Here is a 144,179-nt window from a genome sequence, read left to right on the forward strand (position 1 = left end):
TATTCTTTACCAAGTTTCACTATGTGGGCCTATTTATATCTCTTTCCTCCTACACACGTGTCTATAATGGTTCTTAAGAACTCCCCGTTTCCTGGGAGCACGGTACTTTTTGAATTTTTGATTATTTACACCATAAAATCTGCCAGGGGAAAAGTTGGCAACCTTACATTAACAACCTTGTTGCCAACGTTTTAGAAAACTGGACTTACTCCTGTGCCTTTAACAGAAGCCTGGTGTCTTAGACTTATCTTTTGACAGTTTTTCCTAAGTCCCCCCTCCCCCTTTCCCCCCCTCCAGTGTTGTATCAGAGCAAACAGCAATCCATGGGAAACCCAAATTGCTGTTTGTTCCTGTTATGTACTGAGTTGAAAAGGATCCAAAATGCAGCAGCCTGATTGGTCCTAGAACAATAGGATTCAGAATGCAGCAGTCTGATTGGTCCTAGAACAATAGGATTCAGAATGCAGCAGCCTGATTGGTCCTAGAACAATAGGCTCCAGAATGCAGCAGCCTGATTGGTCCACAGGAGCCACCCAATCCAGCTCCAGGTGGAAGTGAATCTGTGACATGATTGGCCTACAGGAGAATCCCAGAATTAGCCAATCACATGGGGCCCATTGTGTAATGTATATAAAGCAGACATTCTGGGGGAACTTCTATTCCTCCTCACCACTATGAGCTGAATAAAGAGCATGAAATCCACACTCAACTCCGAGTATATTTCAGTTCCAATTCAGTTTTAAAGAGCCAGTGCAATCACAGACCACACATTCTTTTTGTTCTTGGTAGTTTTGTCTTATTGTACTTTCTCCCTTCATTCCTCTCATTTAATATTTACTCATAATGTTAAGACTATTTAAACTCCGCCCCCCCCCCCCAATTCATTGGAGAATGCTGATTTGGTCGAGGAATAGGAGAGATTAAGGGAAATGTTTATACCTGATTGCTTTTTCCCTGTTTTTCACTCAAAAGATACTTAGAGGAGCTTACAGGATTTTAAAGTCATGAACGCAATACAGCATCTATATTTTGGTAAGTTGTCTGCTTGTCTTTTCTCTATGCATTCAGACACCTCTTAAAGTATTGCAACACAATTTGGCACAATGGTTCCTGAGACTGAGAAGCAGGTTTTCATCCAAGTTTGGATACTATTGGACATGATTCTGAATCAAGATGGCAGAATGAACGGTTGAAAACTGCACACATCTCAACAACATCCTTTTCTCATAATGGCCAACCAGATGTTGACAGACCACACCTGGAATACTGTGTCCAGTTCTGGAAATCACAGTTTATGAAGGATATTGACAAGTTGGGAAACCAAGGTGATACAGGATCAGGAAACCAAGCCTTATGAGGAACGATTGAGGGACTGGCTATGTTTAGCCTAGTAAGGTAAAGGGTAAAGGGACCCCTGACCATTAGGTCCAGTTGTGGCCGACTCTGGGGTTGCGGCGCTCATCTCGCTTTATTGGCCAAGGGAGCCGGCGTACAGCTTCCGGGTCATGTGGCCAGCATGACTAAGCCGCTTCTGGCGAACCAGAGCAGCACACGGAAACGCCGTTTACATTCCCGCCGGAGTGGTACCTATTTATCTACTTGCACTTTGATGTGCTTTCGAACTGCTAGGTTGGCAGGAACAGGGACTGAGCAACGGAAACTCACGCCGTCGCAGGGATTCAAACCGCCGACCTTCTGATCAGCAAGCCCTAGGCTCTGTGGTTTAACCCACAGCGCCACCCGCGTCCCTTTTAGCCTAGTAAAGAGGAGGTGATATGAAAGCCATCTTCAGATATCTAACAGACTGTCCCATGGAAGATGCAGCAAGCTTGTTTTCTCCTTCTCCAGAGGGTAAGACTCGAACCATGGATTCAAGTTACAAGAAAGGAGATTCCGACTAAACATCAGGAAGAACTTTCCGATGGTAAGAGCTGTTCAACAGTGGAACGGCCTCCCTCGGGAGGTTGTGGACTCTCCTTCCTTGGAGGTTTTTAAGCAGAGCTTGGGTGGCCATCTGCCATGGATGCTTTAGTTGAGATTTCTGCATTGCAGGGGGTTGGACTAGATGACCCTCAGGTCCCTTCCAGCTCTGAGCCCACGTGCAGGACCTGAGCACAAGAGCACTCCCCACTTGAGATATTGTGTCTGGCAGTGGAGATACAACCTAGACATCTGTTGCTGTGTCTTCTGGCCAACAATACCTCTCCAGGGAGTTTTCCCAGTCTCGCTGCTCACAGCCATTCAATGGGAGGTTTCTGGGGTTGATTAATTCTGGAACTCCCCTGCTCAGCGCCTGAGGGCCCCAATCCTGTCACTCACCACCTGGCTCAGAGCGGGGCCTGATGGGCTCTATAAAGGACTGCAGCCGCCGTTGGGCAGAGAGGGCTCCATTTTGTATCGTTTTCGTTTTTTTGTTTAAATTGCTGCTATTTTTTACCTAGGTCATTTTAAACTGTGGTATTAATGCTGTATTCTTAGTTTCAGATTTTGATTTATGTGGAAATTGTTTCCCATTTGGTTGTGTATTTTTTTTGATGTGGTTTATTTATTGTTTAGGGACACGGGAGGCGCTGTGGGTTAAACCACAGAGCCTAGGACTTGCCGATCAGAAGGTCGGCTGTTTGAATCCCCGCGACGGGGTGAGCTCCCATTACTCGGTCTCTGCTCCTGCCAACCCAGCAGTTCGAAAGCATGTCAAAGTGCAAGTAGATAAATCAGTACAGCTCCGGTGGCAAGGTAAACGGCATTTCCATGCGCTGCTCTGGTTCGCCAGAAGCAGCTTAGTCATGCTGGCCACATGACTCGGAAGCTGTACGCCGGCTCCCTCGGCCAATAAAGCAAGATGAGTGCCGCAACCCCAGAGTCAGTCACGACTGGACCTAATGGTCAGGGGTCCCTTTACTTTTATTTATTGTTTATGACTTTTGTAATTATGTCAATCTTGTTATGCTGTAAGCCGCCTTGAGCATTGTTTTTTTAACTGTGGAAAGGTGGCATACAAATAAAAAATGATGATGATGATAAATGCAAAATGTCGTGACACCTTTCTGACCCCTTGTTTATCAATCTGCTGTTAAAACTCTGAACAGCTGGCAAACAAAACCCTGTCCCGTTCTTACGAAATACACTAAACACAGCCCAAACAATCTGCCAGCCGAACCAAGTCTTATGACATGACATGATGGGTGTGTGACTACAATCATAGACCACACGTCCTTTTTAAACTCGGTATGTTTTGCTGTTGACTCAGTAGACCGCATAGCTGTATCCTGTGGGCGATTGTGTGACAACTTATTATTTCTACTCCTTTCCCTGTAACCTGTCTGCTATTAAAACTTTAAATAAAATTATTAGGAGGGGGGAATGATGGATGTTGCTATTGTTCATTACATTTCTTACCCAACTTTCTTTTTTTAAAATAATAATAATTTGATTTTTCAGATCAGAATTTTACAATCACATATCCAACATACAACATAAAAATAAGATTCCAAGGAATCTCTTGGGCTCCCCTCCTCCCCTTTGTGGGTCCTATTGTTAATAATTTCCTCCTGCATCTTTTATAATGATCCAAATCTTTTACATCTCCATTGTGTCCAAAATTCACCATTACGCTACTAACGATTTTAGCTGTTTACGATGGTTTTGAAGATAAATTATAATTTCCCCCCATTCCTTATGAAGATTTTGGTCTTCCTGATTTCCGATTCTTCCGGTCATTTTTGCCATTTCGGCATAATCCATCAACTTAATCTGCCATTATTTTCTGGTAGGGACTTTACCTTCTTTCCAAATCACCCAACCTTCACCATGAAGTCCCAGGAATCATAGAATCATATCACTGTAGAGTTAGAAGGGATCCCAAGCACCATCCAGTTCAACCCTCTGCAATGCAAGAAGGGTTCCAACAAGCATTACAATTTAAACCAGGCTAAGTTCCTGTTGAAGCGATAGCCTGGGTGATGGGCCATTAAGGAGAACAAAGGAAAGGGGCTCTGTGTGAGACTTCCAACTCTATAAAGTGGCAGTGATGTGAGCTAGAATCATAATAGCAAGCAGAGTTGGGGGCAGGCATGGTAGATCTCTGCTTGAACTTAAGGCTGCAACTCTGGGAGAAACAAGACCCTTATGGGGTGTTAATGCTGTGAACCTCTCCATCGCCGGCTCCGGTTGCATATCTATATGAATAAACCATATATCACAAAGACACCACAGCCTCCGCTATGCCTCATTCCCAAAAGAATACTCAAACCTTGGGTAAGTGCCTCAAAGCGCTGGAATTTTGCGCCACTTGGAGATTAGGCTAGTGTGCAGCAATCTAATATGAAGATGCATTTATTTATTAAATTTTATTTATTAAATTTAAATACTGCCCTTCATCCAATGATCACCTGAATTTGCAATATAAACACACACACAAATCATACCACAGTAACAAGCAGTAGCAATAACCTGAAGGAGCATCTCCACCCCCATCGTTCAGCCCAGACCCTGAGGTCCAGCGCCGAGGGTCTTCTGGTGGTTCCCTCCCTGCGAGAAGGGAGGTTACAGGGAACCAGGCAGAGGGCCTTCTTGGTAGTGGCACCCGCCCTGTGGAACGCCCTCCCACCAGATGTCAAGGAAATAAACAACTATCTGACATTTAGAAGACATCTGAAGGCAGCCCTGTTTAGGGAAGTTTTTAATGTTTGATGTTTTATTGTGTTTTTAATATTTTGTTGGGAGCCACCCAGAGTGGCTGGGGAAACCCAGCCAGATGGACAGGGTATAAAAAATAAATTGTTGTTGTTGTTGTTGTTGTTTGTTGTTGTAACCCTGCCCCCAGTTAACACAGTTAAAAGAAACGAATGTTGCAAACGGAATCTAAAAAGGAAGGGGATGCAAAGCAAAGAGAAACTAGATATTTATTTACCATTTGGTGACCCTTTATTTCATCTGTTAATGACAATCATAGGACAGACCAGTTATCATCCATTCAACAACAGATATGGCTGTCATAATATCAACATACAAACATCAAATTAGCATCGCTGTGACAGGTTGATGGTGTGTTCCACTACGATGGACAAACCAAACTCCACCCTCCTGATAACTCCAAGCTGCATAATGAAACAAAATTTAATTTTTAACTGACTTGAGTAGGAATGAATATGGGATGTTTCTTATTTCTTATGATGCCTTACTTTTTGTTTTCATGTTCAGCTTTGTAAATTTATAAAGCCCAATAAAAATATGCTTTTAAAAAGGGGGGAGGGGAATAAAGAAAGCAATTTAATTTAATTTTATTTTTAAAAAACTGCAAAGCAAGATGCGCCTCCACATGGGTTGAGATGCAAAGAAGTTGAGAGGAGGGGAAATTTCACCCTTCTTTTCCGGCTGCTCCTCTGAGACAAGGTGTTAATTTTTCTGGGGGGTGTGAAGAAGAAGAAGTGGATATTCCAGCTGTGGCTCCTCCTCCGAGGAAGAGGGAGGGAGTGAAGTTGCCAACAGAGATTCAAATAAGTGGCTTTGGAGACACGCCTTCCTGGAGGAATCTGAAGGTGCAGGAATAGGCCGAAGACCTTTCCCAGGAGGGGGCGAGAAAGAGAGCTCTTTGCACGATGGGGCTTTGGAGAGTGTGTGCTTGTGATAAAATGACAGCTGTAGTTCTGAAGAACAGGTTAGAGCTACACACAGCAGCCGCCGCTGGGACAAGTCCTTGCAAGGCTAGCTGGAAGCCCCACCCCTTGGCCTTCCCTTCTCATGGGCTAGTCACATCTCTCAGGTGTTTCCCTTGCTCAACAACCACTTGTGTTGGGTTGTTCTCTCTGTGTGTCTCTCAGGAGGAGGAGGAGACGCTCGTCTCAAACCACCCGGGCAGGAGAAGGAAGGAAGCAAATCCTGAGCAGTGAGAGAGGAAGATTCTGCTGAACTGAAAGCCTGCTCTCTCTTATCTGTGGATTTGTGGCTTGTGGTTTGGGTGAGCGGCTCAGGAAAAGGGGGGGAAAGAGAGGTCCCCCCCCCCTTCTCACTCTGCTGCAGTTTCTTCCTGAACTAAAGGGAGGGGGGAGAAACTGAAGCGGTTTGTCTGTGAGAACCAAGAACAGCTAAGGGTGTTCGGTTGCTGATGTGCACAGAGCCGGGAGCGCTGGGGTGTTTGGCACCAGACGGCAGGGCTCTGGAAAGCTGCTTCATCTCTCTCTCTCTCTCTCTTCTCTCTCTCTCTCTCTCTCTCTCTCTGTGTGTGTGTGTGTGTGTGTGTGTGTGTGTGTTTCCATGCTCTGTTATCTCCCAAAGGAGGTGAAGGAATTAGCTCCTCTCCGCTTTGAAGAAGAGAAGTGATTCAGCAACTTGGTTCGTCTCCTTCCTTCCTGGAAAGGGAAGGCAGGGGGGCAAAGGGCTGGGTTTGGGTCGGTTCCCTCGACAGCATGGCCCAGAGACCAGGAGCTGCCACCACCGGCTGCCCTGTCCCCTGAGGACTGCCAAGCTACTCTCCTGGCTACCACAGACTCAGTAGGACAGCACCTTACTTCTCCGAAGAGGACGCATCCCTCTGTTCCCCCCCCCCCCGGTCTGGAGCCATGAAGTTCAACGGCTACATGAAGGTGCGCATCGGGGAGGCTGTGGGGCTGCAGCCCACCCGCTGGTCCCTCAGGCACACGCTCTTCAAGAAGGGGCAGCAGCTCCTGGACCCCTACATCACGCTGAGCGTGGACCAGGTGAGGGTGGGGCAGACCAGCACCAAGCAGAAGACCAACACGCCGACCTACAATGAAGAGTTCTGCGCCCCGGTCAACGACGGGCGGCAGCTGGAGCTGGCCGTCTTCCACGGCACCCCCATTGGCTACGATGACTTTGTGGCCAATTGCACCGTGCACTTCCATGACCTCCTGCACGGCACCGGGTCCTCGGACAGCTTTGAAGGCTGGGTGAGTCACTGAGCTTCTCCTGGGGCTGTTTGGCGTCTAAGGGAGCTTGGCACCTGTGCCCATTTGTGATGGGATGTGTGATGTTGTCTACCAGGGCTGCGGGAACCTGTGGCCCTCCAGATGTGTCAGGACTACTAAAACTCCCCTTCTCCCTGGCGATTGGCCGTGTTGGCTAGGGATAATGGAAACTGGAGCTAGAAACATCTGGAGAGTCATAGGTTCCCCTATGTTCATGTGTATACTCAAGGACTCTCTTCCCTTCTTTGGGGTATTTGATGGTTTGGGGGGTGGAATCAAGGCTTTTTCAGGTGTGTGTGCGCATGCAAAAAACCTGGTTACCAGGGTAGCTAGAAACCTGAAACCGGGGAACTTAAAAGAACAAATGAATTATCTTGCTGGGCCTGACCAAACATCTCCCTCGACCATCATACAATGATGGACATTGCTATTAATTATTACATTTCTTACCCAACCTTCACCATGAAGTTCATTCGGAATCTCCTTCCGTGTAACTTGAAGCCATTGGCTGAAGTCCTACCTCCAGAGCTTGAGAAAACAAGCTTGGTATTCAGACGATGGGCATCTACCAGGGAATGTCCGTATCTCAGTGGTAGAGCCTTTGCTGTACATGCAAAAATTCCCAAGTTCAATTCCAGCATCTCCACGTCAGGCTGCGAAAGGTTCCTGTTTGAAGCCCTGGAGACTGAGATGGACCATTGGCCTGAGATGGCCTGAGGCAGCTTCCTGTGTTATTCTGTCCTCCGATCATGTGGCATTTGGAGGTTCATCCTCTTTGAACATGCAAGTGCCATCCATACTGACTTACAAAGCCCCATACAGTGTAGGTTTTGAACCAGTGGAGGTCCCTATGAGTCCCAATGGGTGCTGCCTCCACTGGTTAGTGTACTGGGCTATGCCGGTGAGTTTTTCCTTTGGATTACACCATCTTTGGCTGGTGTCTGCTAAATGGCAACATGAGAGGTGGCCTTCTCAGTGGTGGCACCCCAGCTTTAGAACTCCCTACCCTCTGTGACCTAGCAAAGCAGACCCTGTGGCACCTGCTCTTTTAAGTCTTGGGCACCTGTCTTTCAGTAACATCTGATGCCAGTGTTGTCATTGTTAGATGAACTGCGGCTGATTTTAGCACCTGCGTTGTGAATTTGAGAGTGTTTGAGTTGTAACCTGCTCTGAAATTGCTGTGCAATGAAGAGCACGTAGGAAATATTTCAAATACATGAATCAATAGCACCTTTCGCCATCCTCGTCAAAAAGAAGGCAGAACCCTTGATAGGCCTGTTGCCCCAGGACTTTTGTCTGTTTTTTCCAAAGCCATCTCACCTAATGGCTATCGCTGCACCTTGTGACAAGGCGTTCCATCAGTTAATTATGTGTTTTCAGAAATCCTTCCTTTGCTCCTTAACCAATCCCAGCGTCTGGTGTTTTTCGGGTGCACCTGGTATCTGACATTTCACCCAGCCCTACTCTGCGGCTGGTGCTCAAAATACTCAAAGGTGTGCCTACCATTCTTGTAATATATATTTTTTTCTGGGTAAGCCAATGTTTATTTCTCCAGGAAAGAGATGCGTTTGATTGCTTCTCAGCAGGATCCGAAGCCTTCTTTTTGAATAAAGTCGCATCCAAGTCTATGAGCTACATATTAATGAAAAGAAATTGGAAGAGAAATGAATCAGATGAATGGGTTTTTCAATCAGAATTCCATTTTCATTGAAATCCCTGCATTTTAATGGCTAAAACAAATGGGGCTCATTTGAAGGGGGGGAAGGGAGGGAGAAGAGAAAACAGTGTTTGAGAGTTACTGAAAGCACAATTCAACATGGGTTTATTCAGCAGTAAATCTCCTTGTTTCTATGGGCTCTTGCTGATAGGTAGGTAAGTGTGTGTGGAATCGCAGCCTTAAAACTTTTCAGAATGATTAGCTGGGTCCTGTGAGTGGCCAAGCAAGATCTATTTTATCTTTTATCCTGTGCAGTTCAAAAATCTCGCACGTTTGCAAAAGGTGGAAGATTTGCTGCGCGAAGGCGACATTTTTTTTTGCCAACTATCTTGCACATCTAATGAGAAGGCTAGAGAGAGTGTTTACACCTCGCAGTCATTCAGGCATCGACAAGAAATGTGTGCCTATTGATTTCCCGCATCGGAAGACATGGGGGTATTTGGAAATTTCTCAGGAAAGATGCCAGCTATTGAAAACCTTACACTTCAAATGTATTGGCCGGGGGGGGGGGGGGACACCTCTAAGCTGGCAGTCCCCGTTGCCACATGGGGTGAAGGCACGTTGAACACGTAGGCAGCCCTTCTCCTACAGAATTATTAAAGGTACAAGTTCCTTGGACCCCCTTTCATCCGGTTGTGTAGTGCTGAATGTGTCAGGCAAACACACACTCAAAGAAGCAGGCCTCAGCTAACTTGTCAGAGCTTCCTTGTTGGAGACTTGCTGTTGCCTTTAAATCAGACTCGCTTAGTGGTGGATAAGCCTATTAATTCAATTTTATCGTTTCCCCCAAATCTTATGTTCAGTTTGCAGCAGCTTGTGATCTGAAAACCCTCACAGAAATTCACTAGTGTGAATTTGTGTGCATTCCTCCTAAGGAAGATATTTTGTGTGTGCATTTTTGCCTAATGTAAATTTTTTTTTTTGCCAGCAATTTCCCTTAACAATGCACTTTTGCATGTTGCTTTCCACAAACATATGCATTTTTTTTTATAAGAAATCTACCCTTTCCCCATATATATATATATGGTTTTCAAAGGCTCGGGGTTTTTTTTTTTGTTTGTTTTTTGGAAAACCACATTGCAAAATTCAGAGGAAGTTTGAAACGTACCTGCGTTTCGGTTTGTTTTGGGAAGCGTAAATTCAGAACTAGGTTTGCATTGAAATGAGAGCTGGGCGGAATTGTCCCCCATCTCTAGGGGGAATCTGTGGGACACCCCCCCCCCCAGATCTCGTTGGACCCTCTACACCCATCAGCTCCTGCCAATGTAGCCGGCAGTCAGAGATGATAGGAGTTGTGCTCCAACAACAGCTGGAGGTCCACAGGTTCCCTATTCCATAGATAGAGTTGAAAGGGATCCCAAGGGTCATCTAGTCCAACCCTCTGCAGTGCAGGAATCGCAGCGAGAGAATTCCTTGCCCTGGTTTTCTTATAATCTCCCAAGTCTTCTGCCAGGGCTGACTCCTTCATCCTCTTCCTCCATCATTTCCACTGACACTTAAACATACCTTGCTTGCAAGCAGCTCCACTGCTGATGGAAGACAAATGAACACCTCATCCTTTGTGATGTTAGTTATTTTCTGCATTTCATAGCTTATTTTGCAGGCCTTTGGACTGTGCCCGTGCAACAGAAACTAACAAGGCTATGTGCTCCCTGCTGAATTCTTCACATGACCACTGAACCTACAGGGAAGGTGGCTGAGATATTCCTGAGGGGGCTGGGCCACACAGCAGTCCTCCCCGCATCCAATAATATACAATACACCATAATACCATTGACCTGATTCAGAGATAACGGATAAACTATGGCTTCACCACTGTTCCTGAGGCTTTCAGGTGGCTGCTGAGCCTCTTCGCTGTGTCCAAACATTCCTCTCCTAGCAAATGAGCAGCAACGGGAGTGAGAAGGAGTTAGCTTTAAACATTCCTTTGTTGCAAGGGGTTGGACTTAGAAGGCGATTGGGCCGGATCTGCCCCCCGGGCCTTAGTTTGCCTACCCATGGGTTAGACATTCTCCTGGAAGACAGATTTAAAGGTAAAGGTACCCCTGCCCGTACGGGCCAGTCGTGTCCGACTCTAGGGTTGTGCGCCCATCTCACTTAAGAGGCCGGGGGACAGCGCTGTCCGTGGCCAACGTGACGAAGCTGCTCTGGCGAGCCAGCACCAGCGCAGCACATGGAAACACCATTTACCTTCCTGCTATAAAGCGGTACCTATTTATCTACTTGCACTTAGGGGTGCTTTCGAACTGTTAGGTGGGCAGGAGCTGGGACCAAAAGACGGGAGCTCACCCCACCGCGGGGATTCGAACCGCCGACCATGCGATCGGCAAGCCCTAGGCACTGAGGTTTTACCCACAGCGCCACCCACATCACTAAGACAGATTTACTGAAGGCTAAATTGGCTTCTAAATTGCCTTCTAAATCCGGCCTGCGGACGGTTCGGGAATTAGAGTATTTTTACATGAGTAGAGTGTGTCCTTTTATTTAAAATGCATCTCTCGGTTATTTCTGGGGCCTGCCTGGTGTTTTTACATGAGTAGAATGTGACTTTTATTTAAAATGCATCTCTGGGTTATTTGTGGGGCATAGGAATTCGTTCATATTTCCCCCCCAAAATACAGTCCGCCCCACCAAGGTCTGAGGGACAGTAGACCAGCCCCCTGCTGAAAAGGTTTGCAGATCCCTGCTCTTCACCATGAAACTAAATTGGATCTTCACATTCAAAGGTGAAGTATCAGGCACTTGCAGATGACAACAGGGTGGCTGTAACCATCCTTCCTGCCCTGTGAGCTGCCAAAAGCATTCTGGCTGTCCATCACTGGAAACAGTACACTGGGCTTGGTGGAATTGGTGTGATCTAGCCAGGCAGTGCATTGTGCTCGTACTTATAGATTCTTTCTGAGCCTTTGTCCTTAAAGGAAATGTCGCTATGGGTCCCACACAGAAAGGAAAGAGTGAACCATTAAACGATAGCTTTCAAACACAGACAGGTTGCTTTGAGAGCTGCCTTATGAAATTTAGAACAGTGTGAAATTCTGAAGGATGACATCAGTTCACATCTTGTTTTGGGGAAGTGTGAATCATAGAATCATAGAATCATAGAGTTGGAAGAGACCACAAGGGCCATCGAGTCCAACCCCCTGCCAAGCAGGAAACACCATCAGAGCACTCCTGACATATGGTTGTCAAGCCTCTGCTTAAAGACCTCCAAAGAAGGAGACTCCACCACACTCCTTGGCAGCAAATTCCACTGTCGAACAGCTCTTACTGTCAGGAAGTTCTTCCTAATGTTTAGGTGGAATCTTCTTTCTTGTAGTTTGGAGCCATTGCTCCGTGTCCGCTTCTCTGGAGCAGCAGAAAACAACCTTTCTCCCTCCTCTATGTGACATCCTTTTATATATTTGAACATGGCTATCATATCACCCCTTAACCTCCTCTTCTCCAGGCTAAACATGCCCAGCTCCCTTAGCCGTTCCTCATAAGGCATCGTTTCCAGGCCTTTGACCGTTTTGGTTGCCCTTCTTTGGACACGGTCCAGTTTGTCAGTGTCCTTCTTGAACTGTGGTGCCCAGAACTGGACACAGTACTCCAGGTGAGGTCTGACCAGAGCAGAATACAGTGTGAGTTTGTTAGGTTCACCTTTAAATGCGAACTTAATCAAGTTTCTCCTGAACTCAGATGAATATTGCGAGGATAGAACGCTATGCCTTGATCAAGCCTTTGAAAAGGAGGCTAATGTTCAGCAGCTTACACTTTTCATGGCAGTCCTGCAGCCAGGGAGATAGGAACACATTTACTGAGTTGTTTCAGGGTGGGTAGTCCTGGGGTTTTGCCTCCTGCCGATCTGCCTTAGCTGCTTCGGTGGAGGAGAGCCTGTGGCTTTTGTTAAGCCACCTGAAGTTCCACTTGTGATCTTGCTTCTTGTGGCCGGTATTAGACAAAGGTAAACAAAACTCTTGGCCTCCCTCTGAGCCTCTGTGTCCATTAGGCAATGTGGGTGGAGTTTGTTTGAACGTATTCGTTTCAGCTTAACAAACGAGGTTTTGCCCACACATGACCCATAGAGAGAGCCACGCTCCGTGGGGAGATGTCGATCGGCTGGTTCTGTAGCAAGAGTGGGATCTTAAGAGAAACGGCTTTCGTTCTTAATGTTGCATCACGGACCAAGTTTGGTGGTTTCATTTCTGATCTTTTTTTGTGTGGGTGGGATACAATCACATGCAGGCAAATTCGGGTCGCCCAATTAAAGCAAATTTGGTACTGAGGCAGGACAAACCCATTCTCTTCCCCACCCACCCACTGAACTTTTTTGCAGCAAGGTTCGTGACGGGGAAACACACTGGAAAGTGTGGGGTGGAAATTTATCGAGGCAACATTGCATATAACCTCTCTACAACCAAATCAAGGTCAACGCACGATAATCAGGTTGCCTGGAAGCGATCCAAGTCTCACTGGTATTCTTATTCTGACAGTGTTGCAGCACTGCAGATTCGAGATTGGCCCTTGCATGGAGGAGCTCAGTGTGCATATGTTGGCACATGCGTGACATCGCTTCACATGGCAGTTGGATATGTGCCTGGCATGGGGAATAGTAAGTGCATGTGCGTCACTAGGGTCAGGGACAGGTTTGTTGTCGTTTAGTCGTGTCCGACTCTTCGTGACCCCATGGACCAGAGCACGCCAGGCACTCCTGTCTTCCACTACCTCCCGCAGTTTGGTCAAACTCATGCTGGTAGCTTCAAGAACACTGTCCAGCCATCTCGTCCTCTGTCATCCCCTTCTCCTTGTGCCCTCCATCTTTCCCAACATCAGGGTCTTTTCCAGGGAGTCTTCTCTTCTCATGAGATGGCCAAAGTATTGGAGCCTCAGCTTCAGGATCTGTCCTTCCAGTGAGCACTCAGGGCTGATTTCCTGCAGAATGGAGAGGTTTGATCTTCTTGCAGTCCATGGGACTCTCAAGAGTCTCCTCCAGCACCATAATTCAAAAGCATCAATTCTTCAGCGATCAGCCTTCTTTATGGTCCAGCTCTCACTTCCATATATCACTACTGGGAAAACCATAGCTTTTACTATACAGACCTAAAATCTCTCCCTGCCTCCATTTCTTCCCCTTCTATTTGCCAGGAGGTGAGCTCCTCATATTCCCATTCTTGACTTCAGCTCTTCTCATTTCCCCATTTGCAAATATGCGCATGCGTGTGTCCTCACGAAAATTCGCCAGCATTTTAGTGTGAATTTGCCTTAACCAGGGACGCATTCCCCTGCTTGTTTCGCTCGCCAATCTCTGCCAAATCTCCACCAAACCCCACTCCCCAAAGCCCCCTGGCAGGGCCATAGCTCAGCAGAAGGACATGTGTTGGGGATGCAGAAGGTGCCATGTTCAGACCCTGGCATCTTCAGGTGGGGCCTGAAATGTCTCCTGTTTGAAATCTTGCAGAGCCTCTACCCATCATTGCAAACCATGATTGCCATAATTATTATTTGTCAAAATTGTGGGCAGGGGGATGGGAAAATCATCCACAAGAGAATGGATGTCTTAAATCTGGGGCATAGTATGCATGGTTGAGCTTACATATATAATAAGAACCAGAGAGGGTAGACAAGAAGATGATGTTTTTATCGAGAGATTAACTAAAATTAATCCAGAATGCGGCAGCTAGACGGGTGACTGGGAGTAGCTGCTGAGACCATATAACATTGGTCCTGAAAGACCTATATTGGCTCCCAGTACATTTCCAAGCAGAATTCAAAGTGTTCGTGCTGACCTTTAAAGCCCTAAATGGACTTGGCCCAGTATATCTGAAGGAACATCTCCACTCCCATTGTTCAGCCTGAACACTGAGGTCCACCTCCGAGGGCCTTCTGGCTGTTCCCTCCCTGTGAGAAGTGAGGGTACAGGGAACCAGGCAGAGGGCCCTCTCGGTAGTGGCACCCACCCTGTGGAACGCCCTCCCACTAGATGTCAAGGAAATAAACAACTACAGTATCTGACTTTTAGAAGATATCTGAAGACAGCCCTGTTTCAGGAAGTTTTTAATGTCTGATGTTTTTAATATCCTGTTGGAAGCCGCCCAGAGTGGCTGCGGAAGCCTGGCCAGAGGAGCATGATATAAGTAATAAATTGTTGTTGTTGTTGACCAGATTAATAAGATACAGAGTAATGTAAACCCATTTGCCTTCCTTGGAACCTTGTGATATGATTTTATTGTGTTTGCTTTTGGCGTGGAAATCTGCCCCTACATGTTTAGCGCCAGATGTTCCTTTCTACTTTTATTCCATTTGCCCTATGCTGTTATACTCCGTTATGTTATAAATAAATATATGCAAAAAAAAGTTAAGAAACTGTTGCATATATAAAAACAGTTGCATATATAAAAAAACAAATTTGAGAACACTTATAAATATAAACCAAGGGACGTGGGTGGCGCTGTGGGTAAAACCTCAGCGCCTAGGGCTTGCCGATCGCATGGTCGGCGGTTCGAATCCCCGCGGCGGGGTGAGCTCCCGTCATTCGGTCCCAGCTCCTGCCCACCTAGCAGTTCGAAAGCACCCTTAAGTGCAAGTAGATAAATAGGTACCGCTTTATAGCGGGAAGGTAAATGGTGTTTCCGTGTGCGGTGCTGGTGCTGGCTCGCCAGAGCAGCTTCGTCACACTGGCCACGTGACCCGGAAGTGTCTCCGGACAGCGCTGGCCCCCAGCCTCTTAAGTGAGATGGGCGCACAACCCTAGAGTCGGACATGACTGGCCCGTACAGGCAGGGGTACCTTTACCTTTACCTTATAGATATAAAAAGTAGTTTTAAGCATGTGCCTAAAACCAATTCAAATCCAGTACAGGCTCCAGCTGAGATAATGATTTTCAAAGGCTCCTTAGAAGATGAACGCCTTTAAGCAGCACCAAAAAGAGCAGGTGCTTGGCTGATTTGCAGTGGCAGGAAGTTCCAAAGGGTGCCACATTAAAGCTCCAGTTCTGACAGCATTAGGAACATAGATCTGGACAAGCTGGTATCTGCAGCATACACGGATTGATGCAGCGATCGATTAGGAATGTAGGGGGTGAGATGCTCTCTTAGATATCTTTGTCTCTAGCTGTCTTCATACACTAATACCAATACTTTAAACCTAGGCTGGTAGCTAATTGACAGCCAATGGCCAGGCTGTATAAAGGAAGCTCCTTCCACTTTGGGCTTGCTTGAGGCCTTGCCAGGTCTGTGAGTCATGCAAAAATGCAGGGAGTGGGCTCTTCTGAGGAACAGGTAGTTCTGATGTTGCACATGCCTTTCATTTGATAGTCCCCCCCCTAAAGAAGCAGGAGATGTTGCATCAAGCCTGGCTCTCCCTGGGAAGGGCCCCATCGTCTCCAGTCACCTGTCCTCTCCCAGACACAACCCACTGGAAATTCCACGAGGCACAACCACAAGGACTTAATAAGTCTCTCAAGCCTTCGACCCAGATCCTTTGCTTTCAACAAAACCAGAGCAGCAGTAGGGAAGCAGACATCTGTAATAAGGACTCCACGGCTGCTGTAATTACATTGCAACCTCTTGCCTTGGTGCCAGAGGGGCATGTCAGATGAGCACAGCTGTTTTGACATATTTTGGCAGAGGTTTTCGTGCGCGGCAGGTGCAGAGCAAAGTGCGCTTGGGCTGCGTTGCATGCTTAAAAAAAAAAAAAATTGGTTTCTCAGATTAAAATTTGACAGTCACATATCCAATATGCAACATTAAAACGAGATTCCAAGGAATCTTTGGGGCTTCCTTCCTCCCCTTTGTGGGTCCCATTGTTAATCATTTCCTCCTGCAACTTTTATGATGATCCAATTTTTTTACCTCTCCATTGTGTCCAAAAATCACCATTAATCTACAAGTGATATTCCAACCCTACTAACGATTTTAACTGTTTACAACGGTTTTTAAGATAAGTTATACATTTCCCCCATTCCTTATTGAAATTTTGGTCTTCCTGATTTCTGATTCTTCTGGTCATTTTTGCCGTTTCTGCACAATCTGTCAGTTTGATCTGCCTTTCTTCTCTGGTAGGGACTTTATCTTCTTGCGCACTTTAAATTTTGACGCGAATTTCAGAGATCGGGATTTGAGTAGCGGCGGTCAGAAAACCCTCTCCTTGCAGCCGATCTCCTGTGCTTCACCCGATCTTTCATGCTGGTCCGCCACCCAGGCTCAAGACGCTGCGAAAGAGAAAATGGTGTCATGCCTCCTCTTTGTCGGACGTCCTCCTGTCACACCCCACAGACACTGCCTGAAGTTGCTGGAGGTGGCCTGGGTGCAATGAAGGTTGAAGGAGGAGGAAGAGGAGGAGGAGTTTGGACTTGATATCCCACCTTTCACTCCCCTTAAAAAGGTAAAGGGACCCCTGACCATTAGGTTCAGTCGCAGACGACTCTGGGATTGCGGCGCTCATCTCGCTTTAGTGGCCGAGGGAGCTGGCGTACAGCTTCCGGGTCATGTGGCCAGCATGACTAAGCCGCTTCTGGTGAACCAGAGCAGCGCACGGAAACGCCGTTTACCTTCCCGCCAGAGCAGCATCTATTTATCTACTTGCACTTTGACGTGCTTTCATACTGCTAGGTTGGCAGGAGCAAGGATCGAGCAACGGGAGCTCACCCCGTTGCAGGGATTCGAACTGCCAACCTTCTGATCGGCAAGTCCTAGGCTCTGTGGTTTAACCCACAGCGCCACTCGGGTCCCTTTTCACTCCCCTTAAGGAGTCTCAAAAGGGCTAACAATCTCCTTTCCCTTCTTCCCTCACAACAAACACTCTGTGAGGTGAGTGAGGCTGAGAAGTGTGACTAGGCCAAGTTCACTCAGCAGCTGCATGTGGAGGAGCGGGGAATTGAACCCGGTTCACCAGATTACGAATCCACTTCTCTTAACCACTACACAACTGCTGGCTCTGGACATGCCGGCCCTCCTGCCTGTCTCCAGACTGCCACCTGAGGCGGCCTCCTAACCAAGCCTCACGGGCCTGGCAGTCACCTGAGCTGTCCCTAGGAGCCATCGCTCTCTCTCATGCACCTAATCTTTCCCAGCAGTTGGGAGAGGGCAGAACTCGAACGATTAGCCATGTGGAGCAGTCTGCACACAGGCCAGAGCAGGGTCCAATGTTTGTCCAGGCCAAAGCACGGGACCTTCTGGGAATGCAACGTTCTGTGCCTTCGGGCTGGGCAATATATTGATAATATCGTCCGAAACCGGTTTGAAGTCCATAATTTTTGACCTGGCCACATGATGCATGTGTGACTGTGTGCTATGCAGAAATCACAATGTGGGGGAAACTGCGAAGCCAGCCGATGCCTCCACAGAGCTCCATCCTTATTTCAGACATTGTGATATATCGCGACGCTTAACTGTTGATCTATCACGAAGTTGAAAACCAGATATTGCAGAGCCCTGCTATTCTAAGCAATGAAGCCAAACAGATAGGCAGTTAATGGCTAAATCCTCACTTGGTCACCAAAGGCTTCCCTCTCCTCTGGCCTCTGGGCTATCCCTCACCACTGGATCGCATCCCTTATACATCTCCTGGGATAGCTTAGCCAGGAGAGCATGGAAATCTCAGTCTCAAGTGTTAAGTTGTGGGTGAACATATCAGACGACACAGCGATTCTTCAAACAGCTCTTGTTTATTCACAGGCCAGAACAGAACTGAACTGAAGGGTTCAGTCAGCCTGCTTATATAGAGCTCCAGTACAACGTAACTGTAACAATTTTCTAAAACTATCCAATCACTGAGCGTCACTTTCGATCCCTTATTTGCATAACTATCTACAGTATCCCCCTGCTGGCCCAGGGTGAGAACTTCAGTACATAACATCAGGGTTCTGGGTTTGAGTCCCACATTGGACAAAAAGATTCCTGCATTGTAGTGGGTTGGACAAGGTCACCCTCGTGGTCAAGTCTACAATTCTGTCATTCTTTTGCTTCCGCTCTGCGAGTCACGATGCAGCTGCCAAGGGGTCTTCGGCCTGATTTTTCCGAGTGGGAACAGCAACAGAGTCCTTGGAAGAGCCTCTTCTTTATGAATTTCGCTTGCTCTCACCTTCTCCTGCCAGTGTGGTGTAGTGGTTAAGAGTGGTGGACTCGCAATCTGGTGAACCAGGTTCGATTCCCCGCTCCTCCACATGCAGCTGCTGGGTGACCTTGGGCCAGTCACACTTCTCTGAAATCTCTCAGCCCCACTCACCTCACAGAGTGTTTGTTGTGGGGGAGGAAGGGAAAGGAGAATGTTAGCCGCTCTGAGACGCCCTTAGGGTAGTGATAAAGCGGGATATCAAATCTAAACTCTTCTTCTCTTCTTTTTCTCCTTGATATGCTAGTCTTCTTCGTGCAGGGAATTCTCCCAGCCCACTGGTGCAGAGCAGCATTCAGTCATGTGAACAGCCCCCAGTCTGAGGTGTTGTAGTCCAGACACCATTTCATGTTGTTGTTGTTGTTGTTGTTCCCCACCCATCTGACTGTAAAACAGGTGTCAAAAAATTAAAAAGGATAGTCAGGTGTCTTCCTTTACAGAGGCCGCTCCTCTGTTTGAAGCAGATGCCTGCAGAATGCAGGATTGAAATCTCCCCTCGTGAGTTCAATCCTGCTGGGTGCTTCTTTGCCAGTGTGCTCTTTGCCCTCACCACTGAAGGTACAGGCAGCTGGGGCAACCCAACCTATCAGGCACGTGACACCATTATTTGTTTGTTTATTTCTATTTATATACCACCTTTATCTTCCAAGGAACTCAAGGTGGTGTACATGGTTTTTTTCCTCCTCCCCATTTCACCCTCACAACAACCCTGTGAGGTAGGTTAGGCTAACAGATAGGGACTGACTCCAAGCCCACCCAGTGAGCTTCATGGCTGAGTGGGGATTCGAACCCTGGTCTCCTGGGTCCTAGTCCAACACTCTAACCACTTGACCACACTGTTGCTAGATGGTGTTTACATGGTTTTTTGTTTTTTTAAGAAACCGGTGTTGAAAAGTGGGGCATTTAGAAGTCAGTAGATGATGAAGGAGCCATTTGGGGTTGTTTCAGTGACTTCGTGCTTCTGAATCTGGCACCTCAGCGACTGTTTTCCACAGGAACTGAGCTCCGCACAGCAAAGCGCCCCTGTGGCCCGTTGAGAAACCCACACTGCAGACGCGTGTGGGTGTTTCTCGCGCCTCAGAAGCTTCTGAGATCTTTCCATTTCTCGGCTCTTAATTTTTCCGGTCGGTCATTAGCTTCTTGCACTATTTACCACACAGCTATTTATAGCGGAGGCAGCTTTGTGCGGTGCTTCAGTCGGCTGCGCTCAAGAGCAATCTCCGGCAGAAAGAAAGTGCGTGGTGAGGGGGGAGGAAGTCACTTGGAACGGATGAGGCCTAAACCTGGACAGTGCCTTCTCCAAGGGCAGGATTCTTCCCACTCTGGCCCCTATGTGTGGAGGTGGGCATGTGTATTTATTTTTATTATGATTAAATTTATTAAATTTATATAACTGCCCTTCGTCAAGAGATCATAGGGCATTTCACAGAACAAAATACAAGATAAAATACAAGTAAATGATTGAACCGAAACAATAACCCGACCTCTGACATTGCTAGACATTTGTTTTTTATATATATATAATATTTATTAGCTATTTAAAGATTACAAAAAAAGAAAAGAAAAAGAATTAAACAATACAATGCAAGACATTGCTAGACATTTGTGTGGGGGCACAAAGCTGGAGCACAGCACACAGTGGAACTGTGGAACTCCCTGCCACAGGAGTCAGTGATGGGCCCCTAACTTTGTTGTTGTTGCTTAGTCGTTTAGTCGTGTCCGACTCTTCGTGACCCCATGGACCAGAGCACGCCAGGCACTTCTGTCTTCCACTGCCTCCCGCAGTTTGGTCAAACTCATGCTGGTAGCTTCAAGAACACTGTCCAACCATCTCGTCCTCTGTCGTCCCCTTCTCCTTTTGCCTTCCATCTTTCCCAACATCAGGGTCTTTTCCAGGGAGTCTTCTCTTCTCATGAGGTGGCCAAAGTATTTGAGTCTCAGCTTCAGGATCTGTCCTTCCAGTGAGCACTCAGGGCTGATTTCCTTCATAATGGATCGGTTTGATCTTCTTGCAGTCCATGGGACTCTCAAGAGTCTCCTCCCGCACCATAATTCACAAGCATCAGTTCTTCGGCGATCAGCCTTCTTTATGGTCCAGCTCTCACTTCCATACATCACTACTGGGAAAACCATAGCTTTAACTATATGGACCTTTGTTGGCAAGGTGATGTCTCTGCTTTTTAAGATGCTGTCTAGGTTTGTCATTGCCCCCAACTTAGATGGCTTCAAAGGAGAATTGGGCCAAATCATGGAGGAGAATGCTATCGACAGCTGCTATTATTTATTGCATTTCTATTCCACCTACCCCTCAAGGAGCTCAAAGTGGCGTATGTGGTTCTCCCCATCCTCATTTAATCCTGACAAAAGCCCTGTGAGGTAGGTTAAACTGAGTGGAAGTGACTGGCCAGGGTACCCAGCAAGCTCCATGGAAGAGTGGAGAATTTAACCCTGATCTACTCTGCTTTCATGGTCAAAGGCAAATAATGCATGTGCCTTGAGATGTCTTAATATTGTGGTCAAAACAAAAAAAATTCCTTCCAGTAGCACCTTAAAGACCAACTAAGTTAGTTCTTGGTATGAGCTTTCGTGTGCATGCACACTTCTTCAGATATCTGAAGAAGTGTGCATGCACACGAAAGCTCATACCAAGAACTAACTTAGTTGGTCTTTAAGGTGCTACTGGAAGGAATTTTTTTTGTTTTGACTATGGCAGACCAACACGGCTACCTATCTGTAACTATTAATATTGTGGTGTCGGCCCAGGCCTGGCTCAAGAAATATTACCACACAAGGCAAAGGAAATAACTCTTCTATGTATAAAAGCTCAGCTGGTCTGACAACTGGAACTTCAAGACTGGTGACAGGATGGGATATTTCTGGTCAACCTCAGGTGGAAGACATCACTCAGTGTCTTTAAGGCTGCCCCTTATATAGACACCCAAGAGATCGCTCTCTGAAACCTTTGTTCACACAAGCAAGCAGATACACCTGGGCAGAAATGGTTCAGTTTCCTTGGAGTGACAACAATAGCTTTGTAAGACAGAAAGTGGTCCTCTACGTGCAGTCATAACTCGGGTTACAGATGCTTCAAGTTGTGCGTTTTCGTGTTAAGGACACGCCAAAACCCGGAAGTACTGGAATGGGTTACTTCCGGGTTTTGGCGGTCACGCATGCGCAGAAGCACTAAATTGTGCTTTGCGCATGTGCAGAAGTGCCAAATCGCAACCCGCGCGTGTGCAAACGCGGCACTGCGGGTTGCGGACACTGCAGGTTGCCAACGTGCCTCCCACACGGATCATGTTCGCAACCCAAGTGTCCACTGTACTGGCCACCAAAATAATAATAATAATAATAAAAACAATAAATTGTTGTGGTGATTCAGAGGTTTAATGTGAAATAAAGCTGGATTCGTGTTTGTTGGTGTCTCTCTCTTACATTACGGGTGTTGGGCTTATATTATGAATCCATATTCTTTTTTTAAAATCAGGACTATGGCTTGTCATGGCCTTTGCTAGGACAATAAGTTTAAAAGGAAGAATTCAGCTGCAGAGTGGCTTCATCAAGGAGTTACCTTGTTGAAATGTCAGCCTTTAACTGCAGCGCCAGGAGAAACCACAAGTGTCCTGTGTTGGATGTTATTTCCTTGTTTCGTTATCAGGAATGTCCTAATAATAACACAACAAGTTTACTAAGTGCTTTATATTATAATGGCTCTGTATGGTAGACCAAACATTACCTTCCCATTAAAGGTGGAACGCTCTGTGTGCTGTCTGAAGTTGTGTGATTTGGTGAGGGTTACCTTACAAACTCCCAGCTGAATTGAAATTTAAACCAGGAATCTCTTGCACAACCATTTGCCTGTTCTAGCTGCTACACCTGCTCTGCATATTTCAAATACTTATTTTCTTTCCGTAATGCTTATACAAAGACATTTGAGCACCCCTTTCTACAATATCTTATGACAGAAGGGAAACACCCAGGATTACTTTGCCTTGTGATTGTCCATGCTTTCTGTAGGGGAACTTATATAACATACTTCCTGCATTCCACTTTTGTGTATTCACTTTAAAGGGAAGTTAGAAAGATGAACTAGCAACTGCCTGTGTCTTCCGTCGAAGGAGACCTGTGCCAAATAGAGCAGTGATTTCGGAAGAAGGGCCATCTCTGCGACAAATGGGAATATTTGGATAAGCTGGGGAATTTCCAGAGTCGACAAAATCTAGGCCAGATACAATATGAGCTGGGAGCTTTTTTCTTTGGTATTGTTCTCACAATGGGTGTTGACACAAAATGCTAAAAACAGATTTTATCGCTTTTATAAATTGAAACAGCCAATTTGATGTGAAGTCCCCCCCTCTTTTTTTGCATAATACACACAAAGAGATGTTTTCTAGATCCATCCTTTGGGGTTGGGGAAGAGAACGCCTTGCATCTCTGGATCAAGGCCTCTCTTCCTGGCATTCCCAACTGCAAAGAAAGGATGAAACACCATCTGTGCCACCATGGCAGAACAAGGTGGTTTGTAAATCTCCTTTTTTAAGAACCTTCCATGTGCTGAGCTTTTAGGTGGGGCTGGCCCACCCATGACGCAAGGTGAGGTGGCCGCCTCAGGCACCAGGATCCACAGGAACAGCAGGCCTGGGCTCCAAGGAGTGCATTGTCCGCTGTTTCTTCTTCTGCTGCTGCTGCAGCTGCAGTGACAGCTGTGACACACTCCTTGTCTCCTTGACAGCCCCTGCCATGCTGCATCTACAGTGGTCTTAAGGTGAATAGGAGGTGCTGCTGGTCTCCTACCACGAGCGATTGGGTGCCTGGGGCGGTGCGCGTGCCCTGCACCCGGGGTGGGGCAAGCCAGGCACAACGCTCCGCGAGGACCTCCAAGTCCGCCTGCCTTCTCCCACTCAGCTGCCCTACAGCTGAGGGGGAGGGCGGCGGGCAGACGGTTTGGGGCAGCGTGGAGCCTGTGGGCACCCAAGCCACGGCGTCACTCCCAGGAGAGATGTGTGGCTTGAGTGCAGTGAGTGCCGCCTGGCATTTTGTCACCACCCTTAGTTGTGACACTTGGGGTGGCCCGCCCCCACTGCACCCTCTTTCCTCCGCCCCTGCCTCCTACCCCTAGGGGCTGCTCCCTGGGGGTCTCCTGGGCTCTGCGCCCACCTGGCATGATTCTGAGCAGGCCATTCCCCCCCCCCCCATTACTGCCTCTGATTCCCACTTCAACTATCGTGTAAGGTTGATTTGATTCCTTCTCTTTGTTCCTGATCTTCACTCACTCCCTTGTTCTCAGTGTTAACCTTTATTAGGCTGCTAATGGCAACTAACTATGATGCTTATCTTCTACGTCCACTGTGGCTGGAGTGTCACAATTGACAATTTTTGCTTGTTACAGGATTCCTAGCCTGTAACAGGTGAGTGAGAGTCTACCCCATCCCCGCCCTGTATGATAATAATAATAATAATAAATTTTATTTATATCCCGCCCTCCCCAGCCGAAGCTGGGCTCAGGGCGGCTAACAACAATCAAAATAATCCAACGATTCTAAAAACATTTCATTATAAAAATTAATTAAAATCAAATTGATGAATTAAGGTTTATTTCTCTCCGGTTTCCATTCCTCATTCCCAGGGCTTCTGTTTATCAGGGAAAGAAGACCCTTGCTTTTACAAGTTGCTAGCAAATAAAGTACGGCTGCCACATGTGGTACAAAAGCCAGTGTGGTGTAGTGGTTAAGAGTGGTAGACTCGTAATCTGGTGAACTGGGTTCGATTCCCCGCTCCTCCACATGCAGCTGCTGGGTGACCTTGGGCCAGTCACACTTCTCTGAAGTCTCTCAGCCCCACTCACCTCACAGAGTGTTTGTTGCAGGGGAGGAAGGGAAAAGAGAATGTTAGCCGCTTTGAGACTCCTTTGGGTAGTGATAAAAGCGGGATATCAAATCCAAATCCAAACATGTCCGCAATTTCCTGGATATCGCTGGGATTCGTCCTTCAAAAGTGATGTCTGGGAGGAATTTTCTAATATCGCTTGAAATGTCCAGGAAAACCCAGGCATATGGCAGCCCATATCCTATGTGTTGGTTGGGCAAACCATCAACAACTTTTGTTTCTGGATTTTCACTTTTTGAAATATGGCAACCCTAAAACAGCTTTGTAGCTTTGTTTCTGGTCTAGTTGTTTATCTTGGTATCATTGCGTTCCCTTTTGGCAGAGAAACATCCTTGAGTCATGTATCTGGATCAACTTGGCATACACAGCAGGGTTTTGTTTAAAGCTCACAATCTGGTCCCACCCTAAAGGGGGCTCGTAAGAGAAGGCAGGTTGAATCTGAATACCAGCGGCAGGGAATTGCAGGAAGGGAAAGCACTTTTGTGCTCTAGCTCTGCTGGTGGCCATCCTGCGGGCACTTGGTTGGCCGCTATGAAAACAGCAAACTGGACTCGGTGGTTCATTTGGCCTCATCCTGCTGGGCTACTCTTCTATGTTCAGCAAGAGACAGCTGCCCTGGGCAGCAGATGATAAGGGGTAAGGCTGGGAGATACATCCATATATCGCCCAAAACATTGAAGTCCATATCATAGTATCAGTTTCATAATATTAAGTCTGGCAATATATCGTGAATCGTGATGTGTGTGTGTGCTATGCAAACAACACAGTGGGGGGGGGGGCTGTGAAGCCAGCCATTGCTTCTCTCGATTCCTGCAGCCTCTGTTAACTGAATCATAAGTACAGGTGCCGGCAAAAATCACGAGGTCCATCCTTATTTCAGACATTGTGATATATCAGTGTATTGTGATATATCATGATATTGAAAAGACAGATATTGCCCAGGGGTGTGGAGTGATCACAGCTATATGTAACATGGAGCCTGGCCTGGCCTCCTGGCCTCAGGTGCGCTGTGCTGTTCGTTTCCTTGTTTTGAAGTGAATTTCAACTGCTTTTGTATGTGGAATTGGGGAACCTGCCATCTCGTCCTTTGCCTCGGGCAGCCAAATGTCTTGGGCCTGGCCTTGTGCAAACACCCTGCGATTGGAATAGTTCTTCCCTAAACAGGGCTGCCTTCAGATGTCTTCTAAAAGTCAGGTGGGAGGGTGTTCCACAGGGCGGGCACCACCACCGAGAAGGCCCTCTGCCTGGTTCCCTGTAACCTCACTTCTCGCAATGAGGGAACTGCCAGAAGGCCCTCGGAGGAGGACCTCAGTGTCCGGGCTGAACGATGGGGGTGGAGATGCTTCCTCAGGTATACTGGGCCAAAGCTGTTTAGGGCTTTAAAGGTCAGCACCAACACGTGAGCAGCTTGCTTGCAGGACCACAGAAATGGCTTGATGATGGATGAAAGATGCAACTTAATGACACCATGTCATGTGGTTCAGAAACTTGAGCTCTAAACAGGGTCAAGTTCAATGTGTTATCATTCATCTATAAAGTCCTGGACAACTTGGTGTGGTTCTGTCTCCAATATTGCCTTAACCCATTTTTATCCACTCAGCCGCTTTGTTCTGTGGAACTGGCACTGCTACAAGTGCCACAAAATGATCATTCTGCATTTGTAAGAAATAAATCTTTGGAACTCCCTGTCTATTGATATCAGGCAGGTGCCTTCACTGTATAGTGGTACCTCTGGTTATGTACTTAATTCGTTCTGGAGGTCTGTTCTTAACCTGAAACTGTTCTTAACCTAAAGCACCACTTCAGCTAATGGGGCCTCCTGCTGCCACTGCGCTGCTGTTGCACGATTTCTGTTCTCATCCTGAAGCAAAGTTCTTAACCCGAGGTAATATTTGCTGGGTTAGCGGAGTCTGTAACCTGAAGTGTATGTAACCTTAGGTACCACTGTACTCTTTTCAGCAAGGGCTGAAAACATTTTTGTTCAGACAAGCCAGATACGGAGAACGTTGTGTTTTAATCTGTTTTTAGTCTATCGCTATTGGTTTTTTTTGTGGGGTTTTTTATTGTTTTAAATACATAGTTGTTTTAAACTGCTTTTACCAATAATTTTATTGCTTTAATTTTTTTTTTGTAAACAGACATGAGGATTTTTCCTATCATCAAGCAGTGTATTAAATCAATAAATTTAAAGCATGTGGGGAGGAACAGTAGCTTACTTTCCAGCACCCTTAACAAACTACAGTTGTTCCCTGAATTCTTGGGAAACGTCATGTGCTTTAAAGGCATGGACAAAGTCTAAAGAAGAAGAAGAAGAAGAAGAAGAAGAAGAAGAAGAAGAAGAGGAGGAGGAGGAGGAGGAGTAGTAGTAGTAGTTTGGATTTGATATCCTGCCTTTCACTCCTCTTCAGGAGTCTCAAAGCGGCTAACATTCTCCTTTCCCTTCCTCCCCCACAACAAACACTCTGTGAGGTGAGTGGGGCTGAGAGACTTCAGAGAAGTTTGATTAGCCCAAGGTCACCCAGCAGCTGCATGTGGAGGAGCGGAGACGCGAACCCAGTTCCCCAGATTAGGAGTCTACCGCTCTTAACCACTACACCACACTGGCTCTCATAGGGGCTATGGGTAGAGTAGTAGAGCTTAGATGGAGGGTTCACCCCCCCTTTTTTGCATTTCTCAGTGACCCACCCCATTCTGCATGAGATTTGCTCATTTAAAAGTTGAGGTGGCCCTCTGCTGTGTCCATCCAAGTTACAGTGGTACCTCGGGTTACATACGCTTCAGGTTACAGACTCCAGAAATAGTGCTTCAGGTTAAGAACTTTGCTTCAGGATAAGAACAGAAATCGTGCTCCGGCAGCAGCATTCAGCCCCATTAGCTAAAGTGGTGCTTCAGGACCTCCGGAATGAATTAAGTACTTAACCCGAGGTACCACTGTACACTGAATATCTGAACAAGCACAAATCTGCCCCTTTGTGAGTAAGAAAAGTGTCAGCTAACTGGCCTGGTCAGGCAGGATGTAGCACTCAGAGACGTGGTTAACACCCATGTGATTACACAGAGATGTCGCACGGTAACGTGAAATGCACCTGGTCCCAGCCAAGACTATGCAACGTCCACATTCAATGTGGTTACTGCAAAGGAGGGAAATTTCACTTGATGCTTTGCAGAGAGAGAGACACATTTTCTTCTTCTTTTTCTACGCAACTGGAGAAGTGTCTTCTATGAAAGACAAAGGGGCCCAGCACTTGCAGAATTTTTTTTTGTTTTATTCATTTCTTAAAACCTATGCACCCCTTGATTGCAAAATAAAATTAAAAAACCCCTCAAAGATGATAAAACAATAACATCAAGGAAAATACGCAGCTATGCTTTAAAGCGTACCAAAGTTAAAATACGGAAACACAGCTTCCTAAGCATCTGTGTGGGCTTGTCTGAGCAGGAATGTTTTCAGCAGTTACGTGGCGAGTTCCCGCCCCCCACCAGGATAAATAAAGACACCATGATTTAAGGTTAAATGGGCAAATTAGGCCACAACTTTATTGAATTCAGGAATGAGAGGCATTGGCTTAGGCATTGGTCCTATTGACTATCCGGCTCCAGCCCATTGGGCGAGCCCCGTCCGTGCCAGCCCTAAATAGGGCAGGCCACGCCCCCCCAGCCACCTGACGCGGGACGACACGGATGGGATTCCCCTGCTCTCGCGGGGGCTGAAACCAGCCCCCGCTCACGTGGGGTGGGCGTGAAGCCCGCAAACCCACCTCCTGGGCAGAAGTGGCTATGCCACAAAGAGTACAGTGAAGGCACCTCTTGATCTTGAGGCAGGGAGTTCCAAAGTCTAGGGACTGCTGCACTCAACAACCGAGTTCTCGCGGAATAGGTATTATGTGGCACCTCTCATAGTGCCAATTCCACTGGTTGAAACAGTCGAGGGGAAACATGTGTGTTAAGGCTACCTCTTAGAGATACTAGTCCCAAGTTGTAAAGACCTTTTACATTCTGGGAATCATGGAATTGTAGAGTTGGAAAGGACCCATGGGTCATATAGTCCAACCCCCCTGCAATGCAGAAATCTCATCTAAAGCATTCAGGACAGATGGTCACCCAACCTCTGCTTAAAAACCTCCAAGGAAGGAGAGTCCACCACCTCTCAAGGGAGACCATTCCACTGTCAAACAGCTCTTACCGTCAGAAAGTTCTTCTTGATCTTCTCGTAACTTGAAGCCATGGGTTCGAGTTCTACCCTCTGGAGCAAGAGAAAACAAGAATGCTCCATCTTCCATGTGACAGCCCTTGAGATATTTGAAGATGGCTATCACATCTCCAGGGACGCAGGTGGCGCTGTGGGTTAAAGCCTCAGCGCCTAGGGCTTGCCGATCGAAAGGTCGGCGGTTCGAATCCCTGCGGCGGGGTGCGCTCCTGCTGCTCGGTCCCAGCGCCTGCCAACCTAGCAGTTCGAAAGCACCTCCGGGTGCAAGTAGATAAATAGGGACCGCTTACCAGCAGGAAGGTAAACGGCGTTTCCGTGTGCGGCTCTGGCTCTGGCTCTGGCTCTGGCCAGAGCAGCGATGTCACGCTGGCCACGTGACCCGGAAGTGTCTCCGGACAGCGCTGGCCCCTGGCCTCTTAAGTGAGATGGGCGCACAACCCCAGAGTCTGTCAAGACTGGCCCGTACGGGCAGGGGTACCTTTACCTTTACCTTTTATCACATCTCCTCTCAGTCTCCTCTTTTCTGGGCTAAACATACCCAGCTCTTTCAACCGTTCCTCATAAGGCTTGGCTTCCAGACCCTTGATTATCTTGGTCGCCCTCCTCTGCACACCTTCCAGCTTCTCAATCCCTATATACAAAATACACTTCCATTGTGTCCCATGCTGTTTTTTCCCTTAAAATAAAAAATAAATAAAAATCCCAGCAGCATGCTTTATATTTCATGTCACAAATTTGCACAGCACTACTAACGTATGTGGCACTTTTACAGAATAAAGGGAATAATAGAAGCTCCATCCTCTAAGGAACTTCCAGTCTGAGGTATCCTGCTCACTGAAGAACTTTATTTATTCAAGAATTTGCTCGATTTGTATGGTGGACTATTGACACATGTTCTTTGAGCAGCTCATAGAATATAAATGATGAAATGCAATATTAAAATGTGGAATGCAGAGAGGAATTCAACATCATGCTTTTCTGACTGTCCCTCTGGAACAAGCATTTTGACTTGCCTAGTGAGATTATTCCCCCTCCTCTTCCTCCTGCGTGCTGCTTTGGGGGTTCCCAGAGCCAATTTTGGGGGTGCAAAGGGATGAGGCTACTGGTTGTGGTGGAACCCAGGAAGGCAGAATCGCAAATGCTGGTGACGTCCTGACTCGGGCTGTTGGTCTTCATCAGGCTGCTGAAAAATTTCCGCATCACTTGGGAAGACAGGCAAACTAATGCCAGTGTTCTGGAAGAAGCAAATATCACCTGTGTCAAAGCGACAATCCTTCAACATCAACTTTGTGGGACTGGTCATGTTGTGTGGATGCCTGATGATCGTCTTCCAAAGCAACTACTCTATTCCCAACTTAAAAATGGAATGCGTAATGCTGGTGGTCCACAAAAGAGGTTTAAAGACTCTCTCAAGGCAAATGTAGTATAAACACCCACAACTGGGAAACACTGGCCTGTGAGCGCTCCAGTTGGAGAACAGCCTTTGCCAAAGATGGGCTTTGCAGACGCTCAAACTCAGGACAAAGGGGAGAAATGTGCTAAGAGGAAGGCACAATTGGCAAATCCACACCGTGATCAAACCAATGTCCCCACTGTGGAAGGCATAGCTGTCAAGTGTCCCTTATTTGAAGGGACAGTCCCTTATTCCAGGGCCATGTCCCGCTGCTGTCCCTTATTGATGGATGTCCCTTAAATGTCCCTTAAATTTCAAAGGAAGCAGCTCCTCTCCCTCCCTCCCTGCCGGCCAGGGAGGAGGGAAGCTCCAACTGTGTTGCTTGGCTGTGTTGCTCACCCAATAAGAAGTCTAAGAACGACTGGGGGGGTGGAGCTTGCATGCCTTGTGTGTGGCTAGTTAATGCAAGCTGAGGGGGTTTTTGAATGCTGGACGCCATTTTGCTGCACGTGCTGCTGCAAACTTTGCAGTGCAAAGCCAGGCCGGGGAACCATCTTAAGCTGAGGCTGCACAGGCCTTGTGGTGCATATGATTCAGATTCTATTCAGTTGAACCTCTGGTTACAAAGTTGGTTGGACAGTGTTCTCGAAGCTACCAGCATGAGTTTGACCAGATTGCAGGAGGACAGGAAGACTGGAGTGCCTGGAACAGGTGAGGCTGCAGGTCCCTTATTTTCAAGGCTGCTGGTCCCTTATTTTCAAATGTGTAAGCTGACAGCTATGGTGGAAGGACGTGTGGCTCCAGAATTGGCCTCCACAGTCACTTATGGACTCACTGTTAAGACCGTGTTTATGGAAGACATTCTTACTTGGCTATGAGTGAAAGCCAAAGAAGAAGAAGGTAAGGCCAGACTCCCTGCAAACTTGGGCAAATTGGTTGTTGACTCTCTGTACAACATTTGGAAAAATAGGGAGCTTCCTTGTACTACGTCAGACCGTTGGACCTGCTAGGCCCACATTGTCTGCAGACTGGCAGCGGCTCTTGAGGTCTTCAGGCAGGGGACATTCTCAGCCCTACCTGGGAATGCCTGCCACTGAGCTACAGCCTTCTGGAAGACTGCAAGTTCCCTGTCCCTGACTCACATGATCTGATACTTCGCTGTACAATTTCCCCCCTGCTCATAGAAAACCAGCACCACAGGAAGGACTCTAGCTTCACCACCACACTGGCATGCTAGCTTTCTATGTGCGAGGAATTTAAATTATGTATGGAAGAGCAGGTTAGCGGAGAGCTTTTGTCCCTGACAGGCTAATGTTCTACATGCAGGGATATCGCTTCGTACGAAGGTGTATTCAGTCATGGGCTTACTCCTGAGCAAACGGAGCGCACTTCGTTTCAGTCAGAGGTGAGGAATATGGCACCTCTTTTTAGAGAGAGGAGGATTGCGAGAATCAGTTCCTCACACACAGGGCCTCTGTGTGTGTTTGAACAGGCTCTCAGTATAATCTCTGTTTCTGGTATTATTGCTAAAGGCAACAGCTGCTGAATGAGACCCCATAATAAAAGCCTTTGGGGGTGGAATCTTGCCTTCTGTTCCTTTTGAATAGGTTTCAGGGGCCGATCAAACAGGTTTGTCAGGAGACAGAAGTATTTTATATGAATGCTCTAGCTGTCTTTGTAGGGTGAAACTCACCGTGGAAGCTGAGGGCAGACTTTTCTGAGTTACAACTTGAGTCAAAGCAAAATAAGGCGGTGGGGGAAAAGTTCACAGCCTCTTTGTCCAGGCCTGGAAGCATGTTGCAAATTCCTAATTAAACAGCTCAGGAGAAGCAGCAAAACTTAAGCAACTAGACAATCGGGTGCCTCCATTTTTCCAGACTTAAAGCTGAGGACAGAGGGGAAATTGGATTTAGTTCTCACTGAAAGGCAAACCTCCTTGACTGCAGCAGTTTTCACTGACATTGGGCCCCCAACCCCCAATTTGAATCAAGATGGCAGACCGAAATCTCACTTTGGCATGACTCGAACTCGTTGCTTCTCGAGATATTGTCACCAGACTTGGCATGAGTGACCCAGAGGTGGACATTTGGGCACCAGGTTCCATTTCAAATCAAGATAGCTGACCAAAACATGATTTTGCTGTGACTTCGCTTGATTTTTTGGGCACTCTCCACTTAAAAATCACAATATATTTTGGATTTCCAAAATTCCTCAGCGTCAGCAGGCACCCCCCACTTAGTTATATGAGGGGAAACTGCATTACAGAAGTCGTTTATTAGGAAGAATTGCATATAAACTTGCTTATACTGGGAGAAACCCAGCCATGAATTTTCATTAGGACTTTGAACAAATAAAATTTGCAAACTGACCTGGAACATCGATAAACTGAGGAAAACAAAAATGGACACATTTAACCAGCCCTACTTCTAGCTCAAAGGTCCAAAGGTCCATATAGTTAAAGCTATGGTTTCCCCAGTAGTGATGTATGGAAGTGAGAGCTGGACCATAAAGAAGGCTGATCGCCGAAGAATTGATGCTTTTGAATTCTGGTGCTGGAGGAGACTTTTGAGAGTCCCATGGACTGCAAGAAGATCAAACCGATCCATTATGAAGGAAATCAGCCCTGATGCTCACTGGAAGGACAGATCCTGAAGCTGAGGCTCCAATACTTTGGCCACCTCAGGAGAAGAGAAGACTCCCTGGAAAAGACCCTGATGTTGGGAAAGATGGAGGGCACAAGGAGAAGGCGACGACAGAGGACGAGATGGTTGGACAGTGTTCTCGAAGCTACCAGCATGAGTTTGACCAAACTGCGGGAGGCAGTGGAAGACAGGAGTGCCTGGCGTGCTCTGGTCCATGGGTCACAAAGAGTCAGACACGACTAAACAACAACACTTCTAGCTCTGAAACCTGACAGTCTGCTGCTTTAGCAAGACTCCTTGCAGTCTAGTGCGACCTTTAGCAAGTTTCCTCTGGTGCAAGCAAGGCTCCTTGCAGTCTAGTGCGCCCACTTATGCGTCGCCAAAAAAGCGGTAATGCATCTTTGAAAAAATTGCTTGTTCATATTTCACCTATCTTTGTATTCTAGAAACCTTTATCTCTTTCTCTCGCAAGGTCACCGCACATCTCCAAGAATCCTGGAGACAGTTGTTTGTTAAAAGGATGCTGGAAGTTGTAGCTCTCTTGGAGGGAAACTACATTTTCCAGGAGTTTTTTTTGGGGTGGAGACATGCGCTTTAATTGTACATTGTGGATGTGAGCGCGGTGCAAATGAAAGCTTAGTTTGCCGTCTTTCTCCTCCCCTTCTCATCACAGCAGTGAAGTTTCTTTTGTCGGAAAAAGAAGAAGCCAAACTTCATTTTCCCACATCGACCGGTCATACTTGCTCTACCACTTCACTGAGTGCCTTGTTTGGTTGTCAATGTGTTGCCCTGTTTTCTCAGTGTAAGGTGTGTGTGTGTGTGCGTGATGCTTTGAAACCCTCTACTGGTGATGACTAATCTGAAGCCAGTTTCTGTTACGTATGGGAGATGGGCCAATTTAAAAGATCCCTCTGCGTTTCGGTCTTGCAACTTGTTTCTCCTTTGGGTTTTTAAGGGGTTTTTAAGGCAGAATACATAAAATCATAGAATTGTCGAGTTGGAAGGGACCCTGAGGGTCATCCAGCCCGAACCCCCTGCAATGCAGGACTATGCAGCTGTCCCATACGGGGATCGAACCTGCAACCTTGGCATTATCAGTACCACGCTCTAACTAGCTGAGCTATCCAGGCATGCAGGTTCAGTCCCTGGCATTTCTGATTAAAAGGATCAGGTAGCAGGTGGTGTGGAAAAGGACTTGTGTCAGCCTGACAACCTTGTGACCCCCCAGATACAACAACAACAACAACAACAAGGCACCCTGGGGTGCCTTGAATGCTGGTCAGAGGTGCTGCGGCCAACACTGGCCTCTGTCCCTCTTTTCTTTTCTGAAGCCCTCTTGCTTCTCTGACTCCCAAAGGCTTGCACAGCAGTTTTTTTTTATTAAATAAATTTTATTAGTATTTTCCACACAACAACAACACGAAACATATCGAAAAATAACAATACACAACACACAAAAACCAACATCAGAAAAACTAAAAGAGCAACAACTAAAAAAAATCCAAAACAAATCCATATCTTACAAGTTAATAATATAAACACTAAAACAACAACAAAACATTGACTTCCACCAATCCCACAGCACCTCCTTTATCTCTCATTGTGTCTTCCTGTTTTCCTTATCATCTTCTATCCTAACATCTACATATAAATCCCTCTTTCTTATCCTTTCACTTCACAAGGTTATTCCAAACTCAGCCAGATTTCTGTCCTCGAACTTTGACTTTTGAGGTATTCATTTAGGCACTCCCATTCTTTTTTTTACTTCACATTTTGGTTTTGGTTTTATTATGTCTGTCAATTTGGCTAATTCTAAGTATTCTTGCAGAGCAGTTTGTTGCAGCAGCCCTGGCTACAAGCTCTCCAGGCAAATGGTGCCTCTGGAGCTGGCCAGGGGGTGCCTGGGTGCCAGGAGCTGAGGCGGCCTCAGAGCAAGCAAGCAAGCAAGCAGCCAGCCAGTCCGTCAGCCCTTGCTGTTGGGAATGGACAGACAAGTCCCAGGCCCCTGTGGGGCAGTGTAAGGAGGCACCTCTCTCTGGGGCAGCTCAGAGACCAGGGGCGGCAGCAGCAGCAGCAGCTGCCCAGAGGACTCCCAAGGAGAGGAGGCTGAGGGAACCCTCCACAAGGGAGGGTGTTCGAAAAGGGGTGAGGGGCTGCCAGCTCTGCAGGCAGTTGGGTGGCATCACTGGGCTCCTGAGCCCCACAGGGGGGCCGCAGAAAGAGTGTACTTGGTCAAGGGACTCAAAAAGGTTGAAAACCTCTGGTTTATTCAATGCTGGACTGACCCAGAGTAGATGCATTGAAATTAATGGGCTGAAGTTAGGACAAATGAAATATACTTGGAGTCGAGAGTGAATTTCATGCTCTTTATTCAGCTCTTAGTGGTGAGGAGGAATGGAAGTTCCCCCAGAATGTCTGCTTTATATACATCATTTACACAATGGGCCCCACGTGATTGGCTAATTCCGAGATTCTCCTGTAGGCCAATCAGGTTGCGGATTCACTTCCACCTGGAGCTGGATTGGGTGGCTCCTGTGGACGAATCAGACTGTTGCATTCTGAATCCTATTGTTCTAGGACCAATCAGAATGCTGCATTCTGAATCCTGTTGTTCTATGACCAATCAGACTGCTGCATTCTGAATCCTATTGTTCTAGGACCAATCAGACTGCTGCATTTTGTATCCTATTCAACTCAGTACATAACAACAAAGCAGCTTCCTCTGTGCAGCTTAGTAGTACAGAGGACATGACTAGTTGTAAGTTGTTGAACTGGGCATTCTGGCAGCAAGCGGCTGTTCTTTACTGCATTTGCTAAGCATGCTGAGATGCTTGCATTGAAGGGGGTTGGGCTAGTTGACTCTCAGGGTCCCTTCCAACTCTGTAATTCTGTGATTCTATGAGTGAGAGAGAATTCTGCCCACTTTTGCTCTCACCCTACATGCCACTAGTGTCAGCCCCTGTCCATCACTGATATGCATCCCCCAACAGATCACCCTTGTGGGAGTGTAGTCATCGTCAGAAAAAAAATATGTCCCCAACCCCTGTCTTATAAGTTTGACCTTAAACCATCTCCTGAGACAGCTGAACTTTTGTACAGGAGCTTCAGAAAAATGGCATATTTCCCTCCATGCTAAACTTCAGAGCGAATGGGCAGAGTTGTTTGGGTTGGGTGCTTTTCCTCGTTTTTTTTTTTGTTTTTTTTAATTGTGGCTTGTTAAAATGAAACACTTATTTTGGGTCTGCTTGCAAGTCAGGGCATGAGGACAGGCTGTGGGAAGAGGCTGAGTCATCCTCCAGAGAACTTTATTTTCAGAATCTTTCAACTGTTGCGAATATTGCATGCAGCGTGAGGCTTATGTTTACATTTATCAGCTGTGATTAAAAAAACAAATTAACCGGGAGCTTTTTATAGATAGCACGCGATGGGGTGACTTGAACTCTGCAGATCTCAGCAGAATCGCACTAAAAAGAAAGCTAAAGAAATTTTTTCCAGATTATTGACCTGTATTTTGCTCAAATAACAGCTGAAAACTAATGGAGTGTGTGTAAAGACCTGTGGGAAATAAGCTAATGGTTTTATTTAAAACAGGGGTGAGCAGAAACTGGATTTGCAGGGTCCGGTTTTTTCTAAAAAACCTAGAACCACAAGTTCCATCAACAGAATCCAGATGTAAGATGTTGGCTGGGAAACAGAACTAATTGCCTGTTACTAGTGCTTGGAATGCCCATTTTAAAAAGGAACTAGGTGTAGTTCAAGTTCGTCCTGTTCAAAAATGAATTCGTTCTGGTTCCAGCTAGTTTCTAAAAGTTCAGTCTTGGCAATCTCAACCCCCCTCCCAGCATCCAGATTGTTGCAAACTGCTGTGCCAGTTTCAGAAAGTAAATCAGGGACCACACACAAGTAATACAGTGTATGACTGGCAAAATATCAGCAGGTGAAGCTTTCACCATAATCATATTTCCATGCTAAAAAAGAGTTAACCTGTTTAATTTGGGCCATCCACACAAGGTGTCATTTGCTTTAATCCTGTGCTTCTTGCGGCAAGCTGTTCCTTTTGGAAGAGAGCTACTCTCTTCCTCAGGGAAGATACAGGAAATGCCTCACATTCCTGCTTTCTGTTGCTTAGCAACAGTGGTTTAGTGACTAAGCATCCTTAGCAAAAGTAGCACCTCCCTAGCTGCCTAATAGGTCTTGGAAGGTTGCCTCCACGCTTTACTTTCTAACTTCCTTTATTTGCTTGTTTGTTTTGTTTCTTTGTTTGTTTAAAGTGAAAGCTGTGAGTCTGGGGGCCCTGCTGGGGTGCAAGTAAGGAGGAAATGATTGTGAAAATGACCAGAAATTGTTCAAAGGTGAACCTGATTCTCCTTTAGTTCACCCAGCCAAATTCAGAAATTTTTGAGCTTCAAGGCAGGGCCTATTGGACACCTACACAGCTATTGCCTATCATTATTCCCTCTGTTTCTAGTGTTTCGGCTGTGAGTTTTAAACTGGCTTATGTAGCCAAAATAGCACTATCCATGCCCAGGCAGATGGCCATCCAACCTGTGCTTATAAATCTCCAAGGAAGGAGAGTCCACCGCCTCCCGAGGGAGACCATTCCACTGTTGAACAGCTCTTACTGTCAGAAGGTTCTCCCTGATATTTAGTTGTAATGTATGTTGCGCATGCAGCCTTAGTTACAGACTCTGTTAAGCTAGGGCACTTCCTGAAACAAACAGTAAAGGTAAAGGGACCCCTGACCATTAGGTCCAGTCGTGACTGACTCTGGGGTTGCGGCGCTCATCTCGCTTTATTGGCCACGGGAGCCGGTGTACAGCTTCAGGGTCATGTGGCCAGCATGACTAAGCCGCTTCTGGCGAACCAGAGCAGTGCACGGAAACGCCGTTTACCTTCCCACCGGAGTGGTACCTATTTATCTACTTGCACTTTGACGTGCTTTCGAACTGCTAGGTTGGCAGGAGCTGGGACCGAGCAACGGGAGCTCACCCCGTCGCGGGGATTCGAACCGCCGACCTTCTGATCGGCAAGTCCTAGGCTCTGTGGTTTAACCCACAGCGCCATACATGAACAGAAATGCTGCTCTCTTGATTTGCCCCCCTCTTCTCTGTATTTTGTGCTGCGTCCCTCTATGCCAAAATATGTTCGAAAATACCTGTGTATTTGCAAAAGCATGCAAAATTCATTGCAAAAAAAAAAACGTGTACAGGATGCAAAATTGCTTAGAAAAATCTACTTGTTGGGAGAAACGCAGATGATTTCTGCTGAGTCAACTGGGAAAACAAGAGAAACTGAAATGGATTGATTTGTCCACCCTCCAATTAGCACTAAACTTGGTCTGGAAAAACAAAAGCCCTGATCTTAACTGGTGGCAGGGAGCTGAAAGCAACGGTCTAGTCCGTTCCTATAATGTGATGGTTGAGATTTTCACAGTGTGGGGGAAAGCAGTCTACAAATATTGGAAATAAACCAATAAAATGGGAGTGAGGAGGACCATATACACTACTTTGAGCACACTTGGGAAAAAGTAGGGTATAAAGGGAAATGCAATAAATAGATATCTTTCAGAGTTATAGTAGGGGACCTTTCATGCCTTTGGGCAGCTTGCATTCAATAAATTAATTTAAAAATGATGATGATGATGATGATGATGATGATAAATTCTCCTTTTTTTACAGGTGGACCTGGAACCAGAAGGGAAAGTGTTTGTAGCAATAACTCTCTCAGGAAGCTTTACTGAAGGTAAGAGGAATACCATTCCCCCCTTTACCTGCCAGTTATATTTTTAGAGCTTACACAGAACACACCATTAGCCTCTAGTTGCTGCAGTCGAGAGTCTCTCCTGTGGCCACTGAGCAGAACGTAAGGATGTCATAATTGCCAGGGGTTCACATAGCTTAAGCATCCTTGTTGGAATAACAGCAGGAGATACCTGGATGGGAGCAAAGATCTCCTTTAACAAGCTCAAGCTACAGAGCGAGTTTGAAGGGCACATCTGAGCCCTGGCGCTGTTTTTTTTTTATTTTAAAGAGGAGATTCGGAAGGGGGGAACTGAAGATGGAAGGTAGATGCGCTAGGAAAGGAGAGGGTGTGTAATCCTTTCATTCCTGCTGTCTCTCATGCCTTCGGGTGGATCTGGGGCCTGGAACAAGTCCTCTGCAAGGAAAATTAAGAACAGTTTGGTCTCTTTTTTTCCTTTTATCATTTTTAGTAAGTTTTCCATTTTTTTCAGTATTACATCATAACAAATAACATGATTCACAATTCCAAAATTTCCCCATTCCCTTCGGACTTCCCTCAACCGCCTTCTCTGGTTTATTTCAAAATAATATCATTTCCTGCATATTTCCTTTTTCACTCCTTTTTTAAAAATATATTTTAACTTATAAATTATATATATTTTTTGCTAATTGTAAATGATTATTCAAAACCTGCTAATGAGTCCAGTTCTTTGCATTGATTCTTTACATAGGCTGAAAATAGTTCACAGTCTTTCTTAAAGGATATTTTTGTCCTTATTTCAAAGTCTTTCGGTTTTGCCATTTTGGTGTATTCCCTAAGTTTTTCTTGCCATTCTTCTTTGGTTGGTATTTTATTGCTTTTCCACCTTTGTGCCAGTAGCATCCTTGCTGCGGTTGTAGCATACATAAAGAGTTTTTGTTTGGTTTTGGGCAAATCCTGACCTATGATTTGGTCTCTTTCATTCAGGAACAAAAAGGCAAGTAAAGAGATAAAAGTTTAGAAAGTTATGCATAGCAAAGAAGAAGAGTTGGAACCACAGTTACAGTAACTCCCATGAATGATGGGAGGTTCAGGAGACGTAAGAGGAAGAACCTATTGAGGCTTCTCAGCGACAGAGCATTAATAGCAAAATAATAATAATAATAATAATAATAATAATAATAATAATAAATTATTATTTATACCCCGCCCATCTGGCTGAGTTTCCCCAGCCACTCTGGGCGGCTCCCAATCAAGTGTTAAAAACAGTACAGCATTAAATATTAAAAACTTCCCTAAACAGGGCTGCCTTCAGATGTCTTTTAAAGATAGGATAGCTGCTTATTTTCTTCACATCTGAAGGGAGGGTGTTCAACAGGGTGGGCACCACTATCGAGAAATAATTTATTATTTATACCCCGCCCATCTGGCTGGGTTTCCCCAGCCACTCTGGGCAGCTTCCAAAAGAACACTAAATTACAATAACCTATTAAACACTAAAAGCTTCCCTAAGCAGCACTGCCTTCAGATGTCTTCTAAAAGTTTGGTAGTTATTTTTCTCTTTGACATCTGGTGGGAGGGCGTTTCACAGGGCGGGTGCCACTACCAAGAAGGCCCTCTGTCTGGTTCCATGTAACTTGGCTTCTCGCAGTGAGGGAACCATCAGAAGGCCCTTGGTGCTGGACTTCAGTGTCCGGGCAGAAGGATGGGGGTGGAGACGCTCCTTCAGGTATACTGGGCCGAGGCCGTTTAGGGCTTTAAGGGTCAGCAACAACACTTTGAATTGTGCTCGGAAACGTACTGGGAGCCAGTGTAGGTCTTTCAAGACCGGTGTTATGTGGTCTCGGTGGCCGCTCCCAGTCACCAGTCTAGCTGCCGCATTCTGGATTTGTTGTAGTTTCCGGGTCACCTTCAAAGGTAGCCCCACATAGAGCGCATTGCAGTGGTCCAAGCGGGAGATAACCAGAGCATGCACCACTCTGGCGAGACAGTCTGAAGGCAGGTAGGGTCTCATCCTGCGTACCAGATGGAGCTGATAAACAGCTGCCCTGGACACAGAATTGACCTGTGCCTCCATGGACAGATGTGAGCCCAGAATGACTCCCAGTCTGCGCACCTGGTCCTTCAGGGGCACAGTTGCCCCATTCAGGACCAGGGAGTCCTCCACACCCGCCCGCTTCCTGTTTCCCCAAAACAGTACTTCTGTCTTGTCAGGATTCATCCTCAATCTGTTAGCCGCCATCCATCCTCCAACCGCCTCCAATTTGATTTGCATGCAGAAGGTCCTAAATTAAATTGCCGGCAACTCTGAAGCAGGCCTGTGTCTGAAACCCTGGAGAGATGCTGCCAGTCAGTGTGTGCACTACTGAGCTAAATAGACCAATGGCACACAGCCGAGCTCCTTCTCAAAGCCCAGGAAGTGCTTACCAGGGGGTAGGAGGTCTCTAGGATGCTGCCAAAGCCTTGTGCCTCCTTCCCCAAGTCAGGCGCCTTGTTTACCTGGCTTAAGCCAGGCCAAAGGGACTAGTGGGGAGGGCGACAAATGTTGGCCTCACACAGGGCAGCATATTACCAAGGTCTGCCACTTGTAGCACAGAAAAGCTAGAAAGATATGACTTCACTAGCTTCCCAGAGCAGTAGCTGTACTGGGCTGAAAAGATAAACAAATAAAATTCTTTTATTTATCTGGCACCCCATCGAACACAGTGGGGCTTACTTCTCAGTAGGCCTGCACAGGGTTGCAAATTCTCATCTGAGTAAGTTGTGGTGAAAATTGAAGCAGGGTGGTTTTAATTCCGTTTTAGATAGTGATGATGATGATGATGATGATGATGATGATGATAATTTTTATTTATACCCCACCCTCCCCAGCCAAGGCTGGGCTCAGGGCAGCTAACAAGCAATAATAAAAATAAGTTGAATCAATACAACTTAAAAACAAAATTAAAATACAACATTAAAATACTGAAACATTAAAATATTAAAATGTAGCCTCATCGCAGGAGGAGAAAGGAAAAGAAAAAAGAAAGAGGAGGAGGGAATCAAATTGGCTCCAAGCCAAAGGCCAGGCGGAACAACTCTGTCTTACAGGCCCTGCGGAAAGAAATCAGATCCTGCAGGGCCCTGGTCTCATGAGGCAGAGCGTTCCACCAGGCTGGAGCCAGTGTTGAAAAGGCTCTGGCTCTGGTTGAAGCTAATCTAACTTCCTTAGGGCCCTGGACCACTAGGGTGTTGCTATTTATGGACCTTGAGGCTCTCTGTGGGGCACACCGGGAGAGGCGGTCCCATAGGTACGAGGACAGTTTTGTCTAGGCTCTGCCCATTGGCAGTTTGCAGTGTCTGGCTGATGAACCCTAAGGGGGGGGATGCCTCTCTTGACAGAATTAAGGTTGCCCGCTCCTGCTGGAAGCATGCATATTGGCGATGATGTGTTTGAACCGTGCTTTGAATGCTCTGAAGCAGCCTTGTGCAACCTGGAGGCCTTGGGATGTTGTGGACAGGAGCTGAAGTTCAAAACGTCTGGGGGATGCCAAGTTGCTCTAAAGCACTAAGGTTCCTTGGTGAATTTATAGCGATGGTGAGATTTGAATGAGGATCTTCCCAGAACACACTCCTTTCGCTGCCATGCTAATCTAGCCTTTCTCTGTGGCTTAACAGAGCAAATAATGTTATGTGTGCAGTGGAATACTGACTCAGAATCTCATCCCCAGTTTTAAGACAAAAACAAATGGAAGCTGTAGGCAGCACAAGCAGATCCAAGGGCGTAAATTCAGAATTTACTAATGCAATTTTTATGGGGCTGGTTCCTGAATATTTCATGCTCGGCTATATTTGCAGAAGGTGTACCTACCTCTGAAGTGCAGAAGAATCTGTCTGACACGTTGCTTCCAGTCTGAGCAAGTGAGATGTGCTGGGAAATGCTGCCAAAGCCCCGAGAAGGGAGATGGGTTGGTGATAAATAATATGTTTTGAGAAGGAGACAGACAATTTTCAGCTTGCCTTGGGTCCTGGAGTGTATCGTTCTTCTCTTCTGCAAATGCAGAGCATGTTTTTTCACTTGTGGCTTTGGGCTGTGGGAAACTTCGGCCACTCATTCGTTTCCGTTCGCAAAGCTTTCTGCCACTGCTAAAGATATGTAGGTCACATCCGCATCGTACATTTAAAGCACGCGCGTCCCCCCAAAGAATCCTGGAAACTATAGTTTAACCCTCACAGAGCTACAATTCCCAGCAAAATAATCCATGACTGTTACAGTGGCATAAGAGCGCCCTAAATATGTGTTGTAAGTAATCCAGTGCCGAGGGCCTTCTGGCAGTTCCCTCACTGCGAGAAGCCAAGTTACAGGGAACCAGACAGAGGGCCTTCTTGGTAGTGGCACCCGCCCTGTGGAACGCCCTCCCACCAGATGTCAAAGAGGAAAACAACTACCAAACTTTTAGAATACATCTGAAGGCAGCCGTGTTTAGGGAAACTTTTAATGTTTAATAGACTATTGTATTTTAATATTCTGTTGGAAGCTACTCAGAATGGCTGGGGAAACCCAGCCAGATGGGCAGGGTAGAAATAATAAATTATTATTATTATTATTATTATTATTATTATTATTATTATTATCTGCTCAAAGGCGGAACATGCTTAGCAGCATGGGGAAACCTGAAGCACAGAGCCAAACACTTCCTCTCCTTAATTTGGCCCAACCTCATCCTTGCAAAAGAGATAGAGAGGAAAAACTGGTGTCATATGCAATGCCTTTGCCCAGGGATGCTGAATGACTTCTCTGCCTCCGTAATGACATTTTTTGGGTACTCTAAGATGGCAAGCTTTCACAAGCTCAGCTGAAAGTTCCTCTCAAAGAGTTGGTAACCTATATGACCCTTTCTAGTAAGCGCAGACTTTCCCCATTCATTGTCCAAGTGTTACAGCAAGTTATTCAGTTTCTTGTTTTATTTATATCCTGCCTTGCTCCCAAGACAGGACCCAAGGTGGCTCCGGACATGAATTAAAACAGGTGTAAAACACGCAATTACAGATATGGAAAATAAAACACCAGTTAAAGAAGAGAATCTATTTTTAAAAACGACACTGGAAACACTCTCTTTAAAAAAATGCAAAAGCACACTCACAAAAATCCCAACACCTGCTCTTAGGGGTTCCTGTGACAACAAGGAACATCTGCTGGGCCGCTGTGAGAACAGTATGCTGGACTTGATGGACCATTGGCTTGATCCAACAGGCTCTTCTTATATTTTCATGACATTTGAAATTTGCACCTTAGCTCAGCTTGCCATTCCAATTTGGAGTTTTCACACATGCAAACAGGGCGGCTGGATTTGCCTGCTCAACTTTTTGTCGAGAGAACCTTTTGCTTAATGCTTTTCCTGGGGGAATGAGGCAGTTGTCTGGGCATACCCAAGTGTTTTTACTCTTCTCCATGTTTTCTGATTATATGTCACCTGCCCATGTCAGTGTAGCAGTTCCAAAAAAGAGGCAGGCAGGTTGCTGTGCTGGCAGGCATCTGAGACATCGTTGTGTTATGTCTTCAGTGGTCGGTGTTGCCTGGGCTTGGGTCTGGACCAAGGAATCTGAGCTCCTGTGTCCTGATTCATTCCATGATGTCCAATCACAGAACATTTCAGGATTTGGTTCTCTGCCATTGGCCCTTAAACTCTGAGTCATGATTCGCAGCTTGGAAGTTTAGACAGCCAATCACGCTGGGAGTGGGAGTGGTCCAGGCTTTCACAAATGTATATAAGCAGTTGCTTTGTCCCTGTTGTTCAGTTACGTAAAGTGGTGCCTCGCAAGACAAAATTAATTCGTTCTGTGAATTTTTTTGCCTTGCGAATTTTTCGTCTTGCGAAGCACGGATTCCCTGGGTATTAACGGTTTTGAGAAAAAGGAAACAAACTCGCAGGACGTTTTCATCTTGCGAAGCAAGCCCATAGGGAAATTCGTCTTGCGAAGCAACTCCAAAAACGAAAAACTCTTTCGTCTTACGAGTTTTTTGTCTTACGAGGCATTCGTCTTGCGAGGTACCACTGTACTTCAATCAATGTTCTTGCTGTTATCACTGTGTCTTGCCTTGTGGGAACCCACCTACACTTCAGTTGTTAGAGATGTTCAGGCATCTTGTGAGAAATAAGGGACTATTGCTCCGATAAGAGACTATTACTCCGAGGAGTTGATGCTTTTGAATTATGGTGCTGGAGGAGACTCTTGGGAGTCCCATGGACTGCAAGAAGATCGGGCCTAAACATTCTGAAGGAAATCAGCCCTGAGTGCTCACTGGAAGGACAGATCCTGAAGCTGAGGCTCCAATACTTTGGCCACCTCATGAGAAGAGAAGACTCCCTGGAAAAAACCCTGATGTTAGGAAAGATGGAGGGCACAAGGAGAAGGGGACGACAGAGGACGAGATGGTTGGACAGTGTTCTCGAAGCTACCAGCATGAGTTTGACCAAACTGCGGGAGGCAGTGGAAGACAGGAGTGCCTGGCGTGCTCTGGTCCAGGGGGTCACGAAGAGTCGGACACGACTAAACGACAAAACAACAACAACATTCCGATAAACTTTGGCCTGCTAGGCTTTGCCAAATGCACTTGTTCTGAATATGGACTGGGTAGGGAATATTCCTGCTTCCCTTCCTCTGTGTAGGAGTCAAGGTGGGAGAGGGCAGTGATAGAAGCACCTGAGAACCAGAGGAACCTGTGTTGCATCCTAGTTGCCCAAGGGGCGTGTGGAAATCACAGGTAATCCATCTAAGGTATGCTGCTGGACCACCTTGGGCTACACCTGCTTAGGAATTTGCCTCCTTCGGGAAAACCCGGATGCCGCAGGAAGGAAGAGGAGGGCTGGTGTGAGTCAGGAGGAAAGCTCTGCCATTTTCCGATGAAGTATAAAGCCTACTTTGTCGTCGCTGAGGAAAATGGTCAAGCTCTTTGGCTGAAAACCAATGGGTTTGTGTGTGTATATGTGTGTGTGTGTGTGTGCGCGCGCGCCCTTCAGTTCTGGGACACAGGGAGGCATGTAGGCAGCATTGACACGACAGTTTGCTCCATTTTCACGACATGTTGCGATTTCCACACTATATTTGAGCTTGCACACAATGTCAAAGCCTCTTCTACAACTATCGTGTAATACAGGGGTCAACAAACTTTTTCAGCAGAGGGCCGGCCCACTGTCCCTCAGACCTTGTGGGGGGCCGGACTATATTTTTTTTTGGGGGGGGGATGAACGAATTCCTATGCCCTACAAGTAACCCAGACACATCCTACTCATGTAAAAACACGCTGATTCCCGGACCGTCTGTGGGCCAGATTTAGAAGACGATTGGGCCGGATCCAGTCCCCGGGCCTTAGTTTGCTTATCCATGGTGTAATATGATGGAACTGTTGTGGAATGTAGCACATTTTTATTACTCATTTCCATATTATATTTTTCATATTACATTTTCGGCAGTGGCTCCCCGTTTGTGGAATGCTCTCCCTGGGGAGAAAATGTTTCTCTTCATCTGATTGACATCCCAATGGCGTTTTAAAATGTGTTGTGGAAGGGGGGAATATTGGTTAGCTTCTGTTCCTATATTTGTTATGCATTTTGTGTTTTTCATATTGTCATTTTATGTCATGATCCACCCTGAGATCTATGGGCACAGGGCAGTATTTAAATAAATAAATAAATAAATAAATAAATAAATAAATAAATAAATTTGAAAACAGATCTCCCCCCCCCCCCAAAGGAAATAACATGGAAATGAGCGTTAAACTTGGACCAATATTCCACTAGAGTTCCAAAAGAGGCTTTTGCGTTGTGTGAAAGCTCAACTATAATGTGGAACTTAACAGGTAGATATATTGGGAGTGGAATGTTGAACAATCTCCGGACTGGGCAAGGCATATGCGTCCCAAGACTTTGCAGAAGTCGGCTGTTAGCCCCAGTGGACCAAAAGCAGGTGTGCAGTTGGAACCAAGCATGGATCGAGAACTAAAGTAGCAATTCAAATGCAGACTCATTGGCAGAGTTCTCATGTGCAAAAAGACAAGACCTAATAACACAGTTTTGTTTTGTTTTTTAAACACATGCACCTTGCAATACATTTCCATGTATGTACTGTCATTCTTCTTCTTTTTTGGCAATCACATGTAGCCAAGTAAGATTGTCTTCCATGAACACAGTCTTAACAGTGAGTCCGTAAATGACCAATTCTGGATCCACACATCTTTCCACAGTGGGGACACAGGTTTCCAGGTGGGAGTTGATCACGGTGAGGGTTTGCCAAGCGTGCCTTCCTCTTAGCACATTTCTCCCTTGTGTTCTGAGTTTGAGTGTCTTCAAACCCCATGACAACTTTGGTAGAAGCTGTTCTCCAAGTGGAGCACTCTCAGGCCAGTGTTTCCCAGTTGTCGGTGTTTATACTACATTTTTAAAAAGATTTTCCTTGAGAGAGTCATTAAGCCTCTTTTGTTGACCACCAGCATTACGCTTTCCATTTTTAAGTTCAGAATAGAGTAGTTGCTTTGGAAGACGATAATCAGCCATCCACACAACATGACGAAGTTAATGCTGAAGAATTGTTGCTTCGACACTGGTGATCTTTGCTTCTTCCAGTACACTGGCATTAGTTCGCCGGTCTTCCCAAGTGACGTGTAAATTTTTTTGGAGACACCATTGATGGAATCTTTCAAGGAGTTGGAGATGGTGTTTATAAGTGATCCACATTTCACAAGCATACAGTAAGGGTACTGCCAGTTCTTCACCTTAGGCAGCTCCTGGGTGAGATGCAGTCAGATGCAAGTAAATACTGTCATTGCACAAGCAGAGTCACACAGGTTGACCTGGAAATCCTGTATAGTTCTTCTGGGTCAGGAGAACTCAATGGCTGGCCCGAGTGGGTAGGGGTGTTCCAGAGCTTTGGAACAAACACTTGATGCTCCAACCAGTAGGACTGGTGGCTCACCACTCAGGTGAGTGGCACACAGGTGTGCAGGCTCCTAGTCCTGTGGGTTTTCAGCTATTCCAGATACATCTGCAGTTAAGATTGTGAGCGATCAGTTTGATCTTGAACTTTCAGTTGTTTATTTGAAAGGCTGTCATGGGACAGTCCTCTGTTAAGTTCACCGTCTCTCCCACCATGGCGAGAGGCCTTATTTCTATCAGAATTGTGCCCATTGTTTCCAAATTTGCATATCAATTAGCACAAGCAAATACTATGCAAAAGTATTCTCTTTTAGCTTTCTTGGGTAATACAAAAGTGTCAACTCTACTTAATCTTAGGCCTTCTGGCAAAAGGAGTAAAATTTCAAGACGAGGGCTCAGAAGCAAGGGGGTGAGGGATGAATACCGTATTTCTCGCTCCATAAGGCACACCTACTTTTTTTTTGGGGGGGGAATTCAAGAAAAAAAAAATTATTTAAAGGGAGCGCTGAGCAGAGCCTGTATGCATCCCAGGCTCTGCTCAGCGCTCCCTTTCATGAGCCGCATGGAGTGTGTGTGCAGCGCTTGCAGGCTTTTCCCTGAGGAGGGAGAAGCACAGCCCGTCACTGACAGGCTCCCCTTCTCCCTCCTCGGGGAACAGCCCCCAAGAGCCACACACACACTCTGCACAGCTCTTTAAAGGGAGCATGGCTCTTGGGGGCTTTTGCAGGAGGTGGGGGAAGTGAGAGAGCCTCGCTCTGTCCCTTCCCCCACCTCCCGCAAAAGCCAGGGATAGCTGCGCGAAGCCTCCCCAGGGCTTGTGGGGCTGGTGGTGGGGGAAGCCCGGCTTTTCCCCACCCGCAGCCCCAAAGAGCAGGTTGGGGAGCAGCAGAAAGGCTGCGCGCAGCCTTCCCGCTGCTCCCAGAGCTTGTGGGGCTGGCGGGGGATGCCTGGGTCCCCCCCCCCAGCCCCAGGGACCACACATTCACTCCATAAGACGCACAGATATTTCCCCTTAGATTTTAAGAGGGGGAAAAGTGCGTCTTATGGAGCGAAAAATACTGTATATTTTGTCATTCAGCCACTCCATCCATCCCATGATATTCACTGGGCTTCAGTCCTGGAGCACTAGGCATTACCATGAACTTCCTCTGATGTGTCTCCTATCCCACCAGGCTCCACCCTATGAATTTCTAGGTACCACCTCTTAGCTCTCAAGCTCCACCTGCTGTGTCTAAAGGTGTGAGTCTTAGAAGACCAGGCTACTCTAAAGCATGTGTCTCTCTCACCTGCTTATCAGATCCTGCTCTGTCTAAGGCTACAGAGAATGAGTGTTATGGAAATGCAAGGGGAATGAAGAGGACATCTGTAAGTGCAGCCAATTTTAATTCCAAACTTATTTCCAAATTTCCCAAATAATTAACCTTCTTCCTTTAGGGCAGCCTTTCTCAGCCTGTGGGTCCGCAGATGTTGTTGAACTACAACTCCCATCACCCCTAGCTAGCAAGGCCGGAGCTCAGGGATGATGGGAGTTGTAGTCCAACAACATCTGGGGACCCACAGGTTGAGAACCACTGCTTTAGGGGAAACTTCACTATATGTAAATCAGGAGGTCATTAGCAGTCTAGACAAATGGAGGGAGGGAAAGAGAGAGAGAGAGAGAGAGAGAGAGAGAGAGAGAGAGAGAGAAGCTTTTCCATGAATATCAGTCAGAATGGGCTTTACAATAAAAATAACTGTGTGGGGGTGTCTTTGTTTGTTATTTTGGTATATAGTTTTAGGTTGTAAAACAACCTGTGATCTTCTGATGAAGGGTGGTATAGATTTCACACACACACACACACACACACACACACACACAGTGCTGTTTTTCCAGTATACCTGAAGGAGCGTCTCCACCTCCATCGTTCTGCCCGGACGCTGAGGTCCAGTGCCAAGGGCCTTCTGGCGGTTCCCTCATTGCGAGAAGCAAAGCTACAGGGAACCAGGCAGAGGGCCTTCTCGGTAGTGGCGCCCGCCCTGTGGAACGCCCTTCCAGCAGATGTCAAAGCAATAAATAACTACCTGACATTCAGAAGACATCTGAAGGCAGCCCTGTTCAGGGAAGTTTTTAATCTGTGATATTTTAGTGTATTTTTGGTTTTTATGGAAGCTGCCCAGAGTGGCTGGGGAGGCCCAGCCAGATGGGCGGGGTACAAATAATAAATTATTATTATTATTATTATTATTATTATTATTATTATTATTATTATATTTAAAAAATGTTTAGGGGTACTCGTCATGTTGTGTGGATGCCTGATTATCTTCTTCCAAAGCAACTACTCTATTCCGAACTTAAAAATGGAAAGCATAATGCTGGTGGTCCACAAAAGAAGTTTAAAGACTCTCTCAAGGCAAATCTTTAAAAAATGTAGTATAAACACCGACAGCTAGGAAACACTGGCCTGTGAGCACTCCAGTTGGAGAACAGCCTTTACCAAAGGTGTCATGGGCTTTGAAGACACTCAAACTCAGGGGGAAAGGGGGAAAGGTGCTAAGAGGAAGACAAGCTTGGCAAATCCATACTGTGATCACCTCCCGCCTGGAAACCTATGTCCCCACTATGGAAGGATGTATGGATCCAGAATTGGCCTCCGCAGTCACGTATAGACACACTGTTAAGTCCGTGTTTGTGGAAGACAATCTTCCTGTATGTCACAACAGCACGAAGACTACTCCTCACACAGAGATGGAAACAACAGGATATTCCGACAATTGAAGAATGGCAACAGAAATTATTGGAGTATATGGAAATAGTAAGGCTAACTAGAAGAATCTGACAGCAGGACGATGAGAAATTCCAAAAATAATGATCTAAATCTATGGTATAAGAGAAAACTGTACATAAATAAAGACACTCACAGGACTGAAATAAAACTCATAATGTTTATTGTAATCATTTGGTTAGACCGTAAGATGTAATGCTGTAATATAAGAAGGATTGTATGTTTAAAGTGGGGCACGGGTGGCGTGTGGTCTAAACCACAGAGCCTAGGGCTTGCTGATCAGAAGGTTGGCGGTTCGAATCCCCGTGACGGGGTGAGCTCCCATTGTTCGGTCCCAGCTCCTGCCCACCTAGCAGTTCGAAAGCACATCAAAGTGCAAGTAGATAAATAGGTACTGCTCTGGCAGGAAGGTAAACGGCGTTTCCGTGCGCTGCTCTGGTTCACCAGAAGCGGCTTAGTCATGCTGGCCACATGACCCAGAAGCTGTCTGCGGACAAACGTCGGCTCCCTCGGCTTATAGAGCGAGTTGAGCGCCGCAACCCCAGAGTTGTCCGTGACTGGACCTAACGGTCAGGGGTACCTTTACCTTTATGTTTAAAGTATAACACAAAACTTATTAAGGAATTATAGACATTTATAGAATGTATATATAGTAAACACGCTTAAGTAAGAGCAATATAGAGATGCCAGAAGAGGGGTGGAGGGAAGTTAATTCAGATAAGATATAGATTTTAAGGAGAATAATATTGTTAAGCTGTATTGTGTTTAAGATATTTGGGGGGGGGGAATCAATAAAAATCATGGAGAGAAAAAAGAAGAAGGAGAAGATGGAATGGATCATTGACATCAATGGACTTGAGTAATTTGATTTCATTGGGTCTACTCTGGGTAGGACTTAGCTGGATACAACCAATGATTGCTAAATTTGCATCTATGCGTAGAAATCAGCATATGCAACTCTGAGTGCTTTCCTTGCTTTCTTTGGCAATACATAAGTGGCCACCCTAGACAAACAGATGTCTGTCTAAATTCTTCAGTGTGCAAGAATCCAGTTCCCAAGCCCTTTCCTGATGTGTGATGTCCGAGTGTGATTTGCAAATAGCTACCTGGCTTTTTCCTTGGCCAGTCATGGAGCAGAATGACAGGCAAGTGCGTGTAAAGGCACTTATAAGAGCCGTGTGTCAGTGTGGAAACAGGAAGTTTGCGATGTTCAGCTTTAAAAATAGCCATTCTGAAGAACTGGAAGAAATTAATAGCAGGTTTTGGAACCCATCATTCAATGCCTTAACACTCCTCTTGGTGTCTCTGAGAACACTGGGGGTTTTTTCTACTCATATACAAATTTAATCAGTTAATCATCTTGAAACTCAGCTAATCTGGTGGTAGCCTTAATATAGTGTTATGTGCACCTCACTTCGCCAAGATTTCAGGGGTGCGGTGCTTCCAAAGATTTGATTTCCTTTGGAAGGAGGTCACCGGGGGCTTCCTGGTGTTTGGCAATGTTTGCATGTATTTACAAATATACAGGTTGAATATAGCTGGAGGCACACAGCTTAAAGACTGCAATACATCTTCCCCAATCCAACGTGTTGCCCAGATGTTGCTTTCTGGCCCAACTGGTGGAGGTTAATGGGAGGTGGCCTCTGCCAACAACATCTGGAAGGCCACAGTTTCCATACAGTATAGTACGATTGCATCTTGTGATGGGGGAGGTATATTCCGGGGATGGTGTGTATACGCAAAAAGTGTATACTCGAATCTGGAACTGCCCTTGCGCGAGCATCCTTATCTTCTGGTACGCTGCTCTCGCAAGCTCTTGCAGGGGTGTCTAAGTTCACGCATGGTCTCCTGAGAGCATCCCGGAGCCTGCTAAGCAAGGTGGTCAACAGGGTGGAGAGCTTAAAAGCTCTTTCCGCTTGGGGGGGAAACCTGGCACAAAAAGAGCTTTTAGGTTCTCTGCAGTTAATCTGCACGATTTCAGCCGGCCGGCATCCAACTGCACAAGGTTGAAAGTTGAGTGCTCATATGATGTGATCACACTGCAGCAATTCAGGCAGAGTTTCGAGACATGAGAAAAGGATCTGCAAGCAAAAAAGAAAGGATAGGGACCATATGATCCCAGAAGTGGAGATCCAGGGTTTCAGAAGGCGATTTGCTGGCTGATGGAGCAGAGAGAATGAGGGGGAGGAGAGGAGATAAGGAGGAGCAAGGAATGAAGGTGCTTAAAGATACAGTGGTAACTCAGGTTAAGAACTTAATTCGTTCTGGAGGTCCGTTCTTAACCTGAAACTGTTCTTAACCTGAGGTACCACTTTAGCTAATGGGGCCTGCCGCTGCTGCCGTGCCCCGCCCCACGATTTCTGTTCTCACCCTGAAGCAAAGTTCTTAACCCGAGGTACTATTTCTGGGTTAGCGGAGTCTGTAACCTGAAGCATCTGTAACCTGAAGCGCCTGTAACCCGAGTGAAATATATCTGGAGTCGAGAGTGGATTTCATACTCTTTATTCAGCTCATAGTGGTGAGGAGGAATGGAAGTTCCCCAACAATATCTGCTTTATATGCATTATTTACACAATGGGCGGCACGTGATTGGCTAATTCCGGGATTCTCCTGTAGGCCAATCAGGTTGTGGATTCACTTGCACCTGGAGCTGGATTGGGTGGCTCCTGCAGACCAATCATACTGCTGCATTGTTCTAGGACCAATCAGACTGCTGCATTCTGAATCCTATTGCTCTAGGACCAATCAGACTGCTGCATTTTGGATCCTATTGTTCCAGGACCAATCAGACTGCTGCATTTTGGATCCTGTTCAACTCAGTACACAACACAGAGGTACCACTGTTGTTTTGAGATAACTTGTGGTTGAAAATTAAAGGAAAAGAGTGGCAAATAACTAAGAACTAGTACTGATACACATTTGCTTCCCTGTTTTGTCTCCTTTACCTTTTTACACGCAGGAACTCTCCAGAGGGACAGAATATTTAAGAACTTCACCCGGAAGCGCCAACGGGCCATGCGGCGGCGAGTCCACCAAGTCAACGGGCACAAGTTTATGGCTACCTATTTGCGGCAACCCACGTACTGCTCGCACTGCCGGGAATTTATCTGGTGAGAGAGAGGCTTCGAAATGGAGAGTCTTCCCATTGTCTCTTGCTAATCCCTTCGCTAGGAACAGCCCTACCTGCAACAATTTCTCTCCACAGATCAAAGAGAAGGGACCACAACAGAGGCACAAAGTGCAGCTCTCTGACCTAAGATAGGGGTGGAAAAGATAGTCAGAGCCATCATGTCTGCTTATGGAAATTTGCAGGCAGCCCGTAGAATATCCAGGTGGATTGGCCTGATTTGGACTGTCTGAAACATCTGTGCCAAAACGCAGCCATCGTTGGAAATTTGTGCTTCTCCAAATTTGGTTCTTCAGTCAAGTAACATGTTCAAAACTGCATATAGAAGGGTAAAGAGTTGTATCCAACTGATATGGAGTAGGCCCATTGAAATGAACCGACAGTTGTGTCCATTAATGTCCAGTGGTCCTCTATGAGTAGGATGCACTTTGGATTCAACTTGAAGCATGCATAAGAATGCATATATTATTAGTGAAAACAACATACCGAAATGTTCAAGGCCTTCTTGGTAGTGGCACCTGCCCTGTGGAACACCTTCCTGTCAGATTTCAAGGAAATAAACAGCTGTCTGACTTTTAGAAGACATCTGAAGGCAGCCCTGTTTAGGGAAGTTTTTAATGCTTGATGTCTTATTGTGTTTTGAATATTCTATTGGGAGCCGCCTAGAGTGGCTGGAGAAACCCAGCCAGAAGGGCGGGGTATAAATAATAAATTGTTATTATTATTATAGTCCAACCCCCTGAAATGCAGGAAACTTTTGCCCAACATGGGGCTTGAACCCATAGCCCTGAGCTTAAGAGCCTCACACTCTACCAGCAGAGTTATAATTTCCCTTTAATGGCCTATCATAGTCTGGCTTATGTTTTGACACTTGCTGGAGTGCTTTTGCCTACCAGGGATGGATTCTTTCTTCTTTATTGAAAGATGATATATGAAAGTTAGAGAAAGTTAGGTGAAAAGATAAAATTATAAGTGCACAGGGTAACATCCATATACAATACAAAAATAACATCCATATACAATACAAAAAAAAAAACCCAACCTTATAAGCATTAGAAGTTGTTGTAAACAAAATCTGCCCTTATTCCCTTATGGGGGACACAAGAGCCCTTATAAGTTCTCCATCGGTTGAGGAAAGGACAGAGGCCAACCAAAGAATATTGAGAAGCAAAGCAGTTAGTAAGCCTGATTTTTATTGAACTGTTGCAACAGGGTGCCCCCTTCACACGCAGGAGAAGGAGAACCCAGAACAAAGGTGTGCCTGCCCTTATATAGACATTTTAAATTGCCTGCCCTGGAGCAAGACCACCCCCAGAAACATCATACCTACATCACAGAAAAGACGGTCTACAACAGAAATTTGAATGTTGTTGTTTTTCCTGTCTGCCAGGTTATCTGATAATGCCTTATCTGATTACCTTTCCTAGTAGTCTGGCCATTCCTTTGAGATGATAATCACTTAATTCCCGAGACAATGGGAAGATTCCCCCACCCCCTCCCTCCTTGCAGAGAAAACATTTGGTCAGTTTTGGGAGTCAAAATGGTTTCAGGACTGTCGTCCTGTGCTGCTCCAGACATGTGGTTTATATATTTATATATGTATGTGTTTGCTTGTTACATTTATGAACATTTATTATATATATATGAGACCTTAATTTTTTTTATTACAAAGTTAACCTACATCTAACCCAATACAGTGTTTATAAAAACAGATTTTTGATCTGTGATCATTCCTCTTGCTTGCCTGTATCGGAGTGAAGAGGAGCAAGGCAGATGAATCCATTGATCTTTAAATTGCTAAGAGGTGCCTCTGCCTGATATATTGACTCCCATGGGGGAGTCAGCTTTGAACCAAGAGAGTATAAAAATAGCGAGCCTTCTTTAAATGTATGGGTTTGGGTTTTTTTACATATGCGAGAGAAGCCTATGAACCTGCTATGTCTGTCCAGGGAGGGATGGGGAGCAAAAAGGATCTGCCGTGATTGCGTCAGTCTGCTCTGACTCTGCTCAAGGCGAGGTGGGAAAGGTCTCCAAAAGAGCTGTTTTTACATTTGCATTGTAAACTGTGTCACTGCTGCTTTCCCAGCCACTGTGTTGCTGTGTACAAACCTGACCTGATTTTGGCTCTCTTATCTGATCCTGAGTCATGCGCTTTCTTTGTTTTGTCTCCAACAGGGGAGTATTTGGAAAGCAAGGATACCAGTGCCAAGGTAGCGTGACTCGTCTGTCTCTCACCAAAATGCACACGCCACAAATTGGCCTTTTTCTTTTTCTTTTCTTTTAAATAATATTTATTAAAATTTCAATAAGAGAAAGGTTAGAAAAATGATAAAAACAAAAAACAAAAAATACAAATTCCAGAAAAAATAAAAACAGTTAAAAATAAATCCCTCTTTCTATATCTTACAATTCATTTACTTATTTTCATGACTTCCTCACACCTCCCTTTTTTGTATTCCAGTTCAGATAGTTAATTCAGCAAATCCTTACCCTTTTTGTTTTATCGTAGTTCTTTATCTTCACATATTATAACTTTATATTTTCATCTAATATCAATCCATTTTTACATATTCCTATTTAACCTTATTACTAAAACCGCTTCGTTTCATTCCAACATCATTTTAACATTCAATAATTTTACAGTGTTTCTGTAAATAATCTTTAAATTTCTTCCAATCTTCTTCCACCAACTTTTCTCCCTGGTCTCAGATTCTGCCAGTCATTTCCGCCAATTCCATATAGTCCATTACCTTCATCTGCCATTCTTCCAGGATGGGTAGATCTTGTGTCTTCCAATAGTTTGCAACAAATTGGCCTTTTTCTATTGCCGCACAGACCCCGTTAAAATGAATGGGAGATATACGCAAGGCTGGTTCTTGGTGAATCAGGCCCATGCTGAAGTTTAGGCTGAGGTTATGCCTATCTCTGGGTGTGCTGGTAGACAACATTAGTCATACCAGCTAAGGCCATTTTGATCTGAAAGGGTCCATTCAGAGTCCATATGACGCAGATGGATATCGCCAAATAATTTCTCTGCCTCTCTGTTGATACAAAATAAAAATAAAAAATTCCTTCCAGTAGCACCAAGTTTGTTATTGGTATGAGCTTTCGTATTTGAAGAAGCGTGCATGCACACGAAAGCTCATACCAATAACAAACTTAGTTGGTCTCTAAGGTGCTACTGGAAGGAATTTTGTTTGTTTGTTTCGACTATGGCAGACCAACACGGCTACCTACCTGTAACTATCTCTGTTGATAGTTATATTGGTTGCAATTGATGGTCAGTCTATTCTGGAGAAGTCCTGTCTGTCACTTCTTGTCACCCCATGTGGTGGACAATGAACCTATGGAACTCCTTGCCACAAGATGTAGTTAGTGGCAACTTAGAGGGCCTTTGTGGGGGGGTGGAAAAGGGGAAGGATTAGACAAATTGATGGAACATAGACCTGTCATCAGCTATGAATGTTGCAATTGCCTTGATATTTGTAGTTTGTAGTTTGCTCCTGTAGTTAACAGCAGCTTGGGAGATTTCATAGAATCTTAGAATTGTAGAGTTGGAAGGGACCAAGAGGGTCATCTAGTTCAATCTCCCGCAACACATGAATCTTTTGCCCAACGTGGGGCTCAAACCCACAACCCTGAGATTAACAGTCTGATGCTCTACCGACAGAGCTAGGGTGCTGTTAGGGGGATCAGCACAGGGGCAAATGGTTAAGACCACCCTTTCCTCCTGTGCTTTGACTCCAGTCCAACACCTACCCACCACCTCCACAGCTCCTTTGAGAACAAGTTAAAAATGTTGGTGCTTCCATTTTCCAGGGCAAATAAGAGATGTTGACCCTGATATATGTAATACCTGCATTGGGCTTCCCCGTGATTCTTGTCGATCTCACCTTCCTGTTCTGTTTCAACCCTTTTCCCCCCACGCCTGGGTCTGTTTTCCAGTTTGCACGTGTGTCGTGCACAAGCGCTGCCACCATCTCATTGTCACGGCCTGCACCTGCCAGAACAATAGTCACAAGGTGAACACAAAGGTAAAGACACAGTTACACATTTGGGGTTCTGTAGCTTATTGCAATGTAATTTATTCACCTCTCTGTCGATCCGCCTGTTTCTATACAGCAACACACTTCGTTTAATGCATTTTCGGGCTGTGGGTTTGCCTGTGTACTTGGTGCCAGGATCTGTTGGTTTTGTGAGATACAAGATGGATGGGTGCACCCTGCTGAGATGGAGTAACTTCATCCTATGTTCCTATGCCACTTCCACCTTCGTCCTGGAGCCGAACACAACCTCCTTAGGTCCATTCACTTCAGTGGGTTTAATCCTCTGACTTATGCCAAGTCCAACCTTTGGCCCATTTAGCAGAAATCTCCTTCGTACCAGCTCATGACGGATGCCGCATCTTGTTTGTCCCCCAGTTTCTTTCCCTACCTGTGAAATGGGCGTAATAGTTGTCCGCATCACAAGGTTGGAGTTAAGACTTTAAAGACAGCCAGTCCATAAAAAATAAAGGCTTGCTAAGCAATGAAGTTAGAAAAGCATTGCATTGTTCCTGCAAGGCAATGGAAGGTGTAACCCTCCATTGGCTATTAATGGTATTTTTTTGCTGGGTGGGAGGGAGAGGAGGATATTCTTGTGTGTGTTTTTACTTGATTTCCCACCTCCCAAACAAACCAGCCATTCCTCTATTGCTGCTACCTCCTCAGATTTCTGAGCAGAGATTTGGAATCAACATCCCTCACAAATTCCGGATCCACAATTACAAAGTGCCCACCTTCTGCGACCACTGCGGGTCTTTGCTTTGGGGCATCATGAGGCAAGGTCTACAGTGCAAAAGTAAGAATTCGTATTACTTTCTCACTTGTTGTTTTGCAAAAGGCCAACAGCCCCTTATATGATGGTTTGGATTTCCCTGTTTGCGAGGGAAAGCCGTTGAACATTCATTCAAGTTTCTACTTCCCCCTAGCAATGAAAAGTCCCTAGTCAGAGCTTCCTAGAGTTTGGTTTCTTTTGGATGCGAGAGCACCAGAGACTTACGGTGTCTTTGTAATAATTGTTTCATTTGTAATTATACAAGCTGAGCATGTGGGAAGGGCTGTGGCTCAATGGTATAGAACAGGTTCAATCCTGGGCCTTTCCAGGTGGGGTTGGGAATATCTCCTGCTTGAAACCTTGGAGAACCGCTGCCAGTCAGTGTAGACAATACTAAGTTAGAAGGACCAATTGGTCTGACTCTGAACTAGGCAGCCTCTTCTGCTCCTATCTAAATCAATCTTCAGGACCATGAGGGCTGGAATCGTATTATAATTAAGGGAGGTCCCATAGTGTCAAGAGCAAGTGGACAGTAAATCACACTGTGCGAATTAGAGTTAACTCTTTATTAGCAAGAACACAATCTGCACAGACTTGGCTGAGTGTCAGGGCTAATGAGCACAGCAACTCATCCCTGAGAGGGCTTGCCCCATGGATCAGTTGCTGAGACTGAAAGTCCCTGCCTCCCCACAACTGTTAATAATAATAATAATAATAATAATAATAATAATAATAATTTATTTATACCCCACCCATCTGGTTGGGTTTCCAACAGAATATTAAAATACAATAGTCTATTAAACATTAAAAGCTTCTATAAACAGGGCTGCCTTCAGATGTCTTCTAAAAGTCTGGTAGTTGTTTTTCTCTTTGACATCTGATGGGAGAGCATTCCATAGGGCTGGTGCCACTACCGAGAAGGCCCTCTGCCTGGTTCCCTGTAACCTCACTTCTCACAGTGAGGGAACTGCCAGAAGGCCCTCGGAGCTGGACCTCAGTGTCCGGGCTGAATGATGGGGTGGAGACGCTCCTTCAGGTATACTGGACCGAGGACGTTTAGGGCTTTAAAAGTCAGCACCAACACTTTGAATGGTACTTGGAAACGTACTGGGAGCCAGTGTAGGTCTTTCAAGACCGGTGTTATATGGTCTCGGTGGCTGCTCCCAGTCACCAGTCTAGCTGCCCCATTCTAGATTAGTTGTAGTTTCCGGGTCACGTTCAAAGGTAGCCCCACATAGAGCGCATTGCAGTGGTCCAAGCGGGAGATAACCAGAGCATGCACCACTCTGGCGAGACAGTCTGAAGGCAGGTAGGGTCTCATCCTGCGTACCAGATGGAGCTGATAAACAGCTGCCCTGGACACAGAATTGACCTGTGCCTCCATGGACAGATGTGAGTCCAGAATGACTCCCAGTCTGCGCACCTGGTCCTTCAGGGGCACAGTTGCCCCATTCAGGACCAGGGAGTCCTCCACATCTGCCCGCCTCCTGTCCCCCCAAAACAATACTTCTGTCTTGTCAGGATTCATCCTCAATCTGTTAGCCGCCATCCATCCTCCAACCGCCTCCAATTTGATTTGCATGCAGAAGGTCCTAAATTAAATTGCCGGCAACTCTGAAGCAGGCCTGTGTCTGAAACCCTGGAGAGATGCTGCCAGTCAGTGTGTGCACTACTGAGCTAAATAGACCAATGGCACACAGCCGAGCTCCTTCTCAAAGCCCAGGAAGTGCTTACCAGGGGGTAGGAGGTCTCTAGGATGCTGCCAAAGCCTTGTGCCTCCTTCCCCAAGTCAGGCGCCTTGTTTACCTGGCTGGTAGACAGCTGCCCTGGACACAGAATTGACCTGTGCCTCCATGGACAGACTCTCCCCGCTCACTAAGCCTTGTTGCCTCTCCAGCTTCCAACACCTCCTCCTCCCCGTCTTCTCCTTCTTCTCCCTCTGACCACTCACCATCCCACCACCAATCCCTGGGCTCCGGGCTTTCTTCTCTTGGAGGTTCTTCAGCTGGTTCCACCTAGCATTCCTCTGCATCCAACCAGTCCATGAGGCGTAGCTCAGTAGCAGGGCATCAACTTTGCATGCAGAAAATTCCAGGTTCAGTTCCTGGCATCTCCCAATAGGACTGGGATTGTCAGCTGTCTGAGACCCTGGAGAGATGTTGCCAGGTCAATGTTGGCCATATTGAAGTAGACAGACCAATAGTCTGGTTCGGAACAAGGCGGTTTCCTCTGTTCCTATGAAACATCATCTTTCAGTATGGGGAACCAGAAGAAAACCTTATAGTAGGTTTTTTTAAAAAAATATCCATCGGCCAAGAGTAAGCACCTGCACTGGAGCAAATGAGACCCTCACATTTGTCCTTTATAAGGTGGGGTTCGTGTCCCTTGTTTGAAACCTGGAGAGCCAGTCACAGCCGACAGTGCTGAGTTAGCTGGGCCAGTATTCCGATTCCAGATAAGGCAACTTCCTTTATGTTCCCCAGGGGTTTGCAATCTGTCTCTCAACTCACCTCAGTTTGAAATTAGGTAAGAGAGACAGGCAGACAGGCAAATTCAGGTTCTCATAACTGGCTGACAATGAGAAGTCTTCAATCAGCTTTGGCTGATTAACAACCTATATCCTTTCAAATGTGCTTGGGGGGGGGGAGGGTGTTGGTTTGTTTTGCTCTTATTCTTGTTTTTATTATGTATTTTATGTTTTCATCTTGTATTTTTATGCTGTGAACTGCCCCGAGATCTTCGGATGAATACGAATTAATACGAATTTAATAAATCACATAACATAAACAGAGATGTCCCAGGCAGATGCCATTGCCCTTCTGCCATTCTAATTCAGTTTTATGGAAATACTACCTTGTGCATTGCTCAGTGCATTGATTCTGCCCCCTCTCACTCTTTGCCCCATTTCTTTCTTTTGTCCCTCTTTCAGTATGCAAAATGAATGTACATATTCGTTGCGAAGCCAACGTAGCACCGAACTGCGGCGTGAACGCTGCAGAGCTGGCCAAGACGCTGGCGTGTATGGGCTTGCAACCAGGAAACATTTCTCCAAATGGGGTAAGGCTTTGTTTATCCCTTCTCTCTGGCCCTCCCCTCTTCTCCACGTCAGGAGCTCAAATCGAATCCCACAGCACAGAGGAGCACACAGGCCAGATGAACAGTCACTCGTTGGGTTGCTTTTTCTAAAGAGCTGCCCCACCTTCTAGCACAAGAAGTGGGGGACCTGTGGCTCCAAAGGTGTCCTTGGGATACAGTTCCCAAGAGCCTAAGCCAGCATGTCAAGGATGATGGGAGCCAGAGTCCAAAACTCCAAGGCACCAGGTTGGCAGAGGCTGATGGCAAAACCTAGACGGTGTTCAAAACAGCTAGTGAAAAACGATTAGAATCATGTTGTTGTTTAGTCGTTTAGTCATGTCCGGCTCTTCGTGACCCCATGGACCAGAGTACGCCAAGCACTCCTGTCTTCCACTGCCTCCCACAGTTTGGTCAAACTCATGCTGGTAGCTTCGAGAACAGTGTCCAACCATCTCGTCCTCCATCATCCCCTTCTCCTTGTGCCCTCCATCTTTCCCAACATCAGGGTCTTTTCCAGGGAGTCTTCTCTTCTCATGAGGTGGCCAAAGTATTGAGCCTAGGCTTCAGGATCTGTCCTTCCAGTGAGCACTCAGGGCTGATTTCCTTAAGAATGGATAGGTTTGATCTTCTTGCAGTCCATGGGACTCTCAAGAGTCTCCTCCAGCACCATAATTCAAAAGCATCAATTCTTTGGTGATCCGCCTTCTTTATGGTCCAACTCTCATTTCCATACAACACAATAAAACCCAGGGGAGCAGAAAAGACTATTTATGTATGCTGTGTGGGTGTTATTGGCCCAAAGATGGAAAGAAGATAAAGTCCCTACCCGAGAAGAAGGGCAGATCAAGTTGATGGACTATGCCGAAATGGCTAAAATGTCTGGAAGAATCAGAAATCATGAAGTCCAAAAATTTAATAAGGATTGGGGAAAATGTATAACTTATATTAAAGACCATTGTAAATTCGTTAGTAGGATTGGAGTAACACTTATAGTTTAGTGGTGAATTTTGGACACAATAAATCATCATAAAATATAGATGCAGGAGGAAATGATTAATAATAGGACCCACAAAGGGTAGGAGTGAAGTCCAAGAGATTCCTTGCAGTCTTCTTTTTATGTTGCATGATGGATACGTGACTGTAAAATTTTAATCTGGAAAACCAAATAAATATATTTATTTTTAAAAAGAATCATACAACACAACAACACTTTAAAATAATGCCACACTAAAATATATAATAGCAGGCTTGATAATCCCACCACAGAGCCTTGTTTTTAGAAGTATTTTTTTTTTGTGGCGGGGGGAGAGATATGGGTGCCCCCTTTGCCTGAAGGGGCAGCAAGGTTTTCTTTTGGAGGAGTTAAAGAGCAAACAAAGAGGGAAATTTTTGGCCACCTTTCGTATTAATTTCTTTTATATATATAATATATATATAATTTTTATTCAGTTTTTTCCAATATAAAATTTATACAATTCATACATCTTTTTTATATCCATTCTCTTTTTTGACTTCCCTCAACTTGGCTGATACTCCTTCCCTTCTTAATTTCTTACACATTTCTAAAACCTTACTTCTATTATTTTTATAAATTAAATCTTATTTTACTCATATTCTAACATTTCTTTTTACAGAGCTTCATTAAAGCTTACAAGTGTTATTTGATTATCACTTAATTTATGCATATACTCTGTAAACTTTTCCCAGTCTTCTATAAATCTTTGGTCTCGTCGATTTCGGATCCTTCCCGTCAGTCTATCAAGTTCTGCAAAGTCCGTAATCTTCAATCTCCATTCTTCCAATGTAGGTAGCTCCTCTTGCTTCCATTTCTGAGCCATCAATATTTTTGCTGCAGTCACTGCATATAAAAATAGCTTCCTTTCTTTCTTATTTATCTCATTCCCTGTAATACAAAGTAAAAACGCTTCTGGTTTCTTAACAAAAGTGTACTTAAACATTTTCTTCAATTCGTTATATATCATTTCCAAAAAGCTTTTTACTTTCTTACACTCCCACCACATATGATAGAATGTACCCTCTTTCTCTTTACATTTCCAACATTTGTTACATCCTTTATACATCCTTGCTAATTTCACTGGTGTTACATACCATCTATACATCATTTTTCATCACATTTTCTTTTATTGTTGTACATGCAGTGAATCTTAAACCTTCTTTCCATAATTTCTCCCAATCTTCCATTTGTATATTATATCCAAAATCTTTGGCCCATTCAATCATAACCGATTTTACCTCTTCATCTTTTGTTTTCCATTCTAATAATATCTTATACATTTTAGCCACTCTTTATCCTCAAAACCTCTTAGTTTTAGATCTTTTTTAAACATTTCATTAATTTGAAAATAATGCAGTCAATCATTAACATGTTCCTTAACTTCTTCAAACGACTTCAACCTCCATTTGCCTTCTGTTTTTATTATTAGATTCTGGTATGTTGCCCACCCCCCTTTCATATTGATTTTTTTCACACTCTGTGCCTCTAGTGGTGACAACCAATACGGAGTTTTTACTTCCAACAAGTTTTTATACTTTTCCCAAACCTCTATCAAAGACCTTCTTATGGTGTGGTTTTCGAAACCTTTATGTACTCGCTTTTTTCATACCATAAATAAGCATGCCACCCAAATCTATTATCAAAATCTTCTAGATCTAGCAGATCAGTGTTTTCTAATTTCATCCATTCCTTCAACCAGCATAGGCAAGATGCTTCATAATATAATTTCAGGTCTGGCAGGGCGAAGCCTCCTCTTTCTTTTAAATCAGCCAGTAACTTAAACTTTATTCTCGGCTTCTTACCCTGCCATATAAACCTTGAAATTTCTCTTTGCCAATTTTTAAAGATAGCTGCCCCCCTGATTACTGGAACAGTTTGAAATAAAAATAACATCTTTGGTAGCACATTCATTTTTTTATTGCAATTCTTCCCCAAAATGAGAATTTCATTCTTTCCCACACCTCTAAGTCTTTTTTAATCTTACTCCAAGTTGGTATGTAGTTATTCTGATACAAATCAATACTTCTGGGGGTTAACCAAACTCCTAAATATTTAACTTTCTTTACCACTTCTATTTCTAATTGTTGCTGCACTTTATCGGTGGTTTCTCGATCCATATTTTTACAAAACATTTTTGTCTTTTTCTTATTCAAAATAAATCCCGCCAATTGGCCAAAGTGTTCTATTTCATTCAAAACTTCTGTTACAGTATTTGTCGAATTTTCTAAAGTTAGTACCAAGTCATCGGCAAAGGCCTTAACCTTATATTGTTTACTTCCTACCGTTATCCCTTTTATCTGTTCATTGCCTCTTATTGCTCTTAGAAGGACTTCCAGTACCGTGATGAATAACAAATTCCGCTCTCTTCTCAATTTGAACCGCAAAACTGTTTTTAACTTAGAGTGTATTAGCCCGGCGGCCCTACCTCTAATCAAAAAGAAGCTACAGCAACTTGACTTCTCTAGCACAGCTTCCCATGCAAGAGGGCCGTGTTCAGGCTTAGCCCTAGCTATTCCACCCCCTGAAGGGATCCCTCTATACTGCTTCACAATTCCTTCAGAGGCTAAGCGAAGGGCCTTTACCTGTGCTCGTCTCAACTGTTTTCCTACAGCAGTTCTGTCGGGTCGTTACTCCAGAGTTTCCATCGCAAATAGAACATGCACCTGCAATGACACGGCTCTGGAGACTATGGAACATGTAATGCTCTTCTGTCCCAACTGGACAGATGAAAGATCTCGGTTTCTAACTCCTCTCGTGAATAAGCTTCGTCTCCCAATCCAGCCTTGGATAGTGTCCCTTCTTCTGCAGGATTCTGACTGTTGGATCACCGAGATGACAGCTAATTTCCTGCTTAGTGTGATGAAGAGGAAAGCGGCACTAACTTCTTCTTTAATACCACAGATGTAATTGATACGCCGCACAATCGAACCTGTTTTTGTATTCTCAGTCACTCGATGTTTTAAATCCCCCGTTACTTTTGTTATCCCTATTTTTTCAAAGTATTTGCCCAGGACGACATCCACTTTTATCTCCCCACCCCTATTCTATGCTGTTATTTCTATGTATATTATGCTATGGCCACATGGCTAATGCAATAAATCATTGATTGATTGATTGAAATAACAGTGGTGAAAGCGGATATCCTTGCCTAGTTCCTTTAGTTATTTTTATGTTTTCTGTTACCACATTGTTAACTATTAATTTTGCTCTTTGGTCTCTATATATTGCCCCTATACCATTCATAATTCCTTGTCCAATATCCTTCATTTCAAAGTTTTTTAACATAAATTCCCAAGAAATATTATCAAAGGCCTTTTCCGCATCCACAAATATCAACATAGCTTGCTTATCATTCCTGGCATTCAAATATTCCAAAACGTTAATTACATTCCTAATATTATCTTTCATTTGTCTGCCAGGAAGAAAGCCTGCTTGGTCTTCATGTATCAAACCCTTCAACACTTTTTTCATCCTATTTGCTAATATATTGGCAAACAGTTTGTAATCATTATTTAGAAGCAAAATCGGCCTATAATTCTTAACTTGAGATAAATCTGAGTCTTGCTTGGGAATTAAGGTAATATATGCTTCTTTCCAGGTTTCTGGTATCTCTCTTTTTGTTAATATATCATTCATTACTTCTCTCAGTGGTACAACTAGGATGTCCTTCATTTCTTTGTAAAATCTTGCACTGAATCCATCCGGCCCTGGGGTCTTTCCACTTTTTAATTCTTTAATTGCATTTCTTATTTCTTCTATTTCTATTCTTTCATTTAGTTTACTTTTCTCTTTCGTCAGAATTTTTTGCACCCCTTTCTCTTTCAAGTATTTTTCTATTTTCTTTAGATTATCTTTCTTCTTCTTCTTGTAGAATTGTCTATAAAAGTCCACAAATCCTTTCCTTATTCCTTTCGGGTCCTCAGTCTCTTTATCTTCAACCATAATCTTATGTACCGTACTTTGTTCTTTCCTTTTTTTGATCTGCCACGCTAGTAGTTTCCCAGATTTATTTGCATTTTCAAAGTTCTTTTGTCTCATCCTTTTGATGTTCCATTCCACTTCCTTGTTTATTATCATAGAGAATTGCGCTTGTAATGTTTTTATGTTACGTTTCAATTTTTTATCATTAGGTCTGTCAATAAGTTTCTTCTCATTTTCCATAATTTGTTTTAAGATTTCTTTTTTCCCTTTCTCTCTATATTTGTTTTTAATTGCATTCTGTTGTATAAAAAAACCTCTCATAATTGCTTTGCCAGCTTCCCAAACTATACTTGTTTTTGTTCCTTGATTCATATTGTTTATAAAATAGTCCCTCATATGTTTTTGCACATTCTCTACTATTTTTTGATCATCAAAAATATTTTCGTTTATTCTCCATCGGAAAGATTTTTCTTCAAATCCTTTTACGGTACATTTTATTGGATTATGGTCCAAAAGCACCTTAGGTTGTATTTCGATCTTTAAGATTCTTGTTGTAAGGTCATTTGTTATCCATATTTGGTCAATTCTTGACATTGATTGATTTGCTTCTGATTGATAGGTAAACTGTTTTTCCAATGGGTGTTTCAATCTCCAGATATCAATTAAATTACAATTCTCTGACATCGAAAAAAAAGTCTTTGGTAACTTCCCTTCTTTTGATTTTCCTGATGCTCTTAATCTGTCCATCTCCATTGGGACCACTGCGTTCATATCACCCATTATTATAATTTTTTGATCAATATATTCAAATAATTTCTCTTCTAAGTCTCTGAAAAAGTCCATTTTGTTTTCATTAGGTGCATACACTCTGACGATTATTTTTTTTTTCACCTTGCCATTTGACTTGTACTGCCACAATTCTACCTTCTTCATCTTTAAAAATCTGGTGGGCTTCTATTTTATTTTTAATATATAGAACCACTCCTCTTTTTTTTATTTTGTCCGATGAAATAAATTCATTCCCTATTTTTTTATTTACCAAAATTTTTCTATGTCTCCTCATCACATGAGTCTCTTGCAAGCAAATAATATCCAAATTTTGTTTTTTCAAATATTGTTGAATTTTGTTCCGTTTTTTTCCCTCATTTATCCCATTAACATTCCAAGTCCATAATTTCAACGCCATAATATCTTCTGATTAGTTTTTAATAATAGTCTTTAATTTATTTTCCCCTCATCCTCCTCTTCCTCGTATTAATTTCGCCCCTGAAAATTCTAAGAATGTGCCTCCCCCAAATGTCACCAAATACAGTATCTTTGTGAGGGACAAGTGTTTCCACAAACGTTGAGGGTAGATATTCAGTCTGCCTCAACCGCAAAAGCCTCAAAACAGTCCCCTCAGTTGCTATTAGCTTACTTGATCAGACAGAGCAAGTTTCTGTCCCTCATTGTTACGGAGAAAAAAATGCAAACGTCATGTGGGTGTGAATACGTCAGCTGTGGCGCTTCCTTGCAAAAATAAAATAAAATAAAATAAGCGGTGGCTTGATGCCTTCTCTCTCCCCCTCCCAGAAACTGGTCTCCAGGTCAACGCTGAGGCGACAGAAAAAAGAGAGTGGAAAGGATGGCAATGAAGTGGCTGAAGTCTCAGCGAGCAAACTCAAAATTGAGGATTTGTTGTTCATTAGAGTTCTGGGAAAGGGCAGTTTTGGAAAGGTAAGAGTTCCTCATCGACACCTGGAGTATGGGCAGAACTTGCTCCTCAGTTTCTTCCGTGCAACTTCCATTTCATTTCCACAGGGTTTGCATGTAGGAGGGAAAGAGAACTGGGTTGCACCCAATTTCCTGGCCATTTGGTTCCGCCTTTGCGTACTTACTTATTTAAGGACATTTGCAACCCGTTAACTTTGAATAAAGATATCTAAGCAGTGTACGAAACTCAATATATAAAAAACAACAATTTAAAACCATTCTTCTTTGCATCAGTAGTTATTTAATTAACCTATTTCTATTTGTGCCCATAGATTTATTTATTTATTTAAGGTGGGAGAAAAGCAGAAGAAATCAGAATCTCCTGCCCAGCACCAAATGAGATCAAGTTCTAGCATAAAAAGTCCCTCTACCCAGTTCCCCCACAACATCCATAGTTTTATAAACTCGTATCTCCTTTCCCTGCAAACTAAAAACATTTCTTTCTGCCTGGTTAGGTGATGCTGGCTAAAACAAAACAGACGGGATTCCTTTATGCCATAAAAGTGCTGAAGAAGGATGTGATTCTGCAAGATGACGATGTGGAATGCACTCTGACGGAAAAGCGGATTTTGACCCTGGCCAGGAATCATCCATTCCTAACCCAGCTCTACTGCTGCTTTCAGACACCTGTAAGTATTCTTCTCAACCTCCACAACAAAATCAGCATTAGGAACACAGAGATCTTCGCTTCCTGAATGAGCTCTAAATCTTCCTGACAAAACAGGTCTGCGGACCATAGAGTTTTCTGGGTTTGTTGGAGTTATTCTCAAATAAGTATAGAGAGGATCCTGCTGGGATAGCTCAGTTGGTGGAACATGAGTGTTATGTACTGAGTTGAATAGGATCCAGAATGCAGCAGTCTGATTGGTCCTAGAACAATAGGATCCAGAATGCAGCAGTCTGATTGGTCCTAGAACAATAGGATCCAGAATGCAGCAGTCTGATTGGTCCGCAGGAGCCACCCAATCCAGCTCCAGGTGGAAGTGAATCCGTAACCTGATTGGCCTACAGGAGAATCCCAGAATTAGCCAATCACATGGGGCCCATTGTGTAAATAATGTATATAAAGCAGACATTCTGGGGGAACTTCCATTCCTCCTCACCACTGTGAGCTGAATAAAGAGCATGAAATCCACTCCCGACTCCGTATATTTCAACGAGACTCTTAATCTCAGGGTTGTGAGTTTGAGTCCCACGTTGGGTCAAAGATGATTCCTGCCTCGCAGCTCTACAGTTCTGTGATTCTCACAACTCTGGAGATCTACTTCTCTTGATTGCAATACAGTTTCTGACTTTGCAAGGAACGGGCTGTGTTTTCCTGAGAGTGAGCACTAGGTGGCATGTGTCGCAAATGAAAAATGCAACCAGTCACATGGCCCTTAAAAAAAAAAAATCCCAGGAAAGGTTAGCTGAGGAAACGAGGCAGCAGCTGCCTCGTTGGGACCTCACAACCACAGTCCGCATTCTTGCCAAAGGACAGGCTTCTGAGTCCCTCGGCATTAACTTTCCTCACAAGCATTTCAATAAAACGGGATTACTAGTTTTCCCTGGGAGCGACTCTGTTTTTGAGAGGCTGATCTTCCTCTTTTCATACGTTCCCCACGATGCCTGCCAAGGAAACCGGCAGCCTCCATGCCATACCTTTAAAGCACACAACTTTGCCCACCCCAGGGCCAGCCCACCCATGAGGCAAGGTGAGGCGACCGCCTCAGGCGGCAGGATGCACAGGGGCAGCAGATCCAAGGAATGTATCCCTCGCTGTTGCTGCCACTGTTCCCAATTTAGCTCCTCGCTCGCCTCTTCTTCCCTGGCCGGGGCGGCGGGGGGTGGGGCGGGGTGAGCCGCCATTTTGTGGTTCGCCTCAGGTGCCAAATGTCTTGGGCCCCAAAGAGTCCTGGGAGATGCAGTTTGCTGCTCGCACAGCCACCACCCCCAACATCCTTAACAAACTACAGTTCCCAGGATTCTTTGGGGGGGAGCCATGTGATTTAAATGTGTGGTGTGTACACAGCCGCGGTTGTTGCTCACGGTGAGCAAGGCTGTGTTCAAAACTTCCGGTGTTGATTCCTGGGGGGTCCTTGGGCAAGACAACCCATCTTGGGCCTCCACCCAAATGGGTCCACCTCCTCCCTTCGGCAAGTACTGGGGGGTCTTATCAGTGACCCCCCTCCTAAAGTATAGGCCCTCATTACATGTCCAGTTGTACCAACTCTTGAAGCCAGGTTTGAAAACATCCCCCTTGCCTCTTTTTCCTTTCCTGTTTCGGGAAGCTTTTAATGTCTGGTGTCTTATCATGTTTTTAATATTCTATTGTGAGCCGCCCAGAGTGGCTGGGGAAACCCAGACAGATGGGCGGGGTACAAATAAATTATTATTATTATTATTATTATTATTATTATTATTATTATTATTTCCTCTCCTCTCCCTCATTTGAGTCACACAAATGCTTTCCTGCTTGACATAGAACCAGCTGCCACATCACCATCAGAAGACTAGAAAAATAACCCAAACTGAATTGCCAGGAAATATAGGGTCACAGAAACAGCCTCCTGACCTTCGTTGTTGATACAATAATAATATTCATTATGATTCATTATGGAACCATTCCCAGTCCCTCCCTCCCTCCCTCCCTCCCTCCCAGTGGCGTAGCGTGGGTTGTCAGCACCCAGGGGAAGGCAAGTAATTTGCGCTCCCTAACCCTGGATTTGCGCCCCCTAACCCTATCCCTAACCCTAACCCCCAGATGTTGCGCCCGGTGCGGCCGGCCCCCCCTGCACCCCCCACGCTACGCCACTGCTCCCTCCCTCCCTCCCTCCCTCTCTCTCTCTCTCTCTCTCTCTCACACACACACACACACACACAAACAAACACAAACACACTTACACAGGTCTCTGCTTGCAACAATGATTTCTTTTTCCATTTTATCTTTTAAAAAGAATAATAATAATAATAATAATAATAATAATAATAATAATAATAATAATAATTTTTATTGATTATGTGATGTTGATTATGTGATGTCCCTTTGCAGCAGGTTGGGGTGGGTTGGATTGGGCAGAGGGGTTGCTGCGCCAGCCTCCTGCTGGTTGGTTGCCAGTTGTGGCAGGATGCCAGGGTCCCAATTCTGGCTCGGAGCTCCTCCTTCCTCCTGCCAAACAGGCAGGTGAAAGTGATGTGGGTGGCATCCTCGCCAGCGGTGGCCAATGAAAAGCCATTTTTTTTGCGGGAAGCTCTTGGGACTGAACCCAAGAATTTGTGCAAGACAGCATCCACTGAGCTACCAGCTTCACCTTTGAGAATTCAGCTAGATCAGTTTCTGAGTATATGAACATGAAATTTATTATGGTCCTAGAGACCAGCCTGTGAAACACAAATGGAACTACAATCCCAATAGCAAAACAAACATTTAAAACAATATACAACAATGGATTTTAAGTTTTAAAATGTGATAAGGCATATAAACACATAAAAACTTTAAGATAGACTACCTTAGAGAAATGACCCAGAGCCACCTGTGGATCCAAGTTTGGGAATTTTCTTAACAAACTAGATTGAATCAGGGGATGGAGAAGATCGAATTTTTGCTTTACCGGGAGGTCAGCAAGCCTCACCTTCAGGGGGTCAATGTTTTCTCCATGTGCCTCATTGTAAAAGGGACATCTAAAAAATATGTGTTCAGGGCTCTCTATGTCCCCCAATGGACAGGCACAAATTCTCTGGTCATATGGGACTTTTTTAAAGGACCCTTCCAAGACTGGTGAGGGCAGAGCCGAGCTTCTGACAAGTGTAAAAGCCCTTCTTGCATTTTTGGATACAAGAAAAAAGAGATATGCTGCTGGTTAATTTCTGAGTACCTAGGAGCCTCCTAAATGTTTCTCGTTTTTTATTGCAAGCCCTTCGCTCATTTACAGTAACTTTTTTTCTCTGCAGCTTTTTCGTTCGGCTTGATTCCAGCCTAGAGCATTGAGCAATGGGGTCTCTCTCTCTCTCTCTCTCTCTCTCTCTCTCTCTCTCTCTCTCTCGTCTGGTCCCCATGCCCAGTTGCAGGGCCTTTTGATGCCACACGGCTTCCTGTCGACGCCATCTTTTCTCCGCCACTTCTTAGTACTGCCAGCTTCTGCCCTGGATAATACTGTCACAAAAGTTGGGCGCCAACCCCTCACTCTCTGCTGAGTGGCAGCAAGATCCCAAGGGGTTCCAGGCACTCACCCAGGGTCTGTGTTCCTCTGGAGAACTGAAACGTGGCGGAGACTGTCTTTCCTTTAAGAAATGTGGTTTATTCACTTATTTACACCTTCAGTCTGCATGGAGAGAGTCCAGGGACTCAGCTGCACAGCCCCAATTATAACGTTATAAGTGTGTTATAAAAATGTGACACCAGATGGCACTGTAGAGCTCAATGACAAATTGCACATATATATGAAGGTTTTTTTCAGAGCGTTTTTTTTATATCTGTGTAGATCCAGCCCAGATCTTACAGCATGGTCATATCAAGAGGGGCTTTCCCGCCATAGTAGTGCAGCCCTGAAACCAACACGTTTCTCCCAACCTCCCTTCAGCCAGCCTGGGAGAGACTCCTGTGGTGGCTCTAAACACCGGGTGGAGGGGGTGAGGGTGGAAATAAGTAAGAAATTAGATCATTTTAACAAAAGAAAAAAATCTCTATGAAAACTCGAGTTTTAAAATTTTCTGCCCTCTGGCGCCATCTGGTGTTGCATGTTTATAGCTCATTCAAATTGCCATTTCTTTACTAATGTAGCTGAATCCCTGCCTGAAGCCTAGAGAGTCACTGCCAGTCAGTGTAGACAATACTAAGGAAAATGGACCATGTTCCTCTCTTCTTCCTGTCCCTCCTGCAAAATACTGGCAGCCTGGAGGGAACCTTAGAGTGTCGTGTGAACATTCGTTCATTTGTGACTTTCTCCCTCATTGTTTTTTTAATGGAAAACTTTCATAAATGCAAAATTGCTCCAGAGGCTGGGGTGGGAATAAGGTTTCTTGGGCTGTGCACACACCATGCATTTAAAGTACAAGAATCTTGGGAACTGTAGTTTGTTAAGGATGCTGGAAATGGTAGCTCTGGGAAGGGTAAACTGCAGTTCCAAAGAACAGTTTGGTTTAAGTGTATGGTTGTATACACAGCCTTGGTTACATCACAGGAGCTAGCCAATCCGTGCTGTGCACAGCCACTGCTTTGTGCAAATGTGCAGAAACTCCACTTTGGAAAAGAAAGGTGTGGTTGGGTTGAATGGGGTGAAAGTGCTTCCACAGAGGCTCCCACCACCCTACAAATGTTGCACCCTTCTTCATGCACAAGTTTAAAACATTGCACAAATTGCAGTGTAGTTCTGACCTTCTTAGGAAGCCCATTGTGGGTAGAAAGGACTGTAATCGGACCACTGCTGTGTGCACATACCTGAGATAAAACTTAGCCACGTGGTGATTTCAAATATCTGCGGTGAATTTTTAGTTGGCTAGACTTGAGGCCTAACTTTGGCTCTTTGTGTTTGAACTAGCAGAGGACATCACTCTCAGGGTGTGGGAACACTCATTGCATTTGAATTCCCTTCTTGTGCGCTCAGGCACCTGCCATGAGATAAAAGATCCTTGCCAGGCTGGCTTTCGTTTTCCTCTGCAAGATAATAAACAAGACTAGCTCTTTCTAGACTGAGGCAGTGCCGGATTTATGTATAAGCTAAACAAGCTACAGCTTAGGGCCCCTCTCTCTTGGGGCCCCCTAAAAAATTTAATGGATGTTCATTTCCAAAATATAAGATAAAAAACAAATAAATTAAAACCTACATACAGCAACAGTGTTTTGTGTTGTGTAGGCTCCAATGATGTAAGTAATGGGCCCCTCCTGCTAGCCTGCTCCCTAAAATATCACTGGTTATAGATACCTATTAGGTCCATAAATTACCATATAGCATATATTCAATACCAAAAAAAGCAACAATTTGTTGTTGACAAAGGACAGCTGGACATATAAAGGGCCCCATTACCTTCAGTCATCAAACCTAAATCCTGCCCTGGACTCGGGGAGTGTCTGAGAGAAGCCCATAGGGGCTTTGCCGGTGCTTCTCAAGCATTCAACACTTCCAGCACTTAATTATTATTTAAAATGAATTTAATCAAAGCAGCATGCAAAATTTCAGGCTGCGTATGACGTGGTGCCTCAGTGCATTGCCAGATTTACCAAACGGGCTCCCGTTGAGCATGGTGTCTCCATGTCTTCTGTTAGGACCGCCTCTTCTTCGTCATGGAATTTGTGAATGGAGGGGACCTGATGTTTCACATCCAGAAATCCCGTCGCTTCGATGAAGCCCGAGCCCGGTTTTACGCCGCAGAAATAATTTCAGCCCTCATGTTCCTCCATGAAGAAGGCATCATTTACAGGTGAGCAAGAACACCATGCAATAATTTGTTGTTGTTGTTGTTGTTGATGATGCTAATTAAATTAAATGAATAAATTCCATTTATACCCTGCCCTTCAACCAATGATCACAGGTCTGTTCACAGCATAACCCCTCCACCCCCAAATGAATAGATCTGGGATAGCACAATCAGTAAAGCACGGGACTCTTAATCTCAGGGTTGTGGGTTTGAGCCCCACGTTGGGCAAAAGATTCCTGCATTGCTGGGGGTTCGATGAGATAACCCTTGTGGCCCCTTCCAATTCTACGATTCTATGCCTCCTTCTCTTTTTAGAATAATAAAATCAATAAAAGCAGCCTCACAGGGAAATGGCAGTAGGTGCCATTTTTTCAGCCATATAGCAGTATGTGGGAAAATCAAACACCCTCCCCAATTCATCCTTTTACTGGCTCACAGCCCAACACCTGCTGCCAGTTTTTTTCTTGAAGCTATTGTCCTACCAACCTTACTGTACTCTTGTGAAACATGGACCGCTTATAAACACCATCTCCAACTCCTCAAAAGATTCCATCAACGGTGTCTCTGAAAATTTTTCACATCATTTGGGAAGACAGGTGAACTAATGCCAGTGTACTGGAAGAAGCAAAGCTCACCAGTGTCAAAGTGATGATTCTTCAACATCAACTTCGTTGGACTGGTCATGTTGTGCGGATGCCTCATTAGCGTCTTCCAAAGCAACTACTCTATTACTTAAAAATGGAAAGCGTAATGCTGGTGGTCAACAAAAGAGGTTTAAAGACTGTCTCAAGGAAAATCTAAGAAAATGTAGTATAAACACCGACAACTGGGAAACGCTGGCCTGCGAGTGCCCCAATTGGAGAACAGCCTTTACCAAAGGTGTCATGGGCTTTGAAGACGCTCAAACTCAGGGGGAAAGGGGGAAACGTGCTAAGAGGAAGACGTGCATGGCAAATCCACACTGTGACCTGGAAACCTATGTCCCCACTGTGGAAGGACATGTGGATCCAGAATTGGCCTCCACAGTCATTTACAGACTCACTGTTAAGACCGTGTTTATGGAAGACAATCTTCCTCAGCTACGAGCGATCCCCAAAGAAGAAGAAGCTGATGGCAATCTTCAGAGCAGGTGAGCATCTGGAAAGCAGAAGGGCAGAGGTGGCCCATCCTGGCCTGTCATGGCCGACTATAAATCAACAGAGACAGAAGTAGAGCTCTAAGGAGGTGGTGCCACAAATTACCGAGGTTAATAAATACTGGTGATGCATTTATCACTCCCATCATACCCAGCTAGACCAAAGAAGCACCAGCGCAGTGTTGGGTGGTGCCCATTAGGACCACCAAAGCCAACTGGAGGTGGAGCCAGTGGCAGGCAGAGGAAGCTGATTCTGGCTGTGTCCCCATCTTCCTTCTGAGTTTTACAAGTGTGACACGGAGAAGGAACTGGGCAGCCATGGCCACCCTCTGGTCTGGTTGCAGTTCAGAAGACAGGCAGGCAGGGGCTTGCTGAGGGCTGTTGGAGGTTGATGGGGCAGTGCCCCTTTTCACCCTGCTAGACTATCCCCCATTCCCCCAGCAGTTGCTGACTGTAGTCCAGGCTTCCTCAACCTCGGCCCTCCAGATGTTTTTGGCCTACAACTCCCATGATCCCTGTTATGTACTGAAGTTCTCACCCTGGGCCAGCAGGGGGATACTGTAGATAGTTTTCACTCAGGTCCACGTCAGTTATTTTAGGCGGGAAACCCTGGGTTGTTGTTGCTACAATTTTGACAGCCAGCTGCCTATAAAAGCAGGCCGGCTGAGCTGTTTGCAGTCAGGTCTATTCCAGCTTACAAAATAAAGAACTGCTTTGGAGAAATCGCTGTGTCGTCTGCTATGTCAACCCACAACCTAACACTGGCGACGAGGGTGGGATCGATGGACATCAGAGCACAGCCAGATGCGGCCAGCCTCTGAACTGAGCTGAATCACTGAGCTGAATCACAGAGCGAAATCACTGAGCGAAATCACTGGACAGAACCAATTCAGAGCTGACTGTTCTGGCTAGAGCACTGTGTTCCATCCATCGCCCTTCACGCCGGCATCGGAATCATGGCTTCACTTGTGCCTCTACCGCCGTTTGCGCCAGCCTCTGAATCATGGGACTCCTACCTCGCTCGGTTCGACTGCTACCTCCAAGCCAATGAGTTGACAGCAGTATCAAAGGAACGGAAGCGGGGCCTATTCCTCAGCCTCAGCCAGTGGTCAGGGATGATGGGAATTGTAGTCTCAAAACATCTGGAGGGTCGAGGTTGAGGAAGCCTCCTCTAGTCTTGCAGCTCAACATTGTATCATGGGTCCACTTGTTAGTGGGCATCATGCTTGCCACAGACTGGTTGGATGCCGAGGAATGGTGGCTTGGAGTGAGTGATCAGAGGGAGTAAAGGGAGAAGTCTGGGAGGAGGAATGTCAGAAGATGAAGAGGTAACAGGGCTTAGTGAGATGGGAGAATCGGTGGCAGAGAGAAGTCCAGAATCAGAGGCAGAAGCTGAAGCAGGAGAGGAGGGAGGCCAAAAGGCAGAGACGAGTCCTGCTGGTGTCATGGTGTCTCCCCTTCCTGCTGCGACAAGGTCCACTCCCCCTGGTCTTGCAGAACCGAAAGAGGCATGAAAAGGACGGAGGAGAGGTTGGCTTCCTGCAGGCACGGTCTCCAATTGTTTGGGGCAAACCCTGGAGAGGAGGAGACTTTGACAGCTTTTTAAGGCTGGCATATCCCTCGGCCTGCATGGGCATCTGAAACATTGTCAGAATTCAAGGGCACAGCGCGTTTGCAAAAGTAAACAGGGTCAGGCAGGGTCTCAAATTGGATGGGAGACCAGAGATTTGATTCCTGCATTGCAGGGGGTCGGACTAGATCAGGGGTCAGCAACCTAAGACCCATGGGCCACAAGCAGCCCATGGGGGTCGTTTTACCGGCCCACGAGCCACCCCCCAACCGAGCCACCTTCTCGGTGAGTCCCTGCGCACTGTGCTGATCCAGCGCAGCGTGGCGCAGGGACTCACTTAGGCGGCGCCAAAAATTGAGTCTGTGCAGAAGCCGAAAATTGCGTCTGCGCAGACACAGACACCGTAAATCGCAAGCACGCGCTTACGCACACCCACGATCTGGCCCACAGAGGGGGCTCCGCAGCAGTGAACTGGCCCAGGCAAGGTAAGCTTTGCTGACCCCTGGACTAGATTGTTCTGTGATCCTAAAGGTAAAGGTAAAGGTACCCCTGCCCGTTCGGGCCAGTCTTGCCAGACTCTAGGGTTGTGCGCTCATCTCACTCTATAGGCCGGGAGCCAGCGCTGTCCGCAGACACTTCCGGGTCACGTGGCCAGTGTGACAAGCTGCATCTGGCGAGCCAGCGCAGCACACGGAAACGCCGTTTACCTTCCCGCTGGTAAGCGGTCCCTATTTATCTACTTGCACCCAGGGGTGCTTTCGAACTGCTAGGTTGGCAGGCGCTGGGACCGAGCGACGGGAGCGCACCCCGCCGCGGGGATTCGAACCGCCGACCATGCGATCGGCAAGTCCTAGGCGCTGAGGTTTTACCCACAGCACCACCCGCTGTGATCCTAAAGGTAAAGGTAAAGGTACCCCTGCCCCTACGGGCCAGTCTTGACAGACTCTGGGGTTGTGCGCCCATCTCACTTAAGAGGCCAGGGGCCAGCGCTGTCCGGAGACACTTCCGGGTCACGTGGCCAGCGTGACATCGCTGCTCTGGCGAGCCAGAGCCGCACACGGAAACGCCGTTTACCTTCCCGCTGGTAAGCGGTCCCTATTTATCTACTTGCACCCGGGGGTGCTTTCGAACTGCTAGGTTGGCAGGCGCTGGGACCGAGCGACGGGAGCGCACCCCGCCGCGGGGATTCAAACCGCCGACCATGCGATCGGCAAGTCCTAGGCGCTGAGGTTTTACCCACAGCGCCATCCGCTGTGATCCTAGACAGGCCCAAATATTCAGTGAGGGTGTGAATCAGGGGTGGTAAGGGGCATGACTCAGAAGGCTGTGTGGCCTGCGGAAAGTCCCCAGGGTCAGGCAGAGAGGTCTGGAGGTTCATATTTATTCCCTGGACTGAAGGTTGCCCATCCTTGTTCAAGGACAGTGATGTTTTTAGAATTATTATTATTATTATTATTATTATTATTATTATTATTTATACCCAGCCCTCCCCAGCCAAGACCGGGCTCAGGGCGGCTAACAACAGATATAAGAACAAATTGATTGAAATACATCTTAAAATACAAGATTAAAATACAACATTAAAACTGACGAGAACCTGCTCGCCATCAGTAATAATCAGTCTCACGCAAAGATGGGTTGAAGAAATCTGACTGCCTCAGGAGCTGCTGCAGCCAAACATTTATTGTGTGTAGCCAAAAAGATACGAATACCAAGAAGCAACTTTTCCCTCAGCTGGCAGATAAGGACAATGCCATACCATCACACCAGGCCCACGTAGTCGATCAGGCCATACTACGTGGACCAATCATCAGGACAGCATGAGCTGTCCACACGTTGATCATGCTCCAAGCAATGCCTTTTGCTATGAAATCACCTTGCAATAATAAACTTTCGCCCATGCTCTTATGTGCAAGCAACCATTTTCCCACATAAAACATTAAAATGCAGCCTCATTTCAATGGAAACTCAAATCAAAAACTTGGGGGGGGGGATGAAAACTTGGTCAAGTCTCCCAAGGCTAACTATCCAGACTGGTCCTACATGGGCCAGAAAAAAGCCAGGGAAGTCCCCAAATAGAAGTTCCATCTCAGAAGGAGAAAAGAAAAAGGAAACAGGGGGAGGGGATCAAGTTGATTCCAAGTCAAAGGCCAGGTGGAACAACTCTGTCTTTTACAGGCCCTGCAGAAAGAAATCAGATCCTGAGGCAGAGCGTTCCACCAGGTCGGGGCCAGTGTTGAAAAGGCCCTGGCTCTAGTTGAGGCTAGTATATTTGAGTGAAAAAACAGAAACATGAGAGATGTTTGCAGACTGGATGAATGCAACACAGAGAGCCTTAGAGAAAAGACCACGAGGAGCCGCGAGGGGCAAGAGATCAGGTGCGAGAGTAGGGGCCTTTCAGGAATGCAAGCATGTCCACATTATCACTGGAAAAGTGTTGTTGGCCATACAAATCTTCCTCCCTTCTTCATCTCAAGCAGGCGCCGCAACACTCTCACAGCAGCCAGACTCTGAGACCGTTTTTACCAGAGAAATTGCATAAATAACTCTCCCACTCCAGCATAACATTTTGCCTGTAAATATGGAAGCAAAAGCTGGTTGCTGCGGGCACAGGCCCCCTCTGACAAGGCGAAAGGAAGGAAGAAATGTCCTGTTAATACAGCACTCGGGTCTCGTTCTCACTTCCCCTCTCGCGCTTGATGCCAAAGCCCGAAGGAGAGGAGACGCCAAATGGTTACGCAACCGAGACCCTGTTTCAAACAGCGACGAGCAACAGCCATTGACATTCAATCAGTCCTCCGAAGAGATCTGTTTACACCGATCGGAGCACCCCCAGGCTTCAGCCTGCTCGCGAATGTATTCTCCCAGAGACGGTGGAATAAATTATCTTATGTCTAGGAGCCCTTCAGCGCATGCAAACACAAACACACACACTTGCGCCAAGTGTCACAATAAATATTCGAAGGGAAACTGATGGCAGCAGGCTGATCTTGCGGAGAAACGGGCCCTCATATTACAGTTTAATGCACACCCAGAAACAAACACACGTCCAGATATTAAGCCATTCTGAAGGCAGGAGGGATGAGTAGCTGGTTGTCTTGGTTTGGAAAACAGCTGTGGAATTGCCTGAGAGTGAATGAGGCAGGGTGGGGAGGTTGTAGGGTCAGGTGAATATTTATTTAGGACCCCTCCAGACTTCCTTTTCTTGTGCATCCATGATTTGTGCTCATGGTGGTCTTGGCCTGCTTTGGGGCAGACATCCTGCTTCTAGAAACATAAAATTGTAGAGTTGGAAGGGACCCTGAGGGTCATCTAGTCCAACCCCCTGGAATGCAGGAATCGTTTCCTATCCCAAATGTCCGAAATCCTGTAACTTGTAGTAGTAGTAGTAGTAGTAGTAGTAGTACAGCAGTACCTCGGGTTAAGTACTTAATTTGTTCCGGAGGTCCGTTCTTAACCTGAAACTGTTCTTAACCTGAGGTACCACTTTATCTAATGGGGCCTCCCGCTGCTGCCGCACTACCGGAGCACGATTTCTGTTCTCATCCTGAAGCAAAGTTCTTAACCTGAAGCACTATTTCTGGGTTAGTGGAGTCTGTAACCTGAAGCGTATGTAACCCGAGGTACCACTGTAGTAGTAGTATTAGGAAGAAGGAGGAGGAGGAGGTGCTGACCTTTAAAGCCCTAAACGGCCTCAGTCCAGTATACCTGAAGGAGCGTCTCCATCCCAATCGTTCAGCCCGGACACAGGTCCAGCGCCGAGGGCCTTCTGGTGGTTCCCTCGCTAAAAGAAGCCAAGTTACAGGGAACCAGGCAGAGGGCCTTCTCGGTAGTGGCACCCGCCCTGTGGAACGCCCTCCCACCAGATGTCAAGGAAATAAACAACTACAGTCATACCTTGGGTTAAATGTGCTTCGACTTAAGTATTTTCTTTCTTTTTTTTATAAAATTTTTATTGAGTTTTCACATTTTATAAACACAAACACACACACACAGACAAAGACAACACATATAAAGTTTCATATCCTTACTTTCCTAACCCCAGTTCTTGACCTCCCCCCACCCCCCCTTCATACATCCTAATTCAATTAAATTAGCTCAGCAAGTTCATATCTCTCATCCTTTACATATTATTATTATATATATATATATTTAAAGAAATACTTAATTCTTATTACTTAGCCAAATTTATCCAATTTTCTTATAAATATTAAATCCTTTTCTAAGGTCGACTCAAATTCCTTCCACGAATTTCCCTTTTATCTTAAAAATAGGTCATAATAATCAAACACAAAGGTCATAAACATTTTTTTAAAAAAAAATTCTTTCCCCCCCCCACCCCGGTTTCTGTCCCTTCCCAATGTCCCCATGTCCACAAAAACAGTTTTTAGCCTGGATTCCTCACATCTGAGGCCTTTAAATCTCTGTCAGTCTCTCTCTGCCGATTTTGTTGGTAGCCCTCTTTGTTGGTCATCGGGTCTCGAAGGAGTTCTAGCTCAGTCTCGTCAGATTTTCTTCCATCCAAAGTGCTTGGTACCAGCTGCTGCGAAAGGTCAGCTAATCTTCCATACTCAAAGAGGAAGCCCCAATCATATTTCTTGCTTCTTTTAAATTCAAATATTCCAAGTGTTCCAGGGGCTTCCTCCCTCCTCTTTCGCATCTTTCGCAGATTTGTAATCCAAAGGTCTTCTTCTTTATGTTCTGACAATGTAGGCTTCTGGTTGGTACTCTCCATCTGTACTGGCCCTTGTTCCCTCTCCTCCTGTTCCGAAGTTATCTCTTCTAATTCAGCTGTAGATTTTTTCCCGGTCAAATCCATTGTGCATTCAGCAGAGTCACTTATTTTAGAGTTCAAGGTTATGAGTTGTTTACTCATAGCCGTAGTCTGTTCCTGCAGCTTTCCCACGAGAAAAAACATTCTTTCTATCTCTGCCTGTAGTTTTCCATCTGCAGCCATTGTAGTGTTTCAATGTTTCCCCTAGGGGGATTCTGGTTACTTAATAGTTTTTTCCCAACAGTCCGTTACTTTGTTATTTCACTACTTTGTTCCCAACCAGTTTAATTCAAATCGTACCAAATTCAAAGGTTGAAATTTTAAAGTCCAAATTCCATTTTACTCACGGATTAATTAAAGTCCGAATTTCAGGGAAGAAAGTCAGCGGTCTCCGGCCATGGCTCGCGGCTTCGCTCCACTGCAGTAGCGGTCCACTCACAGCACCACGCCGCTCCCCGTACCCTCTCCGCAGCCTTTAAAAAGGCTCTTCGTGGGTCGGGGGGGCGCTTTAGGTGCCCGCCGAGTCACCAAGTCCGCAGGCTTCAGCGCCTGCGGTTTCTGAGGGTCCCCGCGTCGCCGTCGCGGTAGAACCCTTCTCCAGCGGAGCCGATTCCCTCCGGAGCTCGGAGGGAATCCGCCATTAACCAGATTGCGCTAACCCGGAAGTCTCGACTTAAGTATTTTCGGGTTGCACTCCGCAGTGACCCGGAAGTAACGGAGTGTGTTACTTCCAGGTTTCGCCGCGTGCGCATGCGCCGACGGTCAAAATGATGTCAAGCGCATGCGCGGAAGCGGCAAAACGCGACCTGCGCATGCACAGATGTGTGGACGCGGGTTGCGTTTGCTTCAGGATGCGAACAGGGCTCTGGAATGGATCCCGTTCGCATCCCGAGGTACCAATGTACCAGACATTTAGAAGACATCTGAAGGCAGCCCTGTTTAGGGAAGCTTTTAGTGTTTAGTAGACTATTGTATTTTAATATTCTTTTGGAAGCCGCCCAGAGTGGCTGGGGAAGCCCAGCGAGATGGGCGGGGTATAAATAATAAATTATTTAATAATAATAATAATAATAATAATAATAATAATAATAATAATAATATCTTGCCCATCTGGCTGGGTTGATTTTGTGAAGCAAGCTTGTTTTCTGCTGCTGAAGGATAAGACGGAAGCCCATAGCTTCAAATGTCAAGAAAAGAGATTCTGACTACAGTGTTGCCTCGCAAGACGAAAAGAATCCGTTCCGCGAGTCTCTTCGTCTAGCGGTTTTTTCGTCTTGCGAAGCAAGCCCATTGACGGCTTAGCGGATTAGCGCTATTAGCGGCTTTTAGCGGCTTTTAGCGGCTTAGCGGCTTAGCGGATAAGCGGCTTAGCGGCTTAGAAAAGGGGGGGGGAGGGGGAAAAAACCCGCAGGAACTCGCAAGACATTTTCGTCTTGGGAAGCAAGCCCATAGGAAATTTGTTTTGCGAAGCACCTCCAAAACGGAAAACTCTTTCGTCTAGCGATGCGGGGCACCACTGTACTGTAAATGTTAGGAAGAACTTTCTGATGGCAGGAGCTGTTTGAGAGTGGAACGGACTCCCTTGAGAGGTGGTGGACTCTCCTTCCTTGGAAGTCTTAAGGCAGAGGTTGGGTGGCCATCAGTCATGGATGCTTTTAGTTGAGATTCCAGCATTGCAGATGGCTTTCGGCGTCCCTTCCAACTCTACAATACTAGATTCTAAAATGGGCTCCCACCCCTTTTTATCGGCTCACCTTTTAGCAGATTAATCTCCCAGCGAAATGGTGGTTATAGTTATGGCCTTGATTTGCACACTTTAAAAAAGATTCGGAAAGTTTCCTCGTGTTTTGTTCCTGCATTTTGTGGGTTGGCAGGGCTCGCATCTCGCCTTAACCTCTTGCCTTGAATGGTTATCTCCTCCCGACTGAGGTTTACAAGCTAGCTTGTCTTCCTCAGAAAGTTTATTATACGACCTGGCATGATCCCGCTCATTGATCTCAGGGCTTCAGGGTTTATTCTCTTCTTCTTCTTTTATAGCTTTTTTTTTATACAGGACATGCTTTTTATCAACAAGTTCATAAACTTGATGGCTGAGCTGCAGCTGCTGACATTTAGAAGGTGCCTTATATAATAATCCTGGCGGTTGTTGTCATGTGTGGGTTCTTTTTTAAGGCAGAAGATTTGTAATAAAGGGCAGATAGGACACAGTCGTGGGTTTCTTTCTGCTCGGGAAAAGGCAGTTCCTAAGAAAAAGATATTAAATGAGAGGCAGGAAGTGTGTTTGCGAAATATTTTCCCTGAATTTATTCAGTCACCTTTTCTGTTTAAAATGACAACAGTAATCTTACTTCAAATCCCCTTTGGGTGCAAATGAGGGAGCTGACTTAGCAGTCCAATCTGATACATGTTTACTCAGAAGTAAATAACCCTGATTTCAAGAAACTCCATACTTGTCTTATGCCAGGCTCCAGCACTGTCTTTCGCATACACACCGCCGGGGTGCAAAGATCCGCCCAGCACCCCCAAATTTAGTTTAGCCCCAAAATCAACTTTTATTATGCTTATGTCAGACACTACACTTACGCCTTTTTGTTTACGAAAGAAGGGAGGAAAAAGAAACAAACTTTTTTATTTGCTCATTTATTTAAATACACTTATACTTAAGTGTACAACACCACCACACTTAAACTTATAAGTATTATTTAGGCACCTACGTAGGAGATACGTCAGTCATGTCAAAGGTGCCACTGACCCTGCTGCCGCGTAGAAGCTCAATACAATACGAAACATATTGTTTTGATGGAAGAGTTAATTTTGCATCCACTGCACTGTTGTGAATGACAAGCGCCGCCGTTCTGAGTGACAAGCGCCGCTGCTGGCATGGCACGTATTTGGTAAATGAGCGCACAAAGTCAGAAGTCCTGTAGTGAAACAGTAGGTATACATTTCGGTAATACCTAGGTATACAGTTGTACCTCGGGTTAAGAACTTAATTTGTTCTGGAGGTCTGTTCTTAACCTGAAACTGTTCTTAACCTGAGGTACCACTTTAGCTAATGGAGCCTCCCGCTGCCGCTGTGCCACCGCTGCGCGATTTCTGTTCTCATCCTGAAGCAAAGTTCTTAACCCGAGGTACTATTTCTGTGTTAGCGGAGTCTGTAACCTGAAGCATCTGTAACCTGAAGCTTCTGTAATCCGAGGTACCACTGTACATGTATGTATTTTGTTTTTCTAGCTTGATCAAAATTATTTATTATTTCATAACAGGTAGATAGTTAAGGCAGCTTCAGCGGCGGGCCCTGGTGCCCCCCAGAATTTGGCGCCCGGGTGCCCTGCACCCCTTGCACCCCCCGGGTAAAGACGGCGCTGCCAGGCCTGGAGATACGGATCTGCTACGTATCGTAGGCTCTCTCAGCCCAGGAGGGGAAATATTGCTTGGGCTAAACCAAACCAAATTACACTAGTTTGAAGAGGGTGTGATTTTGGCAGGGAGGAGATGGGTTCGATGAGGAAGCCTGGATTTCCCAAGAAGCTGTCTCCCCCATGAATTTGTCCAATCCTCTTTTACAGCCAGCTGAGTTGGTGGCCATCACTGTGAGTTCCAGAGTTTAACTATGCGCTGTGTAAAAAAAATACTTTCTTTTATCTCTTCTGAGCGACTCCACTCAGGACCTAGAATGCAGAGCACCACACCCTGAACATGCCCTGGGGAACAAACTGGTGAGAGTGGAACGTAATATATAATTTGAACAGTGAAAAAACCGGAGAGGTACATTTTGGCCTCCTAACATTTTTTTATTCTTATTCATACTTACCAAAAGATATACATACCCAGTACAAAGTATCTTTTTATAGTACACCAGAATAAAACAAATGTTTTAAAAATCTAATCTAAAAAGAAACAGGAGCAAAGATAAAGGAGAAGAGGAAAAGAAAAGAAAAGAAAAGAAAAGAAAAGAAAAGAAAAGAAAAGAAAAGAAAGACGAGGGGGGAAAGAGAGAGAAAAGAGAAAAAGATGAAAAGACTTCTGGTTTTCTATCTATAGTAACTTGCTCAAAGTATTCACTCAAACTGGTATCCAACTATTCTATTTTCCACAAGCCAGTATTTTTTCAGTCTTCAAATCCAGATATTATATTTTCTCTTTCATGCAAAAAGTCCACAAGAAGCTTCCAGTCCTTAATAAATGTCAATAATGACCAGAGAGGGACATTTTGGGTTGTTTGAAGAGTGATGAGTTTTTCCCCCTTCGTGTCTCAAGATTCTTGCAACGTTTCCAGCCCATGTTAGTCTGGAGGCTGATAGCTGCAAATGTTTCCAGGTTATATTTTCCCACACAGGCTTCAACATGTGTGAATCGGTGGCTGAGTTGAAAGCTGGCATGTAATACAGTAGCTTTGGGGGGGGGGAGGAGGAGGAAGAGGAGGAGGCGTGAGGTTGGCACTGCACTCATTCTGGCTCCTATGTGCACCTCTTCTTTTGCCGCTTTAGAAAAACCAGCACCGAAGAGGCTCTTTGGGCTTGTCTTGCAATCTGAATTTGTCACCTTCTATTGCTCTGAAAAATGTTTACGCCACTCTTCATATTCTTCTGCCCGCCTCGCTGCCTTTCTCTGCTCCAGCTCAGCCCTCTCACCTGCCCTGGCAGGCTCCTCGTAGGCACTTGGCACCACCTGAGCCTTCCCTTATTCCGCTTAGTCTTTTAATGTTCACCCTCCCTTGTTTGGGCATGTTCTGTGCAATGTTTTAATAGCCCTTCTGGGTCATAAGTGCCTTGGACGTGGCTGGCAGAGCTTACTGTGGAAGAGGAAGCTTAGGAGAAGCAGGGTTCACACCCTTGGTGGATCGTGTTGGCTCAGAGGCTGCAGGGCTCTTACCTGGTCAGCTGCTGGTTGCCTTTTCCTAAGCACAGGAAGGGTCCCCAGCCAGCTCAGCATTTGAGCATATGCATCCATCTGTCTTGGGAGACAATGGAGGTGTTGGACGGTTGCGGTGCCTGCAATGGCTGTAGAGACCGATACAGGAGAGACAGGTTCTGTTGCAGCTGAGGCACATGAAGGTGTCCAGTTGTGCTGCTGCAGATGCACAAGGTGCCTTGGCTTAAAAATTAGGGCCATTTGAATCATTGAAGATTCTTGGGTTTTCCCCGACCACGTATGAGGCCGCTGAGTGGGGCATAATGAGCCACTCAGCTGCATTTCAGTTTTTTGTTAAGGCGGGAGATGCAATCCCAAATCTCAAAGCATGCCATGTAGTTTGGTTCTTAATATTCAGAGAACAGCCATCTAGGGTCGTCGCTTCCAGTGGCCATGTTTACGGAGCATCCGTCCTGGTTTGTCTGCAGGGAGATTAGGCAACAGCTGGCTGTTTTTAATGAGCCTTCTTCGCTCCAATTTGTGCACAGAGAGACTAGACGAGGTCTGGTCTTTTGGGGAAGTAGGTTTGTTGCTCAAGAGCTCTCAATCCGCTTTAATCCACAGACTTGATTTGCCGGTATGTGACTGAATCCCACTCAAAAATTGCGACAGTCCAGAAGCACCCTGGATGGTGTCAGAAGTGGAGTTAGCTGTTCCAGCACCCAGAGCGTGCACCCAGGGGTGGAGCCATGGGAGCAGGGCCAGCATCCCCGGGGGTGCCGTGGTGAGCGTCCCAGGGGCTGAGACGCCCATGGGCGAGGAGCGAGTCGCCCATGACAGGCTGCTTCCTGGGCTGGTTGGGGTGGGAGCCACGCCGCTTTGCCAGCAGCCTTCCTCCCCTCTTCCTTTTGACAGCTTGGGGGAGGCTCCCCCCCCCCAGAAAGCAGCCCGGGAGTGGGGGGCAACAGCACACTGCCCGCCTGCAACTCCCAAGCTTCCCCCGAGCTGTCAAAATCAAGGGGGAAGGGGGGAAGGCCACCGGCAAGGCTGTGGAACTCTGCCCCTTCCCCCCGATGGCTCGGGGTAGGCTTGGGAGTCATGGGCAGGTGGGGCACCGAATGTCACCCCCCTCAGTGATGACACCCGGGGTGGGCTGCCCCCACTGCACCCCCCTTCCTCTGCCCCTGGATGATGTCGATTTTAGCACTTCAGCTGGAAGAGCATCGCTAAGGGCAGATCCACTGCATGCATTTAAAGCACATCCAACACACATTTAAAGCATGTGATTCCCCCTGAAGAATCCTGGGAACTGTAGTTTCCCTCCTTACAGAGAGCTACACGCCCCAGCACCCTTTGGAAAACTACACTTCCCAGAATTCCTTGGGGAAGTCGTGTGCTTCAAATGTGTGTCGGGTGTCCTGGTGGAAACTTTTCGGTGTGCCCACTGATGAGTGCTTTGGAAACCATGATTGTGGGGGAAGAAGCTTGTAAAGAAAGTGGAGATTTGAAGCCTCCTTTGGCATTGCAAGGATGGTTGTATCACAGAGCCAGTGTCTGAGTCACAAGTGGAAAGGGTTCCTGATCCATCTCTCCCCCCCCCCCCCGGGACCTTGTGATCTGCTGACGATCCACAATTACTGTAAATACAGCTGAGTAATCTGTGTCCTGGGAAATGTGCGTGTGTGTCTGTGAACCTTTCCCCTGCCAGCTGGCAAACTGCAGAACGCTTGGCTTGTGGCAGGGTTAAAAAGAGGCCAAAGCTCAGTCTGAGAGAACAGGCTTTGCCCATGCGAGGTCCTGGGTTCAATTGTCAATTTCCCATCAGAGGTTCTGCAGCATCTCCACCTTAGGTAGCTCCTGCTAGACAGCAAAGAACCAGGACTGGTCAATGTAGTGTGTTCCCTCCCCGGATATTCTACAGCTCCCATCATTCTTGACCATTGGTCATGCTGACTAGGGATGTTGGGAGTTGTAGTCTGCCAATGTGGAGGCCATCACCGGCTGTCCCCGGGGCAGACAGCACTGGCTGCCTGAACCAATGGGCTGACAGCATAAGGCAGTTTTGTGTGCTCCTAGGTACCGATCAGATATGCAGGTGACACAACCTTGATGGCAGAAAGTGAGGAGGAATTAAATAACCTTTTAATGAGGGTGAAAGAGGAGAGCGCAAAATATGGTCTGAAGCTCAACATCAAAAAAACGAAGATCATGGCCACTGGTCCCATCACCTCCTAGCAAATAGAAGGGGAAGAAATGGAGGCAGTGAGAGATTGTACTTTCTTGGGCTCCATGATCACTGCAGATGGTGACAGGAGCCACGAAATTAAAAGACACCTGCTTCTTGGGAGAAAAGCGATGACAAACCTAGACAGCATCTTAAAAAGCAGAGACATCACCTTGCCAACAAAGGTCCGTATAGTTAAAGCCATGGTTTTCCCAGTAGTGATATATGGAAGTGAGAGCTGGACCATAAAGAAGGCTGATTGCCGAAGAATTGGTGCTTTTGAATTCTGGTGCTGGAGGAGACTCTTGAGAGTCCCAAGGACTGCAAGAAGATCAAACCTATCCATTCTGAAGGAAATCAGCCCTGAGTGCTCACTGGAAGGACAGATCCTGAAGCTGAGGCTCCAATACTTTGGCCACCTCATGAGAAGAGAAGACTCCCTGGAAAAGACCCTGATGTTGGGAAAGATGGAAGGCACAAGGAGAAGGGGACGACAGAGGACGAGATGGTTGGACAGTGTTCTCGAAGCTACAAACATGAGTTTGACCAAACTGCGGGAGGCAGTGGAAGACCAGGAGTGCCTGGCGTGCTCTGGTCCATGGGGTCACGAAGAGTCGGACACGACTAAATGACTAAACAACTACAACAACAGGTATCGATTGGGCATTTACAGGCCAGTTTCCCTTCACTGAAATCTCTGGTCTAGAGTTACGAGTTGCAAAGTGAACCCAGAGCTCAGCGCCCTTTGCAACTCTGCTCAGCTTGTTTGTGTTCTAATGGGTTTCATGATGTTCCTCCAAATAAACTCAAAGCACACTTTACATGGAACTATTCCCACAACCAGTCCTTTCCCGAGAGCTGCTGGGTCAGGGTTTCATCAGGAGCTGTTTTAGCAGTTGGCACCATGCAACATGCTGGAGGCAGGGAGGCAAAATGATGTGATGTAGGACCCGGAAGAGCACCCGGCAAGCTCTCCCTACCTGGAGATGCTGAGGATTGCACCTGGGACCTTCAGCGTGCAAAGCAGATGCTCTACCACTGCACTATACCTGAAGGAGCGTTTCCATCCCTATCGTTCTGCCCGGACACTGAGGTCCAGCTCCAAGGGTCTTCTGGTGGTTCCCTCACTGCGAGAAGCAAAGCTACAGTGAACCAGGCAGAGGGCCTTCTTGGTGGTGGCTCCTGCCCTGTGGAATGCCCTCCTACCAGATGTCAAAGAAATAAACAACTATCTGACTTTTAGAAGACATCTGAAGGCAGTCCTGTTTAGGGAAGCTTTTAATATTTGATGAATTATTGCATTTTAATATTTTGCTGGAAGCTGCCCAGAGTGGCTGGGGAAACCCAGCCAGATGAGCGGGGTATAAATAAATTATTATTATTATTATTATTATTATTATTATTATTATTATTATTATTAACCTTCCCCTAAGTTTTAAGCTGCCTCTATTTTAAGCTTGCAGTAACACCAGGATACGTCATGGACTAGCCAGATGCAGAGGAGTGGATGGAGGAACCAACTGGGGAACCACCAAGGGAAATAGATTGCACCTGGGACCTTCAGCGTGCAAAGCAGATGCTCTACCACTGCACTATACCTGAAGGAGCGTTTCCATCCCTATCGTTCTGCCCGGACACTGAGGTCCAGCTCCAAGGGTCTTCTGGTGGTTCCCAGGGAGTGGTGGTGGGACGACCATGAGTGGTCAGAGGGAGAAAAGGGAGAAGCCTGGGAAGAGGAGGTGTCGGAAGCAGAAGGGGCAACAGGTCTTTGTGAGCTGGGAGAGTCTGTGGCAGAGAAAAGTGCAGAATCAAAGGCAGAAGCTGAAGCAGGGGAGGAGGGAGACCAAGAGGCAGAGATGAGTCAGGCTGGGGAAGAGTCATGGGTGTCTCCTTCTCTGGCTGCCACAAGCTCACCTCCCCCCTGGTCTTCCAGGACCAGGAGAGGCATGAAGAGGGAGGAGCAGAGACAGGCAGGTTGGCATGGTATCAGATTGCTTGAAAGGTCAACACCGCTGCAGTGCCCTCTAGAAACTGTTGGACTCCAACTCCCATCATCTCCAGCCAGCATGTCCGGAGAGCCGGGGTGATGGTAGTCAGAGTCTTACACTCTCTGGAGCCCCGTTGAAGCCCATAGGGATTACTTCTGAGTAGGCCTGCCTAGGATCGCACTGTAATTCCCTGGTATGATTCTCTCTTCTGAGCTGCCTCTCGCAACTCAGTAATAGGAGTGGGTCACTTTTTTGGCACCTCTGAAGGGTGGCATCTCACAGCGCACGTTTCCAAAAGCGTTTCCACATCAAGGAGCGATGGTTTGACATGTGGAGGAGGCAAGAAGCAACAAGCAGCAAAGAACAGTCTGGCACAATCTGACATATGGCGCTCTATGCTCAGATCTCCACCCTTGCCATTGTTACACACTTCAGACTTGCCTGATGGCTCAGAGACAGGGCATCTGCAATGCAGGCAGAAGGTGCCGGGTTCAAGTCCTGACATCTCCAGGGAGGGCTGTGATGGGAGGTGCCCAGAGTGGCTCTGGCAACCCAGTCAGGTGGACGACATTTAGTTGTTGTTGTTGTTGTTGTTGTTGTTGTTGTTGTTGTTACTTAATGCAAGGCAGATGCGCCTCCACTGAGCTATGACCCATTCCCATATATATTTTAATCTGACCCAAAAAAGAGAGAGAAAATGCAGGGGTGAGATGGCTGCTTTAGTCCAATGCAGAGTTAAAGGTAAAGGTAAAGGTACCCCTGCCCGTACGGGCCAGTCTTGACAGACTCTGGGGTTGTGCGCCCATCTCACTTAAGAGGCCAGGGGCCAGCGCTGTCCGGAGACACTTCCGGGTCACGTGGCCAGCGTGACATCGCTGCTCTGGCCAGAGCCAGAGCCAGAGCCAGAGCCGCACACGGAAACGCCGTTTACCTTCCCGCTGGTAAGCGGTCCCTATTTATCTACTTGCACCCGGAGGTGCTTTCGAACTGCTAGGTTGGCAGGCGCTGGGACCGAGCAGCGGGAGCGCACCCCACCGCAGGGATTCGAACCGCCGACCTTTCGATCGGCAAGCCCTAGGCGCTGAGGCTTTAACCCACAGCGCCACCTGCGTCCAATGCAGAGTTAAGCAAACCCTAATTCTGCATGAGACAGAGGTCATGGTTTGTTTCCATTGGGGTGTAAATTCTTGGCTCCATAGATTCCCATCTGTAAAATGGGCACATTGTTTCCCAGAATCTCTCCATGCTTCATTCCTTCACAGTAAATATATGTGCATTTATACATGTGATTTAACATGCAACTTGCATATTGAAGATTGGATTTACTGTGCTAAAGCTCATTTTCGGCAGGAGATGGCGTGGTGGAGGGGGGGAACCTGACCCCCCTAGCGCCTGAGAAGTGTGATTGTCAGTACTAGGCAAGCTACTTTTCCCTCTGTGATTTGGTTTCCTTCTCTTTCTGCCACTGTTCTGATTTGACTGTTGCCTTGCTCTTTGTGGGTGCTACTGTGGTTAGCTTCTGCGCTTGTGAACTGAAATTAAAGAGGCATACAACTGTAGACATCTGAAGATGTTCAGGAAAATTTTTAATGTGTGACATTTTAATGTATTTTTAATCTTCGTTGGAAGCCACCCAGAGTGGCTGGGGAAGCCCAGCTAGATGGGTGGGGTACAAAACAAATTATTATTATTATTATTATTATTATTATTATTATTATTATTATTGCTGGAAGGTACCCCAGGGATCATCTAGTCCAACCCCCTGCAATGCAGGGAACAGCTAAAGTGATGAGCTGCCCTCTTCCTCAGAGTGTTGTTGGCAGGAGTGACCATTGTTCTTGGATTCCCAGCTCCTGTCATCCCAGGCAGGCAGCATGGCCAATAGTCAGTGAAGAAGGGATATGGAGGCCCACGTCATTCTTGTCCTCTGCCACACTGGAAAGCATACACGGGATTATTCCACCCTGACTAGGAGGATTCCTGCCCATGTTCCTGGAGTCATGAGATTCTTAATCTCAGTGGTTGTGGGTTCGAGTCCCACGCTGGGCAACAGATTCCTGCACTGCAGGGGTGTTGAGCTAGATCAGGCACCCCCAACCTTTGGCCCTCCAGATGTTTTGGACTACAATTCCCATCATCCCTGACCACTGGTCCTGTTAGCTAGGGATCATGGGAGTTGTAGGCCAAAACATCTGGAGGCTTTTATCTGGGATACACCAAATCTGCTTTGTTTGTGCTGTCATCAATGTGCTTTCGATGGAGGGCTCCAGGTTGCAGATTTGCTTGCTCCCCCATCCACCCCCCCCCCACTTGGCATGCATAAAATAGCAGCACTGTTAAGAGCAAATTGGCTCCGTCGTCGGATAGGCTAGAAAAAATTCCAGCAGCTCCGTCCAGTGAGATGAAAGAATCTGCTACATTTCTAGGTTGTTGGTTATTTGGTCAGCAAGAGGTTTGCCCAGTCCGCCTGCCACAGAGGAAGGATTTTCCCCTTCCCGGTTTGTGTCTGTCATACATTCAGTGAAATCGCATCCCCACGCCCTGGCATTTCTGAGAAATGACTGCGTGTCTCAGTCTGGATGAAAGAACAATGCTTTTACATATATTTAAAACGCAACCTTTAGCAGAATGTGGGGTGTGAGTTGCCCCTTTGTTGTTTTAGAAGCCATGGGATGGTTCAAGGCAGGGGTCAGCAAGGTTTATCTTGCCTGGGCCGGTTCACTCCAGCGGAGATCCCTCCGTCGGCTGGATCACGCGTGCGCAGCCACAATTTCCGGCGTCTGTACAGACACGATTTCCGGTGTCTGCGTCTACGCAGACGTGATTTCTGGCATCTGAGCGTACACAGACGCTATTTCTGGCACCACGGAAGCGAATCCCCACACACCACTTTAGCACAGCGCTCTGGGACTGACCAAGCAGCCAGCTTGGTTCGGGGGCGGCTTGTGGACCGGTTAAACGACCCCCGTGGGCCGCTTGTGGCCCATGGGCCTTAGGTTGCATCAGAATTCAAAACAGCCTGGCTGCAAAGATCTGTTGCTGGCGGACAGGCATGCTTTTGAGGAGACTGGGCTAGACCGACAAATGGTTTGTGTAGGTGTGATACGGCTTTGTATATTCCTAAGAGGAGAGGTGGGTGGTTTTTTGTATTTATTTATTTATTTTTCATAATTAAAACAAAACATATTATCCAGAAACATATCATCCTTATTCCCTCCCCAATTTGTCCTCCCCCCTCCCACTCAGAACCAACCCACCCCCACCCCCCGACTTCCCTCAGTTCCCTTCTTTGATTTCTCTGAGAATGCTGATTTCTGCATGTTACAAAGTTGTATAGATCCTCAAACTACTTAGCTAATTATTATCAATAAAAAGTTTGTGAATGTTTATTCAAAACCAGCCAAGGAGTCCAGTTCGCTTTGTTGCGTCTTCAAATACCCGTATTTTTCACTCTATAAGACACACCAGACCACAAGACGCACCTAGTTTTTGGAGGAGGAAAACAAGAAAAAAAATATTCTGAATCTCAGAAGCCAGAACAGCAAGAGGGATCGCTGCGCAGTGAAAGCAGCAATCCCTCTTGCTGTTCTGGCTTCTGTGATAGCTGTGCAGCCTGCATTTGCTCCATAAGACGCACACACATTTCCCCTTACTTTTTAGGAGGGAAAAAGTGAGTCTTATAGAGCAAAAAATACGGTACTTTGTAAAGGGTTCCCATTCATCTTTAAAGCCACAGTTATCCTTGTCCCGTAGCTTATATGTCAGTTTTGCCAGTTCTGCATAGTTCATCAATTTTTCTTGCCATGATTCTTTAGTTGGGGTTTTAGGTGGGTGTTTTTTTAAGAGTCCTTTGAGTGGGACTCTGAGAAGCACATTGCCAGAGATTGTTCAAAGCTAAACTTACTGCTCCCACAAGCCATTGGACGGAGGGCTTAATGGCCGCATTTATTTCATCACAGGTAGGCACCATCCCTAACTAGCAGGACCAGTGGTCAGGGATGATGGGAGTTGTAGTACAACACAGCTGGAGACCTCAGTTCGAGAAACACTAAAGATGGACTTGTCTTCCTATTTCCTCCTTATTTTCCCTAAACTTTGAAATATTTTCTCTCTCTCCACCCCCCCCCCGCCCCAATCTTTTGGTGTAGTTTCAGAATACTTGGAAGAGACAATATGTTGTCTGATAAAAATAGTTTGATGGGTCTGGGTTTGATTACGTTTTCCAGGTTGTATGGCTGAAGAAAAAACAAGTTGTTCCGCTGCCAGCTGTCTGAGAACAAACTGGCAAGCTTGTCATACCCATGCAAACGTTTGTGTCTTTGCTTTGCTTTCTAGAACAGTAGCTGTAATGGCCATAGCTGTCAACCGTCCCTTATTTGGTGGGAAAGTCCCTTATCCCAGCGCCATGTCCCGCTGCTGTCTCAGATTGATGATGTCCCTTAAATTTCCCGGGTTTCAAAGGAAGCAGCTCCTCTCCCTCCCTCCCTGCTGGCCAGGGAGGAGGGAGGCACCAATTGTGTTGCTTGGCTGCATTGCTCACCCAATGAGGAGTCTAAGAATGACTGGGGGGGTGGAGCTTGCATGCCTTGTGCCGATCAAATCGGCCGCATTGCCTGGGGACTCGCCTTTGCTCAGCGCTTCCCAGTGGAGAGGTGATGGTGATTTTCCTTGCTGCATCCCCTTTGCCGGGTTGCCGCACTGTGGGAACCACCGCTTGAGGCTTTGTTTGGCTGCTGGCTGGGCTTTCTGCCCTTGGCTCGGAGGGTCTCAGAAGTTGAACATACCTGTGCCCGGAAAATCCCTTATTTTGGCTGCTGATCCCTTATTTTCAAATCTGTAAGTTGACAGCTATGGTAATGGATTGCTCCACAGAGGGCCTTTATTCCAGATTTGTTAAACATTTCTGCTTCTGGCTCCACCCACGATCAGTTCTGGCCCTCGCCTCTGTCAGAATGTGAATCCCCTGACAGACTACCCTCAAGGGATCTCATCTCCTGGCAGAAATAAGGTTGCCCACATTCATCCTCCCATGTAACATCTTGTTAGAACAGGTTGTACGCTGTAATCACTTTTTTTGTGTGCAATATTTTTGACAGCAGTCCTTGTGGGTTTTTTTTGCAAACTTGCCAATTCCCCCCAAAATATCCAACCACATTAACGAAACAAATAGATTCTGCTGCAGTTTCATGCTCCCATGTTTCGTTCTGGATGCTGTAGTTTGAGCAGTTCGTAATAAATGCGTCGGAAGAAGTGCAAGAACCCTTGCAATTGCTTCAACGTGTAGGAATGTTCATTGCAATCCCTCCTCGGCAGCTGCCTTTTCTATGGTGCTCTGTTAAATGGAAAAGGTTTGGGCAGTTGCAACGCTAATATTCCACTCGCTAATGCTAAACAGATATTCCTTTCTTCTTCCTCTCCGTCAGAGGACTCGGGCTGGCCAGTCTTCTCATGACGGCTTAGCAATTTCCTCCTGCGGTGTGGAACTTACCACGTTCGCCTTGTCCAAAGTTAGCAACCCAATTATCCAGCAAGCGAGGTTCTTCCAACTGATGAGAATAGAACACAAAAGCCAGCAGGGGCGGTCCTGCTTAATTTGGCTCCCTGGATTCACAGCTTCAGGGTCTGTGGTTTGCAAAGGAACATGTGACACCAACCTCTCTCTTCCTCCCTTCTTCCCATAGTCCCTCCTTCCTAGCATCGCTGCTAAAGAATGCCCAAAGCATGCATGCTCCAAACTGCAGAGAGAAATTTAGCCTTGCAGAGCAGATGGCTCCAGCCCACTGCCCGCTACAACCCAGCACCCTGAACAGTGTGCTGACCATTAGAACATAAGAAGGGGTATTCAAACATTAGGGAAGGGGGAAGGGCTGTGGCTCAGACTCAGGTGGAATCTACACATATATCAAAAAATGTTGTGAAAATGCTTTTTTTTATTAAAAAGATGTTTTAAAAAATATATTGAATCTGTCATTAGCTCACCATCGCCATCTTGTGTCACATTCATATAATGCACAGCGGGTGGCGCTGTGGTCTAAACCACAGAGCCTAGGATTTGCCAATCAGAAGGTCGGTGGTTCGAATCCCCGCAACGGGGTGAGCTCCCATTGCTCGGTCCCTGCTCCTGCCAACCTAGTAGTTCGAAAGCACGTCAAAGAGCAAGTAGATAAATAGGTATCGCTCCAGCGGGAAGGTAAACGGCGTTTCCATGTGCTGCTCTGGTTCGCCAGAAGCAGCTTAGTCATGCTGGCCACATGACCCAGAAGCTGTACGCCGGCTCCCTCGGCCAATAAAGCGAGATGAGCACCGCAACCCCAGAGTCGGTTGTGACTGGACCTAATGGTCAGGGGTCCCTTTACCTTTACTAGCTGAGTGCTCAGTATGACCTTCCAGTTTGATTGGGTCTCGCAATTAGGAGGCAGCTGTGCTTCTGCTTAATATATATGTATGTGTGTGTTTATTTATTTGCAAAATCTATACACTGATTGGTTTTTGTAAAAACAAACAAACCTCAAAGTGGTTTACAAAGAGAACAGAACAATATAATTATATGCAAAAAACCATAACAGTTAATCTTTCGATTATTCAAAACATAAAATCAACAATAAACTAACAACAGGATTAAAACATACATCCACATTCTACACATGTGGATAGGCTTGTCTAAACAAAAATGTTTTTAGCAGGTGTCAAAAAGAGTACAATGAAGGTTCCTGCTGGACTTCAATAGGCAGGGAGTTCCAGAGGAACTAAAATATTGGTTTCTTACAAATGTTTGAATGGGTGTTACATGGCACCTTTAACAGTGCCAGTTCCGTGATCGAAGAGATCAAGTGGGCATATATTGGGTATGGAGAACTTGCAGGCAAACTGAACCCATTTTTTTTAATAGGGTTGAGGGTCATTCCATCTCCCTGCTGAAGCAATATAGGAGTTTTATATCCATGGAGCTTTATGCTGTCCTAGGGTTGCTATATTTTGAAGAGCAAAAAAAGAAGACACATTTGCCCTCCTCTGCTTTTAACTACAGATCGTTATGATAACTATCATTTAAAATATGCCTACTATATGTAGGCTATAGAACAGGGGTCAGCAAACTTTTTCAGCAGGGGGCTGGTCAACTGTCCCTCAGACCTTGTGGGAAGCCGGACTATATTTTTGGGGGGGAGGAGAATGAATGAATTCCTATGCCCCACAAATAACCAAGAGATGCATTTTAAATAAAAGCACACATTCTACTCATGTAAATACATGCTTTCAGCAAAATAATAATAATAATAATTTAAAATGCTTCTGTGTTGTGATTCTCTGCTGCAGACAAGTTTAGCTGGGTGCCTTAGATCGAAGTCTAATGCAGTAGAAAAAGTTTCTTGGGTTACTGCAAACAAAAAAAACCAAGCTAAAAAATCCTTTTTTTTGCCAAATTTTGTGCCAAATTTGCACCCAGACCTGGAAAAGAGGATGTGTCCTGGAAAAGGAGGACATATTTCTGCCCAGCACTGAGCCTCTCCCCAGAACCAGAGCACAGAGGCCATTTCATACAGCGAAGAAATAAGAGCGAGCAGTCCAGGAAAGGGAACGAATTCTAGTTCCTCCAGAAGCACAGGGGAGGTATCTGAAGATGAATGGGAGCCAGTGTTTCCGTTGTCATGGCAACAGGCAAGAAGCAGAGACAGGCCTTAGGCTGGCTGTGCTTTGCCCTTTTCAGAGAGAAGGCGAGTGATGCCAAGCCGGACTAAAAGGTCTCAGGTACATCACCTAAGCGAGCCTTGAAGCAAAGTCTCCCAGAGGCTGATGTGTCAGGAAGGAGATGGCGAAAGTTAAGAGAATGACAAAGCCAAACGGATAGGTACCCAAAAGAGCTGGAGGGGGTAGGGGAGAGAAAACAAAGTGATCAAAAGAGGAAGGAAATTTTGGGAGCTGTAGTTTGTCGAGGGGGAATAATAGTTAGGAGACCCTGTATTCTCCCTCACAGAGCTCACAGGGAAGAGGGACTGATTCTTAAACCACTCTGAGAGTTATAGCTCTGTGAGCGGGACTTAACATCCAACGACACTTCCCAGAATCCTTTGGGGGAAGCCACGCTTGTTTAAAGTTACATGAGTAACTTTAACATGAGGAAGCTTAACATGAGCTAACGCTAACGCTATTTTAGGCTGCAAAGTATAGTCTCCAGATCAAGGGAAGTAATAGTACAACTCTATTCTGCCTTGGTCAAACCACAGTTCCCAGGATTATTTGAGGCAAGCCATTCACTGTTTAAAGTGGTATGATACTGCTTTAAACAGTGTACAGTAAAAAGGTAAAGGACCACTAGACGGTTAAGTCCAGTCGAAGGCGACTATGGGGTTGCGGTGCTCATCTCGCTTTCAGGCCGGCGTTTGTCCACAGACAGCTTTCCGGCTCATGTGGCCAGCATGATTAAACCACTTCTGGTGCAACAGAAGACCGTGACGGAAACCAGAGCGCATGGAAACACCATTTACCTTCCCGCCGCAGTGGTACCTATTTATCTATTCGCACTGGTTATCCAGTGATGGCCAAACTTGGCCCTCCAGCTGTTTTGGGACTACAACTCCCATCATCCCTAGCTAACAGAACCAGTGGTCAGGGATGGTGGGAATTGTAGTCCCAAAACAGCTGGAGGGCCAAGTTTGGTTATGCTTTCGAACTGCTAGGTTGCTAGGGTTGCCATATTTCAACAAGTGAAAATCCAAACACAAAAGTTGCCGAGCTTTGGGGGGGGGCACTGCTTCTGACTGCGGTATTCTGTGTATGGCATATGCAAATTCCAGATGTTTGGCAACCCTAAGGTTGGCAGAAGCTGGGACAGAGCAACGGAAGCTTACTACCATTGAGTGGATTCGAACTGCCAACCTTCCGATCAAGAATGTGGCTCTCAAGTCAAGAATACTTCTCCCCGCCCTATGACAATGTGGAGCAGGGAGCAAGCAAGATCACTCCAGTCAGGAGTGGGTGACGATTAATCCCTTGAAATTTCAGGTGCAGAGGAGCTATTTTCCCTCTTCCCAGTTCTATAGGGTTGTAGTCGTGGTTTTAAAATTTGCCTCTCGGAACAGACTGTCACAACAAATAAGCTAAAAAAGGAACAACAAACTAAAAATGACTGCAATGCAGCTTTAGAAAAAAGCCTCCCCAAACATTTTGCTATTGGGAACTTTATCTGTGAGCAAGGCTTGAACCAGATGACTTACTGGGAAAAATTTCTTTCCCCCTTCCCTCCCCAGACGTAATGTATTGACTGGGGTGGTAATGTTGGTCTTCTTTTGCTTGTCATTAAGATCTGTTTCTCTTTTTCCTTGTTCCTTGTTCCTTCTCTTTCGAATTATTGACTCTGCTTGGCTCTTCTCCCCTTTTACATCTTCTGCTAGTAGTTATTTGTCTCCTGCCTGGGCCTGTTTTCCAACCTCACTGCCTGAAGTCGGATCCCATTTCTCTTTTCCTCTTCCTGAGATTGCAGCGGAGGTCTCATTCACACATAGCGCAAGGAGGCCACTTTAAACAACCACAGCTATAGTTTACCTCCACAGTGCTACAATTCCCAAAAGAGGAGCCATTAATGGATGCTGGGGTTTTGCTGACGTTTTTATGTATAAAGTGCTTCCCATCACATTTGCTTTTGGCAGATGACACAACTTTGATGGCAGAAAGTGAGGAGGAATTAAAGAACCTTTTAACAAGGGTGAAAAGGGAGAGCGCAAAATATGGTCTGAAGCTCAACATCAAAAAAACTAAGATCATGGCCACTGGGCCCATCACCTCCTGGCAAATAGAAGGGGAAGAAATGGAGGCAGTGAGAGATTTTACTTTCTTGGGCTCCATGATCACTGCAGATGGTGACAGCAGTCATGAAATTAAAAGACGCCTGCTTCCTGGGAGAAAAGCAATGATAAACCTAGACAGCATCTTAAAAAGCAGAGACATCAATTTGCCAACAAAGGTCCGTATAGTTAAAGCTATGGTTTTCCCAGTAGTGATGTATGGAAGTGAGAGCTGGACCATAAAGAAGGCTGATTGAATTGATGCTTTTGAATTATGGTGCTGAGAGTCCCATGGACTGCAAGAAGATCAAACGTATCCATTCTGAAGGAAATCAGCCCTGAGTGCTCACTGGAAGGACAGATCCTGAAGCCTAGGCTCAATACTTTGGCCACCTCATGAGAAGAGAAGACTCCCTGGAAAAGAACCTGATGTTGGGAAAGATGGAGGGCACAAGGAGAAGGGGAAGACAGAGGACGAGATGGTTGGACAGTGTTTTCGAAGCTACGAACATGAGTTTGACCAAGCTGTGGGAGGCAGTGGAAGACAGGAGTGCCTGGCATGCTCTGGTCCATGGGCTCACGAAGAGTCGGATACAACTAAACAACAACATCATAGGGATCGATGGTTCTTCCCAAATGACAGTGACTCAAAGAACACAATAGCTGCTATTTAACTGAAGTTTACTCAGATCAGACTTACTGAAATGCATGGCCCTAAGTTACTCACCTCTGTTGATTTCAGAGGGTCTACTCTGAGTAAAGTTGAGTACCCACCTGCATGATATTCATGTGACTCATGAATCAGGATCAGTGGTTCCCACCGTGGGCAGTGCCCCTCCTCTGTGGGGGGGGATTACCTGGGGAGGGTATTAAGAGGCAAGGGGGCACCAGGGGGAGCTGTAAACAACTATGACTCTGAAAAGTGGATATTGCTGGATCAAGTCCATCATTTTTGTTGAATTAAACTAAATAGTTTTAACTGGATTTTGAATAAATGTGTAATCAGTGGTCACTGTTTTGAATTTTATTGTGTTTTTTATCTTCCTTGGTGGGTCAAACTGCTATTTTGAATGATGCTTTTTAGGGAGTGGGGTAGGGGGCACTGGGCAGATCTGAAAAGATTTGGGAACCACCGGTCTGGATGATTTGGGGAGGGCAGGGGGAACCACTGAAAACAGAATTTGTGGTAGCATCTATGCTGTGTGTGTGTGTGTGTGTGTGTGTGTGTGTGTAAATAAATTTTTGGTTTTACAATTTAAAATACTCATTTAAACATCCTTAAAATATCAATGATTTCCCTCCTTCTCTTCCCATAGTTCATTTTACATATCATAAAAATCCCTGCATATTTTACAAAAACTAAACCATGCAGTATTCCATTATTACATCCATCAAAACTTATTTGCACTGTTGAATTTATTTTAATGCTGCCCACGTTTGCCACGTGTACACAATTTCCCCCATGTATTCAATAAACGTTTCCCAATCTTCTCTAAACGTATGTTCTTCTTGTTCTCTTATTCTGTATGTTAAATCTGCAAGCTGCGCATATTCCGTCAGCTTAAGTTGCCATTCTTCTTTGGTTGGGACCTCGCTCGTTTTCCATTTTGGGGCTAACAAAACACAAGCTGCAGTAGTGGCATACATAAATAACCTTTTTTGTTGGTGTTGATCTTCAACTTGTTGTCACACTTCCTTTTTGTCTCAATTTACCACCTGCAAGGTGGGACGCGGGTGGCGCTGTGGGTTAAACCACAGAGCCTAGGACTTGCCGATCAGAAGGTCAGCAGTTCAAATCCCCATGATGGGGTGAGCTCCCATTGCTCAGTCCCTGCTCCTGCCAACCTAGCAGTTCGAAAGCATGTCAAAGTGCAAGTAGATAAATAGGTACCGCTCCGGCGGGAAGGTAAACAGCATTTCCGTGCACTGCTCTGGTTCGCCAGAAGCGGCTTATTCATGCTGGCCACATGACCCGGAAGCTGTACGCCGGCTCCCTCGGCCTATAGAGCAAGATGAGCGCCGCAACCCCAGAGTCATCCACGACTGGACCTACCTAATGGTCAGGGGTCCCTTTACCTTTACCTTTTACCACCTGCAAACTGATGTGTGTCTCCACTGTTGCAGGGATCTGAAGCTGGACAACGTGTTGCTCGATCACGAGGGCCATTGCAAGCTGGCTGACTTTGGGATGTGTAAAGAAGGAATCCGCGACGGGGTCACCACGGCGACCTTCTGTGGAACACCTGACTACATCGCCCCAGAGGTACAGGAAAGATGTCGCCAGGGCAAGAACTTTGCTTTTTCAAACCCTGCATTTCCCCACCAGGCTCGGCTCGGCAGTGCAGAAACCGAGCTAGGCCAGGTTATGTTGCAGAATAAATCATTCCAAATTAGAAATATTTGCACAGTATTTGCGAGGCGTTTGGATATATGCTTGCACAGGGTTTACATATGTAGTTGCCTCAAAGCCACGAGACTCTTCTGCATGCAGCATGGGTGTTGTTCTGCCAACAGGGCAACGGTTCTGTGCATGCACCCAGAAGCTCAAACAGAAGCTCATGCCGATAAAGCAGTGTGCATGAATAATGAACATCTGCAAATGGGAGTGCATGAGCTGATGTGGAAAAAAAACCCTACACAATGGTTGTGCCTCAGCGAGGGCCAATATGTTCCCTATCGGTACAGTTGTACCTTGTGTTAAGTTGTGGGTGAACATATCAGACGACACAGCGATTCTTCAAACAGCTCTTGTTTATTCACAGGCCAGAACGAACTGAACTGAAGGGTTCAGCCAGCCTGCTTATATAGAGCTCCAGTACAACGTAACTGTAACAATTTTCTAAAACTATCCAATCACTGAACGTCACTTTCGATCCCTTATTTGCATAACTATCTACAGTATCCCCCTGCTGGCCCAGGGAGAGAACCTCAGTACATAACACCTTGGATCTCAAACGCCTTGGCTCCCAAACAAATCGGCTCCTGAACGATGGAAACCCAGAAGCGAGTGTTCTGGTTTTCGAACAATTTTCAGAAGCCAAACGTCTGGCGTGGCTTCCGATTGGCTGTAAGATGCTCCTGCAGCCAATCAGAAGCTGCACCTTGGTTTTAGAATGGTTTCGGGAGTCGAATGGACTCCCGGAACGCATTCTGTTCAAGAACCAAGGTACGACTGTATCTGTGTGAATTTGTATCAAATGCATCCTGTACCCCATTTTGCCTCTAGATCAAGTCTATAGTATTCTCATTGAACATTTCAGGGTTTTCTTTATGTCCCATCCATGGGCCAGTTCACATGTTAAACTTGCTCTTTCATCGTACACGCATGCATCTGTACGATTTCTGAGCACTTGCTGATTTGCAGCCAATTGTGAGATGGGTGATAGGAAGGTTCTTTCTGTGATCCAAGTACCGTATTTTTCGCACCATAGGGTGCACCGGACCATAGGGCGCACTTAGTTTTTAGACGGGGAAATAAAAAAAAAAATCTCCCCCCCCCCCCAGCCCCAAAGAGCAGCGTACAGCGTACAAAGAGCAGCACAACCTCTCCCTGCCAGAGGGGTTGCGCGCGGCTATGGCACAAGCCAAGGCAGCGAGCAGGATGGATTCCGCTCGCTGCTTTGGCTTCCTCTTTTGGCCCGCGCAACCCCTCCTGCCGGGAGAGGCTGCGTGGAGCTAAAGAAGCCATAGCCCCGTGCAGCCTCTCCCTGCCGGAGGGGTTGCGCGCAGCTATGTCACAAGCCTGCATTCGCTCCATAGGACACATACACATTTCCCCTCCATTTTTGGAGGGGAAAAACTGCGTCCAATAGAGCGAAAAATACGGTAGTTTCTGAACGGCTTTATTTCTGAATAAGTAACTTCACTGTGAAGAACCCACACTCTGAAGAAGTGTGCACGCCCACCAAAGCTCATACCAATAACAAACTTAGTTGGTCTCTAAGGTGCTACTGGAAGGAATTTTTTTTATTTTGTTTCACAGAATACAAAACTGACTTATGTCCAACAACCAAATTTTACAGCTTTCAGCTTTTCAGCTAGCATTCCTTGAATGTGTTTAGAATTCTTACGTGTGTCTGTTGACTAACTCCCAACAATACCATACCAGACGTTTTCCTTAAATTCGAGGAGCCATACTTCAGTCAATCAAAATTACTCGACGGCACGTCGGGGGAACCAAACTAAGCAAGTCCTTCAAGGATCCTAGTTTTCTTCCATCACTTCTTGTCATAAGTCGTTGCTTGATGCTGCACTCATCCCATGGTGACCAGGCAAATGTGAACCAGGACTTGATTGCTTGACATTTGTGCGGGTTGGAGAATGCTGTACTCGAAATTCCATCACACTGCAAAGGATTTTGATCATGCGACATGTGTTAATTAGCTGGCCAATGCCAGAATGTCTGTGCTGTCTATGACTGTCCTTGCAAATTAGTCCCTTCAGGCATTAATACAATCATCTCAGCAATTATTGCCCATTTGCTACTGTAAGAGGTTAAAGGTGTGCCTGTTTAACATATATTTAATCTACCAATGCAACTTGTTTTATCTGCTTGCCATTCATTTCCCACCTGCCAGCCAAGATTTCACTTCCTGCATCTGAAGAAGTGAGTCTATGAAAGCTTATTCCATAGTTCAGTTGGTAGAACCATGGGACTCTTAATCTCAGGGTTGTGGATTTGAGTCCCACATTGAGCACTGCAGGGAGTTGGACTAGATGATCCTTGTGTTCCCTTCCAACAATTCTATGACCCTAATACATTTATTAGGTTCTGCTTGACTCCTTGTGATTGCTTGTGGCAGCTAGACTGGTGACTGGGAGTGGCCGCCGGAACCACATCACACCGGTCTTGAGAGATCTGCATTGGCTCCCAGTACGTTTCCGAGCACAATTCAAAGTGTTGGTGCTGACCTTGAAAGCCCTAAACGGCCTCAGTCCAGTATACCTGAAGGAGCGTCTCCACCCCCATTGTTCAGCCCGGACGCTGAGGTCCAGCGCCGAGGGCCTTCTGGCGGTTCCCTCGCTGTGAGAAGCCAAGTTACAGGGAACCAGGCAGAGGGCCTTCTCAGTAGTGGCGCCCACCCTGTGGAACGCCCTCCCACCAGATGTCAAGGAAATAAGCAGCTATCTTATTTTAAAAAGACATCTGAAGGCAGCCCTGTTTAGGGAAGTTTTTTAATATAATGCTGTATTGTTTTTAACACTCGATTGGGAGCTGCCCAGAGTTGCTGGGGAAACTCAGCCAGATAGGCGGGGATTAAAATAATAATAATAATAATAATACAGTGGTGCCCCGCAAGATGAATGCCTCACAAGACGGAAAACCCGCTAGACAAAAGGGTTTTCCGTTTTGGAGGCGCTTCGCAAAACGAATTTCCTATGGGCTTGCTTCGCAAGACGAAAATGTCTTGCGAGTTCCTGCGGGTTTTTTTCCCTCCCCCCCTTTTTCTAAGCCGCTAAGCCGCTTTCAGCTGATCCGCTAAGCCGCTTATCAGCTGATCCGCTAAGCTGCTAAGCCACTTATCAGCTGATCCGCTAAGCCCCTAAGCCGCTAATAGCGCTAAGCCGCTAAGCCGCTAATGGGTTTGCTTTGCAAGACGAAAAAACCGCAAGACGAAGAGATTCGCGCAACGGATTCTTTTCGTCTTGCGAGGCACCACTGTAATAATAATAATAATAATAATAATAATAATAAGCTGCAAAAGCCTAACATGGCTGCTCTTCTGGAAACAATTATGAAATCTCACTGGGCTTTGATCTGTGATCTTTCACATACACATGCCATCGCTCGGTGTTGCAGTCCTCAACAGGCAGGGAATAAGAATGACTGGATAGCATTGTTGATTTTGATTCCTGCTCATCTCACGGCAGATTTTACAAGAGATGCTGTATGGTCCCGACGTCGACTGGTGGGCAATGGGAGTGCTTCTCTACGAGATGCTCTGTGGCCACGCTCCCTTCGAAGCTGAAAACGAAGATGACCTCTTTGAGGCCATCCTTAAGGATGAAATCTCCTACCCGTCTTGGCTCCCAGAAGATGCTGTTTCAATTCTGAAGGCCGTACGTATACACTTGTCTTGTTTGCACAACTTCCCTCTGACTTACATCTTTTGCTAAACAGTAAGGGACGCGGGTGGCGCTGTGGGTTAAACCACAGAGCCTAGGACTTGCCGATCAGAAGGTCGGCAGTTTGAATCCCCGCGACGGGGTGAGCTCCCGTTACTCGGTCCCAGCTCCTGCCCACCTAGCAGTTCGAAAGCACATCAAAGTGCAAGTAGATAAATAGGTACCGCTCCAGCGGGAAGGTAAATGGTGTTTCTGTGTGCTGCTCTAGTTCTCCAGAAGCAGCTTAGTCATTCTGGCCACATGACCAGGAAGCTGTACGCCGGCTCCCTTGGCCAATAAAGCGAGATGAGCGCCAAAACCCCAGAGTCGGTCACGACTGGACCTAATGGTCAGGGGTCCCTTTACCTTTAAGAGTCGGTAGGAATTTTAAAATATCCCCGTTCACCCAGGTATTTGCAGAGGAGGGCAACCAAGACGATAAAGGGTCTGGAAACCAAGCCTGATGAGGAATGGTTGAGGGAGCCGGTTGAGGTTTTGCTTGAAGAGAAGACTGAGAGATGATGGAACAGCCATCTTCAAATATCTGAAGGGCTGTCACATGGAAGATGGAGCAAGCTGGTTTTCTGCTGCTCCAGATGGTAGGATCCGAACCAATGGATTCAAATGACAGAAAAGCAGATTCCAACTAAACATTAGGGAGAACTTTCCAATGGTAAGAGCTGTTCAGCAGCAGAACAGACTCCCTCAAAGGTGGTGGGCTCTCCTTCCTTGGAGGTTTTTAAGCAGAGGTTGGATGGGCATCTGTCAGGGATGCGTTAGCTGAGATTCCTGTCTTGCAGGGGGTTAGACCAGATGACTCTCAGGGTCCCTTCCAACTCCACAATTTTCTATGATTCTGTGATTCTGTTAAAAATACTATTCCTGGCAACCTTGGAAATACCAGCCGTGGGGGATATATGGCTGTTTTAAAATGTTCTCAGCTGTTGTCATTGTTTCGATTCTTTAAAATTGGATTGTTTTGCTCCTTGGGTAGTTCATCTGGGCGAATGGGCCATGGTCCCTTCAGTCTCAGTCTGTCCCCAGCCAACCCCACCTTCCTTGTTTACAACTGGTCAGTATGTGGCTCTCTGCCTGTCACTGCCTGTGTCTCCATCTTCCCTGCCTTTTGCCCTGTCGGTCCCAGTGGGAACAAGCCACTACTGGGCAATAAATGTTGAGTTCACAAGTATTGTCTCTCACAGCTACCCAAAAGGGGAGTGGGGCCAGGGAGGCAGGAGGAGAAGCATAGAATTGGAAGGGACCAAGAGGATCACCTAGTCTAAGGTTACCAGATTTTTTTCAAAGAATCCTTGAAAAGAGAAGAAAAAAAAAATCGGGATTTTTTTAAAAAAATAAAAATAAAGAAGTAATATCTTCTCTTCTGTGGTCTCCTCTGTCACACGGCCCTCCTCTGGGCCCTGGCTGCTCTCTTGGAGCGCTACCCTGCCGTGGAGTAAGCTCGGGTTGGGCCTGGGCTCAGCCATGTGTCCTTGCCCTCCCAGTGCTCTCCTACCTCTCCTCCTCAGCGGTGGTGATGGCAACGGCGTGGCAAGGTCAGAGCTCCCCTCTTTTTTCTCCTTCCTCTTTTTCTCTCTTCCTTCTCCTTCTCTCCTCCTTCTCCCTGCATCGGCTCCAGGGTTTTTACTGGCCCCGGAGCGCCGCTGGGCAGTCGGCCGGGTGGCTGGGCACTCTCACTTCTGGCTCGATTTGGGTCATGGGGGGGTCAGCGGTTTCCCCCAGTTGATGTGCCGGTGTCCCCGGTTCCCCCTTGGCAGCGGCAGTGGCAGTGGGAGTCTCAGCAGCCCGGAGCCAGCCTGGTAGCGCAGTTCGCTCTGGCTGGCTTCAGGAGCAGCTCGCTGCCGTGGCGCCTGCCATTTTGCCTCGCTGGAAGTCCCCATATGATGTGTCTTGTGCTGTTGAACCAATCACGCAACATTCATTCCCTACTAATAAATCTACAACACTCAAAATATAAATCCAGAGACATTAAATGAAATCCGGGGACATTCCGGGGATGGATTTTGTCCGGGGACAGATTTGTAAATCCAGGGACTGTCCCCGGGAAACGGGGACGTCTGGTAACCATAACCTAGTTCAACCCCCAGGAATGCAGGAATCTTTTGCCCAACATGGGACTCACAATCCTGAGATTAAGAGTCTTATGCTCCACCGACTGAGATATTCCAAAAGACAAGACTGCAGTTCCAAGTTTGCTGTGCCTTGGAAGGCAACCTCCTTCCCTTGGGCAGCAGAGCTGCTTCCTCTGAGGAGCCATCTGATTTTCTCCAGATTCCTCTTTGTGTGGAAGTCTTAGAAGGTCACTTCTCTTCCTGGAATGTTCCTGAGAACATTCTTTAGCAGGAAAGCGGCAGTGACCTATAATGCACAAGGGGGAAAACTGAGCAAGGTTCCCAAAATCCCTCCCTCGCTCCGGCTTCAGTTATTTGTTTCTGACGAACAATTTATTGTCAGCTTTCCAAGGCAAATAACATTTCCAAACAATAGAATAATCACTGGCCACTGTAAAAACAGGATGCTGGGCTAGATCGGTGATAGGCCTGAGCCAACAGGTTTCTTCTTATGTTCTTATAAAAGAATCTGAACACCGATAGCCTACAAATCAATATGGCTAACTTGGGGTTGCCATATTTCAAAATGTAAAAACCAGGACACCCTGAAAGTTCTTAAGCTTTTTTTAATGAAGACCCCAAAATTGTTTTGGAGCTTTTTAAGGCATTTTCGGCACAATTTAACCCCCACTGCCAATTTTTCGGGACATTTGCCTGATTTCTGAAACATAATCCAGGACACCAATTTTGGAGGCAAATTCCAGGACATGTCTTGTAAAATCAGGACATATGGCAGCCCTAGGCTAACTTAACCCAACAACACTCTCCTCCCATCACACACAAATAAATCTTACTAAAGACAACCAACCATGCTCTGGGCTCCCCAACCAAGGAAATATAACAAACGAATAGAAAGAGAAGCCACCCAAGTGATGCTGACATAACCCCCCCCCCCAACACACACACTAAGTAAATAATGTAAGTTTTATCACCCCACCCCCTACCCCTTCTCTCCCCTTTTTCCTCCTTCTTCCCCAACAATATTCTGTTCACAACACTAATGTTTCATATAAAATGTAACTGATCTGTAGAAAGGACTCTACAACCTGAAAAAGAGACAATGCATGTACAGTGGTACCTCGGGATGCGAACGGGATCTGTTCCAGAGCCCTGTTCGCATCCTGAGTGGAACGTAAGACGCGACAGTGCATCTGTGCATGCGCGGGTTGAGTTTTGGTGCTTCTGTGCATGTGTGTGACGTCATTTTGAGTGTCTGCGCATGCACGAGCAGCGAAACCTGGAAGTAATGCGCTCCGTTACTTCCGGGTTGCTGCGGAGCGCAACTCGAAAGCGCTCAACCTGAAGCACATTCAACCCGAGGAATGACTGTACAGTACTCTTGTAAACAAAGAAAAGCTTTCATATTTTTTTTCTTTCTAAAAGAATCTGAAGCAGCATATGTCCACATTTTAAATGTCTTTATTTTTTAAAACAGAGGCACTGGAGGATACTTTCAGGCAAATCCAAAGGCTCTTTCCTGATTAATCAATTAACTGATTAAACTTCGGAATTGGTTCCCATGAAGCATCACAAAACAATTTCACTATACAATTTTTTAAAAATGCAAAACTATTTAAAAAGCTGAATGTATGAAAACCAATTGTAACTCAGCCAGATGGGCGGCGGCGGGGGGTATAAATAATGAAATAATATAGAAACCAATTGAAATCCAACACAGGTGACTGACTGGAATAAAAGAAATCTCCCCTTAGAGGGCTTGTTGAAAGCGGAAGGTCTTCAACAGGCACCAAAAAAGCAAATAAAGGCAGTGCTTTTCTGATGTGCAACAGCAGGGAGTTCCAAAGAGTAGCCACTGTCACACTATTTTGATTTTCAACATTGTTTTGGGAATACCCAACACATTTGGGCTTGGGTTTTCCCTCCTTCCAAAAAATCGCCTTGGCTTTAAAACACTGTCCAAAAACAATCGCAAAACAACAACAAACCTCTAAGTTACGTGAAACATATTCAATAAACACACAAGACATAAGCGGCTGTACGTTTGAATAAATAAAGTATACTATTCATTGTATTAAATTGTAGATTTTAACAGAAGTAGCTCATAAAGTTCAACGAAGAAAATACGGTCATACCTCATGTTACGTTTGCTTCTTGCACGTTTTCAGGTTGCATCCCGCAGCAAAGTAACAGGAAAGGGTTACTTCCAGGTTTCGTCACTCGCGCATGCACAGACGCACAAAATGACGTTATGTGCATGTGCAGAAGCGGCAAATTGTGACCCGCGCATGGGCAGACGGGCAGACACGGGTTGTGTTCTTTTCAGGTTGTGAACGGGCTTCTGGAACGGATCCCGTTCACAACCAGAGGTACCACTGTAGAAGACCCAGTGGATCAGTTCATTCTCTAATCAGCTTATGCGTAAAGTCCATGTATGTGTAAGTGTCTATTCCACCTGTCTGTTCATAGAGTCCAACAATCCACACGAAAGGTTGTTACAGTTCCACAGAATCCTTTCACAGAGTCTAAGACAAGATTAAAACGCAAATCATTGGACACAAAATACTTTATAATCCATTCTGATTTGCTTTCTGCATCCGGTTACATCTTGTGTGTTTACTGAATATTATTTAAAACACTGTCCAGCTTGCATTTTGCAATCGTTAGATACACACATGTGTTTCTGCAATTGCAAATTCCCACCAAAGGTGCATTCATGAGTCCACAGAATTTCCAGAGTTCGGCATTACATCTCTTCTGCAGTTTGCTTCGCTGTGTTGCTCCTCTGTTAAAAGAGCCGGGCTTCAGGCCCCTATATGTGTAAGAACAGTGGAAGGGACCTGCCTTTTACAGCCTCATCCTTAGGGACCGTTGCAACATTTAAAGGATGGCGTTCTTCTGTAGCACCCTGCTTGTGGTTAACGCTTAGCTGGAATGAAATATTCAACGCAGCAATAGAGAAATTAAAATAATAATTTATTTGTCGGACAAATAAATATGAGGCACAGTGGTATATGGTTACCAAGCTCTGGCCTGGCCTCCTGCCATTATGGCCAGCACTTATATTTCCTTAATCCAGCCCCCTTGCTCCTTCTGTGGCTGCCTCTATCCAATCAGCCTGGTTGAAATTCCTATTGGCTGTTTGCTGGAACCAATCACAAAAGATACACCCATTTCCTTTTTGCCTTTTATGGGAAACAAAAAGCTATATATTCTTCTATCTATAAATGACAAATAAGTAGTCATATATCTTACATTTGTCTCAACAAGGAACCTTAATTACCAGCTCACCTCTTGCCCTCCTTGCCCTATTGCCCTCCAAAACAGATGGATTAATAGTTTTAAATTTTTATCTTAAACATATGTCAAGGATCTTGAGTTCACATCAACATTGAAAGATCTCCTTCTTTTGGAGGTCTTTAAACAAAGGCCTGACAACCATATATGTGCTCTAATGATGTTTCCTGCTTGGCAGGGGGGCTGGGCTGATGGCCCCTGTGATCTCTTCCAACTATATGAAATAAGAATCTAGCATAAGGATTTAACATTTCTTAGTTTCTAATTCCTTTGCATAATTACATTTAAGCTAATATATTTAATACATAACATAAATAACCTTTTAAAAGGAAAAGAAATCTTAAAAGGATCTCAGTTTAAGAAAGAAACAACTTTAGAAAAAGACTTCCCAAAATACTCCCTCCCTTTCTGCCAGCCAGATGCTCTTGGCCTTTTAACCTTAGGAAAATATGGCTCAAGTTTAATGGGAGGCACATGGTTTTATTTTACTATTTACCAACTCTTAATTTATGTTTTTCTCTGCTTTTTTTATCTTCTGTAATATGTAGGGTCAGTGTAACCTTGGCTCTCAGCCTGTAATTCCCTTTTTACGACTTTGAGAATTGTTTTCTGCTATAAATCAGGGGGCCCCCTTGTCCAGGAGGATAAACATCTTGCCAAAGTACTTAGGCAGCTGGTCTTCTGCCTGGCATGAAACATTTTGAAAATCTTTAAGCTCATTTTAAAATACAGGCCCTGATCAAGCCTTAATAAAAATGCAGGCTATGATTAGATGCCTCACTTCCTGTGTATTCATTGCCCACCTGAGATTTGTCCTGTCTCATTCCGGCTCCCAGGACAGGAACAGATTCCCAGGGACAGCAGACTGTGCTTCCTGGTTGATCCAAATCAACTTCAGGGCAGGGTCATGTGAGACAAGGGATGGGTATGCACTGACCACAAGATTTGGTTTGGTCCTCAGTTCAGGGCTTTGTAAAAACAGCCTGATTCACTTCGTACTCATTTAGTGGCTGACCAGTTTGGTTTGGAGGTCCAAATCTCATTTGCCATCCCCACTTCACTATTGGGAATTCTAGATGGATATAATTTCTTTCCTTTTTGACACAAGTGGGTAGAATTTGCAGGCTGGACCCTCCAGAGTGGGTGAACCCTGTCAGATTGCAGGCAAGTAAATCTCAGGGCTTTTGTGTACTTAAAGGTACCCCTGCCCGTACGGGCCAGTCGTGTCCGACTCTAGGGTTGTGCGCCCATCTCACTTAAGAGGCCGGGGGCCAGCGCTGTCCAAAGACACTTCCGGGTCACGTGGCCAGCGTGACAAAGCTGCTCTGGCGAGCCGGCACCAGCGCAGCACATGGAAACGCCGTTTACCTTCCCGCTGTAAAGCGGTACCTATTTATTTACTTGCACTTAGGGGTGCTTTCGAACTGCTAGGTGGGCAGGAGCTGGGACCGAACGGTGGGAGCTCACCCCGCCGCGGGGATTTGAACCACCGACCATGCGACCGGCAAGCCCTAGGCGTTGAGGTTTTACCCACAGTGCCACCCGCGTCCCGTGTACTTTGTGTACTTAGGCACCTCTAAAATGTGACCTCTAAGTCTTTAAACTTTTTTTAACTGGGGGGAAATTGCATGAGGTTTTCAGGCAAGGGTGTCCCTTCTGAGGGTATAAGCCAAATTTAGCTGGGAGAAATTCACATTTAAACTTAGTAGGAATTACATCTCAGTAGGCCGGTGCAGAATTGGGCTGTTAACCATCTGCTTAGCTTATTTAAGCTGTTCCTAAGTCGAGTGGTAAAACAGCAACCTTTCAAAACTAGTAAGGGGTATCAGCTTGGCAGAACAGAGTTCTCCATGCAGAGCAGATTTCGCTAAGGGGAAATCTGATTAGGTATTTCTCAACAGGAAAAGGTACCAGGAAGGAGATCAAATCAGTCTGTGGTTTACAGTGTCAAAAAGGAGAGTTCTCACTGAGTCACAAGGGACAAAGTTTACGCTCTGGGCTGCAGATGGGAATTTCTGGTGTGAGCTGTTGCTGCTGCAAAGTTCACGTCCTGAATTTTGGGGAGCTCTTTTGGATTTTAGAGAGCAAGGTGGTCTAGGCTGAGAGATGGCAACTTGTCTTCGGGCACCTGGTGCATTTCCCAGCAGAAATGGAACCCCAGGTCTGACTCCAGTTTATCTGTCTTCTTTTCCAACCACAAGCAAAGCGCATAATGAGCAGCAATTTTCCCTGTTTCTCTCCACCCACTTTCCTTACATAATAATCAGATGAAATTGCTTACAGGACCTTCAGCCTCCAGTCCTGGGGCAACATGGAAGGAAGCCTTAATTAGAGTAATTGCTCTGTTTAAATAACTATTCTCTCTTTGTTTAAAGGCCAATGGATGTTGGAGCGAACCTCTCTCCCCTTCTCCTGCCTTTCTCTTCCCTTCTGATCTAATTCATCCCTCATTCTTTCCGGCCATTCATTTAATGACTATCTCTCCCAGATATTTCTCCTTCTTCTTTATTTTACAAGGGCAATTAGATGGCAGATTCTGGCTCATCTTTCCTTTCCTAGCCGCTGCTTTTGTAACAAGGAATTTACAGCGCTTTGCTGAGGGCAGCAAGGGAAGCTAGCTTCCCACACACATACTTCTGCGAATTTTTTTACAAGGCACCATGAAACTTTCCACCAACGTCATTAAACCAGCATCAGACCCAGCATGCAAACCTACAGTATCCACAATTTTTATGGCAGTTTTGCAGAAGCTCAGGCTCGGGGGCAAAATGTGGCCCTCCACACCTCCCTATCTGGCCCTCGGGATCCTTCTCAGGCCACACCCCCTTCTCCCCAGGCCATACCACCTGGTTTGCATCCTCCTTCGCTGTTTTTGCCTAGCTGGAATGTGTCAATGAACTCTGGTAAGGTCTCTTGCTTGCCTGGGTGGAGGGCAGAGAGAAGCCTGTGTGGAAACTAGCTTTCTGTACAAAATTAACATTCATTGCTCTGCCAACTTTTGCATCTTGCCCTGCCCACAACTTGCACAGGAGTGGCCGTTGAGCCTAGAAGGAAAAGCAGGTCTCCAGCTGAAAAAGTCTCCCCACCCACTGGCTTAAAGTGATTACGAGCAGAGGGTTGGACTAGATGACCCTTGGTGTCCCTTCCCACTCTACACTCCTATGATTCTAATAACAGAAGTATTTAATTTGGTTCACAAACAGTATCTATTGGTCATCAATTGTCTTGGCAAACAGCAATGGTTTTTAATTCCTCCTGAACTCTAAATGTGAGGGGGGGAACAGGTGCACTTCATCAGGCAGGGCATTCCACAAATGGGGAGCCACCACCAAGAAGGCCCTGTCCCTCGTTGATGTCAGCAGGGCTCCCCCCAGCATCTCAAGATAAGCAAGGGCAAGACCCCTGTCAGAATTTCTGGAGACTCACTGCCAGTCAGAGCAGACAGTTCTGAGTTACATGGGCCAAGGATATGGCAGCTTCCCATGTCTCTAATTCCTCCTCTCTTCTTGTTTTTGCAGTTCATGACCAAGAACCCCAAAATGCGCCTCGGCAGCATTGCCCTGGGTGGAGAGAATGCTATCCTACTGCACCCATATTTTAAGGAATTGGATTGGGATCTGCTGAACCAGCGTCAGATAGAGCCGCCTTACCGTCCTCGAATTGTGAGTGTTTAGAATTTTCTCAAGTGTGCATGTACCTAGAAGTAGATACCATGCATTACATGAAAAAGTTCCCCGGATTCCACCCCTGGCAGATTGAACCTGGTACCTTCTGCATGCAAAGCGTAACCGCATTCACATCAATGACCTGGTTTGCTCATAACACCAAACCACAGTTTACTGAACTATAATAATAATAATAATATCATAATACATTTTTATTTATACCCCGCCCTTCCCGGTTCAAAAACCGGGCTCAGGGCGGCTAACAACAAATTCAAAACACTTAATTGTAAAAGCAGCATAAACTACAGTATAAAAACATGAATAACAATAAAATTCAAAATTCAGAAATCAATTCAGGGGAAATACGCATTAGGTAATCCCCTGGGCTAGCTGGCTGAATTGGTCCTACTTGGGCCAGTGAGGAGGCCAGGGGAGAATTAGCTGTGGGGTCTCAGAGCTGGTAATCTTCATAAAAGGGGAGGGTGAGGGACGGGAAGGGAAATAAAAGATCACGCTGAATTCAAATTAAAGGCCAGGCAGAATAGCTCTGTCTTACAGGCCTGACGGAAGGAGGTTAAATCCTGAAGTGCCCTAGTCTCATGGGACAGAGCATTCCACCAGGTCGGAGCCATCACTGAAAAGGCCCTGGTGGAGGATAGTCTGACTTCCTTAGGGCCCGGGACCTCTAAACTATGGTTATTCATGGACCTTAAGGTCCTCTGTGGGGCAGACCAGGAGAGGCGGTCCCGTAAATACGAGGGCCGTAAGTTTAATAATTGTGTGTTATTAAACGGTGGCTCAAAGTTATTGGTGAACCCTGCTCGGTAATTTAACAATGCTTTATTTGCTGCCAGCAAACTACAATCTGAAACTAGCGTTTGTTTACAAAACTTGGGTGTTACGTGTGAATCCAGCACTCTCAGTTAACCATGGTTTGCTTGGTCATCCCATCCCATCACCAAGTGACAAAACAAACATTGGAGAAACAAGAATTGTTTGATAGCCTGTGGGACAACTTGTTAAGAAAACTATGGTTTAGCATTATGTGCAAACCAGGCTAGTATGTTGTTTTCCTGGGATAAGCCTTTAATGTAATATTTTGGACTAGATGGTTGTTGGTATTTTGGGTTGGGTACACACTATACATTTAAAACACACGCCAAAAATTTAGGAACTGTTGTTTACCTATCATAGAGCTAGTATTCTCAACACTTTAAAAAAACTACAGTTCCCATGATCCTTTGGGAGAGATGTGTTTCAAATGTGCTTTATATGTCTGGTGTGTATGCAGCCATTTCTGTAATTCACTTTTGGGGTGCTTTTAACAGAAAAGCTGAGTACAGCTAATTTCTGATATATAAGCCTAACAGATTGGACCCAAGCTTAAATTACTCACGCTTAGGTCCTATAGAAATCACTGTGTTAACTACCTTTTCACACTGATTTCTGTGTGGTGCAAGTACTTAGTGTGATGTAACAAACTTAGTTAGGATCCTGCCCAATTTTTAGAAAATGAAAATGCCAATTTTTCAAAATCCTCAAAATACTGAGAAACCAATGTGAATGTCACCCTTGTTAATAGGTGTGTGGGGGGGGGAGAGAACGAAAACCTAATATATTTGTTTTATATTTGCATATGACAGAAATCGAAAGAAGATGTGAGCAACTTCGATCCCGAATTTTTAAAAGAGGAGCCAATATTAACTCCCATTGAAGAAGGAATTCTTTCTATGATTAACCAAGACGAATTTAAAAACTTTTCTTACACAGACCCAGAACTAGAGTCTTCGCCACATTTGCGGGCGTCTACTAGCCTCTCCCCCTGACAATGAGGAACAGTGGCAATTTAGGCTTTCCTGAAAATTTGTCCAGCTGGGAGATCGAAACCTGACAGCCTAATATTCATGCCTCGCAGACAAGAGAAGCACTGTTAGTTTAATATCGGAGCAGAGGTTCTGTCCTGGAATTTTTGAAGCAGCAAGAACAAATATTTATAGCAGGGCAACGAATCCCCTTCGGTAAATGGATGGTGTGGATGTGGGAAGAAGAAATAATTTGACCTTGTTGACTCAGGACAGCTGGCTGGGAAATTTGACTTTGCAGTGCGTCTGGGGAGTCACCAGAAGGGTGAAATGAACTCCGAGCCAGGCCAAGTTTTTATACACCACTGATGTCCTGCAATTGCACCTTCCACAAAACAGGGGTAACAAAAAGAGGGGAGCCAATGGCTGGGTTGAGCTGCATCAAGAAAAATGTTGTGCATGGCATTACCTTGGTTAAATAATTTATATAGTATACTGTTCTTCCTCTGAGGAAGAACGTTGTAGATCCCTCCTGGGCAAAAAGGGGTCTCTGAAATGTTTCAGGCTTCCATCTGAAGAGATATTTCATTGTACAGATTGTCAAAAACATTTTTTTAAAAAATATCCTCCAGGCAAGGAAGTCTTCCATGGGATATAGGCCCAGATCCAGGCCCGGTTCTGATTTGTTGTATGCTAGTGGTAGCTCTAGTGGGACGCAGGTGGTGCTGTGGGTTAAAGCCTCAGCGCCTAGGACTTGCCGATCGAAATGTCGGCGGTTCGAATCCCTGCGGCGGGGTGCGCTCCCGCTGCTCGGTCCCAGCGCCTGCCAACCTAGCAGTTCGAAAGCACCTCCGGGTGCAAGTAGATAAATAGGGACCGCTTACCAGCGGGAAGGTAAACGGCGTTTCCGTGTGCTGCGCTGGCTCGCCAGATGCAGCTTTGTCACGCTGGCCACGTGACCCGGAAGTGTCTCCGGACAGCGCTGGCCCCTGGCCTCTTGAGTGAGATGGGCGCACAACCCCAGAGTCTGGCAAGACTGGCCCGTACGGGCAGGGGTACCTTTACCTTTACCTTTAGTGGTAGCTCCAGATAGGATTGTACTGTCCTCATTTCCATCACGTGCATCCTGTCAACTGAAAGGAGGATAAAACAGGTTTTCATATCTGCTCTGAGAAAGAGAGAGGAGGAGGAGGCGGAGAGAATGAATCTTCCTTGCTGAGTTGGGGTAAAAGTTTGTCACTGTTGTTAACAGAGTAAGACTACCTGCTACCTCTCTGTGTTAGAGACTTCCGATTGTGCCACAATTTGTAGGTGCAGGTCCATGTTTTCCAGCCATGTGTCAAGAGCAGGGTAGGGTTTTTTTTCTCCCACTGCTTTCCTCGGGAAACCTGGTTGTTTACTGCTGCATCTGAGAAAACACCAATCCACAGCAAACCCAGTTGACTTTTATTGTGATTCACAACGGGACAAAAACAAAACAAAACCCTGCTTGGACCCATGCCTACAGAGCCTAGATGAGCCCTTCCTAACTGTAAGATGAGAGAGAATTGATTTCCTGTGTTTGTCAAATAACCGAGATGACCTGGGGCTTCCTAAGCATTTTCTTCTCCCATCCTCAGTGCTTCCTCTCCTGTTTAAAACAGACTCTCTGCCTTTTACCTCAAAGAGGATTTTTACCCTGATTCCCTTGAAAAAATATATAGATGTTTTCTTCAGGGCTCATTAAAAACAGAAGAAGAAAAAACTGAAACCAAAATGGTGGTCCCTCAAATTATTTCGGCACTGGTGGCATGACCTTTCTGCCAGGCACCCAGCTTCCAACTCAGGACCTCATTTTGCGACAAAGCAGGGAAATTTCACACAAGGGGAAGACGAGGTTCTTAAGCCACAACTGCTTGGTTCTCAATGTGCTTCTGCATACCAGTTGTGGGGAATCAGAAATGGGGTGTGTGTTGCAGGCTTGCAGTGGGTTGGCTGGTTGGCTAGCTTGAGAATAGGATACTGGACTAGATGGGCCATTGGCTTACAGGGTTCCTTGTGGTTTCTTACGTTCTTAAGTTGATTAAAAGTATATTTATTTGAATGAGTAACATTAGTTTATATGAGTTAAGTGGGGTACACATTTCGGCTAGCAGACTATGTTCAGTGTCGAGATCTCCGCTCAGCCAAGCCAATATGGCTCATCTTCCTCTGAGTCCTTCGGAATCGCCCTCTTGGCGAATAATTAACGACCTGAGCCTTTGATAAGGCCTCAGGCACGTTCTCCCATTCAGCAGAGAATCCAGCACAGGGAAGTGATGAGATTTATGGCTACATCACTGTGCATACTACACAGACAACAAAGAAATATACATCCTCTCTCTATGAAAGCAGAGAGCAACTGAACAAAGGAAACAGGAAACCGCTAACGTCACATCCCATCTTCTGTCTCCCGTGAGACGTCCAATAGCCTGGACTGTCTCTGGAATGTAAACAGAGTCCTGTGACTCTAAGCAGCTGCTCAGTGGCAAACAGAAACTAACATCCAGTACAGGTGTCCCCCACCAACTTACACGGGGGTGGATGGGTTATATTCCGGGCCCCAACATGCATAAGTGAAATTGTGTATAGTGGGAAGCACCCCACTTTAACAGAGAGGGTGTGCGGGGAGGAGAGAGAGCGGGAGGAGAGAGAGGCAACTTGGAAATTGTCCGTGGCCCGCTTCCCCTATCCCGAGCCTGCCTGCCTGAGGGGAGCCGGAGCGCATGGTGGCACCAGCTGGACACAGAGTGCGAGGGCCAAGAAGGGCACCCAGCAGAATGGGTGTCAGGAGGGGGCGCAGATGCATGGCACAGCCAGGGAGAAGGTCCTCCTGCCCTGTGCCACTGGTCGATCAACGGCCACCTTCCCTGGTTTGGGCAGCAGCCCTGAGCAAGGGAAGTCCTATTTATTTATTTGCGCATCATGACTTTAGCCAGCTTGTGCCATAAAAATCATGCTCCTTGCCATCAGACTCCCAGCATTTGGCTTCTGCTGCATCACTGCGAACCACCCTGGGTGTGGCATTTACCAAGAGGTAACCAATCGCGAGGGACGCGGGTGGCGCTGTGGGTTAAACCACAGAGCCTGGGACTTGCCGACCAGAAGGTCGGCGGTTTGAATCCCCGTGACGGGGTGAGCTCCCGTTGCTCGGTCCCTGCTCCTGCCAACCTAGCAGTTCGAAAGCACATCAAAATGCAAGCAGATAAATAGTTACCTCTCCGGCGGGAAGGTAAACGGAGTTTCCTTGCACTGCTCTGGTTCGCCAGAAGCGGCTTAGTCATGCTGGCCACATGACCCAGAAGTTGTACGCCAGCTCCCTTGGCCAGTAAAGCGAGATGAGCGCCACAACCCCAGAGTCGGCCATGACTGGACCTAGTGGTCAGGGGTCCCCTTTACCCTTTACCTAACCCATCGCGATAGGCCTGGTTTCCTTGATCCATCTTCAGGTTGGTCCACCTTACATGAGCCCAGCAAGTGATGAGAAGAATGGTACCTACTAGCTTTCATTCCCGGAATTCTGATTCAGCGAGGGTAGCCAACATGGCACCATCTGGATGTCATGGACTACAACTCCCATCATCCCTCGCTATTGGCCATGCTGTCTGAGGCTGATGGGAGCTGAAGTCCAACAACATCTAGAGGGCAAGAGGTTCACTATTCCTGTCCTGTATACAGAATCTCCAAGTGTCCCTATTTTCCAGGGATGCCCCCGATTCAGAGAAGCCGTCCCGGTTTCTGATTTGATCCCGGAATGTCCCACTTTTCTTTAGGATGTTCCTATTTTCACTGGAGAAATGTTGGAGGGTATGGACTTATGTGACCCACCAAGCCATCTGAAGGCAATCCTGTAGGGATGGTAAAAAAAGTAAAATAAAATAAAATAATAATTAAAAATATTTAATGTTTTACTATGTTTTTATATACATGTATGTTGGAAGCCACCCAGAGTGGCTGGGGCAATCCAGTAAGATGTGTGGGGTAGTAATCGTAAAATTATCATTATGGAATGGGATGTCTCTATTTTCATCAGAGAAATGTTGGAGGGGATGTGTATGCACGCACCTGTGGTAAGTGAATGGCTCAGCCGGTGGAAGTCTGTGTTCAAGCAGCAATGCTGCTGAATTATTTCACCACTGGCACTAAATGCTGCTGAATGTGGGTTTGTGAGGTGGCAGCGTAACGTTCTTGTGTTTTTTAACAGAGCACTGACTTCTCTCCCTCTCCCCTGCCCTGCTGCCACTGAGCAAATTTAAGCATGTGCCATGCTACTGAAAAAACATGTTCTCATTTGCCACACTAAGTACTTCCAGGTCTCCAAGGAGCCCAGTTAGAACCAACTGCTTCCTTGCAAACGTCCAGCGCTAGGGCAAGCCGAAAACCGCCCTTTCTCCATCTTTGCAGGCCCAGAAAAGTCTCATCTGGAAATTTCCTTTGTGAGTTTGCAACCAAGCCAGAAAGTGTGGGGTGGGGATGGGGGAGGAGGAACTGCAACAAGCAGCAACATTGCCCTTACTGGATTTTGCCTTAAACGTTGCGACATAACTTCTCGCCAGAGGATTCGCTTGCTGTCGTACACACCCTGCAGTTTGCGGGAAGGAGCAAGCTGTAAAAGTTGAGTAAGCATTGCAGCTAAACCTGACTCAGCGTTTTATTGCCACTAATAGGCTTGCGGCTCATCTGCTGCTTTCTGAATTTGATCTTTCAATCTCTCTTCTTAAGCCTGCTGGAGGTTTTTCCTTTCTTTCTTCCAGTTCCGCTTCCACTTAATCTAAAGATTCTTCGTCCCTGCCCTGTTCTTTACCCCAGACAAGTTTGCACACATCACGATCCTGTCTCTCACTGTGCTGAAAAGGTCACCAGGTACCTTGTGAAGCAAGGAGCTCTTCTCAGGCCCCTAATCCATCCAGCCCATCAGGAAGCAGCCAATGCGGTGTCCTTCGGAAATTGTCGGACTACAACTCCCATCATCCCTGGGCCTTTGGCCCTGCTAGCTGAGGCTGATGGGAGCTGGAGTCAGACAGCAACTTGCAGGTATTGTGTTGGCTACCCCTGGTCTATATGGGCAGGCAGGAGCCCTCCAGAACCTCAGGCACACTTCTCTCATAGAATCATAAGAGTTGGGAGGTACTGCAAGGGTCATCCAGTCCAACTCCCTGCCCAATGCGGGATTCGAACTCACAACCCTGAGATTAAGAGTCTCATGCTCTAACAACTGAGCTAGCCAACTGACGGTATGGGACCCACTACATGGTTTTTTAGCTAACATGAGATGCCCTGGGGCCACATAGGAATAGGTCACAATGCAACTCCTCTCCATTCCAGTGCTTCCCCTTCCCACGGATAGTGTTGTCATGGAGAGCAGCCCCAGCACAGGGTCCTTTGCCCAGAGACTTGGGGCAACTCATTTTATCTGGGAATAAACTCCATTGCTATGTGAAAACAAAATAAAAATAGTTTTGACTAAGGCAGACCAACACGGCTACCTATCTGTAACTGGATCCATTGCTATGTGGTCACTTATGCACCAGCACAGATTTGCATGAAAATTGCATGTGCTACTTTACATGTTTGCCAATTCAGAGGTGATTGCTGTCATTTAAATAGACATAATAATAATAATAATAATAATAATAATAATAATTTTTATTTATACCCCGCCCTCCCCAGCTAAGGCCGGGCTCAGGGGGGCTAACAAGCAATAATAAAAACAAGTTGAATGAATACAACTTAAAAACAAGATTAAAATACAACAATTAAAATATTGAAACATTAAAATATTAAAATGCAGCCTCATCACAGGAGGAGAAAGGAAAAAGAAAAAAGAAAGGGGGAGGGGATCAAGTTGATTCCAAGCCAAAGGCCAGGCGAAACAACTCTGTCTTATAGGCCCTGCGGAAAGAAATCAGATCCTGCAGGGCCCTGGTCTCATGAGGCAGAGTGTTCACCAGAGTGTCTTGCGAGTTTGTCCAACTCCCCCCCCCCCCTTTTCTAAGCCGCTAAGCCGCTTATCTGCTTATCCGCTAAGCTGATAAGCCGCTAAAAGCCGCCAAAAGCCACTAAGCCGCTAATAGCGCTAAGCCGCTAAGCCGTCAATGGGCTTGCTTCGCAAGACGAAAAAACCGCTAGACGAAGAGAATCGCGGAACGGATTCTTTTCGTCTTGCGGGGCACCACTGTACTAATACAGAAGTGTGGCCTCGAACTTTTACAGACACATGTTTAAACCCAGTTAGGGTCCTGCCCTCCAGAGCAGGAGAAAACAAGCTAGCTCCATCTTACATGTGACAGCCCTCTAGATATCTGTTTCCTCTTTTCCAGGCTAAACATACTCAGCTCCTTCAACCATTCCTCATACGGCTTGGTTTTCAGACCCTTGATCATCTTGGTCCCCCTCCTCTGCACACCTTCCAGCTTGTCAACATCCTTCCTAAATCGTGGCGCCCAGAATTGGACACAGATTTCCAGGTGTGGTCTGACCAAGGCAGAATAGAGTGGTACTATTACTTCCCTTGATCTGGACACCATACTTCTGTTGAAGCAGCCTAATAATAATAATAATAATAATAATAATAATATTTTATTTATACCCCGCCCTCCCCAGCCAAGGCCGGGCTTACAAGCAAAATAAAAACAAGATGAATGATTACAACTTTAAAACAAAAATAAAATACAACATTAAAATAATGGAACATTAAAATATTAAAATGTAGCCTCATCGCAGGAGGAGAAGGAAAAGAAAAAAGAAAAAAAAAGAGAGGGAGGGAGGGAATCAAATTGGCTCCAAGCCAAAGGCCAGGCGGAACAACTCTGTCTTACAGGCCCTGCGGAAAGAAATCATATCCTGCAGGGCCCTGGTCTCATGAGGCAGAGCGTTCCACCAAGCCGGAGCCAGAGTTGAAAAGGCCCTGGCTCTGGTTGAAGCCAATCTAACTTCCTTAGGACCCGGGACCACTAGGGTGTTGTTATTTATGGACCTTGAGGCTCTCTGTGGGGCATACCAGGAGAGGCGGTCCCGTAGGTACGAGGGTCCTAGGCTGTGAAGGGCTTTAAAGGTCAAAAGCAGCACCTTAAATCTGACCCTGTACTCCACCGGGAGCCAATGCAGCTTGAAAAGCACTGGGTGAATATGCTCCCATGGCAGAGACCCCGTGAGGAGCCTCGCTGCAGCATTCTGCACCCGCTGGAGTTTCTGGGACAGCTTCAAGGGCAGCCCCGCGTAGAGCGAATTACAATAGTCAAGCCTGGAGATGACCATTGCATGGATCACTGTGGCCAAGTCGGGGCGGGAAAGGTAAGGGACCAACTGCTTGATGCGGCGAAGGTGGAAAAATGTCGCCTTGGCTGTTGCTGTAACCTGCGCCTCTATGGAAAGGGAGGCGTCAAGGATTACACCCAAACTCTTAACGGAAGGCAATGGCACTAATTGGGCCCCTGCAAGAGAAGGGAGTTGGTCCCTCATCCCCATGCCATCCCGACCTAGCCATAGGACCTCTAATAGGCCTAGAATAGCATTAGCTTTTTTTGCTGCTGCATCACACCAACGACTCCCACTAAGACCCCCAAATCCTTTCCCCATGTACTATTAACAAGCCAGGCGTGCCCCATCTTAAATTTGTGCTGCTGGTTCTTTCCTGCTAAGTGCAGGACCTAACTTTTGTCCCTACTGAAATTCAGTTGCGCTTGGGCCCAGTTATCCAACCAGTTGAATCCTGATTCTGCCTTCTGTGACGCAAACTACGCCTCCTGGTTTGGTGTCACCTGCAGATTTGATGACAGTCCCCTCAATTCTTTACAAAGACAAGAAAACAATGCCAGGCACATCCGATCACTTTTGCAGCCTCTATTAGATAAGTATAATGAGATCGAAAGTTAATCCCCTCTCTTTCAAATCCAACAATTAGCAAGAGCGTTAGAGGGCTATGTATCGTAGATACAGTTCAGCGCTCGCATTAGAGGGATATTTAAACCGTCACGTTCTGTCCTCAGTGATTATTGTGTTAAGTGATGCTTCTGGAGGTCATACTATAAATGGGGCCAAAATAAGCAGCTCACTCCATAGCTTTGCATCTTAGCCATTAATCCATTTCATCTTTGGGATCACTTCTAGCCCAGTGACAAAGCCAGATAGGCAGAAGATTTCGAGCAAGAGGCACAGTTGCCTTGAATCCCTCCAGAGAGCCACCAGGGTAACATGAGGCCACGACAGTGAATGTTTTGCACCTGGTGTTTGACCTGCGATGCCTCATTCACTCCCCTGCAAATCTCCACTCAAGTCACGGGCCTTGCATGTGCAAAAAGATTATTTTTTTAAATGGAGATTTCACACCCATTCGAAATTGGGTGTGAAATCCGGATGTGATGTTCTCAAAGAGGTCTCACACTTTCAGGTTTCGCTTTTGGAGTTTGAATCTCTGGGAGCCTTTGAAAAATTCACGATGCTCATAACGCCAAAGATTTCTGCATATATTGGGGAGATATGTTTGAGGAACACCCAACTCAGCAGTGGCTTCTGAGAGCAGTTCCTGATATTGATGTTGCATGCCTCATGTCTGCTGTTCAGGGAGGAAGAGCTTAAATGCTTTGCTCAGCCCAGAGACACTTGAGAGGTGAAGTGTAAGGCTGCAGTCCACAAACCACAGGAAGCCTCTGGGGTAGTCCTGTAGACATCAGTGGGGTTTCAGAAAGGCAGGTTTCGAATCAGTGGTTGGTTGGATGGAGCCAGGGAGGTGAGGCATCATTGCTTGGCTCTGTCTTGGTAATGTTGTGGTTGTTATTTTTTTTGCAAATGTTTCCCCCCTCCTGCACTGTGTGCCTAATGGAGACTGACTCATAACAGAGTACCGTATTTTTTGCCCTATAGGATGCACTCGCCCATAGGACGCACCTAGATTTGGGGGGGGGGGGGAATAAAGGGGAAAAAAATTATTCCCCCCCTCGAGGCACGGGGCTGGGGCGGGGTAAGCCTGAGCTTCCCCCGGCCCCAGCTCCCAGAACAGGAAGCTCTCTGCAAGCCCGAGCTTCTCCCTCTCTCAGCTCCCAGAACGGGACCCAGAGCCATGCCGAAGCTGCGTGCAGCTTTGGCATCGCTCTGGGAGCTTGCGGGGCTGGGGGAGGGGGAAGCCCGAGCTTCCCCCTCCCCCAGCCCCCAGAACGGGACCCAGAGCCATGCCATGCGTGCAGCTTTGGCATCGCTCTGGGAGCTTGCGGGGCTGGGGGCAGAGACCCCAGCCCCCAGAACAGGCTGCCGCTCCAAGCCTCGCGTACCCGGCGGGACCTCCCGCCAGGCGTGGGAGGCTTGCGGACACCTTCCCGAAGCACGGGGCATCCTCCGGAGGGCGCCCCGTGCTTCGGGATGTAGGCTGCTGCCCGCAAGCCTTGCGAGCCCGCGGGAACTCCCCTGGGCTCGCAAGGCTTGTGGATAGCTTCCTGAAGCCTGGAGAGCGAGAGGGGTCGGTGCGCACCGATGCCTCTCACTCTCCAGGCTTCAGCGAAAGCCTGCATTCGCCCCATAGGACGCACACACATTTCCCCTTCATTTTTTTTTTCTGCATAATTTTTATTGTTTTTTAAATCATAACAAACAAGAAAGTAAAACAATTTACGCCTTGTTATCACAGATTTCTTTCTATAAGACTTCCTTCAGCTTCCCCTGAAATCATCCATACGCTAATTTAACAAATTCACACAAATCCTAGCTTATATTGACATTATTTTCTCTTTCCTTCTTTTTCTCTTTAGACAATGTTCCAACCTTTTCACAGAGCTTTTTTAAACCCAACTAGCGTTATCTGACCTTCACTTATATTTTCCAGGTATTCCACAAATTTCCCCCAGTCCTCAATGAACCTTTGGTCTTTTAAATATCTAATTTTCCCCGTCAATCTGTCCATCTCCGCGTATTCTAGTAGTTTTGCTCTCCATTCCTCAAGCGTCGGTATGTTCTGTTGTTTCCAATTTTGGGCCAATAGGACCCTTGCGGCCGTTGTTGCATATTGAAAGAATTTACTATCATTGTTCTTTATATCACTTCCTGCTAGGCCTAGCAGAAAAGCCTCCGGCTTTTTCCCAAAGTTATATCTTAATATACTTTTCATTTCATTATATACACTTTCCCAAAAGCCTTTGACCTTTCTGCAGTCCCACCACATGTGGAAGAAGGATCCCTCTTTTTTCCTGCATTTCCAGCATTTATTGCAAGTTTTATATATTTTTGCTAATTCTGCAGGTGTTATATACCAACGGTAAAACATCTTCATGAGGTTCTCTTTTAACGTTATGCAAGCTGTAAATTTAAGATTTTTTTTCCAGAGTTTCTCCCATTCTTCATAGTATATATTATGGCCGATGTCCCTTGCCCAATGAATCATCACAGACTTCACTTCCTCATCTATCAAGTTATACTCTAATAGCATATTATACGTTTTAGAAAGAATTTTGTAATCATTGTTTATTATTTCAGTCTGGAATTTAGATTCTTTATCTGCGTATCCTCTCTCTTTAACGTCTTGTCTAAACATTTCGTTTATTTGGAAATAGTGTAACCAATCATAGACTTTTTCTTTAACCTGGTCATATGGTTTCAGTTTCCATGTCCCCCCTACTTTTGTTAACAATTGTTCATAAGTTATCCAATCACCTCTCATGTTTACTTTTTTCACGCTCATAACTTCCAATGGGGATAGCCAGTGTGGTACTTTAGGTTCTAGTAAAAATCTATTCCTCTCCCAAACTTCCATTAGGGGGCCTTTAAAAATATGCGTTGCGAAACCCTTGTGCTTCCTCTTCCCCTGCCATAAATACGCATGCCATCCTGCTCTATTGTCGAACCCCTCCAGGTCTAATAGTTCCTTATTTTCCAATTTTATCCACGTTTTCACCCAGCAAAGGCACGATGCCTCATAATATAATTTCAGATCTGGCAGAGCTAATCCCCCTCTTTCTTTAGCTTCTGTTAACAATTTAAACTTAATCCTTGGTTTTTTGCCCTGCCAGACATATTTTGAGATTCCTCTTTGCCACTCTTTAAATATCTTAGTGCCCTTGATTATCGGTAAGTTCTGGAACAGAAATAACATTCTTGGGAGAACGTTCATCTTAATTAAAGCTATCCTACCCCAGAATGACAATCTCAGCTTCCCCCACCTCTCCAAGTCCTTTTTTATCTCTTTCCATACCTGCTCATAGTTATTCTTAAATAGGTCTATATTTTTCGGGGTTATCCATATTCCTAGATATTTTACCTTTTTGGCCACTTCTATTTCTGTTTGTTGTTGTAATTCCTCGATTGCCTTCGAATCTAAATTCTTCACCATTATTTTAGTCTTTCTTTTGTTTAACTTAAAACCAGCCACCTTACCAAATTGATCCAGTTCTTCCAATATCTCTTTTATTGAGTTCAGCGGGTCTTCTGTTGTTATTACTAAATTGTCTGCGAACGCCTTAACTTTATATTCATTTTGACCAATTCTAATCCCTTTTATTTTCTTATTTTGTCTTATTGAGTTCAGAAGTACTTCCAGTACTATTATAAATAGCAACGGGGAGAGTGGGCAACCCTGTCTTGTACCCTTCGCTACCATTATTTCTTCTGACACCACGTTGTTTATAATCAATTTGGCCTTTTGCTCCGTATAGATTGCCTTTATTCCGTTGAAGAAGTTCATACTGACCTCCATATATTCTAGCTGTTTTAGTAAAAAGTCCCAAACTATATTATCGAATGCTTTCTCTGCATCCACGAACATCATTATGGCTTGCTTATCATACCTGGCAGACAAGTATTCTATAGAATTTATTATATTTCTAATATTATCTTTCATTTGCCTGCCTGGCAGAAAGCCCGCCTGATCTCCATGGATAAATTCTGACCATATGTTTTTAACTCTACTTGCCAGTATTCCTGCGAAAATTTTATAATCAACATTTAACAGCGAGATCGGCCTGTAATTCTTAACTTGCGACAGATCTGAGTCTTGTTTTGGGATTAAAGTAATGAAAGCATCCTTCCAAGTATCTGGTATTTCTTTTTCTTTCAAAATATTATTCATTACTTCTCTCAGTGGTGCCAGTACAGTATTTTCCATTTCTTTATAGTAGCTTGCCGTGAAGCCATCTGGGCCCGGGGCTTTCCCTCTTTTTAAATCTTTAATTGCTAATTTTATTTCTTCTATCTCTATTGGGGTGTTTAATTGCTCTTTTTTCTCTATTGGAATCTTCTGAACCTGCTTATCTTTCAAAAATCTTTCTATTTTTCTCTGGTTAAATCTCTCTCTATTTTTATATAATCCTCTGTAATAATCCAGAAAAACTTTCCTTATTTCCTTGGGGTTAGTTATTTCTTCTCCGTTCGCTACAATTTTATTTATTGTGCTTTGTTCCTTTCTTTTCTTGGTTTGCCATGCCAGAAGCTTCCCTGACTTGTTCGCAAACTCAAACGTTCTTTGTCTTAGTTTTTTTATGTTCCACTCTACTTCCCTATTTATTATTGTTGCATACTGGGCTTGCAGTACTTTAATATTTTCTTTTATTCTCTTATTATTAGGTTTTTTAACTAATTTCCCCTCCAAGTCCGTTATCTGTTTCAGAATGTCCTTTTTCCCTTTATCTCTTCCTTTATTTTTAATGGCATTCTGCTGGATAAAAAAGCCCCGCATCACTGCCTTACCCGCATCCCATACCACCTTAGTTTTGGTGCCTTTATTCATATTATCCTTAAAAAATTCTTTCATCCTTTTCTGCGCTTTTTCAACTATATCTTGGTCATCTAAGAGATAATCCTTCAGTCTCCATCTAAAAGTACCTTCTTCCAGACCTTTCAGTTCCATCTTTATTGGGTTGTGGTCAGATATTATTTTGGCCTGAATCTCTACCCTTATAATTCTTGGTGTTAGTTCGTTCGAGACCCAGATCTGATCTATTCGGGACAGTGATTGGTTAGGCTCAGAGTGGTACGTAAATTGCTTTTCCAGCGGATGTCTAAGTCTCCAGGCATCTATTAGGTTACAGTTTTTATCCAATGAGAAAAAGGTTCTGGGCAGCTTCCCTTCCTTACCCCCCCCCCATCTCTTAGTCGGTCCATTTCTAGTGAGACCACCCCATTCATATCCCTGAGTATAATCATTTTTTGATCTACGTATTCAGCTAGTTTTTCTTCCAAGGTTTTATAAAACTCGGATTTATTATCATTTGGAGCGTATAGTCCTACTATAATTACGTTTTGTCCATGCCATTTAATTTGTACCATCATTATCCTTCCGTTTTCATCTTTAAAGATTTGCTGGGCCTCAATCTGTTTTTTAACATAAATAACCACACCTCTTTTTTTGACTTTATCAGATGATATGAACTCATTTCCCAGTGTTTTATTTATCAGAATTCTTTTATGTCTTCTTGTTATATGGGTCTCCTGTAAGCAAATAATGTCTACATTTTCTTTTTTCAAGATTTGTTGGATTTTGTTCCTTTTTTCTCTCTCGTTTATCCCATTAATGTTCCAACTCCCAATCTTTAATACCATGGTGATTGAACCTACCTAAATTACTTCTTTTCTTATATTTCAGCTAATTCTTCTTCCTCCTGTTCTTCTTCTTCTCCTCTTAACTCTTCTGCTATCTCCTCTATCTCTTCCTCAGCACCCCCTGCTGCCTCTCTTATTTTGTCTTCCTCTTTTTCTAGTCTCAGTTCTTTATATTTTCTTAGGAATTTGCTAGTTTCGTCTGGTTTAACCAATCTATGCCTCTTGCTTCTATACATGAATGAGATGCCCTCCGGATATTCCCATTTAAACTCTATATTATTTTTCTTCAACGTCTGTGCCAATGCTTTATACGGCTCTCTACGTTTCAGAATTCTAATTGGTAAATCTTTGAAAATTATTATATAATTCCCATTAATGCACAATCTTTTTTCTCTATTTCTTTGCAAAATCATATTTCTCATTTCCTTTTCTTTAAATATAATCAGGCAATCTCCTACAAATTTTTTAGCTCTGGTTGTTTTTATTTTTAGTCTGAATGCCGTTTGAACTGATTTTGCCATCTCTTCTATTGGTATTTCCATCCATTGGGCTAATTCTACAATCAAATTCTCTTTAATGTTTTCTCCTTGTCTTTCTGGCACAGCTCTAAGTTAGCCTCCCTTAATCTTAGTTCATTCAAAGCAATTATGTCTTTCAAGTCTTCTTGCGCTTTGCTTAGTTCTAATAGCTCTACTTTGATCCTCTCCTCCTCACGTCTTACCTCTTTCAATTCTATTCTCGTCTTTTTCAACCCTTCTTCTGTTACCTGGGTTCTCCTAAATACTTCCTTTATTTGACCTTTTAATTCATTGACTGTTTCGTCCATCTTTTTATCCATTTTCCCTATCTTATTGTCTACTTGTTCTAGTTTTACTTCTAAATTTTTTTCACTTTGTTTGATTTCCGCAAACATTCTTAGTATGTCTGCCTTGAAGTCTTGTTCTTGCTTCGATCCCTTTCTTTCAGAAGGTGTCCCCCCCTCTCCCCTCTTTGCTGTGTTCGACATTCTCACCAGAATACAATTACAAAATCCACGCACTGCACACTATCAAATATCCTGACAGGAAACACACCCCCTAAATTTACACCGACCCCAAATAATAACACTATAACCAAATAATAACACTATAACCAATATAGTCCAATAATATTTTCAGTAGGTCAGCAGCCTTCTTGCACCTCTTCTTGCCTCTATTCAGGCTATTCCAGGTATTAGCTCAGTCTTCTTCCTCCTCCCAATCCAGAAAGGAGAAAAAGAGACTTAAAGTAACCATACAAAACGCTGGTATCAAGGTAAAGTCTGTCTGTTAAATATTAGGTGTGGTCCTGTTAGTTGAACGTCATATGAGGGTGCAGGTGGGTCACCATAGCCACAAAAGTCACAAAAATAGATAAAGTCTGTGAAGGGGAAGGAAAGAGGGACAAAAAGTAAAACCAGTTTCATTTTTGGAGGGGAAAAAGTGCGTCCTATAGGGCAAAAAACGGGACGCAGGTGGCGCTGTGGGTTAAAGCCTCAGCGCCTAGGGCTTGCCGATCGAAAGGTCGGCGGTTCGAATCCCTGCGGCGGGGTGCGCTCCCGCTGTTCGGTCCCAGCGCCTGCCAACCTAGCAGTTCGAAAGCACCTCCGGGTGCAAGTAGATAAATAGGGACCGCTTACCAGCGGGAAGGTAAACGGCGTTTCCATGTGCGGCTCTGGCTCGCCAGAGCAGCGATGTCACGCTGGCCACGTGAGCCGGAAGTGTCTCCAGACAGCGCTGGCCCCTGGCCTCTTAAGTGAGATGGGCGCACAACCCCAGAGTCTGTCAAGACTGGCCCGTACGGGCAGGGGTACCTTTACCTTTACCTATAGGGCAAAAAATACGGTACATCGTGCAGTCACAGTGTTCGCAAATGGGAGTGCAGAAACACTCCAGGATGCAAAATCAAAGGAAATTTGTGATTCAGTGGGGTGGAAGATAGTGACTCAGAAAATCTTAGAAAGAAGTGATTGAAGACGACCTCAGCCATCATGCTCAGTGAAGGGCCGAATCCTGGTTTGAGGACTTACCTGGCTGTGGAGGCAGAACTACCAGTGCAAGAAATCTAGCCACCTTCGTTGATTTCTCACAATGCCCCTAAAATGGACTGATCTTTCAATATTGGTTCCTGTCAAAGTTTCTCGTTTTAAAAAGTACTGTGTTAAATGGGAACATGCAATTAAACAATCACCATCCTGCTTAAATATATATTGTGGGAGAAGTGATTAAACCTTGAAGCCAAATGCTTCGCTGAAGACTGAAGTGTCAGATCCCGTCAGTGTATGAACCAAAGAAGCTTTAAATTTTTAATTTTTTTTACAGCTGGCAGTAAAACGGGAAATGAAAACCTGCATCTTCCACACACAAAAAGAAAAGAATGAGGAAGGCAGGGTGGAAAGAAGGGATTTGAAAACTGGAAGCAGATTAAGCCTCCCTGTCTGATTTGTGCTCTTTCCCCTCCTCTGCTAAGGGCCATAAACAGAAATTACACCCAAGTGACCTCAGAGCCTCTCTCGGCCGGACATCCTCAGGTGTTTTTCTCCTTACATCCCCTCTGTTGTGTTATAGATTAGAGACTTACACTCTGACGCTGGGATATTGACACTCAAGATGGATCTGGGTGGCTTCCAACACATTTAAAAACATAATAAAACATTCAATATTTTTTTTAAAAAATCTTCCCTGTACAGGGCTGCCTTCAGATATCTTCTAAAGGTTGTATAGTTACTTATCTCCTTGGCTCGAGGGTTGCATAACTCCATACCCTCCAACATTTCTCCAATGGAAATAGGGACCTCCTACCATACCCTCCAACACTTCTCCAATGAAAATAGGGACGTCCTAAGGAAAAGCGGGACATTCCAGGATCAAATCAGAAACCGTGGTGGCTTGCGTAAATCCAGAACTGTCCTTGGAAAATAGGGGTCTGCCCTTGTGGTCCCTCGCAACTCTACGATTCTATGATTCTACACTAGTCATGCATCATCCCCAAGATCGTTTGCTCACCTAGAATGTATCCCTAAATTCTGATTATTCGGTGAAAGCTCGGAAGCAAAAGCAAAGGTGCTCTGACACGGAACATTAATGTGCAGACCATGCCTGGAAAGCACGGACGAGATGTAAGTGTGGATAAACCCCCTGGCCACTCCTTTGATCACAGGTTCATCCAATCTGGTAGATTCCATCCCCAATTTGTTGGGGTTTTTAAGGCCTTTGAACTTTGACAATTTGGACTTCCTGCTTCCTCAGAGATGAATATGTATATGTGAGTAATTCTTGTATCTGCTCTCTTCTTCCCCCACCCGCAGACACTGACCTCAGTTTGGCCACTCCTGCCAAAGCAATTTCTGCCTTGCGTCATTTTCACAGGCCACAGTCTGTCACAAAGTTCTGCAATGCAATACACGCTGGTGAAATTAATTTGAACTGCACAGGAGCTTCCACCTGCAGTTGCCGAATTACAGAAACACAGTGGCTCTCCAGCGTTCAAGGCAGAGAGAAGCTGAGGATGGCACCTGTGACGTTCTGCAGCAAAGCAGGTGCTCTGCTACATATGGGACACCTGCATGTTCATGCATTCCTGTATTATTATTATCATTATTGTCATCATCATCATCATCATCACCTTCTGGCAAATAGAAGGGGAAGAAATGGAGGCAGTGAGAGATTTTACTTTCTTGGGCTCCATGATCCCTGCAGATGGTGACAGCAGTCACGAAATTAAAAGACGCCTGCTTCTTGGGAGAAAAGCAATGATAAACCTAGACAGCATCTTAAAAAAGCAGAGATATCACCTTGCCAACAAAGGTCCGTATAGTTAAAGCCATGGTTTTCCCAGTAGTGATATATGGAAGTGAGAGCTGGACCATAAAGAAGGCTGATTGCCGAAGAATTGATGCTTTTGAATTCTGGTGCTGGAGGAGACTCTGGAGAGTCCCATGGACTGCAGGAAGATCAAACCTATCCGTTCTTGGGGAAGTCGGCCCTGAGTGCTCCCTGGAAGGACAGATCCTGAAGCTGAGGCTCCAATACTTTGGCTACCTCATGAGAAGAGAAGACTCCCCGGAAAAGGCCCTGATTCTGGGAAAGATGGAGGGCACAAGGAGAAGGGGACGACAGAGGATGAGATGGTTGGACAGTGTTCTTGAAGCTACGAGCATGAGTTTGACCAAACTGCGGGAGGCAGTGGAAGACAGGAGTGCCTGGCGTGCTCTGGCCCATGGGGTCACGAAGAGTCGGACACGACTAAACAACAACAACAAAATACCTGGAAATCTCAGGGCAGTTCACAGAACAAAATCAAAATATAAAACCACAAAATATACAATCAAAATAAAAACAACCCACTAACCCCCAGGGGATTGGACTAGAGGACTCTCAGAATTCCTTCCAACTCTACAATTCTATGGTTCTATACTGAGCTATGACCACACTATGCATAATTTTATACACTATGTATAATTCCATTCCCCTCTATCATGTCCCACTCCTTGTCTTTTTTGCTAAAGTGACCCCCCCACACACACACACATCTTTTAACCTTTCCTCTTAAGTCAACCTGGTAAAAGCACTCATTGAATAACTGGTGCTGCCTCAGGAGCTGCCATTTTCTACCAGGAACCACCTAAGGGACGTCTAGCAAAAAAACAAAAAAGATCCTGTACACCTGAAGTGTCTATCTGTGGCTGGTGTAGAAACTGGAAATATATGCTGCTTGCTGGTGAAGGGAGAAGAATAAGAAGATGTGTATGTTTGTGGATGTTTTATTACGTTGCTAATGACACCTGGATCATTATCTTAAAACAAACATCACTTTGAGGCCCTCATGAACCAATCACGCAGGGAGCTGCAGTTGCTTTTCTGGGGCTGTTGGGTATCCATAGGGCTTGTTGAGCAACTGGCATGTTGAAAACCTTACAAACCACAACATGTTGAGAAAGATTTGGGAAATGCCTTGCGGTCTGCATCCATAACACGAGAAAGCAACAACGCATTCTTGAGGCTTGACACGAGCATGCGCTGCTGTTGTGGCTACAGCTCTCCTCTGACAGCAAAGAGGAGAATAGTAGGATAACAGAGTCCAGAACTAGCCTCAAGTCAAGAAATCCAGCAGTAGGGCAGCCTTTTCTCAAAGACTGAAGGAGAGCCCTCTCTCCCAGGTCATTGTTAAATTGCTTGGATGATCATGAAGCCTCCTCTCACACTCAACCCAAATCTACATCTTGTAGCTTAAAGCACACGTTAGATCTAGTTTTACATAATGGTGGTCACATTTAAAGCATATTTCATATGACTTTAACGCTCCCCCCCCCCATAATTACAAGAAACCACTAAAATCAAACCAGCCAAGATTGTCAGCAAAAATGCAATACGCAAAGGGCCACAGGCTAGGCAAAATTATTGTTACGAAGGTTTGCGCGCCACCCACAATCTCTGCCGAGCAGCAACAAGATTCCAGGGGTTCGAGGAGCTCACCCAGGGTTTACGTTAGGGAAACTGAGGCACAGCAGAAGCTGGTATCTTGAAGAAATCTGGTTTATTTTGCACCTATTTACACCTGAGGTTTTCAATGGAGGGGATGCAAATGGTGTAATGCCTGTATCCTTTTGTGGTCCTGTCTTTTTTAAGATGTGGCAGCCATTTTGTATTATGCCACACACACCACCGCAGCCATTTTGTGTTATGCCATGCTCCCGTGGCAGCCATTTTGTGACTGGCACCCATGGCACTTACTCCACATTGCAAATGGGCGTAATGTGCAAAAAATGGTTGGTGACCCCTGTTGAAAGGTAAGGTATTTCCTGCCTGCAGGTTCACAATCTAACAGACGTGATCTAAAAGGAAAAGGGAATGAGGAGGGAAGAATAAAGCAAGCATTGGAGGAGCTGCTTCTTTACTGCCCAATGGATGTGGCCAATTGGTCTCCCCCAGACCATAATATTCTTTCAGGAGGGAAGGAGGTACAGCTTCCTATTGTGCCTGGTTCAGCTGGCTGATAGCAGAAGCCAGAGTGAGCCTCCGTTCAGCTCTCCTGTCTGAGGGAGAGAGATGTATAAATGACCTTTTCAGCAACAGAAGACAAATCCGTCCATTTCAGTTTCACTCAAGTTTCTATTCCCCCTGCCCCCATTCCTGGGTTCGGCTCACTGTATATTTCTGTATCACCTTGCAATTATTTTAGCTCACTTTTTAAGAAAAGCTGGAAATTTCTGCATTACTTCCAACATGCAGTTTTGCGAGCAGTGTTTCCCGGTATAGTGCATCTTTGTATGTTATTTTTAGTCATTTGCATTTTAATGCATGCTTCCACCTAATATATTCATTCCTGCATGCGTTTTTGGGTTGCATCACAACTGCATCACAAAACTGCATCACAAAATCCAGCGAAGCGTGGCTTTTGAAGGACACCCGCAATCCATTGCACGTGTTGCTCCAGGAACCGCGAATTAGGTAGCTTGGCATTGATAGCCAAACCAAATCCCACCCCCACCCCTAATGAGTGGCGAAGGTGTCCTGAACTGACATTTGCTCCACATTTCGTCGGACTGGGTGACGTGGAAGTCACATGCTGCGTTAGATATCGATTCTTTCTCTCACCCGTCCATTTCGAGAGAAAGATGTGCAAATGTCCAATTGTGGCACCCCCCTAATAATGCTACGAGAGCACCCTCACAATCCCAGCGCCCCACAAATGGACAAAGCCGTCTTTATCTATAAACCAACCCCTTTTCTGCTGGTTTGCCTGCATTTAACTGCACTCTTGCATCGTTACATGAATGAGTGTGTTTAATTAATCCCTGCCAGAGGGAGGGCAGCGACTTAGGCAGCCCAAGAGCAAACAAGGTCAGATTTCCCATTGGCAGCCACTGAAGAGCTGCGCATCAGCGGTGTTTGGGGCGTGGGGGGGGGGATAATATCATATGCTCTTTATTTTGAGCGCGGTTTTCGCTGCTCGCCTGCAAGCGATGACCTCTCCATGAGGACAATGCAAAGCTGAGCGGCAGAGGAGCGCAGCTTCTCTGCACACAAGATAGGTCAGTGGAACCGAGGATGCCATAGGCAGCAGAGCCTGGGTATTGCTGGAGGAATAATGGCCGCAGCAGAGCTAAGTTGTTGACTTTGCAAATGTATATGCCAAGCTTCAGTCTTTGTGACATGCCCTTTGGCTCAGAAGCAAGCTTCCAAGAAGCAAGCTTCTTACAGGGTTTCCAGTGCCGTCAGTTTGCGCCAGCGGTTGCTTCGAAAGCATTTCAGATGCAGATGGAAAAACAGAAGCAAAATGGAAAGCCCAAAGGCAAAACGCAATCCAGAATGGGGCACATGGAGATTAGGCTTCAGAACTGATATGATTTGCGGGTGGGGGTTCCATCACGTAACAGAAAACTGTGCAGTTGAGTAGGTGCACAGAACGTAATCGCTTCCCTTCAAAATCAGATAAGGAAAATACAGCAGCAGCAGCAGTAACAAATAAGAACAAATGAAGCAGGCCCTAAAGAATACCCCAGGCTCTGAGCCAGATCAGGGATTCTATGCCACTTCTGCCCTCTCCCTGGCTGTAGTTTGCCTCTGAAGGTGCTATTTGCATTAAATAGCAGCTTTTGGCACAAACAGCTTTGTGGTAGGGGGGTGACTTTCAGCAATAAACTGGCAAGGGGTTACAATACAAATCATGAGCCAGTGCTGGCCGTACTATTAGGCAGAGAGTAGCATAAGGTTACCAGATTTTTTTCAATGAATCTGGGGACACTTATTGTTTGCTGTGTACATATGACATGATCACTGCAGATGGTGACAGCAGTCATGAAATTAAAAGACGCCTGCTTCCTGGGAGATAAGCAATGACAAACCTAGATGGCATCTTAAAAAGCAGAGACATCACCTTGCCGACAAAGGTCCGTATAGTTAAAGCTATGGTTTTCCCAGTAGTGATGTATGAAAGTGAGAGCTGGACCTTAAAGAAGGCTGATCGCTGAAGAATTGGTGCTTTTGAATTATGGTGCTGGAGGAGACTCTTGAGAGTCCCATGGACTGCAAGAAGATCAAACCGATCCATTCTGAAGGAAATCAGCCCTGAGTGCTCACTGGAAGGACAGATCCTGAAGCTGAGGCTCCAATACTTTGGCCACCTCATGAGAAGAGAAGACTCCCTGGAAAAGACCCTGATGTTGGGAAAGATGGAGGGCACAAGGAGAAGGGGACGACAGAGGACGAGATGGTTGGACAGTGTTCTTGAAGCTACCAGCATGAGTTTGACCAAACTGCGGGAGGCAATGGAAGACAGGAGTGCCTGGCGTGCTCTGGTCCATGGGGTCATGAAGAGTCGGACACGACTAAACGCCTAAACAACAACAACAACAATATGTACTATAAAGCTGTAAATCCGGGTACTGTCCCCAGAAAACAGGGACATCTGGTAACCTTAGAGTAGCAACCGCTTCAGACGGAAGATGCCAGAGGTGAAATGATGGCATTGTTTCTAAGAGAAGAAGAAGAGTTTGGATTTGATATCCTGCCTTTCACTCCCCTTCAGGAGTCTCAAAGCGGCTAACATTCTCCTTTCCCTTCCTCCCCCACAACAAACACTCTGTGAGGTGAGTGGGGCTGAGAGACTTCAGAGAAGTGTGACTGGCCAAGGTCACCCAGCAGCTGCATGTGGAGGAGCAGGGAAGCGAACCTGGTTCACCAGATTACGAGTCCACTGCTCTTAACCACTACACCACACTGGCTAATCTGTTGCCCTCAGGTGTAGTGAAGAACAGTCAGACCCTCCCAAAACATCTGGAGGGCCCAGTTTGCCTATGCCTGAGTTAACAGCTTCCTTGTACAGAGCTACCTTCAGATGTCTTCTAAAGGTTGCATAGTTACTTATCTCCTTGGCTCTGGGGTCGCAAAACTCCCATTTTCCAGGAACAGTCCTAGATTTACAGAAGTCATCCCAGTTTCTGATTTGATCCTGGAATGTCCCACTTTTCCTTAAGGTAAAGGTAAAGGTACCCCTGCCCGTATGGGCCAGTCTTGACAGACTCTGGGGTTGTGCGCCCATCTCACTTAAGAGGCCAGGGGCCAGCGCTGTCCGGAGACACTTCCGGGTCACGTGGCCAGCGTGACATCGCTGCTCTGGTGAGCCAGAGTCGCACACGGAAACGCTGTTTACCTTCCCGCTGGTAAGCGGTCCCTATTTATCTACTTGCACCCGGAGGTGCTTTCGAACTGCTAGGTTGGCAGGCGCTGGGACCGAGCAGCGGGAGCGCACCCCGCCGCAGGGATTCGAACCGCCGACCTTTCGATCGGCAAGCCCTAGACGCTGAGGCTTTAACCCACAGCGCCACCTGCGTCCCCACTTTTCCTTAGGATGTCCCTATTTTCATCAGAGAAATGTTGGAGGGTATGGAGTTTTGCGGCCCCCCTCCCCCGGAGCCAAGGAGACTCCAGATGTTTTGGGACTACAACTCCCATCATCCCTAGCTAACAGGACCAGTGGTCAGGGATGATGGGAAGTATAGTCTCAAAACATCTGGAGGGCCAAATTTACCTATGCCTGTGTTAATTGTTTAATGCTTTATTGTGGTTGTTATATATGTCAGAAGCTGCCCAGAGTGACTGGAGCAACCCGGTCAAATGGGTGGGATATAAATGAAAAAACCACCAGCATTATTATTGTGGAATAGGACATCCCTATTTTCATTGGAGAAATGTTGAAGGGTATGGAGTTTTGCGACCCCCAGAGCCAAGGAGATAAGTAACTATGCAACCTTTAGAAGATAGCTGAAGGCAGCTCTGTATAAGGAAGTTGTTAACTGTTTCATGTTTTATTGTGGTTTTTATATATGTCAGAAGCTGCCCAGAGTGACTGGAGCAACCCAGTCAAAGTGGTGGGATATAAATGATAAAAGCACCATCATTTTTATTATTATGGAATAGGACATCCCTATTTTCTTTTTCTTTTTTTTTTTAAATAATATTTATTCAAATTTTAAAGGTTACAAAAAGAAAAAAGAGAAAAAAGAAAGAGAAAAAAGAAAAAGAAAAGACAGAAAAAATACAATCAATTAAAAAAAAGAACAAATCGAACCTTTACATAGCTTTCTTTCCTTTACTTATTTCCTTGACCTCCTCACACCTCCCATTTTTGTATTCTAATTCAAATTGTTATTTCAGCAAATCCTTCCAACCTTGTTTTTATCTTAATAATTTGTCTTAATATACTATAATTTTACGTTCTCTCTTTCACCAATTCATTTTTACTTAATCCTTTATGTCATTTCTGCCAAAACCACATAATTTTCATTTTCCAACATCTTTCTAACAATCCTTAATTTTACAATATTTTTGAAGATAAACTTTAATTTTTTTCCAATCTTCTTCCACCGACTCTTCTCCTTGGTCCCGGATTCTGCCAGTCATCTCAGCCAGTTCCATGTATTCCATCACCTTCATCTGCCATTCTTCCCGGGTGGGTAGATCTTGTGTTTTCCAATACTTTGCAATGAGTATTCTTGCTGCTGTTGTGGCGTACATAAAAAAAGTTCTATCCTCCTTTCGCACCAGTTGGCCGACCATGCCCAAGAGGAAGGCCTCTGGTTTCTTCTGGAAGGTATATTTAAATACCTTTTTCATTTCATTATAGATCATCTCCCAGAAGGTCTTAATCTTTGGGCATGTCCACCAAAGGTGAAAGAATGTACCCTCAATCTCTTTACATTTCCAACATTTATTATCTATCGGGCAAATGATAAATTTTTGCAAGCTTGACTGGTGTCAAGTACCACCTGTAAATCATTTTCATTATATTCTCTCTTAAGGCATTACATGCCGTAAACTTGATACCTGTGGTCCATAACTGTTCCCAGTCAGCCATCATAATGTTATGTCCAACATCTTGTGCCCATTTAATCATAACAGATTTAACCATTTCATCTTGTGTATTCCATTTCAGCAGCAAGTTATACATTCTTGACAAATTCTTAGTTTTAGGATCTAACAATTCTGTTTCCAATTTTGATTTTTCCACCTGAAAACCAATTTTCTTGTCCAAGTTATAAACCTCCCTTATTTGATAATAATGAAGCCAATCTCGTACTTTATTTTTTAGTCTGTCAAAGCTCTGCAGTTTTAATCTATCTCCTTCTTGTTCCAAAATTTCCCAATATTTCGGCCAATTTGCCTCCATATTGAGTTTTTTTCAGAGCCTTAGCCTCCATTGGTGACAGCCACCTTGGCGTTTTACTTTCAAGCAAGTCCTTATATCGCATCCAGACATTAAACAGTGCTTTCCTGACAATATGGTTTTTAAACGCTTAATGTGCTTTGACTTTGTCATACCACAAGTATGCAAGGACATCCCTATTTTCATTGGAGAAATGTTGGAGGGTATGCACAGTCCTGACACCAGGAAGATTCAACTGCTGGTCTGGTTGTACTCTGTGTACATAGAATGGGTAGAGCACCATATTGTCCTCGGGCAGCAAAATGCCTTGCGCCCAGGTTTGGCGCCAGCAGTTGGCCAGCTTGAGCCCTGGCTGAGGGTCCCAGGGCTTTGAAGGATCTGTCACCTGCCAAACTGTGCCAAGAGCCAAACCCCCCCCCCCCCCCGGCTAGGTGTATATTCCACATCAGGGCCCCACAATTACCGGTACTTTTCTCTTCAAAATAAAATTACCCAGCTTAAGCACTCTTAAGTGTGGATAGCATACTGTGTCATTCGGCCCTTAAGTGACTACTCCTCTACCGCAGAAAAAGTCCAGTTAAGGGACTCTTACAAAAACTGCTAAGAAAAATAATAAATCTGCACACTCCCAAAGCAGAGGTTCCCACTTTTTTCCAGAAAACATTTCCCAAAAGCAGATGAGCGCTTGCTTCATTCTGTTGCCGCTGGGCCAGTTCATGTGAGAAGTAAATGCATCGATGTTGCACACTTGCCAGAGCAGAAACCGCAGTTTCTCACAACCTCCGGTTATCGTAATATGTTTGCTTTGCCGCCAACATTAATGTCAGAAGCACTTGGAGCCTGTGAGATTTAGCAGGAGCAGAATGATTGGCCTTCTTTTAACAAGTATAAACGGTTGTCGGTAGAATTTTAAATATCATATGTACTAATAAGGAAACTCCAAATGCTGGCCATTAAACAGGCAAAATGGCATCATCTAGGCGAAAGAGGATAGTGCTGGCTGACTTGGGAGAAGCACAAGTTTTGCAGAAGTACAAGAAAATATTTGCAATTTAAGTATCTTCTTCTTTTTAATGGGCCCAAAGATCATGTACTGAATAGTTGTGGGAGAGAAAAAAATCAGAAAGCCAGGAAGGAAGGGTGTGTGTGTGTGGAATATTTGAACAGAAGCACTACACATTGTATATATCAAATTCTACTTGTGTATGCTGAATTCTGCAATGGTGTGTGTGTGTGTGTGTTTTTGTTTGGTAGTGTTCCTGCCCGCTTTGCTCGCCAACCCCACCTAACCCCATGTCCCCACCAGCCCCTTCTGCAAAGCCAGCCACCCTCTCCAACTGACATATCAATATCTAAGGAGACAGGACTAGTCCTATCACTACTCTGTACTATGGAACTTGCTCCATAGCAGTGATGGCCACCAACCTAAATGGCTTTAAAAGAGGACCAGACAAATTAATGGAGCTCTATGGATGTTGATGTCTCCTAGCCATGATGGCTATACTCTTGCCTCCTTAGCTGGAGGCAGCAATATGAAATGGGAAAAGAATTAGAACACCATTTCTGAACAAATGCATACACCAAGGAAGGGCGACGAAGAGGATCAGGGGTCTGGAAACCAAGCCTGATGAGGAACAGTTGAGGGAGTTGGGTATTATTTAGCCTGGAGAAGAGGACTAAGAGAAGATATGATGTTGTTGTTGTTTAGTCGTGTCCGACTCTTCGTGACCCCATGGACCAGAGCAAGCCAGGCACTCCTGTTTTCCACTGCCTCCTGCAGTTTTGTCAACTTCATGTTGGTAGTTTTGAGAACACTGTCCAACCAT

General features: G+C 45.6%; 1 protein-coding gene across 1 annotated transcript; it reads left to right on the plus strand.

Moving 5' to 3' along the window:
• Positions 1 to 5,567: 5,567 nt before the first annotated feature.
• Positions 5,568 to 118,336, plus strand: PRKCH (protein kinase C eta). Its single transcript, XM_079994357.1, has 14 exons — positions 5,568 to 6,908; positions 38,539 to 38,602; positions 53,215 to 53,365; positions 55,558 to 55,592; positions 57,328 to 57,416; positions 58,092 to 58,221; positions 61,127 to 61,254; positions 67,781 to 67,924; positions 68,416 to 68,589; positions 74,202 to 74,356; positions 102,802 to 102,940; positions 106,549 to 106,737; positions 115,685 to 115,828; positions 117,475 to 118,336. Exons 1-14 carry the CDS (start codon positions 6,561 to 6,563, stop codon positions 117,655 to 117,657), a joined length of 2,073 nt encoding a protein of 690 aa, XP_079850483.1. The 5' UTR covers positions 5,568 to 6,560; the 3' UTR covers positions 117,658 to 118,336.
• The last annotated feature ends 25,843 nt before the right edge of the window (positions 118,337 to 144,179 follow it).

This window comes from Podarcis cretensis (genome assembly GCF_951804945.1).
Source record: "Podarcis cretensis genome assembly, chromosome: 1".
NCBI classification, from domain to species: Eukaryota; Metazoa; Chordata; class Lepidosauria; order Squamata; family Lacertidae; genus Podarcis; species Podarcis cretensis.

Excerpts from the sequence above, each read along its gene's own strand:
- PRKCH (XM_079994357.1), top strand. The coding sequence starts at position 6,561 with ATGAAGTTCAACGGCTACATGAAGGTGCGCATCGGGGAGGCTGTGGGG. Across the intron at positions 61,255-67,780 it reads GAAACATTTCTCCAAATGGG|AAACTGGTCTCCAGGTCAAC; the intron begins GTAAGGCTTTGT and ends TCCCCCTCCCAG. Across the intron at positions 67,925-68,415 it reads GAAAGGGCAGTTTTGGAAAG|GTGATGCTGGCTAAAACAAA; the intron begins GTAAGAGTTCCT and ends CTGCCTGGTTAG.